We start from the raw sequence: 144179 nt of genomic DNA, 5'->3' as shown, positions 1-144179 counted from the left end.
TGGGCAAATGTGTGTGTGTTTGTGGTGAAAACCAGAGAAAACCGAATCTCACTAAAGCTCCCAATACATGTTATACATATTGAAATACGCATGCAGTCATACTTTGTGGCGACTGAGGCACAGGGCGCCACATGTACACTTCCACCAAATCACTACATGGCTTAGTTGCAAAGGATCTTACGCCTGCGGAATGAACAAATGTAAGTTGTGCAAATATTACATTGCACTGATCAGTTCATTAACAATATGAAGAACAAATCTTATCCCACAAAAACTTCCATTAATTGCAGCACATATAGTATATATGGCCACATGTTCAAACTATAACAAATACTATATCGGATGCATTTGTTGCGTGTTGTGAATACATTGTCCAGTTTGGGGCTTCCTCTTGTGGTCAATGCTGGTAGTGTAGTTGACTTGTTGAATGGGAGCCAGACACCTGTGGAGGACTGGCAATCAGGTCATTCAGATTGGGCCTATATAACTGAGTAGTTTTCTCCTGTTCCTTTCCGGTGCTCAATGTATCTCCTGTGTGCTAAGGACATTCTGAATCCAGCCCTTCTCTCTACCAGGACTCCTCTCAGATAAGTTGGTATTTGTATCTCTGCTTATTGTTTCTACTTTTTTGTAGTTTTTTTCTCTTTTGATACCAATGCTTGATTCCTATTTTTCCTGTGTGGAGTTCTTGGTGGAGTTGGATCATTCCTTGCTGGGAGTGTCTGTATACCTAGCTCCATGTTCTGCTATGTATTGTGTTTTGTCATGCTTGGTATTAAATTCAGTCCCTCATCTATATTAGTGTTTTTTGGATCCCAGTAACACCAGAGTACTGATTTAGTGGGGGGAGAGCCTGTGTGGGCCCAGGACTTTTCCATATCAGGCGTGCTGAGATTTATTAGGGTTTTTACGGCTTCAGACAGTGCTCTTTCCTATCCTTTCCTATACAGATAGTTTGGGCCTCATTTTTGCTGAATCTGTTTTCTAGCTATGTATTGTGTTTTCCTTTATCACTGTAGTCTTTACATGTGAGGGGCTATATCTTTGGGGACTGCTCCAAGGCAGATTAGCTTTTCTAATATTTCTCTCTGTAAGAATATTTAGTTCTCCAGCTGTGTCGAGGCGACTAGGTCATTGCAGGCACGCCCCACGGCTACTTCTAGTTGTGTGTCAGTATTAGGTCTGCAGTCCATTTAGGTTCCAGCCACTCTGGTTACTTTTTGGGTTTCCGCATTTTTGTCCTTTTCTGATCCTTCTCGGTCACTGAATGATAACAGTTGCTCCCAGGGATATGGGGTACTTGGTCCCGGGCAGTGTCTCTCTTCGGAATGTCACCGTGGTGGCCGTTGCCCGGTTCCGTGCCCTGGGCCCTTTTTGTAATGGGGATTTAGGTTAGCGTTCATACGTGATGCCATTTGCGGTGTTGCGGCTATATATAGATGCACCCACCACTGCAGAATGTCACTACTGGGGCTGGTGGTAATTGCAGCATGGATGGTAGGCCCTCCGCAAGCAGGGCCGGGCCCGAGGATGGGTGTTGTGACGGGGGTCGGGAAAAAGGTAGTCCACACAGAGGTATAGTGCAACTGGTTTTTATTCATGGCTGGTAGGTGGTGACAGGTTACCCGAGGCCAGCTGGTTTTACCTTCAGGTCCCCTTCATCCAAGTGCCGGTTCAGTACCGCTGCACCTGTCTGTGGTAAATGGGTCCTCATGGCGTAGAGCAACTGGGGGTCCCCGTCCAGTTGTTTGTCTACTTCTGTCTGCCTGATGGTAGCGTGAACCCTGTGGGGTTGGAGTCTCTGGTCTTGTACCCGGTTCTCCCTTTGCTACTGAGTCTTCGGATTTTTAGGGTCAGTGAGGTCCTTGATGGTCCCCTCACTGTGCAGGTGTTAACAGGTCGGCTTGGAGCTCTTTCCTGTCCTAGGGTCCTGTATCCTGTCGGTGCGTAGTTTCGGGAGTACTCCACCGTACTCCACCGGCGACTACTCTCCTGGGTACCAGGTTACCGTTAACCCGGGTCAGAACGTCTCCTCTTGTCCATCTTCACTCTCATTCTTTCTCTCTGACTCTTCTCCTCAGTCTGCCCCTCCCACCTGATCAACTAGTGGACTGGATTGACTCCACCTCTATGCGACCATCCACTGGTCCGACCCTAGCTATGCACCATTGTATGGGGGATTGTTGGGGAAAAACTGGGACTACCTGGGTTTTTGTTGTTACCGGCACTGGTTTCCCGGGGCCCTAGGGGGTAGGCCCTGCATCCTTGTGGGGATGAAGAACCTTGTAGCACCCTGATGGCTTCAGGGGCGCTACACATATCTAGCCCGATGAAAGAGAAAATAGCAGAACATATTTCTGCAGCTTCTCTGGAATATCTCACTAATTGTAGGTCTTCCTCTGGTATTTCCATTCAGGGATGTCCACTGACTGTTTCCCAATGCCCCACACAGCCTACTGACTGTTTCACAATGCCCCCACACTGCCTACTGACTGTTTTCCAATGCCCTACACTGTCTAATGATGGGTTCCAAATTCCCCATATTGCCTACTGACTGTTTACCAATGCCCCACACTGCCTACTGACTGTTTCCCAGTGCCCCCACATTGCCTACTGTTTCCCAATGCCCCCACACTGCCTACTGACTGTTTCCCAATGCCCCCACACTGCCTACTGACTGTTTCCCAATGCCCCCACACTGCCTACTGACGGTTTCCCAATGCCCCACACTGCCTACTGACTGTTTCCCAATGCCTCGCTGACTGTATCCCAATGCTGCATGCACTCAGCTCAGACCTGCGCCCTCAGCAGCCTGTCCTGTCAGCCATCACAGTACGAGCAGTGGAGACCTGAGGTTAGCACATGCGGTGTGGGAGGGGGGTCCGCGGCAGAGTGCGGGGGGGCAGCAGCAGAGTGCAAGGGGGGGCAGCGGCAGAGTGTGGGAGGGTGAACGGCAGAATGGGGAGCAGCGCACCCGGATCAGTTACGGTACTCATCCCATCCATCCCGGCGCTGTGAGCTGCACAAAGATGGCGCTGATCTCCTCCCTCTGCTGTGATCTGGACATCCCAGGGAGCGCGTCCATTTCACAGCAGATGCCTTCTCTATGTTAAGTATAGGGTTGGAGTCCGAGCACGGTCTTCTATGCCCAGGGGGCTGCTATAAAGGAGGTGAGTAACTGTCGTTACAATCACCAAATCCATGATGGCAGCCCCCAGTGCTTCAGTAAATCTAGAATGAAATAAAAACTAAATAAACAGTGAATTTAATTTTGTATTAAAAATACTTGATTTCATAATCACTGTTATTATACAATTGTAAAAAAAAAAACGCGAGACCCTTCCTTTAAAGCATTGCTCGTCAGGGAGACTTATTGGATCTTACAACTGGATGCCCTACAGAAGTTACCAGAAGGACTTGGCACCTGTCCACACTGCCAAAAGTACCAATACCTGGTTTAATAACCACAGCATTATTGTGCTTGATTGGCCAGCAAACTCGAATAACCTAAACCCTATAGAGAATCTATGGGGTATTGTCAAGAGGAAGATGAGAGATACCAGACCCAACAATACTGATGGTTGCTATCAAAGCAACCTGGGCTTCCATAACACCTCAGCAGTGCCACAGGCTGATCACCTCCATGTCACACCACATTGATGCAGTAATTCCTGCAAACAGAGCTCCGACCAAGTATTGAGTGCATTTACTGTACAGACTTTCAGTAGGCGCCAACATTTCTGAGTTTAAAAATCATTTTTTCAGTTGGTCTTATATAATATAGACATTTTTTGAGATAATGACTTTTGGGTTTTCATTGGCTGCAAGCCATAATTATCAACATTAACAGAAATAAACACTTGAAATAGACCCCTCTGTGTGTAATGACTCTATATATTATATATGTTTCCCTTTTTGTATTGAATTACTGAAATAAATTAACTTTTTGATGATATTTTAATTTATCGAGATGCACTTGTATATCTTTATGGTCACTCACTGTGTGAGTCTGTTTAATGAAAACCCATATTATATTACATTACAATTATAGTTATTATTTAAATTATTTTCTCTTTCATATTGGTGTTTGCATATTCATGACTTTTTTTTACAGTTGTCAGCTGCTGTTTTCTTCTCTGATTTCTCCTATTTTACCATCACAATTCTCCATTTCTGATTAACATTTTCATATGTATTTATGCAAAACACTCCTTTGAATCCATTATATACAACCTTGAGATATATCAGATATATCAGACATTTTATGCCATCAGCGTGATATTTGCTGTTGTAACGCTGACATCTGTTCACACTACATACATGTCACAACCTCATTTTTTTTCTCTTTTGTTCTGGTCTGTGGTGGGTCTAATTATAGATGCCATCTTCACACATTTACTAGAGACTTTATGCTTTTTCCAGTCACCTCAGTTTTCATAGTTTCCCTGCGGCTTTAATTTGACATAAACCGGGTTAAAAAAAACAAAACTGTTGCAGCCTGGAATTGATCTTGGATATCTGGTCAGTCGCCGGTCCGCGTATATATTTTATGGAGGTCATAATCAAGTGCTTAAAAATGGTGGTAGAAGGGATAGGGGGATTGGAGCAAGTGTGTTATATTTAGCAGTCTCCGACACGTCTGTAACTGCTTCCGGGTCTGCTCACTTACTTCCGAGGCCGCTCATTAGCCTCATACATATTTATTGCTTTCCCAGTCCACCGACAGTCCCCGCATCTGTGATTGATTGCAGTCAGATACGCCCCCACCCTGTGTGACAGTGTGTCTGACTGCTTGAAACCACACACGCTGTCTGTAGTTCTAGTTTGCTATAAAAAGTAATAAATAAAAATGGACTATGTCGGACCTGGCTGTTTTTATGGTTAATAAAGGGGTGAAAGAGGTTTTTTCTGTAATTTATTTTAAATACAGGATTTTTCGATGTTTGTGTTTATTTCTTTTCACTTACGAAATACTAATGGGGGGGTCTCAGATGCCTCCCATTACTAACCTAGGGCTTAGAGCTACGATGGATCATAATGAGACCTCCAATTTAATATTACATGAGCATTTAGATTTGAGTGATCAGCTAATAATGGTACCTGTAACAGTAATACAGGGTAAAGGCCGTTTTACACACTGCGATATCGGTACAGATATCGCCAGCTTGCGTACCCGCCCCCATCGGTTGTGTGACACGGGCCAATCGCTGCCCGTGTCGCACAACATCTCCCGGACCCGTCACACGGACTTACCTTCCATGCGACGTCGCTGTGACCGGCGAACCACCTCCTTTCTAAGGGGGTGGTTCGTTCAGCGTCACAGCGACGTCACAGCAGCGTCACTGAACCGCCGCCCAATAGAAGCGGAGGGGCGGTGATGAGTGGGAAGTAACATCCCGCCCACCTCCTTCCTACCGCATTGTGGCCAGGACGCAGGTAAGGTGAGGTTCCTCGTTCCTGCGGTGTCACACGGAGCGATGTGTGCTGCCGCAGGAACGAGGAACAACTTCGTTACTGCTGCAGTAACGATATTTGAGAATGGACCCCCATGTCACCGATGAGCGATTTTGCACGTTTTTGCGACGATGCAAAATTGCTCATAGGTGTCACACGCAACGGCATCACTAAAGCGACCGGATGTGCGTCACAAAATCCGTGACCCCAACGAGATCACTTGAGCGATGTCGTAGTGTGTAAAGCCCGCTTAAGGCACATTAGAATTTTTTTTTCCAGCAACACGTTTGATTAATTCCTTAATGCCATTTATTTCCAAAGATTAAAACAACACTAGGTTGTATGGATATCCATAGGAAAACATGTCTTACGCGTTTCAAACCCTGTGGGTTCTTAATCCTGAACTCACAGGGTTCGAAACGCGGAAGACGTGTTTTATTTTTTTTATGGATATCCATACAACCTAGTGTTGTTTTATTCCTTGGAAAAGAATGGCTTTTTAAGGAATTAATTGAACGTGTTGCTGGAAAAAAAATGTTCCAATGCTTTTGGACCTCATCTCTTGGTCACAGAGCTGACCTCCTTGCACCGTTCCTTGAGCAAAGGACCCAGGTGATTCTAGTTTCAGGTGAGCTGAAAACTCTTTTTATCATTACCTAGGGTAAGGCACATTGTAGTATGTTGCCATGTCACCAAGCAAGACATTTCTCTGGTTTCAATTTATCGCTGAGATACATTAGGGATAAACATAACATCCTGTGTTCCCGTAATAACTGTAGAAAGAGATGTGGACACACAGACACATATATAAAACTATTTTTCTTAGTACAATGTTTTAACATCCTTATTAGGTGAAGCATACTGATGAGCAAAAGGGTAACAATGTTTTGAACTTTTGACTTTCAGCTGCCATATCTCCCTATCCACTACAGCTTTGACTGTGAGACTACCTTCATTAATTATACAATTATCTTGGCTATTTCATACATAAATTTGACTTACAACTATTTTGCATATGATTAGTTATGCAGATTCTTGCCATGTCACTGCATTGTTACTGTTCCTGGTGGTTGAAAAATCTCTTCCTAAATACTACAACCTGTTCTCACATACCCTAATAGCTCAGTATGTTATTAGGTTGATTCCCAAGCAAAAGGTCAATGGTTCTAATCAAGAAGCATCTATGATGAACATTTCCCAAGAAAAGAAAACAGCATCATCCAGTTCATTGAGAGTGGTCTCTCGGCCAAGAAACTTGCAAAACTGCATCATGTGAGTGCCATAACTGTTCAAAGAATATGACATGAAGTCCATTTACCCATTCAGAATTCAAGAAGTGGGTGTCGAGGCAAAATATCGGGAATCAACAAGTCGTGTCATCACGAGGTCTATAAATTCTAGTTACAAACATGCTAGTGAAGGTGGCTTGTATGCTTTGTAATTGTTAGATAATAAATGTCCATGCAAGCACCATGCGATGTACATTACAGAAATCTGGAATGGTGGCCCAAAAAAGGTGAAGAAGCCTTGTCTTCAATAGCATCATAAGAAGCGAATGATGGAGGTATTCAGAGGTATGAGACGAAAGTCAATCGACCAAGCTCTAATGGGTGTGAAAGAAACAAAGGAAAAAAGTGAAAAAGTGCTAACAGATTGAGAAATTGAAGGAACAGTTGAGTTCGGTGGAGGAGGCCTGATGATATGGCGTTGTTTCACCACTAAATGATATTTGACCAGAATCGATGGGGGTTTCAATACTGAGCTGTATGTGAGTATCCTACAAGATGAGTTACTTAACACTATAACACTTGAGTGCTATGGATATGAAAAGGACAAAATAGTTTTCCAGCAGGACAACAACCCTAAGCAAACTTCGAAATTGTCAAAGCAATAGTTCAATGACAATGATGTAGAGGTGCTGGAAATCTTTTTTTATTAATAAAAGCAGAAATATTTACAAAACAGGATAAAACAGAATAAAACCATATATACATCTCCAGCTTGACCTGCCCGGCAACAAAAACACTACACCCAACCACAGCTCCACTGCCTGTACACACACCCAAAAAATTACACTATATACAAATATTACACTATATATAAATATTTACATATATGCAACATAAAAAAGAAGCACAATTTGGCAAAACATAAAAGGCACAACTCGGCATAAAATGGAACATAAAACACACAACTCGGAAAAAAAAATATACCCACCACCCTTAAACACCCAATTTTTTATTTTCTTCACATAATATAACACACAAAATAAAACCTACTTAAAGGGAACCTGTCAGCAGAAATGTCCCCTAAAACCTAACAGATTCCCCCTCTGCAGCTCCTGGGCTGCATTCTATAAAGGTCCCTGTTATGATTGTGCCCACTTTCTGACCGAAAAAAAGTGTTTATAAAGTTGTACCTTTTTGGCTTCTGATTCTGTAAATCCGTCACGGGGGCGGGCAGCCTGATGGCCGTTATTATGCCCCCTGGTCCTGTATGCCGCCCCCATCGCTGATTTCAATACTTCTGGACGCCGCCCACTGCTCCAGCCATCCCCGCGCATGCCCAGTGCCCATCTCTCGGGGATGAGCACTGTGCCCAGCGTCACCGCTGGTGACGTGCACGCAGGGTTAAGATTATGGGCGGTGCTGTGATGTTTATTCCTAAGCAACCGCCCATAATCGCGGGACCGCGCTTTCCCCCTCGGCCTGCTTCTTTCTGCGCAAGCGCGCTGCTGCTGACCTCACTTCGCCTCCTTCCCATCTTGCCCCGAGGCAGGAAATAGATGGGAAGAGCGCGGAGCAGTGACTACACCGAAAGCGCGGTCCCGCGATTATGGGCGGTTGCTTAGGAATAAACATCACAGCACCGCCCATAATCTTAACCCTGCGTGCACGTCACCAGCGGTGACGCTGGGCACAGTGCTCATCCCCGAGAGATGGGCACTGGGCATGCGCGGGGATGGCTGGAGCAGTGGGCGGCGTCCAGAAGTATTGAAATCAGCGATGGGGGCGGCATACAGGACCAGGGGGCAGAATAACGGCCATCAGGCAGCCCGCCCCCGTGACGGATTTACAGAATCAGAAGCCAAAAAGGTACAACTTTATAAACACTTTTTTTCGGTCAGAAAGTGGGCACAATCATAACAGGGACCTTTATAGAATGCAGCCCAGGAGCTGCAGAGGGGGAATCTGTTAGGTTTTAGGGGACATTTCTGCTGACAGGTTCCCTTTAACATATCTAAACTAAATCCACCACCATCTGGCTGCCCAGCTCCTAAGTTCAAAGGATATTCCTCCCGGGCTTGAGTAGATCCCCCAAAGTTTCCCCAGACTGGGGGACCGAGACAGACATCCGGTACTTATGACACCTCCCCTCCCCCCTTTTAAAACCCCCCACCCAAAACCTGACTACTCCCCTATACTACTCCACAAGACAAATTCTGAAAACAAAAGAAAACAGGTATGATTAAAAAAATAAAACCATAACATTTTAGCTCAGGGTTAGTGTCTGAAAACATTTCCCCCCAGATAATGTATTTAAAACAAAAACCTAGGGTGAGAAAAACAGCCCATCACTGTAAAGGAAAAGGGAGGGGAAGGAAGGGAATAGATAGGAAAGGAAAGATTCTAGAGCAAAATCAGCTAGTGCACTCAGAACGAGATGCCCCTCCACAGGCGAGAGGCCCTCGATGTACTGAACCGCTCATACTCCAGGGAGAGTACCTTTACCAGATCACCAAGGATGTTACTATACACTTCTACTTGGAGGATTTTGCTACCCATCGATACTAAAGCTCGTGCATTCCACATGAAGTACCTGACTACTATGCTAACTATGAATAAAGTCATCAGGTCCCGTACACCCAGGTCTCTGAATGCTCCATAGGCCCACTCAGCATAGGAGAGACTGGCCAGCTGAGGCCAACCCATGGAAGCACCCACCCGTGTATAACCCTCTATATTGAAGGGACAATGAAGCAGGAAGTGGTCCATACTCTCCAGTATGCCCACACAAGATTCCCGAGCACAATCTCTGTCATCGGAGTTCCGCCACTTCAAATTGTCCCTCACATATAGCTTACCTAGGAAACAGCGCCAAGCCAAGTCCCAAAACTTCTCAGGGATCCGCTTAGAATTCAATAACCTCAGCCCCACCTCCAGATCCCAGCTCAGGCAGTCTCTGAGGACCAGCGGGACCTGGAATTGCGTAGACAAGATTCTTTTATTGAGTAACCTCCTCGACAGAGTCCTCACCTCCCACACCCCCAGACTGCACTGGCGGATGACCTTCAGAACCGGGGTAAAATAAGCCGGGAGATGCCTGTGAGGTACGCAATGGTTCTTCACACGCCCGCCTGTCTCCCATTCCTGGAAGAAAGGCCACAACCACCCCCTGAAGGAGGATACCCACTGAGGAGCCCTCTCTTTCCAGAGGTTTGCAATATTTAACTTCAAAAAGGTATCTACCAAAAATACCATGGGGTTGACCATATTTAACCCCCCTAGTCTCCTCGTACAGTAAATAACCTCTCGCTTGACTAGGTTTAACCTGTTTCCCTATAACAGTTGGAAAAACAGGCTATAGACCCTCATCCAGAGAGGTTCCGGCAAAATGCATACACTGCCCAAATAAAGGAACACTGGAGCAAGTAAGATTTGTACAAGGCAACCCTTTCCCTCAGGGTCAAAGTTAGACCCTTCCAGCAGTCCACTCTCTGCCTTCACAATTTTGTGCTGGGTAATCACCCTGGCCAAATTCCACACCTAGAACTTTGGCATTCTCTTGGGGCTCCGGTAGAGTGTCCGGGAGACTTAAATCAGGCTCTCTCCACCCAGCCAGAGACTCTCACATTTATCCTGGTTAATCTTAGACCCAGAAACCTCTGAATAGAGTTCTACTTCTGACAGTACCATCTCCGCCTCCTCTTGCAAGGAAATGAAGACAGTAACATCATCCGCATAGTCTACTGCCCTCAGGATAGTCTCCTGTGGTCCAGGATCACCCATCCAAAGCCCCCTTATACGCCCGCAATCTATCCTTCTAATGAAGGGGTGGATTACAAAGGCATAGAGCAATGGGCTCAGCGGGCAACCCTGGCGAACATCGGATCCCACCACAAAGGGCCGTCCAATCCAACCATTCACCAACGGGAAAGTCTCTGCCCCTTGGCACAAAATCTGTAGCCAGTTGACAAACCCTCCCTGCAGACCATACCTCAAGAGAGTAGACCAGAGGTATTCGTGAACAACTTGGTCAAAGGCCTTAGCTTGACCCAAGGACAGCAAGTACCCATTACAGAGACCCGCCCTGCAGTGCTCCATGGCGTCCCGGAGACCCAGAATGGCGCTAAAAGTGCCTCAGCCAGGAACAGTACAGTGTTGGGACTCTGAAAGGAGCACTGGTGCAAATTTCACCAGTCTGGTAAACAGCACTTTTGCCAGAACCTTTCTATCCACATTGAGAAGCGATATGGGCCTCCAATTCTCAATGTGCGATGGATATTTACTCTTTGACAGAAGTATCAAAGCCAACCTCCTCATTGATTTCGGTAGCATGCCCGAGGAAAGACACGCATTAAAGGCCCTAGTCAACAAGGGGACCAAAGAGTCATTAAAGGCCTTGTAAAACTCGGATGTTAAGCCATCCGGACCTGGCGATTTCTTGGGCCGGAGCCCATCAATGGCCAGTCTCACTTCTTCTTCTTTAATATCCTCTGTCAAAACGCCAAGCAAAGGGTCTACCCCTGACATAGGGATAGTTTCAGCCAGGAAAGCCGAAATCCCCTCCCGGTCAGGTTTCCTCCTTCCCAAGAGGTGAGAGTAGAAGGATATGACAACTTCCAGGATCTCTGACTTGGACCTTACCAGAGATCCCATACCATCCTTCAGACCCACTATCAACTTACTGTTCACTGATATCCTCCAGTTCTTGTAGGGGTCGGGTGAGCGGTACTTTCCGAAATCCCTCTCAAAAACCAAGGATATGTGCCTATCATACTGACACCTCTTTAGCAAGTTAGAACCAAAAGAATACAGGACTTAATTATCATATTGAAAGTCACTAAAGCTGGTGTCACACATAACGACGACGACAACGACGTCGCTGCTACGTCACCATTTTCTGTGACGTTGCAGCGACGTCCCGTCGCTGTCGCTGTGTGTGACATCCAGCAACGACCTGGCCCCTGCTGTGAGGTCGCCGGTCGTTGCTGAATGTCCAGCTTCATTTTTTGGTCGTCACTCTCCCGCTGTGACACACACATCGCTGTGTGTGACAGCGAGAGAGCGACGAAATGAAGCGAGCAGGAGCCGGCACTGGCAGCTGCGGTAAGCTGTAACCAGCGTAAACATCGGGTAACCAAGGGAAGACCTTTCCCTGGTTACCCGATGTTTACGCTGGTTACCAGCCTCCGCTCTTGCTGCCAGTGCCGGCTCCTGCACTGTGACATGTGGCTGCAGTATGCATCGGGTAATTAACCCGATGAATACTGTAGCAAGGAGAGCAAGGAGCCAGCGCTAAGCAGTGCGCGCGGCTCCCTGCTCTCTGAACTGTGACATGTAGCTGCAGCACACATCGGGTTAATTAACCCGATGTGTGCTGCAGGAGAGCAAGGAGCCAGCGCTAAGCGCGGCTCCCTGCTCTCTGAACTGTGACATGTAGCTGCAGCACACATCGAGTTAATTAACCCGATGTGTGCTGCAGGAGAGCAAGGAGCCAGCGCTAAGCGCGGCTCCCTGCTCTCTGAACTGTGACATGTAGCTGCAGCACACATCGAGTTAATTAACCCGATGTGTGCTGCAGGAGAGCAAGGAGCCAGCGCTAAGCGCGGCTCCCTGCTCTCTGCACATGTAGCACAGCGACGTTATGATCGCTGCTTCTGCTGTGTTTGACAGCTAAGCAGCGATCATAACAGCGACTTACAAGGTCGCTGTTACGTCACCGAAAATGGTGACGTAACAGCGACGTCGTTGTCGCTGTCGTTTAGTGTGACACCAGCTTAAGACCCAAGTCACCATAGCATCAATATATATAAAGACTGACCAAGTCAAAAAGATGTATGTATATGCATATTAAATGAAGGACAATACCAGAAGTTTATGCAAAAATACAAAATTAGTTTATTACAATTAATAAGTGGCCGCGACACATAAGAACATACACAAAGGGTGAATTAAAATCAACACAAAAGAGCGGTGTGATATAAGTGGGGACCCTCTTAACATGGATATAATGTATCATATATATATATATAAGGGCTCTTCGGAAACCATGGTTTACATGCTCAGAAAAAATTACAGATAGTAAATTGATGATATACAACACAGTGTATATAGGAGCACCTGCAGTAATAAGAAGATTAACCTATGGTGCCAAAGCATGTACATAAAAGGTCATTAGTATATACCATTACAATCTGTCAAAGTTTAGACCTAAGTATTCAACCTGCACAAAGCGATCAAAAGTGAATAAAGGAGTTGATATACAAAGGACAGTACCCATATGCACATGAGGTTATGATTTGTCAGATGAAAGACACATATTATAAAGGGCATCAGCTGATCAAAGGAATGATGTAAATTACACTGCAGGTGTAAACCCATGCTAATGAGGAAACCATTGTGCTCAAAGCAGCGATTAGTCAAAAGGCAAACATGCCAGTATTACTGCAATTCTGTATCCTGGGGTAGTGGCAATCAATAGCCGGCAACAGAGCTGCTAATGCTGTAAATGAGCAGAAGAAGTAAACCGGAGAGACCCAAGGATGTTACCAGTCAAAGTGGAATCCCACACAGGAACACACCGCCCCCACCTCGACGCGCGTTTCGCAACTGCTTCGTCGGGAGGTGTAGGGGCTGTGTGTCTGGATCCTTAAGAGCTCCCAGTGAGCCGCTCACCAGCCTATCACGGCGCGCGGCGGACCAGCGATGCCCGTCCCACACCGCACGCTGGAGTCAAGGCAATCATGATGCGGCAGCAATCACGAGAGCCATGTGGACGCCAGGTGCGGCGGGGAGAAGCATACACGAACCGCCGCGCGCACAGGCAGGAAGCTGGAGTCACCATAGCAAGGTCGGGCAAACATAAGGGCAAGCCAAATAGATACAAACAGGAGTTTGGAACAGTCCGTGAATAATGGGAATCACAATGCATTATAATTTCACACAATGGATCATATAGAAAATAACCATAACAGTTCCAAATGATCCTGAGTTGTCGATCCGTAGCCATATACATTTATTCCAACAGCAGCTGACAGAGGGAGCAAACAAGGGACCAGATCTATAAAAGAAATATATACAGATAAAATTAGGATTAAATGGCAAAGATACATGGCAAGAACAGACACCGAAGCAAGCCATCACATGTAAGGTTAGTAATACGTATCAATGTAATGAATCACAGATGGTCCAATGTGAAGAGAGTATAGTAATCCATCATAGCAAAAAGGGTCTAAAACTGACAATGTCATTCAGACCTTCTGGCTTAGTGGTATTAAGAATAGTAATCCATCTTGCCTCCTTTTTGTATAGTAGGTTCCTGATATTGCCTCCTCTGATCCCCACAATTGCCTTGTCAATACCTCGAAACTTAAGACCTCTCCAGTTGCATCCATGTTTATCCTTAAAGTGACGAGGTATATTTTTGAGCAATGAAATCTCCTCTGGCTTTTGGGCCTTGGCCGCATTCTTTATGTCACGAATGTGCTCTAATATCCGTACCCTGAATTCACGGGTGGTGAGGCCCACATATATGAGCCCACATGGGCAGATAGCCCAGTACACCACATTCACAGAGCGACAATTAATAAAATGTCTGATCTTAAAATTCTTAGAGCGAGAGGAATCCCAAAAAGTGGTTGCTCGATCCATCTGTGGACAGGCACCACAATCACCACACGAGGTGGATCCCCATCTTGGGCTACTGGATGTGAGAAAGTTGGCATTAGACACAGATGTGTGATGACTATTAACAATCAAGTCTTTCAATGTTCTAGACCGCCTTGGTGTAATCGCAGGTCTAGGCGTGAGGATTGGGGCAAGATCAGGGTCCGCCAATAAAATAGGCCAATATTTGGAAATGATGGCTGACATCTCACGCCACTGTGCATGATAGGGTGTGATCAAACGGATGGTGTCATCACTCGTTTTAGGTTTAATTCTTAGTAGATCATCCCGTGCTGTCTCTTTGGCTCTAATATATCCCTTCTGCACAACAGAATGTGAGTAGTGCCTAGCCCCAAATCTCCTCTTTAGGTTATCACATTGGTTTTCAAATAGCACATCATTAGAGCATATTCTGCGCGCCCTCAAGAATTGACCCGTAGGAATAGAATTAATTACCTGGAACGGGTGAGAGGATCTGGCACTCAGCAGTGAGTTTGTTGCGGTACTTTTTCGGAAGATATCTGTGCACAAGGTACCATCGTCTCCCCTGGTGATTGCAACATCCAGAAAATCGATTTTTTCAGGGCTGGTAACAAAAGTAAGTTTGATATTCCTGTTATTGTCATTAAGCCGCTGTATAAAGGTATTCAACTGATGGACCTCCCCCTGCCAAATTAAAAAAATGTCATCAATAAAGCGCAGCCACATGTGGACTGCGCCAAACTCAGAATCCGGAAATGTGATAGACCGTTCCCAATATCCAAGAAAGAGGTTTGCGTATGAGGGCGCACAAGACCTCTTTAGCAAGGCCTTCACCCTGGAGATTTCCTCACGGTCACCTCCAACCGAGACTAGGGTCAGGCTATGATACAGGCGATCCCTGTCAAGCTTCTAAGGTTAGCAAGCTGTCGGAAGAACCTTGCTACCCGATGTTTGAACATCTCCCACCACTCCGGCTCATTGTTACAAAGGCCCAATAATGGTACCTGGCTCTGAAGAAAATCCTTAAAAGACTGTCTGACAGCTGCTTCCTCGAGGGGTGACGAATTCAGCTTCCACATACCTCTTCCCATCCGAGGGGACTTTGTAACATTCAGAGAAAAACAAATTAAACAGTGATCGGAGAACTCCACTTCTACAACCGACAAAGGCGAGAAAATGGCTTCCTCCTTCAAAAAAACCCCTGTCTATTCTACTTCTACGCTGACTACCCCTAAAATAGGTGAACCTCGAGTGGTCTGGATCAGCCCTGATTTTGACATCTACCAGGTGAGCTTCACTAGCTATGCTATTTAACGCGACGCTGTCGTATGCCAGCCTGTCTCTGGAACCTCCTCTATCCCGGAGTCTTATGATAGTGTTAAAGTCTCCTCCAAAGACTACTTGCCGGCTACAAAACAGGAAAGGTTTTATCCTCATAAAGAGTCTTTTCCAGTCCCACTTGGTTTGGGGACCAAAGATGTTAATGAGCCTAAGCTCTTGACCCTTCATGAGCACATCTAATATCAGACACCTCCCCATTTCGAGCTCAATAATTCGTCAGCATGTGACCGCCGCGATCTTAAAAAGGATCGCCACCCCGCTATACGACTCGGCCGCAAGAGACCAGTAGGAGGGACCATGGGTCCACTCCTGCCTTGCTTTCGGCAAGGATGACTGATCTGTCAACCTGGTCTCCTGCAAAAACAAAATGTTGGCATCAAAATGGCCGAGAAAATCAAAGGCCGTAAACCTAGTCATATCAGACTTAATGCTGGCGACATTAATGGTCGCCAACATGAATGGGGTGAGTGCCTCCATCAAGATTGATTAAGCTCGACATCCAGCTTTCTCCCACCCCCACCAACACACTCATTGTGTTCACCCTCTGACGAGACCATACGTTTCAGGCATACTGACACATGCATGCTTTTATCCCACACTCTTTTGTCCGGTGGTTTTGAGGTGACCCCCCCTCCAAGGAGGATTCTCCTGGCGGGGGAATCCAGCATCCCCAGAAGCCCCTACGTCCTTCTCCGCTACTACCGGCACCGTGCCCTTGTCCTCCCCACCTGGGCAGGGAGGGATGTGTTCATCCAGGGCCTGGTACCGATTGGAAATGGCTACCAGAGGTGGGGTGGCAGAAGCCTCTGTTGGTCACCTGGACTGACTTGATGGAACCGTACCAGGAGGGTTGCCCCAATAGATGTCCCTGAGGGATTCCTCTCCACAGAAGGAGTCTTGAACTCCCTCTTCCTGGCTCCCCTCCTGGCTTTGCTCTTGTTGCCCTTCTTTTTACGGTGTTTCTTTGCCATGCCTGCACATCCTCTTCCTGATCTTCACTGGAAGAGGAATGTGAGGCATTGGCCTCCTCCTCTTTTCTCAACCTCCTCTCCTCCTTATCTAGCTCGCTACCCAGGTCCTCATCTGCAGGTGCCCCAGAGGTAGAGGGCAAAGTCATCACACCTCGCTCCCTCTCCCTCTGACGTTGTTTCTGTCGCCTCATTCGCGAGAGGGGCATACTCTTACTCTACACAGGACCCTTACTCTTTTCACCTCTGTTAGTACCTTCTCCCGCCGACTCCTCAGCACGCTGTGGAGCTGTGGCAGGATGAAGGACCGCATTGGCGAAAGAGCATGGGCAACGGCTAAAGGGGTGACCCAGATCCCCACATAGGTTACACCGAATGGCCTTACACGTGTCGGCAAGATGGTCATGTGCCCCACACCGTGCACACTTCTGTACCTTACAGGCGGCACTGATGTGGCAGGGGCTGCCACACTTGAGACAGACCCTCAGCTACCCGATAGTGGATTAGGATCCAGTCCCTCCCCAGGAACATTGAGGGAGGGATGAGGGCAAGAGAGTTTCCTGAACTTTCAACTGTACCATGAAAGTCCAGGCACCAGTCCAGAAACCAAATCGACCCCGCACCTTCTCAGGGACCTGGACCACCTCGCCATAACGGCTGATCCAGGTCATGATGTCAACACAAGAAAGTATTTCGTTAGCTGTAATTATGGTCACTTTCTTAACTGTGTTCTGCCGAGAAACTGCCTCTACCTTGATGTTACGCTATGCAGGGGTATTCTTGGCCAGGTTATATTGAGACCAGAAGAGTTCCAAGCCTTCTAGAGTCATGAAACTGGCCTCAAAAACGGTAGTGCCAAAAGGCTGGACAAAACCAGCCAGGTCGTTACCCTTAAAGCCCATTCCCGATAAAAGCTCAGCTATTCTGTCCCTGCAATTCCAGGGACATGCCTCATCGCTTAAGGAGGACCATCAGAAATGGACCATGTTCTTAGTGGCACTACCTCGCCCCATTGTACGGAGGGACCACACCATGGGTCCTTCCCGTTCTCTATCTTGGAAGGCTGACAAACCATGTCTCTTTATCCAAAAACACAGGTTCACCACCCCCTCCCCTACTGTCATGGTTTCCCCTCCCCTCTTCCTTGCGTTCAGGAGACGCTGTTGCAAATCGCCGGCCCCAAATCATCGGACAAAACTTCAGACACTCTCCTTCCTCTCCCCCCGGCAGCAGCCGCCTGGGCATATGTGTTAGCCCTTTGTGAAGGGCCAGAGTCCACTACCAGGGGGTCAGTGGAGCCCACAACAGACTCCCCCCCCCTCTCTCTCGCCTGCCTCTCTCTCTCCTCTCTCTCTCGAATAGTAATGTCCAAAGCAGCCACAGCAGAAAGAAGATCAATAGGTATATCATTCATAACCTCAGGCAAAACCCCCGATGTATTCACAAAATGCATAGCTGCCGGGTCGGGCACTGGGGCTCCATTGCAACATTTATGGGGCTTGGCACCTTACTCTCTCCCGTCTCCTCCCCCCCCCCAACTCCAGATACCACCGGGCTCTGTGGGGAAGGAAGTGACGGGAAATCCGCCACACTGTTTATGTTGGGAGCAGGGGCCTGCACAATGCCCTCCTCCTGTCCCTGCTTGACCCGCCACTCCCCACCTGACATGTGCCCCTGGCCCACTGATGGACCCTGGGGCACATTCCTCCTGGGACTGGCACGGGAGGTGGTGGCCTTCGTGTCAGATATAGATGTATATCTGTATGCCACCACCTCCCGCATCTTCTTAGCCTTAGCTTTTTTCATTACTTTGTCCTCTGGCACCTCGTCCCCAAAACAAAATTGCGATAACTCCACTGGGGACTCCAGGTGCCGGATCTCTCGTAATAGCCCATCCCCCTCAGAGGAGGATGAGCTATACGTGTCCATGTCCTCCTCCCCTCCATGTACCTCGTGTCCTGGGCACACAGAGGTGTTGCTTCCAGGAACATTACAGTACAGTTTCTTTTCACCTTTGCCTTTATCCTTAGCGGGGTGACTGGCGACTGCGGGACAGTTGTCCTCCTCCTGGCCAGGTCTCTTCACCATGGGCACGGCAGTAGCCCCTCGGATCCCTGAACCGCCACTTTCCACCGGCTCCCCCTGCTTACCGCTGCTAGGGGAAACCTGCCCACTCATGCCAGCGCCGCCTGTATTCTCGACAGCGCTGCTAGGCTGGGTTCCCCTTTCCCTGCAGGCACCAACCTCACTGGCCTCAGCAGGGGGCATGGCGCCGGTGGTTGGGGCCATGCGGCTCCGTGGCTCACCCTCCATTGCAGCACCCCCCGCCTTTCGTGATGTAACTTTCGCAGGCGTCACTTCCGCAGACGTCACTTCCGGTGAAGTCACTTCCGGTTTTGAGGTTGCCAAACGGAGGACCGCTGCCATACTGCCACATGGAGATGCAGCAGTATCCAGCGATGCCATGGTTTGTACACCTTCCTATCCTGGACTCCCCGGCCTCTACACTGACACAAGGTGCGGGGCCACCCCCGGCTGAGAAGCCAAAATAGACCCCCCCAGCCGAAGACCCCGAAGTGACTGTTATTGCACCTCTGGCCCCCGACTTCACTGCCCTCATGGCCACGAAGCGGTCATCGTTCTGCAGCTTCTCCATGAAGGGACCCGAACTCCAAAGGATCGCCTCATGGAGAGCGACAACTGTCTCTAATTTGGCCTGGAGGGCCCTAACCATCGCACCGTGTTTTTCCTGGTACCGCTTAGTGCAGTGGCCCCAGAAGAACCTGGCATCCTTCAATTGCTCCCACAGTTCATATATCCCGTTTCTTCAAACTCCTGGATCATACGCCCAATCCGTGCAGCGTATGTTCCGGTATTTTCATTGGGGTCCAAGACCCCCTATTCCTTCCCTGTTACCTCCTTTGCTGGTTTCCCTCCTCTGCCCTGGTTGCCGGTGGTGGGCCTCCGCCCAGGTCTCCCCAGGTTGGGGTCATGGGTCCTCCTCAGGCTTGGATCCTGGGTCTCCCTAGGGCTACGGTCCCTGGTCCTCCTGGGGCTGTGGTTCAGGGTCCTCTCCAGGCTGGAATCCTGCAGGGCCACTTGCTTCCTGGTCCTCTGGGATCTCCATAATGGCTCCTCCACTTTCATCTCCCCTCCCCTCGCCGATGGTAACCGGGGGGGTGGGGGCCTGGGCCTCCGTGGCCTGCCCAGGCAGGCTGCCTCCTCTCTGGGGAAGAGGAGACAGCTGGGAAGTCCAGGAGCTGAGTCACAAACAGCCAATACTCAGCAGCTCCAGCAAGAACAATAACTCAGGCTCCTCTCCTCCACTAGAGGTGCTGGATTGGTCCCCACAGTGACCAGACCTCACTCCAATCGAACACTTGTGGGTAGAGTTGAAGAAATATCTGTATACATACCCAAGTGAGTCGACTAGTACTGATCAACATTGGGAACATGAAGAAGAGACCTAGGATTCTGGTTGAGACATGCTTGAATCTGATTGAGAGCATTCCCAAAAGGATTCAGGCAGTGTTGAAAGCCAAAGGTGGATTTACAAAATACTAACAAAATAGTAAAAATTTAAAGTTAGATTTTTAGGAGCAAAACAGTAAAAATGCAGTGACATGACAAGTATTTTCATAACTAATCATATGCTAAATAGCTGCAAGTCAAATTTATGTATGAGATAGTCGTCTATAAAATGAAGGTAGTCATACGTTCAAAGCTGTAGTGGATGATATGGAGCCTGAAAGTCAAAAGTTCAAAACATTGTTACCCTTTGCTCGCCAGTCTATAGGTGAGGGTCACAAGCTCAACCTGTCTTATGAGCCACTGCTTAAAACTCATTTCCTGAAAGAATATATACAATAAATGTACAGTAATTTGTAGGTCAGAGATTTTATACATTTATATACATTATCATTGCTCTAGCCAACCTAGCAAAGCCTGATTCCGTAAAATAGTAAAGTAAAACTGTGAGGGCAATGCATATCATTTGCTTTCAGTTTTCTGAAAAGTCTCCAGAGATGCATATTGTTGATGATTACTTACAATTTAGTCTATAAATTAATTTTGCTCAAAGGCTGATTTCTTGGATAGCAGTGAAGCAAATCCTTGGAGAAATGAAGCCACAGAAATATTTTATTTTCCTGTTCGTGAATAATTAAAAGCTAATAACAAAGTGCTGGAAGAAGTCCCATATCATACACATTAGTAAAATGCCAAAGCTTAAGAGTATAATAACCATTACACATTCCACATCTAGTGGAAAATCAAGGCTTTATCTGAAACATCCCTATTCTGTTGGAGCAAAAAAGAAAATGTTCATCAATATCTGCATGCAAGGCACAAGGATTTGCAGCAAAAAAACTCATTGAAAAAGTCACGTCAGAGTTGATTAACATTTTTATTATGCTTTTTACCATGTTCACATATTTGAAACATTAGAATGCATAAAAAGACAGAAAAAAATGGTTGAAATATAAATTGAAAAGAACCATCAGAATAAACCCTTAAAAACAGTCTTTAATAGATTAATTTCAAATATGGTATCCAAAAACCAACAATAAATATTTTAGGTAAGGTGCTCAAGAGTTTTTCCGATACGGATTGGGCAGTTAGCCCTAATTCTTCCTCTACCTAACCGCAGAGGTTGGCACCCTAGGATCACGTAATGGCGCCCCCACTCAACGACGGCTTACCCTTCTTTCCCTGCACTGGTCTAAACGTGCAGCTAGTCTGGGGATCAGGGGAGTGCTGGAATTACCAAAAATTACCGGACTCTCTTACATTAATTTATTTCAAAGAGAGCGAACACCCAAAACCCAGGGGGTCAATGAAAAATACAAAAGCCCCTTTAAGTCTATTAGAGAAAAATATTATTTGTAAAAAAATTCTCCAAATTAGACACACAAAATCCCTCTTTTTTTTAAGCACAATCAAATATTCAGGGAAAAAAAGACTCAGTGATGAAAATAACACAAATGGCTTAAATACTAATATTCATAAAGAATGTCAGAAAATTCTCCTTTTATAAATTATGTAAACATTAAACTCTAATAGCAGCAACTTAATCATTAGTTAGCAGCATCTGGTTCCATGTAAACAAAACTCTATTAGCAGCAAGTAAGCCTCCTATAATTCTCATAGAGGACAGTTCAAACCTTTTATAAGCCTAAGAATATTATATCGCCATATATGTACTGTCACTGAGACAAACAGACCAAAATTAGTCAGTAAATCAATGGTTAACGCTGGTACTTAGCTCCGGGTGGCCAGATTGCCACTATTAATCCCTGTACTTAGCTCCAGGTGGCCAAATTGTCACTATTCTTCCCGACGCGTTTCCCCCTGGAAAAAACAATCTCCAGGGTTCATCAGGGGCATCCTCAATGGGGTTCCTCCAGATCCACAGCAGCACAGTCTCGCCGCTCGTCTAACCAGGTCAGTATTCTGAAATATAAATTGAATATGTCACCAATTTTCTAGGTAAATATATTTTTAAAGGTGCTATTGACATTAATTTCTCACCAGATGTCGGTAACCCCCCAGACAAAAATTCATGCCAATAGCACCTTCAGAATCATATTTACCTAGAAAATTAGTGACGTGTTTAATACTTATTTCACCCACTGTACATCTGTTTGTACATTCATTTTTACATATTATTACCTACATTAACCTGTTAATGTGTAACAATCAATTGGTAATACCTAACCCATATCTAGGATCTTTTTTCTTCCTCCTCTTTTCTCTCCCAAACACCAAAAAAAACTCTTAGGGGTACTTTGCACGCTGCAGCATCGATGTCGAGCGCGATAGTACCTGCACCCGTCGCACATACGATATCTTGTGATAGCTGCCGTAGCGAACATAATCGCTATGGCAGCTTCACACGCACTTACCTGCCCTGCGACGTCGCTCTAGCCGGCGACCCGTCTCCTTCCTAAGGGGGCGGGTCGTGCGGCGTCACAACGACGTCACACGGCAGGCGGCCAATAGAAGCGGAGAGGCGGAGATGAGCGGGATGTAAACATCCCGCCCACCTCCTTCCTTCTGCATAGCCGGTGGAGGCAGGTAAGGAGATGTTCCTCGCTCCTGTGGCTTCACACACAGCGATGTGTGGTGCCACAGGAACGAGGAACAAAATCGTATCTCCTATTGGTGCGACATTATGAAAATGACCGACGCTACACAGATCGCCGATTTACAACGCTTTTGTGATCGTTTATCGGCGCATCTAGGCTTTACACGTTGCGACGTCGTTACCGGCGCTGGATGTGCGTCATTTTCGATTTGACCCCGACGATATCGCAGTAGCGATGTCGCAACATGCAAAGTATCCCTTAATGTTTCTTCCTATCACCTTAACTTCCCGGCATACTTGTATTTTAAGGACCGGAAGTGAGTGGGCATGGCCAGCCGGAGTTAGTGGGCGGGAGATGAGATAGTGGGCATGCCCGCTCCAGTTTAGTTAACATTAATTCTTAAGTCCAGGTAGGGATGGAGTTGTTTATAATAGAAGAGGGGGTCTGAGGGTGGGACCCCCAGACAGGAGGGGTGAAGGCCCCCTTGCATTATAAAAGCGTTGTACTTGAGGCTTTAGTCGTGGGCATGATACCCGTTTTGGTGGGCGTGGCCCGACATTCAGCTCGTATCAGGCCACACCTACCAAAAATTCCACTTTGATTAAGAAGGGGGGCTTAGCTCCCCCCTGCACTCCCTTGTTTGGGTGTCTTACCCCCAGACTCCTGCTTCTATTATAAACAACTCCATGCCTACGTGGACTTAAGAATTAATGTTAACTAAGTTTGGGTGGTCATGCCCACTATCTCCTCTCCTGCCCACTAACTCCAGCCATACCCACTCTTTTATGGTTGCCGATAATACAAGTATGCCAACTTCCCTAACTGCCACTTTGATATTCCTGTGATGCTCAGCCACAAATTGAGCTTTATAAATGAACAGTGCTTATTCTACATACTACAATACCATAGTACAAGCCTTCATGCAGCTATGTGGATAGAAAAATAAAACAAATTACAGGTCTCAAAAAATGGCAAGAAAACTAATATTTTTTTTCTTACAAATTTCAGATTTTTTTTTCAAAACTTAAATAACTAACAGTCTAGTCAAGTTTGGTGTTGTCGTATTGGTAGTGACATGGAGAATCACCATTTTTGTGTTCCAATTAACAGTGTAAAAAACAATACTAAAAAAACAATGATGATGCAGTTTTTTTACACTTCGGCTCTTGAATCAGGGAAGAAGATCACAAGGAGCAGGAAAATAAAACGTTCATGGGTCATTAAGGCAAACACTTGTATTAAATCTTTAGCATCTTTTGGGCTGTCCGTGTGCCAGAAAATTAAGTCTATGGCAGCCATGAGCTAGCATAGATTTCAGCTACAGTGTACATGAGGTTTACTGCTCAGCCTTGCCATATGACTTAGGATATATAAGGAAAACCAGAATCTCAATTTCATCAACTCATGCCCTTGTATGAAAGTGGACTTAAGAGATTAGATTAGCTCTCAGTGGGAGGTGCTAGTTTACAGGGAGAGAGATGGATCCCTTCTAGACATCTGATAGGGCCCAGCGTGTAATAAAGGCAGACATATAGTCTGAAAGATCATCAAGGCTGCATGCGGTGGATGACCTGTGACAATTAACAAAAGGGGGACTGAGACCAAGACAGCATGATCTAAAGAAACTGACCGATACAGAGTAAAATACTGCATCAGGTTCAGACACAAACCTTTTCAAATCAGAGTGATTCAGTCAGAAGGGTCCGGACCCAAAGAACGTATAGCTGTCAGGCCCCAAGCAGCTTAAAAAGGTAACGGGCCGAGACGGATTAGTTCGTAAGACAAAGTGGCTGTCCTGAGTGAGAGTTCTTTGGGTGTCTGAGAGCTTGAAGCTTAAAGGCCACGTCACACTAAGCAACATCGCTAGCAACATCGCTGCTAAGGAACAACTTTTGTGACGTAGCAGCAATGTTGCTAGCGATGTTGCTGTGTCTGACATCCAGCAACAACCTGGCCCCTGCTGTGAAGTCGCTGGTTGTTGCTGAATGTCCTGGACCATTTTTTAGTTGTTGCTGTCCCGCTGTAAAGCACACATCGCTGTGTGTGACAGCGACAGAGCAACAACTAAATGTGCAGGCAGCAGGAGCCGGCTTCTGCGGACGCTGGTAACTACGGTAAACATCGGGTAACCAAGAAGCCCTTACCTTGGTTACCCGATATTTACCTTCGTTACCAGCGAGCGTCCGCCGCTCTCATGCTGTCAGTGCCGGCTCCCTGCTCCCTGCACACGTAGCCACAGTACACATCGGGTAATTAACCCGATGTGTACTGTGGCTAGGAGTGCAGGGAACAGGGAGCCGGCACTGGCAGTGTGAGAGCGGCGGACGCTGGTAACGAAGGTAAATATCGGGTAACCAAGGTAAGGGCTTCTTGGTTACCCGATGTTTACCGTGGTTACCAGCGTCCGCAGAAGCCGGCTCCTGCTGCCTGCACACGTAGCAGAGTACACATCGGGTAATTAACCCGATGTGTACTGTGGCTAGGTGTGCAGGGAGCCAGCGCTAAGCGGTGTGCGCTGGTAACCAAGGTAAATATCGGGTTGGTTACCCGATATTTACCTTAGTTACCAAGCGCAGCATCGCTTCCACGCGGCGCTGCTGGCTGGGGGCTGGTCACTGGTTGCTGGTGAGATCTGCCTCTGTGACAGCTCACCAGCAACCCGTGTAGCGACGCTCCAGCGATCCCTGCCAGGTCAGGTTTTTGGTGGGATCTCTGCAGCGTCGCTTAGTGTGACATCTCACCAGCGACCTCCTAGCAACTTACCAGCGATCCCTATCAGGTTGTGTCGTTGTTGGGATCGCTGGTAAGTTGTTTAGTGTGACTGGGCCTTTACTCTAAGTGGAGAATTAGACACAGAACCTCAGGAAAGACAAGATGCTGTGTTGTGGTCCTAGGCTTTGGTGTGCTGGAAGTAGCTAAGCCTGTGAGAAAAGGAACACCTCAATTGTGTTTAAAGATTGTATACTTGGAGATACTCTGTGTTGCCAAAATGTTGGAGAAGTTATATACTTGCTTCCTGTTCAACATAGCTGTATTGTAAAAACTGTTCAGTAAAATCTTGTTGCTTAAAAGGTAATGGAGGTCTCTTTGCCAGTATGGGATATCCTCAAGCCCTGGTGAATCGGAGTCATCGGTGACATGCTGAATGCACACTCATTCCGCCCCTACGACACAAACGCAAATACACCAAGTCATAATCTCGTTCTTGATGTAGCATGTGAGGGAGAAGCTCCTCGCCCTTGACTACCGCAACACCACTCTGCCGTTGATGTAGTTGGCAGGATGAAACTTTGCCGAATAATGTGGGCAGGGTTCATATTATGTTGAAGATGTAGCCAAACATTGACACTAATATGGCGGACAGAGGTGTTGCTCCAAAAGAGGTGGAAGGGCGCCAAGATCTGTCAAGCCCCCAAGAGACTACGCTTACCAGAAGGCATGCCATGCCTGGAGAGGTCAGTCCATAATGACAATTGCCCGCCCTTAGAGGGCATCGTGGAGAAGAAAGGTCCACATATTGCAGAGTGACATCGAGAAACAGGCAGACACCTGGAAGAAATGGGATGCAAGAAACCCCAACCTTTGCAAGGCTGAGCTGTGAATCTGGTCATCAAGTTGGAAGAGGGATGGTGCCATCTTGTGAGCAGAATTTGAGCAAGTGCGGAGCTGCAGATTGATTGAATAAGATCTACGGATGGTGCGACAAGGCTTCAGAATAGGATGTGCACAGGTGTGGCAGTTGATGTCCCTCGTGGCTATGGAGGTATGACTGATTGGCCTTGCAGAGTAGGTTGCTTGGTTCTCTGAGTGTGTGGCGCCCCTGAGGCTTCCGTCGCCACAGGTCATTGCACCCCACCAGCGGTGTGATGCCCCATTCTGGGAGAGGAAGAGAGTGAACTCCGGTCCCCTGGTAAATCCACACTACACCCATTGTTAGGTACATACTGGGACCAGGGAAAGTGGCAGGCAACCCTCCCATGCTGCATGCTGAGAGGGGCTGTAAGACCCATCCCTGCTCCCATAGGGTGGTAGCTTAGCAACTGGGGAGGTGGGAGGAGCCACCAGAGAGCAGATAGAGAAAGGAAGGTCAAGTTAGTTTCAGTTTACCTCAGGGAGTGAGAGAAGCAGCATGTAGTTGGAGGAGAAGAACGAGAGAAAGGAGGGAGGAGGAGGCCTGCTGAGGCAGGCAAGGAGGAGAAAGAAGAGAAGGAAAGAAAGGGTCGCAGGGCCGCGGGTAGTCCTGTAGGTACCACGAGCTGTCCTTGTTGGGTACCGAAGCCGAGGGCCCAGAGGCGCTACGAGTAGCTGCAGGCTGCGGTGGCCTGGTCCACAGTGACATCGGTGGAGTGATTAAGCTGCGACAGGGGACGGTCCCTAGAGACTGGAGGAGTGAAAAGACAATCTCCAAACAGTAAAAACCGAGGCCCAGGGACGTTGTAAACTCCCCGGGCCAGAACCCAGAGCAGCCCTTCAGAAAAGGGGTAATCAGCCGACAGGTGACCCCCCAGCCTGGAGGCTGTAATGGAGGCCAAGCCAAGTCCATCTTAACAAAGGCAAGGCTAGTGAAGACAGCAGAGAAGGAGACACTAAGAGAAGGGTACCGGATTTCACACTCTGAATCACCCAGAAGACGGAGGTCCCTGACAGTGGTCTCAGCAGTCCAAGGGTCCTTCCTGCTCTGACAAGAACTGTGAGTAAAGAACTTGAACTGCACCTCTGAAGTTGCCTCAGTTATTTCCGCTGCATAGACATTCACGAGCACCAACTGTGCCCCGGGCATTGCTCCACCTGTGGGGAGCAGTACTACCATTGCTGCCATAACATCATCCCGGAGGCCCCACACAGCAGAGGCGGCTTATTAGCCGCATACCACAGGTGGCGTCACGAACACAAACTTTAACTTAAGCCACATATTCTACTGACACCCACCAGGGCCACGGAGCCGGGCCCAGCCACCACTGACTACCACCGGACTAGTCCGGCCCGGCACCGGGTGTCCCATAGCCCTGGGGTGGGCGAGTCAAGTGCATGGTGGCTCAGTGGTTAGCACTGCAGTTTTGCAGCATTGGGGTCCTGCGTTAAAATCCCACAAAGGACAACATCTGCAAGGAGTTTGTATGTTCTCCTTGTTTGCATGATGTCCTCTGAATGCTCCGGTTTCCTCCCACGCTCCAAAGACATACTGATAGGGAATTTTGATTGTAAGCCCCAGTGGGAACAGTGTTGCTGATGTGTGTAAAGCGCTATGGAATTAATAGCGCTATATAAGGGAATACATATTATTATTATTTTAGCAGTTAACACCTGTTCACACTTGCTGAATTTGGAGACGCAATTTTTTGTTGTTTACATTACCAGCAAAAGCTAGAATATTTCATAAATCTAATGCACACAATTGTTTTTTTTCCTGACTGAAATGGACAATTGCTGCAACTTTGAAAACAGCAGCATGTCAATTGTTTCAGCACTTTTTCAGCGTTTACATTGAAAGCAATGAGAAAGTACAGTAAGTGTGAATATTGTCTAAAGAGTGAAGGAGGCGATTTTTTTTCTCTTTTTTTAAATTTACCGTATTTTTTGCTTTATAAGACGCACCGGATTATAAGACGCACCCCCACATTTGGTGAAGGAATAGAGAATTTTTTTTAATAAATTGGGTCCGTCTTATAATGCCAGTGTCCGTCTAACAAATCATATAGGGCATATGTCCCTCATAGCCCCCCATCCTAAAATTAGCCCCCTTAATCTGGATATGGCCACCTTATATTGAATATAGCCCCCTTGTGCTGGCACACGCCCCTTGTGGCGGCCACACACTGCTCGCCTGTGGCGGCCACACACGGCCCCCCCCTGTGGCTGACACACACGGCCCCCCATGTGGCTGACACACACGGCCCCCCCCTGTGGCTGCCACACATGGCCCCCCTGTGGCTGACACACACGGCCCCCCATGTGGCTGACACACACGGCCCCCCCTGTGGCTGCCACACACGGCCCCCCTGTGGCTGTCACACACGGCCCCCCTGTGGCTGACACACACGGCCCCCCCTGTGGCTGACACACACGGCCCCCCCTGTCGCTGTCACACACGGGCCCCCCTGTGGCTGACACTCACGGCCCCCAGGCTGCTGCTTTTAGTAAAATAAACTCTTTCCTTACCTTCTCCAGCGCTGTGCTCCCTCGTGTCTCCCTCCTCAGGGTTGAGCTCCGGCCTCCTGCCTGCATTTCCTGGTTCAGAGTCCGGTCATGTGATCGGCACTGCAGAGTGAAATCTCTGCGTGCCTGATCACAGCACCAGGAGGGAGACACGCTGGAGGGGGTAAGTAAAGAGTTTTTTATTTTACTATGGGCAGCAGCATGGGGGCCATAGCTAACACGGGGTGCATGTGCGATCAAAGGGGCGCAGGCAGGTATAATATGCACCGCTCCCCCAGCCCATCGCCGTGGTGCGGTTTCAGCACCACAGCTATGGACAGCGCATATTATATGAGCGGGAGCAGGAGATCAAAGATTTCCTCCCTCAGCTTCACCAGCCTCCACCAGCCCCCTAGCACCGCTCAGGAGCGGCCCCCACCTCCCTTGGACCCTGCAGTGTATAATCCATATATTCGGTTTATAAGACGCACCCCATACTTTCCCCCAAAATTTGGGGGAACAAAAGTGCGTCTTATAAAGCGAAAAATATGGTACCTTATATACAAGTCATTATTCAGAAAATTCGTTTCCTCACATTTTTTCTGTAAAATCCATTTTATCTTCAGTTTTGTATGTTTTCTTATCACTCTGTAAAAGTGGTGTAATACTCTGACAACATTGTTCCCAACAGCGACTTTGGAGTCAGATATGTCCAGTAGAGATGAAGGAACCCGAGGTTCCGTTTTTGTACCGATCACAGACTTTACCCAAAAAAAGAGTTCACGTTTGAAGATCGGGTACTTTACGTATGCAAACCACTCATGCAAGCATCTCTGTGCTTATATTCAGTGCTCAGCCCAGTGCAAGCCATTTGTAGTGTTTGATCGGGTCCGACTGAGGGTAATAACAGCATGATTGGACGTAGTGTGCACCCCAAAAAAACGTAGTGTGCACCCCAAAAAAAACATGAGGAAACCCACCCCTAGAAGTGATCTGTTTATTGCTGGCTGCATGTGGGGAGAGACCCCAACTGCCCAATTAATTACTTCTATTACGGTTCAGGTCAAGTCCGAGTCCCAAACCAAACTTTATCTAAAGTCCAGCAGAACCTGCAGAACCCGAACTTCCACAGGTCTGCTCATCTCTAGTGTCCAGGGATCTTCCACATGCTGTTTCCATTAAATTTGAGTACTGTTTCTATCCATTTTAGAGATTTTCCTGCCCCCTCCAGACCTGGGAAGGTCTGCTAGAAATATGCTTGAGTTTTCCATTGACTTCCATTGTACTCATTACTCAAGTCGAGCCCGTCCGAGCATTTGACCTGCTTGATTCGGGTAATGGACACCTGAGCATTTTGGTGCTCTCTCATCACGCTCTCTCATCTGAGACAATAGGGTCAATTTTGAAAATTACACTTCAAACTCTGATCAGAGTTTGATGCGAGTATCAGCTTACTCTCAGTGCATGATGTGAGAAGATGGAGAGATGGAGAAGATGGAGAGGAAAATTTATACATCTTCCATTTATACATCTTCTCCTTGGTGGGAGTCCACGGAAACTTGGATGTCATTTGAGTGCAGACCAATGATTTGCATGCATTTATAGACTTGAATGGGTGAGTGGCATCCGATTTGAGCATGACATCTCAACATGCTGTGATTTTTTTTATGACGCTGAATCGGTATCAGAAAAACAGCATTGCCCCGTTAAAGTTACGAGCGTCTCTTACGGTTGAGAAATGCATGACGATTCGGTGATCTGAGTTTCACTCATTATTGGGTGGCTCAGCATATTAATTGTAATTGCTTTCTGCTGGAACTTCAGAAGTTAATGTCGATTTCTCCTGCTAGAGTTCCTAGCTAATCACCTAATGTGCAGCTGGTTTGTTACCCCTCTGACATACTTTAATCCCCTTTCCTTCTTTCAGCTTCCACTGGAAACAGAATCTTCTGTTCCTGACCACCTAGGTGACTGCACGTCTCTAGGAGTTGCTGGATTTCTGCTGCTTTTCCAGTTGTTGAAGTCATGTTGCTGCAGCTATCAAGTTTGTGTTGTTTTGCATTCCCCTTTGTCTACGTTTCCCTGACTATTGATTAGTACAGTAGTGGGGCTAGTGTCTCCCACTGGCCAGCTCCCTAGCCAGGGTGTTTGTAGGGCTAGTGAGGGATTAGGTAAGGGCTTGCTGATGGGTTCAAACAACCTATATAGGGATGCTAGTTAGCTCGGGAGACAGTTTGAGGTGAGTCCAGTCGGTGTCCCTTCACCCCTCACCCTATCTGCAGGGCCAACCATTATAAAAGTGCCCCTTTGTCCCCCTTGTTTTTTGTGTGTCGTGTAGTGCAGCAGACGTCCATGGGTCTGAGCACAGCTGTCATGCAGTATACTCAGACACTTCCTACTCTGAGTGTGACAGTTACATATCATTGATCTGAGTGCTATCTGATTAAACATCAAATAACTTTCCCAATGTGAGCGACACAGAGTAGTATTTGAGCATGGGGTAGGGCTAGACCACAAGACCTACAGTTCAAATTAGCTACTAAAGAAATGTAAACTAGACACAAGTCAGCACTTTCAGTATGGTGATGAAACTATAAGGAAACAAAATCAGGCAATTAAGCATAACACAAAAAGATTCATAACTTTACAAAGGCCGATCAGTAAATAAAAGTAGTTTAGTACTTATTTAATGGGGATTAGAGATAAGCAGACTTGTGGAAGTTCAAGATCAGGTTCGGTTTGGGACCCAGACTTGACATGAACCCCAATGGAAGTCACTAATTGGGCAGTTCAGGTCACATGCAGCCAGCCATAAATAGAACACTTCCAGGAAAGGGTGGGCAAGGTTTTTTCATATTTTGATATTTTTTTTGTTTTTTTTTGTGCACCCTATATCCGATCATGCAGTTGTTACTCTCAATGCGAGCCATTCAAACACTGCAAGTGGCTCGCACTGGGCTGAGCACTGAGCGTACCCAAGTAAAGCTATGCTTGCCTGAGTAGTCAGCATACATAAAACACTCAAACTACAGACTCGAACACTGATTTTTCTAGTAACGTCACTGTTTGGTATGAACACCAAACTTTTCAGGTTGCTCATCTCTAATGGGGAAGTTGGGACTAAATACACTGCTGCTTGGAACTTGGATTTTCTAAAAAGAACAAACTCTCCCATACTCACTTGCTGTCTTCCCATGGATCCCCACCGGCTGCTTCTTGGCTTTCAACATTCTCATGTCATGTCACTGCTGGGACCCTTCAGTTGTCAGCAAAGGCCAGGTCACTTGAACACTCACATCAACAGATAAACAGAAACGTCCGACAGCCCAGAAATCCAGTTTAGACCTGACACAATGAGATTTAGACACACTAGCGAATTCACGCAGTCTCTTATTCAGTTTGATTTTAAAATTACTTTTCTCCACTTAGCCGCAGTAAATGCTCGGGTTGTAAAGGGCCAAAACAAGCAAATAAAGCTGTTTTCTTCGTTCATTTAACCTAGTTGGCATTGTGACCATCAAGGACTGTGATTTCCAGTGATGCCCTGCCTATTATCTTAGGCCTTCAGCTATTAATGCCTATTTGGACTGTGCAGTGAAACATCAAGTATGAAATAAAAGTGGAAGTGTCTGAGTCAGAATTGCGTAGGCGGCTGTTCACAGTTTTTATTGTGTGCCCTTCACACTGAACTATCCATAGGTGAGGAAAACAAGTTTAATTGGCTGTAGGTTGCCAGCAGCCTCAGACTATTCAAAGATGCAATACATCAGGGAATGCACTCAAGTGCCAATCTGTATGTCAATTTCCCCAAACCTTTTATTTGTAGACTCCCATTTTCTCTCTACAAAATAATATGCTCCTTCTTGTCCCTATTAATACTTCTAACATGTGCCCTGAAGTGAAAGCGCAAAGCATTTCTATGGACATTTTTGCACAGCGCTAACGTGAACATGTTGACGACGCCATCAGAAGAATATAGATACAGTTTATATTTGTTGCAGGCAGTTGCTTTAATAGCGTTTTCACAGATCAGGGGCCCAAGGCCTAAGGGAAAATTCCCATTTGCATCCCTTGCCATATCACATCCAAAAATACTATTTAGCTGCAGCTTTAATAATAATAATAATAATAATAATAATAATAATCTTTATTTCTGTAACGCCAACATAATCCGGCACGGTTTACAATTCAGAGGACTGGGCTAGGGTAGGTGCTGGGCGTGGCCATCAGGAGGTATGGGACCTCCTGCCCACTAGTTCGGAAACCCGGGAGGCGGGGCACTGTCAGGGGAAGTGAGGAGCAACATCACACAGAAGGAGTCGAGCCTGAACCTTCAGACAGGGAACAGCGGACAAGGGAGAGAGGACACGAAAGAACAAGGGACCCATGGCTTGGAGCTGAAGCAGAAATAAAGTGGCTCATAAGTGTAGATAAAAAAAACATTTCTTTGTTATGATTTTACAAATTTTCTTATATTTGCTCGCATCATTGATATATGAAACGTTTCTTGAAATGACAGGAACCATATAATACTATAGTTATAAAACATAACAAGCCATCTTTTGTTGGACAGGACATGTTCTCTTGGTTCCCGTAAGTAGGGAATCCAGAAAAATAGGGAGAATAATAATCTGATTTCTTATAGGTACCCAGAAAATAACATGCATGAAGTCAGCACAGAGCATGGACAAGCAGTTAGCAGAGTGGACAGCTGATAGGATGCAAAATGTATGGCCTTAAAAAAAGCTTGAGTAGAATTATCTATAAAGCCTCTTCATTCTGGAACTAAATGGTAATGGCAGACTTGGTTGGTTGCCATGCAACTATTGTTTAGGTTTTTCATTCTGTCTCTTTGCTATAGGAATAGTGATGGGTGAACCCGAGCTGTAAAGTTCGGGGTCCGTGCAAGGACCCCAAACATGGACTTCTCGGGGAACAGTGTTACTGTTCGGTTTGGCAACCCGGAGAAAAAAATAATTAAAAAAAGGGAAAAAGTAAGCAAAATGGGGATTAAAGCAGGACAATTATACAGTACTTACAGAATTTCCGTGTGGCTATCACACTGCTTCTGGGTCCGCTCATTAAATCTCATGGATATTTACTGCTTCACCTGCCCACCTTCTGTGACATTGTTTGTGATTGGTTGCATTAAGACTGCCAGCATGCTGGTGTCTGTGATTGGTTGCCCTCACAGTAGCTGTCTGTGTCCCCGAAGTGGCGTGTAAAATTAAATTATTGGAAAGAATGACATGAGGTCCTTCGTATTTTGAAACCCAGTGCATTTTCTTGGCTGTGTTATTGAAATAAATGCCTAATGCATAGTGCCAATTGTAAGGCTTGATAGAGGAGGGATAATGCTATGAGATTGATTTTCGGATTTAGCCTAAACCCTTTAGATCCAGTGGAGGGAATTCTTAATGCTTCAGCCTACCAATACATTTTGGACAATTTTATGCTTCCAACTTATTGGGAACAGCTTAGGGGCAGCCCAATTCTGTTCCGCTACAACCTTGTTTCACTGCCCAAAGCAAGGTCCAAAAAGGCATGGTTGGGTGAGTTCAGTGTGGCAGAACTTCACTTGCCCGAACAGATCCCCTACTGCAATCCTTTCAACAACTTTAGGATAAACAATGGACATTGTGAGCCATGCCCTTTCATCCACCACAATATTTGACCTCGCAAATATTCTTCTGTGTAGAAAGCCTTCCCAAAAGATCGGAAACTGTTTTAGCTGCACAATGTGGTCCTCAACTTCATATTAATGCCTATGGATTTAGAGTGGGATGTCATAAAAACTCTTGCAGACATCTTTGCTGCCATGGTGCAAAATGGAATCAATTGATGGGTTCTATTGTTAATTCTTGAAGCATGACACATGGTGTTAGTTGGAGCTCTTTACTGAGCATAATGTTAATCACGTCAAGGAATTCGACCCAAAGATCTTTTATTAACAGTTAGGTGTACCAGAATTATTTTAGATATGGATTCTTTCATCCTATATCTTTCCTTAAATTTATAAAAAAAATTGTCCATCACAGTCAGGTTTATTTTCTCTAAAGGCCCTGTTACACGCAGCGACGTATCTAACGATATATCGCCGGGGTCACGGATTCCGTGACGCACATCCGGCATCGTTAGCGATGTTGTTGCGTGTGCAACCTACGAGCGGCCGTTAATGATGGAAAATACTCACCACATCGTCCATCGTTGACACGTCGTTCATTTTCAAAACATCATTGGGTGTTGAGGACGCAGGTTGTTCGTTGTTCCCGAGGCAGCACACATCGCTATGTGTGACACCTCGGGAACAACGAACTACAGTGTACCTGTGTCCTCAATGAAAACCGAGGTGGGAGTGACGGAAATGCGGCTGCTCTCCGCCCCTCCGCTACTATTGGCGGCCCGCTCTGTGACGTCGCTGTGATGCCGAACGAACCTCCCCCTTTCAGGGGAGGTTGTTCACCACCCACAGTGACGTCGTTAGGGAGGGCTGTACATGTGACACGGACAAGCAAGATTGTGCGCCACGGGCAGCGATTTGCCCGTGACGCACAAACGAAGGGGGCGGGTGCCATCGCTAGCGATATCGCTAGCGATGGCACCCGCCCCCTTCGTTTGTGCGTCGCTCCGCGTAAAGCCTCCTTAAGTTGATGTAGAAGTTGTCCTAAAATTCAACTAGCTTGTCCGGGGTTTCCAACTTGACGTTTAGTTTTCTTCTGAACAGTTTAGCATGGACAGATAATTTTTTTATGGATACATTGTAAAACCATAATAAATCATTATGATTGTATGAGATACATGTTTACAACCCATAATTTTAATAAGGAAGAATCACAATAATATGTATAAGTTTCTTCAGCTTGAAAAAAAAAAGCCTTAAAATTCTTTTACGAACAGTTCTTATTTTTACGGACTGTCTTGGAATTTCTGAACGGTTGGCGACCCAGAGCGAGAGAGACATTATATCCAGTTCCTGAAATGATGCCTTTTCATGTGTCATAAAGGTGACTTCACTATATCTCAATCGTGACTAGAGCTGTAAGAGAAATTTCAAGGGAATGAAGAACAATGGTGCAAATTGGGAAACACTGAACTGTGTAATGTTCTATGAACTTATGTCTGACAGAATCCTGTTGATATTCCTCCTTACATTGTGCTGAGTACCTAACCTCTGAAGGACATGTATTGTTGCTTTTTTATAGTTTCCAATAACAGTAAACCGATTTTTAGTTTCAGCTGAGAAAATCCTGACATATTCTCTGTGTTGTCAAGGCTACGTGCTAGCAAAGCAATTCAAAGCAACTAATACATTTTTATGTAGAGTTTTCTATTTTAGGTGCCTCGTCATCGGCAAACTCCTACTCACACAATTTTAGAGGTCAGCGCACAGCACAACTCAGCTGCTCATAAATTGAATATTTGATGGAGGCAACCTAACCTTTGTTAGACTAATTAAACAACATTAATTTCAAGGAACAGAACTGGAAACTATAGTGGGATAGAGGTGAGAAAATAAATTAAGGTTCCTACGAAAAGCTTCTTGACTGCTTACATAACAGGAAAGAAAATAATTAAAATGTGTTATCTGTCCAATCGTGTTATTCAGTAAAATCATCTAGGATCATTCATTATCCTTCATATTAATATAAAATTCACAATCTTGGAGAGTAACAGCATCAGCCAATCTAAATTAAATAAATTAGTACAAATCTGCAGTCTATACCACAGAGGCTGCACATCTTAAAGGGGACCTGTAACCAGGTCAAAAGTAACCAGTTTTTGCTCTTAAAGGGAACTTGTCACCAGATTTGGTGACTATAAGCTGCGGCCACCACCAGTTGGCTCTTATGTGCCGCCCCGCGACAGCCGACGGGCTGCTCGGATCCGGATCTGCAGTGGCTCGAGGGTTCTCCGGACCCGAGGCGGGATCGCGCGGTCGCTCGAAATGAAAAAAGGGATAAAAATATTTACAAAAGGAGGTGAAAGGATTGGATAGTGTTCGTGACGCCACCCACGGGTCGTGGTAAAGCGGGATACCACCGCTGCTGCGTTTGGGGAAGAGCGCCCGGAAGCGATGGGATGGCAGCTTGTGATGTTAACCTTGCCGTGGGCAGGGGAATGGTGTCCCGGGGCTCGGTGATGGATGGCTGGGGACCCGTCGGGAGTAGAGGGGCACAATGTTCTCACACAGTCCAGAGATGCTGACACTGACACCGGGTTAACCAAAGTCCTGAATGTCTGGCAACCTTTGGATGAGCACGCTGGGTCCGTGCCCTTTTGGCGTTGCTTGTTTTTTCTGAAGCCTTGTCCCTTGGCACTGTGTTTCCTCTGTGTGGATCCCTTTCGCCTGAAACTACTCGGGTCCCGCTCACCTGCGTGGCTAGCAGGGTGAGCTTGCTCTCAGGGTTTATGTTTGGGATTTTCTGGACGGATTTGGGAAGTCCTATCCCCCTCATTGCGCTAGTACCCCGATTTTGTAGTGGGTGGAGAACGGTTCGTAAAGATTCCGTCCTCTTCGGGTGAATTACTGGGCTGCATAAAGTTCCTTCCCAGCCTAGGGTCCATGAACCCCGCCGTGTCCTGGCTCCTGCCCGGTTGTAGCACAAGGCCGCCGGTCTGCCCTCCATGGCAGTACCATGCCCCATCACTACCCCCTGCGACCGGGATTCCAGCTCCTTCCAGGCCAGGCCAACGTTTGGCACCTGGGACGGGTACAGGAGCCCAGCTCCACAGCGTGACCTTGTCCTGTCACGGCTCACTGGCACTCTCCGACTACTCTGACACTTCTGGCCCTCCTTCTACCATCCCCCCATCTGGGTGGCCCTATTCCCCTCAGGCCGCCCAATGGGTGTCTGGTGGGGGTGGTGCAGTGTTTTCCTCAGGATTTGTGTACACCTGTTCTTAGCAACACCAAAGGGACAGGACCCGTAACCAAGGAGGAGCGGGTACCATGCCGAAGGACAGATTGCACGACACCCTTGTGACGACCTGATAGGCCAGGGCGTCACACTTATATATATAGCATTCTAACATGCTGTATATAAGAGCCCAGGCCGCACTGTATAACGGAAAAATCACTTTATAATACTCACCTAAACAGTCAGTGCGGTGCAGAGTGGTCAGATGGGTTTCTCCGTTTTCCGGGTCTGGCGCCTCATCTTTCGGCCATCTTTGTCCTCCTTCTTCTGAAGCCTGGGTGCATGACACGTCCTACGTCATGCACACAGGCCGGCATTGTGGTCCCGCTGATGCGCACTAAAATACCTTGATCTGCCCTGCTCTGGGCAGATCATAGGGCACCTGCGCAAGACCTCAATGCCGGCCTGTGTGCATGACGTAGGATGCGTCATGCACTCAGGCTTCAGAAGAAGGAGGACAAAGATGGCCGAAAGAGGAGGCGCCAGACCCGAAGAAAGGAGACACCTATCCGGTTAGAATGCTCTATATAAGAGCCCACTGGTGGTGGCTGCAGCTTATTGTCACCAAATCTGGTGACAGGTTCCCATTAAGTTATTCCTACTTCTCCCCTGAATATTCCGCTTTTTATCTTTTTAAATTCCAACATATGGTTGTATATATATATATATATATATATATATATATCTTTTTATTTAGCACTAATTTTTATGATCTTTATCAAAGGGGTGTGGCTCATAGGATTCTCTAGGGGCGTGTCTGTAGGCTTCCTCCATTATTAACCTGTGAGCAAAGCCCATAAAAATTATCCCTAAATAAAAAGACCCATATCTCTGGAAGTGTAGGGTGTTCTTTTAAAAGACAAAAATCTGAATACTCACGGAAGCAACGGGAATGAAATAGGAGCAAAAATTGACCACTTTTGACCTGGTGATAGGCCCTTTATAAATCTGCTCACTGTCAGGAATCTTATACACGGATATTAAAGGGTTATTCCCACAATGGCTTTGTCTTTTACAAAGTATCTGCATGACTATTATTAAAAACAGACCAAGCCAGATAAAAGGGCTGACTCACTAAGAGTAGTATTATGTACACCAGTCTTAATGAAAGCTTTGCTTGAGTAAGATGATTTATTTAAGAGAATTAAGAGACATGCACCTTTTAATGAATTAGGTGCATCTTATAACTGCTGCGCTCATCTAGAAGAAATGTTACTCCAGTTTTGGGCTGCAGTATATTTTGGTGTAATTTATTCCAATTTTGAACCATGCCCAATATCTACCCACTTTGATGGAGCTGGCTGTTACTGGAAGAAAAATTTCAAAAGTCAACAAATTTTTACAGAACTTTGAATTGAGCAAAAATTTGGCAAAATTTCAAGGTGTTTTATGCCAGAAATTGGGAAAAAATACCTTGATGAATATCAAGTTTTTTCTTGTACCTTTTTGTCTATTTTTCGTATTCTTCCGCTTGGTGCATCTAGCGTCACAGAGCTGAATGCGTGATCCAATTCTTATCTGCTAAAAGCAGCATACTGCTCCTTCTCAGTCTGCAGGCCCTCCCTTTCTCAATCTATGTGTTTCCTGATAGAGATACGACTCAACATAAGTAATTTTTATTCAAAAAGATTGGGTGACCAACCATAGGCACATGCCTCTTCATGAAAAAGGATCATTGGATGAATTGCATACACTTCTGTGTGCGCCTTGTCACAAATCCTACTGATTAAGATTTGTGGCATAGCGAACACCACCGCTAGTCATGAATTTGCCCAGTGGCAGTCACCATGCCCCTGTCCTGCCCCAGCTCCACCCACTTTGTCAGAGCTGGTAGAAAATGGCGTGACAATGCCAAATGTTACAAAATTTTAATGCAGCTTCGAGTTGCGCCAAACTTTGCAACATTTCAAGGCATTTTACCCCAGGATAATAGCGTTAAAGATTTGATGAATTAGGCCCTATGTCTTTCATCTCTATCAGCTCTTCTTTGCATGACGCTTCCTGTAGCTGAATGGGTAGTTCTATTTTTAAAGTGCTAACACTACATTTCCAAGCAGCATTTGCTTCTCCTCAGTGCTGCACACCTCTCCCTCTACTGTGTGCTCCTGACTAGCCCATCTCTCTGAGAAATCATGAAGCTATTCTAAGGCCACATAAACACATTGAGTATTTGGTGAGATTTTTATTCCCTCAGCATTTGTAGCCAAAACCAGGAATGGAACAATCAAAGGAAAACTATAATAGAAACACGGGCATCACTTCTGCATTTTTTGCCCAGTCCTGGTTTTGACTTATAAATACTGAGGTAAAAAACTCAGCACATACTCAACGTGTGCACATGGCTTAAGTTTAATATTTACCTTATGATTCTGTGCACTCGCTCTTCCTGTACAGTCTCCTGCCTGACTTTTTTCAGCCATTCTAAATATTACTCTTGCCTAGGTTACTGTTATTTATATATTTAGAGAGCACACCAAATTTACAGTTATAAAAGCTGTGCACTGACTCCTTCATTTTATCAGTATCATATCTTCAGTGTTGCCCCATAAAAGGATATAAAAAAATGACAAAAATGTGAGAGCTGTACTCATTTTATGATATACTGTATCTACACGCATGCATATCAGGCCGAAACTGGTAACTTTTATGTTATTAACTATTATTATTAATTATTATTATTAGTGATGGGCGAACCCGAACTATAAAATTTCGGGGTCTGTACCGGACACATACTGTCTGTGCACTGACCCCGAACACGGACTTCTCATGGAAGTCCATGTTACTGTTTGTGTTCGGTCACCCAGGGAAAAATATTATAAGGTAAAATGAAGCAATATAGAGATTAAAAGAGGACAGTTAAACTCACCAAGTCTCCCACGTGACAGTCACATTACTTCTGGGTCTGCTCATCAAACCTCATGCATAGTCACTACTTCCACCCTCTACGACAGCATCTGTGATTGATTGCAGTCAGATTGCCAGCGTCTGTGATTGGTTGTGGAGTGTAAGTAAAAAAAAAAGGCGTGAGGTCTCCACCAATTTTGATACACAGCCAAGATAGCGAACAACAGGGGGCTAGTATTTTCACGCTGGGGAGGCCCATGGTTATTGGGTCCCTCCCAGCCTAAAAGTAGCATCCTGCAGCTGCCCCCGAATTGTCGCGTGCATTAGATGCAACAGTTCCGGAGCTTTACCTGGCTCATCCTGATTGCCCTGGAGCGGTGGCAATTGAGTAATATAAGGGGGTTAATGACAGCTGTCAATTTGTCAAAAAATGATGACAGCTGTAATTGTTTGACAAATCATAGCTTTCATTAACCCCTTTTATTACACCGTTTACCACCGCTCTGGGGCAATTGGGATGAGCTGGGAAAAGTGCCGGAATTATCATATCTAATGGATTCAACAATTCCAGGGAGGCTGCGGGTTGCTATTTTGAGGTTGGGGGGGCAATAACCATAGGCCTTCCCAGCCTGAGAAAACTAGATCCCAATTGTCAGCTTTATCTTGGCTTGGTATCAAAATTGGGGTGGACTGCACGCCGCTAGGCAAGACTTTTGCTTACATAGACAGAATGGTAGACCAGGGATATGATAGATGTTTCTTTGACACTGGAATGTAACAGATGATGTTTGTTATTGCACTTGATTCAACATTTTTTGTTGACTAATGCTATATGGATTTTGAAACTATATATACTTATGATTCTTAAGTATTATATAATTATGCACTATAACTGTATGAGTACACTGTCATAATTTAATATCTATATATACACTGTAGTTACTTTTTAATTGGATGATAATGTTGCTCACACCATGTAATGAATACGTGTATATAGATATTTTACTTTGCAACACTGTTTAAAAAAGGTTCCAGATAGAGCTGAAACATAGCTAGTGTGAGTGGATAAAGGATATTTGCAATCTTTTTCACCAAATTGGATTTGCTGCTTAATTTTTGTGGCTAAGCAGTTGAACAAAATCTGCTATTTTGTAAGATTATAGTCATGTGTATGAGTGAACAATTATACCAAACAGGTAATATGAGTACAATTACTAGGTTGAAATAGTCATTAAATGAAACAGAAACAGTTTTTTCTGTAGGAGGCTTAAAACTGAGTAATAGCTAGGGGCCAATTAGCAAATTTTGACCTGGGGGACAAGCGCACAGCAAAGACCCATCCTTATAAGTATCACCATGAGGTTTGCTCAATATATCAGACTCTATATAGAAACATCCTCACTACAAAGCTGATGCTCATTACATAGAAATGGTACTACAACCAAGCTAACTACATAGGCCATGTGCACTCGTTGAGTATTTGGTGAGTTTTTACAGTATGTGTAAGCCAAACCCAGGAGTGAACAATCTGAGGCAAAGTATAATAGAAACACGTCACCACCAGTTCTGTATTTTTTATCCTCTCCTGGTTTTGACTTACAAATACTGAGGTATAAAAACTCACCAAATACTCAACGAGTGAATGTGACCAAAGAAGCAGTAAAATAAACAAGCCTATTACACAGATATGTGTCACGCTCCCCGGGCCCTGTGTCACGCTTCCCGGGCCCCGTGTCACGCTCCCCGACGGCGCTCCCTGCTCACAACTCCGGTCCCCGGTCCTCCTCTCCATGGCCTTCCTGCTCCCTCTCCTTCGCCGGCGTCCTCCATGCGTCCTGTTCCTCGCTCCAGGCGCCCCTCTGCGACGCAGGACACTCTGCCGGGCACTCCTGCCTTCTCTGCACCGCTTCCTTCCCTGGCCTCCGGCACCCAGGCCTCGCGCATGTGCATTAGGGCGCGCGCTTGGTCATTGACCCTCTCTTAAACGGCTAGCGTCCAGAAACAGGATATTGGCCATGCAGGTACAGGGTATAAGAGGATTCTTCTTCCAGGTGGGCGGGGCCTGTTCTACGTGTTTAGTAAGCTAGGAGTTCAGGTCCCCTTTTTGCCTTGTCCGGTATTAACCCTTGTCTGTCTCGCAGAGCCTGTCCTGCCACGCCAACCGGTCCTAACCACGACTGCTTCAGAACTCCTGTCGGTGACTGTCGGCTGAGGATTCCACCACCTCTTCAGTCCCACCAGTCTCCGATCCCTGGATCCGTTTGGTGACCTGTACTCTCGCTCAGCTGGTTCCGGATTCCGCCTGACATCTCAACCCGGCATCTGAACCTGAGCCTCGTCACCCGGACTACCTTCTGGAACTCTGAGGTCCCAGGGACATCCACTTCCCAGTTCTCTGGACGGACTGTCTTGCTTCCAGGAGTGCTTCAGCTGCCGTGCATCAAGGCCTCGGGCGGGCTGACCGGTCTGGGTGCCTCACTAGGGGAGTCTGGTGTACGGTCCAGTGTTTCCACCACCAAGACCTAACAGCTGGAACAGGCCATGGATCCCGCCGAAGCACTAGCGTCCCAGCTGGCCGGATTGCAGCAGGAACTGGGACGTCAACGCGAGGCCCAATCCCGCATGCTAGCCTTCATGACATCTGTGGACACCCGCCTGAATACACTGCAAGCGACTGCCACGTCCCTGGCGACTCAGACCACGTCCGCAGCTCCCGTGGCAGCTTCCTCGGAGACCTCTAAACTCCGTCTGGCGTCGCCACCCCGGTATGCCGGAGATCCTAAGACCTGCAGGGGATTTTTGAATCAGTGCTCCCGCCACTTCAAGCTGGTTCCGCATCTTTTTGCCTCTGATCAAGCCAAGGTGGCTTTCGTGATGTTCCATCTACGGGGTGAGGCACTGGCCTGGATGAATCCCTTGTGGGAGGAGGATCCTGTGACCACCAACATTCAGGAATTACTGCAAGCTTTTCGTACCACCTTTGACGAACCCGGACGCGCCTCCGCGTCCACCTCATCACTCCTCAGGTTACGTCAGGGGACTTTGACGGTGGGCAAGTATGCCATCCGCTTCCGCACCTTGGCCTCAGAATTAGGGTGGAAGAATGAGCCTTTAGCCGCCGCCTTCTGGGAAGGACTCTCTGGTCGTATCAAGGACGAGCTGGTCGGTCGCGATGTTCCCTCCACCTTGGATGCCCTGATCGCTCTAGCAAACCGAGTGGATCTCTGCTTCCAGGAATGGTCCAAAGAACTGTCCCGCGAGAGACGTCCGATAAGGCGCTCCTCTCCTCCGCCGAAGTCCGCCGCTCCCCAGTCAGCGTCATCTGGTGTTCCTGCCCACGAGCCCATGCAAATCGACCGTCTGAGGCAGTCCGAGCAACGCCGAGCAGAACGGCTAGCCAAGGGCCTCTGGTTCTACTGCAGAGATGGCACACACTTGCTACGTTCCTGTCCAGAAAAGCCGGGAAACTCTAAAGCCCAGGGTTGGTAGGAGAGGCCACCCTAGGTACTGGGACTCTCTCAGACCCAGTTACATGGACTGTTCAGGTGACAACGGAAGGGATTCGGTTCACGGCAGAGGTGTATCTCGATTCCGGGGCAGCAGGCAATTTCATCCAGCAAGCTACGGTGACCAAGTACCAGGTGCCTGTTATTCCACTAGAAAAACCCCTCGTGATTGCCTCAGTGAACAGGAGACCCCTCTCTGACACCATCTCGTTGATCACAAAGCCTGTGGAACTACGTATCGGTGCCCTGCACACAGAGTAACTCGCTCTCTATGTCCTCCCGTGCATATCTTATCAGATCCTACTGGGACTCCCCTGGTTACGGGCACAAGAACCTTCGGTCAACTGGCGTGCTGGTGAGGTTACCGGATGGGGTTCCTCTTGTCATGAGAACTGCCTGAAGTCCATACAGCCCATCCAACGACCTCCGGTCCCGGAGTCCCTACCAGGTATGCCTTCCGCCTATTGGTCCTTCGCGGACACTTTCGATAAAAAGGAGTCAGAAGTACTACCGCCACATCGTCCCTACGACTGTGCCATCGACCTACTGCCGGGAACCACACCTCCTTGAGGAAGGATATACCCATTGTCCCCTGCTGAAACACGGGCCATGTCTGCCTACATCACCAAGAACCTGGCAAGGGGATTCATTTGGAGATCCTCGTCTCCTGCTGGAGCAGGCTTCTTCTTCGTTAAGAAGCAAGAAGGTGACATGCACCCCTGCATTGACTACCGGGGATTAAATCAGATCACCGTAAAAATAAATACCCTCTGCCGCTCATCCCCGAATTATTCGATCGGCTCAGAGGAGCCCGTGTGTTCACCAAGTTGGACCTCCGCGGTGCCTACAACCTGGTTTGCATTCGCTCTGGGGACGAATGGAAGACCACATTCAACACTCGTGATGTGCACTACGAATATTGTGTGATGCCCTTTAGCCTGTGTAACGCTCCAGCAGTTTTCCAAGAACTAGTGAACGACGTGTTCAGGGATCTCCTCTACGTCTGTGTGGTCGTATATCTAGACGACATCCTGGTCTTCTCCCCGGACCTACAGAACCACAGAGAGAACGTGCAGCTGGTACTACAAAGGCTCAGAGAGATTTGCCTGTACGCCAAGTACGAGAAGTGCGTGTTCGAACAGTCGTCCCTTCCCTTCCTGGGTTACGTGATCTCCGACACCGGTCTACAGATGGACCCAGAGAAGGTCTCTTCCATCCTCAACTGGCCCCCTCCTTCCGGACTGAAGGCTATTCAGCGCTTCCTCGGCTTTGCCAACTATTACCGTGAGTTCATTCCTCACTTCTCTGCCCTGACTGCGCCTCTCTCTGCCTTGACCAAGAAGGGGGCTAACCCGAAGGACTGGTCACATGCGGCAGACGCCGCATTCTGCTCCCTGAAGCAGGCGTTTGCTTCCTCTCCTGTTCTCCATCGTCCTGAATTGAACCGACAGTTCACCTTGGAGGTGGATGCCTCCTCCTCTGGGGCCGGGGCAGTGCTCATGCAGAAGTCCTCCACCGGAAGGATGGTCACTTGCGGATTCTTCTCCAAGAGCTTTTCGGCACCAGAACGCAACAACACCATCGGTGATCGAGAGCTGCTGGCTGTCAAGCTGGCGTTTGGAGGAATGGCGCTACCTCCTGGAGGGAGCGGTATACCCAGTGATCATTTACACTGACCACAAGAACCTGGAATATCTGCGGTCTGCTCAAAGACTGAACCCGCAACAAGCCCGGTGGTCCTTGTTCTTTGCCCGGTTCGATTTCCAACTCCATTTTCGGCCCGCGGATAAGAACGTGCGGGCAGATGCCTTGTCTAGGTCTTTCGTGCCCGTGGAGCAGGGGGAAGAGCCATTCCAGCCCATCATTTGTCCCAGTAAAGTAATTCCGGTGGCTCCTGTCACTCTGGCTCAGATACCCCCTGGGAAGACCTATGTCTCAGATACCGACAAACAAAGAGTCTTACACTGGGGTCATACCTCGAAAATAGCCGGCCATGCTGGTAAAAAAAAAACGTGGAGTACGATTGTTCGTCACTACTGGTGGCCATCTCTTCGCAAGGACGTCGTCTCCTTTGTCTCAGCCTGCCCATCCTGTGCCCGAAACAAGACGCACAAACACCTGCCATATGGTCGTCTCCTGCCTCTGCCAATTCCCTCCGTTCCGTGGCAACACATTGCAATGGACTTCATTACTGACTTGCCCTTGTCCTCCGGACATATGGTCATATGGGTCGTGGTGGACCGTTTCTCGAAAATGGCTCATTTCGTCCCCATGGTCGGACTGCCCTCTGCCCAGGAACTCGCTGACGCCTACATACAGCACATCTTCCGGTTGCATGGCTTTCCCGCACACATTGTGTCCGACAGAGGAACTAAGTTTACCTCACACTTTTGGAGGGCCCTCTGCGAACATCTGGGAGTGTCTCTGGACTTTTCTTCAGCCTATCACCCTCAGTCGAATGGCCAAGTGGAACGAGTCAATCAGATCCTGACTTCCTTCTTGCTGCACTACGTCAACACCCATCATGACGATTGGTCGACGCTTCTTCCTTGGGCTGAATTCTCCCATAACCATCACATCAGCGAGTCCACCTCTAGCTCTCCCTTCCATGTCTTCTACGGACTTCAGCCTTCCGTTCCATTACCACTATCCCCGGCTTCCGATGTCCCCGCTGCTGATGCCCTGGTCCGAGATTTCTCTGCTATATGGGACTCTGTCAAGACTTCTCTTGAACGCGCTGTCCTGCAGATGAAGAGACACGCAGACAGGAGGCGCCTGGACCCTCCGTGTCTTTCCCCAGGTGATCTGGTCTGGCTTGCTTCAAAATATGTCCGATTGAAGCTACCATCATACAAGTTGGGTCCTCGATCCATCGGGCCGTTTAAAGTTCTTAGCAAGATCAATGAGGTCTCCTAAAAGCTGCAGCGGATACCCAACTCCTTCCATGTCTCCTTACTCAAGCCGGTTATTCTTGGTCCCTTCTCCGCTAACGCCTGTGCTGCTCCTCCTCCTATTGCTGATGATGACGTCTATGCGGTAAGGGATATCGTGGCCATGAAGACCGTGCGGGGTCGGCAGTTCTTCCTGGTGGACTGGGCGGGTTATGGCCCCGAGGACAGGTCCTGGGAACCCCGGGAGAATGTTGGCACCCCTCTGATACGTGACTTCCTGTCCCGGTTGCGGGGAGGGGGGCATGGGGGAGGGGGTACTGTCACGCTCCCCGGGCCCCGTGTCACGCTTCCCGGGCCCCGTGTCACGCTCCCTGGGCCCCGTGTCACGCTCCCCGGTTCCCGACGGCGCTCCCTGCTCACCACTCCGGTCCCCGGTCCTCCTCTCCACGGCCTTCCTGCTCCCTCTCCCTCGTTGGCGTCCTCCATGCGTCCTGTTCCTCGCTCCAGGCGCCCCTCTGTGACGCAGGACACTCTGCCGGGCACTCCTGCTTCCTCTGCACCGCTTACTTCCTTGGCTTCCGGCACTCGGGCCTCGCGCATGCGCATTAGGGCGCGCGCGCGGTCATTGACCCTCTCTTAAAGGGCCAGCGTCCAGAAACAGGATATTGGCCATGCAGGTACAGGGTATAAGAGGATTCTTCTTCCAGGTGGGCGGGGCCTGTTCTACGTGTTTAGTAAGCTAGGAGTTCAGGTCCCCTTTTTGCCTTGTTCGGTATTAACCCTTGTCTGTCTCACAGAGCCTGTCCTGCCACGCCAGCCTGTCCTGCCACGTCCTAACCACGACTGCTTCAGAACTCCTGTCGGTGACTGTCGGCTGAGGATTCCACCACCTCTTCAGTCCCACCAGTCTCCGATCCCTGGCTCCGTTTGGTGACCTGTCCTCTTGCTCAGCTGATTCTGGATTCCGCCTGACATCTCAACCCGGCATCTGAACCTGAGCCTCGTCACCCGGACTACCTTCTGGAACTCTGAGGTCCCAGGGACATCCACTTCCCAGTTCTCTGGACAGACTGTCTTGCTTCCAGGAGTGCTTCGGCTGCCGTGCATCAAGGCCTCGGGCGGGGTGACCGGTCTGGATGCCTCACTAGGGGAGTCTGGTGTACGGTCCAGTGTTTTCACCACCAAGACCTAACAATATGGTACCAAAATTAAGCTTAGGCTATGTGCACCTGCAGCTATGTTTTTTTCATTGCAAACCTACAATCTCGGCAGTAAACGTGCCCATTTTTCAGTGTTTTTGTGGCATTTTTGGGTGTAGATTACATGTATGCTTTGTCTACAGTACATGTTTAATAAACTTAGTTTTATTCACCAAACCACTTCAAAAACCCTGTAGAAATAAAATTGTTGCTTGTTTTTTACTTTCTCATTGCTTTCTATGGGTGAAAAAATGCTACAAAAATGCTGCAGGAAGTGACATGCAGGATTTCAGAAATGCTGCATTCTTAAATTCAGTCAGGAAATAAAAAAAAACAAGCTTGTGCATGAACTTTCTGAAATCGCATAGCTTTGCTGGTAATGTAAAAAGCAGCATTTAATTGGCATTAAAAAAAAAACACAACAAAAACCGCTACATGTGAACATAGCCTTAGGGTATGTGCACATGATAATCTTTTTCAGGCCCCCTTCACACGTCCGTGATACACGTGCGTGTTTGGTCCGTTTCCGTATATACCGGAGACACGGCCAAACGTGCACCAATGTTAATCTATGATTGTGGTCACACGTGCGTTATTTCATTATGTCCGTGTGTGCGTGTCCGTGATCCGTATGTGTTTGCGTTTGGCACGGATGCATGTCCGTTATCTGCACGGAGCACGCACACGTGGACACAATGAAAGTCTATGGGTATGTGCACACACGTTAGTAAACACGTATGCATATACCTATAGTCCGTGTCCGTTTGGTGTTTTTATTTCTAGTGATGTCGGCTATTCTTTCTATTTCTGTGTATGTCGGTCAATCTCCCTGAGTCCGTCGGTCAGTCTCTCTGTCTCTCTGTCGGTCTCTCTGTCTGTCTGTCCCTCTCTCACAGTCTGTCGGTCAGTTTCCCCCCCTCTCTCATACTTACCGTTCCCCGATCTCCGGCGCAGCGCTGCACGGCATTCACACTGCTGCGGCGGCTTTTACTATTTTAAAAAGCCGGCCGCCCATTAAACAATCTCGTATTCCCTGCTTTCCCCGCCCACCGGCGCCTGTGATTGGTTACAGTGAGACACGCCCCCACGCTGAGTGACAGGTGTCACACTGCACCCAATCACAGCAGCCGGTGGGCGTGTCTATACTGTGCATTAAAATAAATAAATAAATAATTAAAAAAAAACGGCGTGCGGTTCCCCCCAATTTAAAAGCCAGCCAGATAAAGCCATACGACTGAAGGCTGGTATTCTCAGGATGGGGAGCTCCACGTTATGGGGATCCCCCCACCCTAACAATATCAGTCAGCAGCCGCCCAGAATTGCCGCATACATTAGATGCGACAGTTCTGGGGCTGTACCCGGCTCTTCCCGATTTGCCCTGGTGCCGTTGGCAAATCGGGGTAATAAGGAGTTATTGGCAGCCCATAGCTGCCAATAAGTCCTAGATTAATCATGTCAGGCGTCTATGAGACACTCTCCATGATTAATCTGTAAGTTACAGTAAAAACACACACACCCGAAAAAATCCTTTATTTGAAATAAAAAACACACACAAATTCCCTCATTACCAATTTATTAACCCCGACAAACCCTCCATGTCCGGCGTACTCCACGGACCTCCAGCGTCGCGTCCAGCTCTGCTGCATGGAGGTGACAGGAGCAGCAGAAGACACCGCCGCTCCGGTCACCTCCACACAGCAAATGAGGTGAGTAGCGCGATCAGCTGCTGTCACTGAGGTTACCCGCGGCCACCGCTGGATCCAGCGGTGGCCGCGAGTTACCTGACTGACAGCAGCTGATCGCGCTACTCATCTCATTTGCTGTGTGGAGGTGACCGGAGCGGCGGTGTCTTCTGCTGCTCCTGTCACCTCCATGCAGCAGAGCTGGACGCGACGCTGGAGGTCCGTGGAGTACGCCGGACATGGAGGGTTTGTCGGGGTTAATAAATTGGTAATGAGGGAATTTGTGTGTGTTTTTTTATTTCAAATAAAGGATTTTTTCTGGTGTGTGTGTTTTTACTGTAACTTACAGATTAATCATGGAGGGTGTCTCATAGACGCCTGACATGATTAATCTAGGATTTAGTGGCAGCTATGGGCTGCCAATAACTCCTTATTACCCCGATTTGCCAACGGCACCAGGGCAAATCGGGAAGAGCCGGGTACAGCCCCAGAACTGTCGCATCTAATGTATGCGGCAATTCTGGGCGGCTGCTGACTGATATTGTTAGGGTGGGGGGCTCCCCATAACGTGGAGCTCCCCATCCTGAGAATACCAGCCTTCAGTCGTATGGCTTTATCTGGCTGGCTTTTAAATTGGGGGGAACCGCACGCCGTTTTTTTTTAATTATTTATTTATTTATTTTACTGCACAGTATAGACACGCCCACCGGCTGCTGTGATTGGGTGCAGTGTGACACCTGTCACTCAGCGTGGGGGCGTGTCTCACTGTAACCAATCATAGGCGCCGGTGGGCGGGGAAAGCAGGGAATAGGAGATTGTTTAATGAGCGGCCGGCTTTTTCAAAATAGTAAAAGCCGCCGCAGCCGTGTGAATGCCGTGCAGCGCTGCGCCGGAGATCGGGGAACGGTAAGTATGAGAGAGGGGGGGACACTTCAGTCAATCGGGGGATTAGCGGTCACCGGTGAGTCCTTCACGGGTGACCGCTAATCAGTACTCGACACAGACAGAGCCGCGGTATGAGGATGAAGTCGGGTGAAGTTCACCCGAGTTCATTCTCATCGCGCAACTCTGTCTGCTGTCAGCCGACATTTATAAACGACATTGTGCATCACACACAAACGGACATTCCACACGGACATTACACGTACACATACACGTTAATTCCACACGCACACACGGACGTTCTGCACACAAACACGGCTAGCATACGCAATTCACACAGGTGCCACACGGACCATAAAAACGGACACAAAAACGGGACACGGACCCGAAAAACGGCCCGTAACACACGTGCGTGTTTTTCACGGACGTGTGAAGGGGGCCTCAAGCGGATTCTGCCTGAAACCCACCTGAAAAAGCGCAGTGAAAAGAAACATAATGCACAGCAATGTAAAATCAACATTACTGTGCACATATTCAGTATTTTGTTACATTTTTAAACCATTTCAGAGATTGGAAACTGTGAAGAAGTTAGAAGTGACACTAATTTTTCACTGAAGCTGCTCTCCACTAAAAGAGTAAGGGCGCAATCTCATGGCAATATGACTTGTCCGAGGATCGCAGCGCAATGCTCAACCAAGCCGTTGGCTCTCCTGAGCTGAGCGTGACACTATGTATTATTACATACAGGGCCAGGACTGAGACATTATTACATACAGGGCCCTAGATGTGGACATTATTACATACAGGGCCCATGACATGGACATTATTATATGTAGGACCCAGGACATGGACATTATTACCTACAGAGCCCAGGACGGGGACATTATTACAAACAGGGCCCAAGATTAGGACATTCCTTTATACAGGGCCCAGGATGGGGACATTATTACATACAGGACCAAAACAGAGACATTACCACATATAGAACTCAGGACATTTTTACAGAATAGGGACATTATTAGGTATAGAGCTCAGGACGGTGACATTATTACATATAGGGCCAGAATTGGGACATTATTACAGGACGGGGACATTATTACAGGACAGGGACAATATTACATAAAGGGTCATGACGGGGGACATTATTACATACAAGGCCAGGATGGGGATATTATGACAGGACAAGGACATTATTACGCACAGGGTCAAGGATGATGACATTATTACAAGATGGGGGACATTGTTACAGGATAGGGCCTATAGATTTAACCAAAATGCGGGTGGGGCCCTGGGCCAAATTTTGAACCCTAGTTGTGCACAGACATCAGATGCTGAGTGGCATATACAGTACAGCAGAGCCAGTATTCAGATTAGTATATACTAAACTGTGGCTACAGACATAAGATGGTATATAACAATGTGTACACTGGATGTCTTATACTGTGCACATCCGATGTACACATTGATATGTGGACTGATTCGATACCTGAGCCAGGACTTCACATACTATAATATATGGTTCTTTATACTGTATAATATATGATGTCCTGGAACCAGGCTGAGGATCATCCAGTGCATGATGCCGTATACTCCTGCCTGTAGTCATTCTATCTGCCCCTCACTGTAACTTATTGCTGCAGTCTGAACTTTCATACCGATTGGGTGATGCTAGAGCCAATGATCTCACTGATAATGTTACCAGATCTGTGTGAAGGTTCAAGCCTGTTGCAATAAATTAGGACCAGACAGAACTGCAGACAGCTGCACTGCATATACCAAGAGTTGAGCCTGTTACCTCATTGTCGCGGGCGGAGGAGGGGACGCTGCGCTCTCCCACTGCTCGGGTCCGGCTGCCGCTGCTGCGGCCGCTGCTGCTCGGTGGCTCGAGCGATGGGCCGGATCCCGGGGACTCGAGCGGCGCTCCTCGCCCGTGAGTGAAAAGGGGATTGGTTTGGGGGATTTATTGTCCGTAACGCCACCCACGGTTGTGGTGATTGTGTGGACACCACCGCTGCTCTGTATGGGAATCCCGGGAGCGGTGACAGGGAGCAGCAGAGTTGTTTGTTCTCCCCTCCATGGCTAGGGGTTAGTTGTCCCGGGGCCCAGTGATGGGGTGGAGGATGAGGGATGGCAGGCCAGGTGCGGGGCCTGGTGAGGTGCAGGGTCGTGGGGGCAGCGCGGTGCCTCACGGCACGTTGGTACTCACTCAGCCTGAGACGGTGACACAGTTCTCGGTAAAACACACGGCTGGAAAGACGGTTCCCACGGACGGCTGCTGTTGCTTTTCCCCGGTAGTTAATGGTGACTTTCTCTTTCCCTGCACCTTGTGTAATGTTGGTAGCGATGGGTTCCCACCGGTTATCCGCTCCCCGACTTGGATATGGGCCGGAGGAGCCCCTCTTTGCCCGCAGGCGCTGGCCCTGAGAAACTGGTGCCTTGGCGGTGGCGGTGTCTCTCTCATACGGTTGGACGGTTGCCTTCAATCGGGACTTAGTTGTTTGGAGACCCGGAGGTTCCCTTCACTGACGGATTTGGCAAATTCCCGGCGACTCCTAGCCTTGCCGGGATCCGAAAGGCCCCTGCCAATGGTGCTGGCTTCTCCTTGTGTACAGGTCCGGTACCGCCAGGCCACCACTCGTCCACGGTCCTCACGGCAACTCCGATAGGCCACTCCTGCAGACGGTCACCGCCGTCTGCTAAGCTTGCTGTCTCAGTCCGGGGCACACACCCGGACCAACTTCAGGCTCTTTGCTGTCACTTTCCTCTTTTCACTTCCTCCTCTACCACTCAACTCCTCTCACTTCACCCTAACTCAACTGCCTGTGTTTTTCCTTCCTCCAGGACTGTGAACTCCTTGGTGTGTGGAGACCAACCGCCTGGCTCCACCCCCTGGTGTGAACATCAGCCCCTGGGGAAGGCAACAAGGATTTCTGGTCTAGCTTAGGTGTGCCTAACCGGGGTGTAGGGTGTGGTGATGTCATTACCTGTGACCCCTGGCTTGTCCAGGGCGTCACATTCCCCCTTAGCAAAATGCAGACCGTCCGCGGGCTGCCCGTCCAACACCGGTTTTATTTTTCTTTTTAAACTGTAAAAGATAAAAAAAAACACATACAAGTAGAAGAACATCATCCCACAACGGGAGGCACTTTTCTTAAACGTTGCAAACGGTTTCAAACGGTTACGGCTTCCGCTCTCTCCCACCCAAGCAACCTGGCCCTGATGCTGCCCCTAAGAAACAGGCAGCACCCCTTGACCCCAGTCCAGCACCAAGTTACCCGAGCAGGATCTGTCCTTTCCAGGGGACCCACGTCCATGGGGAGCCCCTGGAACCCCCAGAGGGTAGCCACCGGTTCCTGTGGTGGCTGGGCCCCAGCCTGCTCCACTGCGGGCCCTCCCTGCAATCTGCCTCTCCGGAGGCGGTAACGGTAAGCTGCAACAAAAACATTTTTATTTACATTCCACAAGTTTGTGGTTGCCCTGCAAGTTCACGGGCTTGTCCGTAAGGAGTCCCTTACGCAACCTTAAACGGTCCCCACGGGGACAACGGTGCCAGCAATGACCGGTTCAATCACGCTTCAATCAGATGACTTCCGCAGTTGATCACCTATTTTCATTTTTCAAAAACTCTCAAAACTTCAAACACTCACTGGTGGTTCCAACGGGGACGGTGCAACGGTGCTCCGCTGCCCTACTCAGAGTCCTCAGCATCACTTTGGGGAAGGGGCGCGGTGCTCACACGGGCTTCCTGGCTGCCCCTCAACTTTGCATCCAGCGCAAACCACCCCCTCTCCCCGCAGTGCCGGGTGTATTGTACCAGGTCCCCTGGCATCAGGTTGCGGCCTGGGTGCTCTTCTGGCAGGTGAGCATTAACATCCCGCTGGGCTATAAACACTTCGGCCTCCAGGCCCGGTTCATAAATGAATCCATAGCCCCGGCGGACATCAAACCGCCTCACCTGCCCCTCATACAGCGGGCCCCGGACACGGAAGGTCGCTTGTCTCAGGCTCTCCTTCTCCCGGATTGTACGGGCCACCATCTCTGCCTTCTTTCTTTCCCTCTCCTCGATTTCCAGGCCCAACGGTACCGACGCCCTGTCCCAGTACAGCGCTGCTGCGAGCTCCAGCGCACGGGTCGGGCCCCGCGAGACCTTTTGGACACTGCCCACTACTGGTGACCTGGGCGGAAGGTCCCGCGGTGACTTTGCCTTGGACGCCGCCTTGCAGCGGCAACCCGGCGCAACCTCAGCCGAGGTGTGGGGGATGGGCACAGGGGCTTTCCTCTGCTGGGCCTTCGGCACGGAGCGGGCTGTCGGCTCCGGCTCGGGGAATCTCTCGGGGGATGCCTCCGGTTCTGGCTTTGGAGCTTTCCATGGCAGCACCTCCGGTCGACTACGGGCTCCGGCTACAGGTCGGTCCGCCTGGGCGGACATGCTGGGTATCGCTACCGGTTGCGGTGGTAGCGGGCCTAGTGGCGGGGTCACGGCAGCCGGGACGGGTGGCGAGGGAGGCAGCAGGGTGAGAGGGTTTAGACCGGGTCCCGCAGCCGCGATGACCGGCCCTTCAAGGGCATCGGGGCGTGGGTCACTCACCCTCCCTTCCACAGCTTCCTCCTCGCGTCTCCGCACGGCCGCTATGACCTCCGCCATGTCAGTCTCCCACTCCTCCATGAGGAGCTGCATTTTGACCTGCAGCCTCTGGTAGAGCTGCGCAGTCCGGATCTCCACCCACGCCGCGGTTCCAGGCGCGGGGGCTACGGTGCTTCGGGACGGCATCCACATGTTGCTGGCGGCCTCTCCCAGGAACAAGATGGCTGCAGAGTCCTGGCGTCCCTGCTTTTATAGCCGCGGCTACATGCGACCAGTCGCCATTTTGTCCCCCTTAGCCTCTTTCCGGCTCCTCCTCTATCGGGGCGGGATTTTGGCCTTTGCGCCTCCACTACTCGAGGAGACGCTCGAGCGGGAACTTTTCGCGCCAAAGATGGCGGCTTCTGAAATTTTCCGTCCGGACACCTCCGGCGGTAACAAGGCGCACCTCTACCCAAAGGCAGAGCGGTAAGATCCTGTTCGTGACGCCAAGTTGTCGCGGGCGGAGGAGGGGACGCTGCGCTCTCCCACTGCTCGGGTCCGGCTGCCGCTGCTGCTGCGGCATCTGCTGCTCGGTGGCTCGAGCGATGGGCCGGATCCCGGGGACTCGAGTGACGCTCCTCGCCCGTGAGTGAAAAGGGGATTGGTTTTGGGGATTTATTGTCCGTGACGCCACCCACGGTTGTGGTGATTGTGTGGACACCACCGCTGCTCTGTATGGGAATCCCGGGAGCGGTGACAGGGAGCAGCAGAGTTGTTAGTTCTCCCCTCCGTGGGTAGGGGTTGATTGTCCCGGGGCCCAGTGATGGGGTGGAGGATGAGGGATGGCAGGCCAGGTGCGGGGCCTGGTGAGGTGCAGGGTCGCGGGGGCAGCGCGGTGCCTCACGGCACGGTGGTACTCACTCAGCCTGAGACAGTGACACAGTTCTCGGTAAAACACACGGCTGGAAAGACGGTTCCCACAGACGGCTGCTGTTGCTTTTCCCCGGTAGTTAACGGTGACTGTCTCTTTCCCTGCACCTTGTGTAATGTTGGTAGCGATGGGTTCCCACCGGTTACCCGCTCCCCGACTTGGATATGGGCCGGAGGAGCCCCTCTTTGCCCGCAGGCGCTGGCCCTGAGAAACTGGTGCCTTGGCGGTGGCGGTGTCTCTCTCATACGGTTGGACGGTTGCCTTCAATCGGGACTTAGTTGTTTGGAGACCCGGAGGTTCCCTTCACTGACGGATTTGGCAAATTCCCGGCGACTCCTAGCCTTGCCGGGATCCGAAAGGCCCCTGCCAATTGTGCTGGCTTCTCCTTGTGTACAGGTCCGGTACCGCCGGGCCACCACCCGTCCACGGTCCTCACGGCAACTCCGATAGGCCACTCCTGCAGACGGTCACCGCCGTCTGCTAAGCTTGCTGTCTCAGTCCGGGGCACACACCCGGACCAACTTCAGGCTCTTTGCTGTCACTTTCCTCTTTTCACTTCCTCCTCTACCACTCAACTCCTCTCACTTCCCTAGCTTCACCCTAACTCAACTGCCTGTGTTTTTCCTTCCTCCAGGACTGTGAACTCCTTGGTGGGTGGAGACCAACCGTCTGGCTCCACCCCCTGGTGTGGACATCAGCCCCTGGGGAAGGCAACAAGGATTTCTGGTCTAGCTTAGGTGTGCCTAACCGGGGTGTAGGGTGTGGTGATGTCATTACCTGTGACCCCTGGCTTGTCCAGGGCGTCACATTATCATTGTGGAAACATCAAAACCCACTGCCTGCCCTGGCACTGTGCTGGCTTTCTCCAGCTTGTTAAGACTGCTATCTTGCCTCCGGAGAATGCAGTCCGGTGTGCTGGTGAGGTGAGACCAGCAGACGCAGTCCACACAGTGTGCAGTGTGGGCATGGCTGCTGTACTGGGATACGGGCGGCTGGCACTTATACAAGTTTAAATGTACAGTGCCACCACCCGGTCTAAAACAACAGGGGTGGTCTGAAACATCTGCTGAGGTACCATTCCGGGGGACATTAGCCCATCTGCCCCCCAGCCCAGCTCATCCCTGGAAAGAGTCAAACACTTCTACAAAGGCAAGGTTGTGGAAGACAGTTTCATTTCTCAGGTTATATACCATGACATGACTGAGCACAGCAAGAAAAAACAAGGTAATACATTAGCAAGGTCTCTTGCAGGCGGGGATTTGACAGTGGACTGGGGTTTCAAGATGTGCTGCTCAAGTTCTTTTGAAGAAGCACCAAATAATACGTTGAGGAATGTAGATGCAATGGTCACTCATGGAAAGTTGATCCTGTAAACTAAAGACACATTATGCTTGCTTCCCTTCTAAATCGGAAGATGTCCAGCAGTGATATTAGCTCAGAAGTGATAGCAACCAGTGAGACCTAGCTTTATCCATCTCCTGTACGGAATAGTCTGCCCAGAATTGGTCATCAAGGAGGAATTATGGGCAACAAGCCATACATTCAATATGGAATCAATGCCAAGTGACTCAACTATGCATGCAAAATAGGAACCGAGGTAAAGTGAAATGGCAGCAGGTGCTCTTAATTGATCAGTAAAAATCTACTATTCGTAACATAAGGTACTTTAAAAAAACGGAGAGCAATATAATAATGAGTGTCTACAGGAAACAGTGAAGCATGGTGGAGGTTCTTTAATAGTTTGGGCCTGCATTTAAGTACCATAACTACCATAACAACCATAACCATAACCATAACTTATTTATTTTTCTGTGAATATTGCCATATGACGACTTGTTTTGGCAAGATGAGTTGTACTTTTGAATGACACCATTAATTTCACCATATAGTGTATTGGAATATGGGAGAAAAAAAATCAAATGTCTAGAAATAGTGAAAAAAGTGAAATTGCACAATTTTTTTTTAATTTTTATTCACCAGCATGTTCGGTATATGGTAAAACTGATGTGTCAGTGTGATGTCTCAAGTCAGTATAAGTTTGTAGACACCAAACATGTATACTTTTACTTTTATCTAAGGGGTTAAAAAAATTCAGAAGTTTGTCCAAAAGAAGAATAGCACCATTTGTCTTCATATTCCAAGACCCATAGAGTTCTCATTTTCGGGATCTGGGGTTCAGTGATGGCTTATTTTTTGCGTCTTGAGCTGATATTTTTAATTTATACTATTTTTGGGTAGATGCAATGTTTTTATCGCCTGTTACTGCATTTTTATGAAATCTTGAGGCAACCAAAAAGCACTATTATTTTGGTGCTTGGCATTTTTTTCTGAACGCGACGATACCAAATATGTGTATTATTTTTTTAATTGTTTTATTTTCAATGAGGCAAAATTTATAATTTATATTTTTTCATATTTTTTACTTTTTTTTTTTTACATTTTTTTATTGCTTTTACTAGTCTCCCTAGGGGACTTTATGACTGTATACTCTGATCACCTGACCTGTGAGTGCTGGCGCTTTGACAGCTCTCATAGGAAGTGAGTCATGGTAGCGTCAGGGGTCATCAGCTGACCCCACGCTACCATGACAACACATTTGCATATATACAGTGATTTTGGCTGGTAATACATTTCGGAACTAAGGTCAAGATTATGGAGTCTGACTTACTTTTGGGGATGGAGTTAATTAAGCATTATTAACAACAGACCTAAAAACATTTTAAAGGGAATCTGTCAGCAGGTTTTTGCTATGTTCTGAGAGCAGCATGATGTAGGGGCTGAGACCGATTCCAGTAATGTATCACTTACTGGGCTGTGTGTTTCTGTCTAAATAAATGAAATGTTTAATCAGCAGGAGATTATCACTATCTAACTGTTGAGCTGTCGAGTGCTACCCGGTCCAACCACTCTCCCCCCACTGATTAGCAGCTGTCTGTCACTATACATTGTGCACAGAAAGCTGACACTCACTGGTGTGAGCACAGCTCAACATTCCAAGCTCTGCTAAATCTACAGCAGAGAAAACGGATTCTGCCTTCTTCGTTGGAAGCAGAGTCCCTGTCCCGACCTCATGCTGCTCTCAGATTACATAGCGAAAACCTGGTGACAGATTCCCTTTAAATCGACAGAAAGGAAAGTAAGTGCATTTACAATGTCATAACTCAAATTGTCAAGCAGCTGTGAAATCCATCAAAACTTCTCAGTCATCAAATAACACATATCATATGTTATCTGTCTGTTGGTGACAATATTCAGGGGGTGGTAGCGAATTTTGCTGCCTAATTACAATGAACACGTTACACTGCAGATATTAAATATATTTATTGTGAGTAATATTTCAATTCAATAAAATAGATTTAAAATGTATTGTAGAAAAGAATTAGCATTTTCAATAATTTACTAATATTTACATTACAATGCGCTCGCTGTTGGTACTCAGAGCTGATTCTAATATGTTTGCTTATACAGCAAACGCATCTACATCCATCACAGGTAACTTCATACCAGCAAAGCCCTATACCAAATAATGAATCAAAATGTTGGAATGTAGACGCTGTTAAGGCCGCTTTACACGCAACGACATCGCTAACGAGATGTCGTTGGGGTCTCGGAATTCGTGTCGCACATCCGGCCTCGTTAGCGACGTTGTTGCGTGTAAAGTGCCCTTAAGTGTGACGCCGTAGGCTGAAGCTTGTTCCCATCTCACATACATTTGGCATATTCCCAACATACTGATGTCTGCGATATCACAATACACATAATGAACAAACGTGGTCTTCATTTTGATTGCCCCCAATACACATAAAAATATAGCCCAAACAATCTAGCACATCTTCAGCTGTCGAGGAACATTTCTTCATCTTGCTCTTCTTTTGCAGTCATCACATTGTAATATTTGTGCTTTGGAGGCCTCATAAATCTTCAAGGGCTGTGATAGAAATTACATAACACACATGATCTGCTGCTGGTGTCTAGATTCTTGCATCAAGTGAATAGGACCGAAATGATGAACATGCACTATATGTTCATGCGGCAATAGGCTAGGTGAGTATTGTTACGTGGATATTAAGAACAAGCAACGTCCTTCTGCCTCCAGTTCCCATTAAGGCATCTTGTAAATCTGCAGTAGTTCCATTTGCTGAGATCCGTGTGCTAGTTGCTAAGAGCAATGCATTTTAAAGTTTGTGAAAGGCCACAGGAATAGCAGCACTCAAGAGATATCACCTTCAAGGTAAATAAATCTTTGCAGGTTCTTGATAGCTTTAGTCTAAAATGTCTGTTTCAAATGGAACCAGATGGTAATAAGACAAATTCGTAACATAAGCTGTTGGGTCATCAGTATCCTCGGCCTCTGGAGGAAAATCTGTTCCATTTCCAAATCTATAAGAAAGGACAAATGGAGAAGAGAGTCAGACTGGAATAAAAGTGGAAAATATCAATCAAGTCAAGGATCTATTATGGATGACGCTCGGGAGTTACGACATCACGATTTTCAGGGTTCACCGCTGTACTTTACCTTCAGCATGGCTCTCTATAATACCGTGTCTGTGTGGATAACTGTACCACCAAATAACACAACTTGTATGTGAAATAAACAGTATATATATATATATATATATATATATATATATACATACAGTATATATAATTTAGTATATTGATTTTTACAATAAGAACTTCCATTGCAGTGAGTGGCAAATTTAATACAGGGGTGTCAATACAGCAAAGTCAGAGCCTCCTACCGTGGTGGGAGTAGTGGTTGTAGACTCTTTTGTGTCTCTATAAATATGTGGTCTAGTGGTGGCTAAAATATGCTTGGGGAAACCCCACATGGCTAAACTATTGTTTCACCCATAAGGACCACTAGGCTTCACCCATAAGCTCCTGTACATTAATCTTGTTTTCTGGGGTAGTTTTGGAATCCAAGTCCATACATCACAGTCTGTACTCTGGACAACAGTCCTCAAGATCCATCAGTCTTCTACTAAAAGTAAAATAATTTGTATTGGCATTTAAAGGGGGAAATTTATTAGATAACCATAAGGGGGCTTTACACGCGTCGATATCGTTAATGTTTTATCGTCGGGGTCACGTTGTTAGTGACGCACATCCAGCGTCATTAACGATATCGCAGCGTGTGACACTTATCAGCGACCTTAAACGTCCTCAAAAATGGTGAAAATCGTGTACCATGGAGAGGTCGTCCCAAAACCAAAAATCAATAATGGTTGATTATCAATGTAGTTTGTTGCTCCTGCGGCAGCACACATTGGCCGGCCGCTTAGTGATGTCGCGGTGACGTTTCTGTGATGCCGAACGCACCTCCCCCTTGAGGGAGGGATTGTTCGGCATTCACCGCGCCGCCGCCGACCAAGTAAGTGCGTGTGACGCTGCCGTAGCGATAATGTTCGCTGCGGCAGCGATCACACGAAATCGCATGTGCGACGGGGGCGGGTGCTTTTGCGTATGATATCGCTAGCAATTGCTAGAAATATCGTAGCGTGTACAGCCTGCTATAGAATAAGCTACTTATTTCATTTAAATGAGGGTCCTGCTTCTATTTCCAGATTAGGTACTGTCATGCGCTGCTGAGAGTTGACTACGCATCGCTTCCATTTACTTGTATGGAAGTTCTGAAAAGAAGAAATAAGCATGGATATGCCATGAAAGACCAAAATGAAGATGCTCTTTTAAGTTAGAACTCTTAAGAATAAATTAATCAATTGACAGACTTTTATGTACTACAAGAGGGTCACTTCTTTAATCCATTATCGCAAATGGAGATACCTACACATCTGCTCTAGAATCCGCAAAAGTGGAGGGGGCTAAGGAGTTGGCTGTACTCCACATGCAGCAGGTGCTGGCTGTGGTATACAGCCAACATCTGTCTTTAACAGCAGAAGACCAGCGCTAGCTCTGATGCTGTTATTCAACTATTTAGATACCGCTGAGTGACAATCACTGGTGGAAACATTTAAATTAAGGGATCGCCAGTGCAATTGCAAGGTGCTAATGGCTTACCATGACTGAAAGCTCCATTAACTGCCATTTTGGTACTCCTGTGATTCATAAGAGATCATCATTTACATTATGTACTGCAATATGGTATTGCTGTATATAGAGCAAATGATCAAAAGGATCCGATATTCATGATCTATCCTATGGATTGCTCATCAATATCTAAGCATACCTATCTATAATAGCTGGAGAAATATGGCTTTACAGGGTGGATAGTGCCATCATCTGAACCAGTTAACACTATTACAAACTGGTTACTCACAAACTTTACTGACATTACATGCCTTTGTTGCAGTTATAAAAAAAAAATCATGAAAAAGTTCTCTGCGGTTTTATGTAACAATTCAACAAATAAGTCATTGATTTAGGTTATACACGCTTCGAATTGGCCAAGTGGAAGAGGCAATCAAACATGATGTCACGATGAGGAGTTGGACCTACACACAATGAATGAAGGAGAACTTTTGCGGTCCCTTTATCAGCAGTGCATTATTTTTGCATAATTTGCAATATTTTCATCAAACTGTCTCATTTACCATAAATTTATCATCAAGATATGAAGATACAAATTGCAGTGATCACACCAGACTGACTTGGAAACACAGTTTGTTAAGGGAAAACCCTATTTTCATCAGTTAACTAAAACAGTGAATAAATATAGGATTCTGTGTACTAAACAGCAGAGAATCCATGTGGGCTGTGTGAGAAAAAAATCTGCTGTGTACACTGTCATCATAGAGGTTGTTAGAAGAACAATCTGGAGGAGAAGCAGTGTGACCTACTTGTCAGTGTGAGTCTAGATGGCTTTACTTAGAAGAGATCTTTGAAGGATACTTTGGAGCGAGACTTTTATCTAAACTGTTTCACAGAAGAAGAAAATGACAAGATGCTGTATTTATTATTGATCAACCGAATGGACCACATTTATCCAACATACTGCATTTATTCCAAATTTTAGTGTAAACTGTGCCAAAAATTCGTACAAAATGTCAAGTGCCAATTTTTTTCATGCCGCATTTGTTAACCCTTTCACGACATCCGCTGTACATGAAGTGAGTGTATGGATATGGCTTGCCCCATAATCGGCAGGTAATGGCTGGGTATTACAGCCAGGATCTGCCTCTAACAATCGTGGGTGGACTGGAGCTATGCCTGTGAATGTTAACCTGTTAAATCCTGTAAACAAACTCTGACAGCGGGATTTAACACGCACTGTCATGGGGACGCACCATTTTCAGCGCCCATTGGCATGCCCATATAGTGAGTGCAAGTCACCAATGGGTTGCCATAACAGCAGGGGGTCTTTTGCAGAACCCGTGCTTGTCATAGCAGCGCTCCTTTGAAACCCTGCCTGTGGCTGAGCTTCAATGGAGACTGTGATGTTCACTATATGCAGCAATGCTATGGTTTTGCTGCATATAGCACAAGTGATCAGACTATCGCAGATTCAAGTCCCCTAAGAACAGTGAAAAGTGAAAAAAATATATTATGAAAAATATGTAAAAAAACATAAGAGTTCAAATCACCCCTACTCCAAAATCAGGTGGGCGTGAGAAAAAAAAACAACAGATGCCCATACAGAGCCACAGCATGGCATCTGATTTTTATGGATAAACTAGCTGTAGTACCCAGCATTGCCCAGGATAGTAACTGTCTCTCTGTCTCTCTCCCAGTCTTTGTCTATGTGTCTCTCTGTCTGTGTCTTTCTTTGTCTGTCTTTATCTATGTCTCTGTCTGTTTCTAGCTCTCTGTCTGTATTTGTATCAGTCTATCTGTCTCCATCTCTGTGTCTGTCTGTCTCTCTCTATCTCTGTGTCTGTCTCTATGTGTGTGTGTGTGTCTGTCTCTCTCTTTCCCCATCTATCTCTTTCCCTGTTTGTCTTTGTCTGTCTCTTTCCCCGTCTGTCTCTTTGCCCACTCTGTCTCTTTGCCCAGTCTGTCCCTTTGCCCAGTCTGTCCCTTTGCCCGTCTGTCACTTTCCAGGGCTGTCTCTTTCCAGGGCTGTCTCTTTGCCCGGCTGTCAATTTCCAGGTCTGTCTCTTTCCAGGTCTGTCTCTGTCTGTCTCTTTCCCCGTCTGTCTCTATCTGTGTCTGTCTGTCTCTGTCTTTTTCTGTCTCTCTCTATCCGTCTCCCCACTGACATCTTATTACCTCACACATGAGCTTCTTATACTAACAGTTTATTTTGTTCCTATAGCAACCACTGACAGTTGCTATTAATAGCCTGTAGCTCCCACCACCATTCAGTTTAATTGAGGCAGGATTTTGGAGAGTAAATGTAAAGTGCGGGGTTAAATTTTCCCGTCAAAACATAGTCTATGACGTTCTCTGAGTCCCATGAGGCGTCTGTGAAAATTTCGTGATTGTAAATGCGACGGTGCGGATTCCTTTAGCGGACATACACACACACAAACACATACATACATACATACATACACTGAGCTTTATATAATAGATTACAATTCTGTAGCATAGGAAACTGTAAATGGTTAATAGCGGCTGAGTAAAATAAAATGGATTGCACACGGATAACAAGTGAGAAAAAAATTGTCCCACTATAATCGATTTTTTTATATGCCTGTGTGAACCTAGCCTAAAAGTGATTATGCAGGGACCTTCTGAAGCAAAGTGTGCCATACCATAACGGCGCAGTATCTCTTTGCTTTATGACTAAACCTGATCCTTCTCTAGTCCTGATACACTAATAAGTCCCTGCACTGTGCTCCTCTTCTTTACAATGATAATAGAATAGACCTATTCCTCACCCTTACAATTTGTGGGCAGCGCAGTAATCAATTCTCAGCAATCTGTAGCAAACCACTTTGACATTTACAGCTGAAGCCTGCTAAGATATTTCTAAGCACGTCCGCAGATGAAGCGCGAGGATCAGAGAAGGACTGAGAAAAGCTGAGGTTGTCTGGTGCCGATAAGATTAGATTCTGATATTCCACCATGTCAAATTCAGACGATCTCCTCTCTGGAACTTCAGAAAGCTTCGTATGGGTTATATCATTATGATGAATTCTAACTGCCCTTTAATAGGTTTGCTGCCAGTTAGTCTGTATCTGAGCTATATATATATATATATATATATATATATATATATATATATATACACACACACACACACACACACACACACACCACGTAATGTTCTTAAATGACTGCTTACCCAGAGGAGAACATGCTTATGAATATTTTTGAGGGCAGTGTGTCATCTTTTTGCACCTCAGCTATTTGTTTCTTAGATAGATTTTATTTTTTGCATGTGATGCTCAGGCTTGTTTAGAGATTCAGTATATAAAGCTGGCACACACAGCTATTCCTCCAGACCCAGCCATTCACATGCATGCTTCACTCAGCCAACATTGAGCTAGGGAGTACAGGTTTCTTTAGGCTAAGAGCACCATGCACCTAAAGGGGTATTCCCATCTCCAAGATCCTATCCCATTATGTAGTATTTGTAATAAGAATAATAATAATATCAAACACCTCCAATTAGAAATGTAGCGTTCTCCTGATATAGCCATGTCTCTTACCTCATGTGCAGGGCATTGCAGTTTAGATATCCATGGTTACGACCGTGAGCAACTAACTGTCACTATAAGAGTGGACGTAACCATGGATACTTAAATTGCAATGCCCTGCACATGAGATAAGAGACATTACTATACTGCTCAAAAAAATAATGGGAACGCTTAAATACCATTGTGCTGTTTAAGTGTTCCCTTTATTTTTTTTGAGCAGTAGATATCAGAACTATATTACATTTTTAATGTGAGGTATTTGCTAATATTATTATTATTACTACACCTACTACACATTGGGGATACGATCTTGAAGATGGGAATAACCCCTTAATGGGATATTCCCATCTCCAAGATCCTTTCCCCAATATGTAGTAGGTATAATAATAATATTAGCAAATTCCTCCATTTAGAAATGTAGTATAGTTCTCCTGATATAGCCAGGTCTCTTACCTCATGTGCAGGGCATTGCAGCTTAGGTAGCCATGGTTACAACCACTCATAGTAACAGTTACCGTATTTTTCGGACCATAAGACGCACTTTTTTTCCCCCAAATGTTGGGGGAAAGTTGTGGGTGCGTCTTATGGTCTGAATATAGGGCTGCGGCCGGGAATGAGGGTGCTGCGATGGAGCGGATCATCGGGGGCACGAGCAGGCTGTAGCAGCCTGCTGTGACCATGTGGGCCCGCTCATTACATATGCACGCCCATCCTCCCGCCCATTTCTCAGTGCAGAAGCCGGCGCTGACAGGTGGGCGGGAGGACGAGCGGGGACGCGCGTATAGTAAAGAGCCGGTCCGCATGATCACCCCTGGCAATTACAGCCTGGAGTGGTCATGTGCGGCTGTATTCACTGCCCCCCGTGCGTCATCATCAGCGCGGGGTGCAGTGAATCAGTGTACTCACCCGTCCCCGTGTGTGGAGCCGTCCCCCTGCAGCACGCGATGTCTTCCTGTCTGTGCCGGTCAGCTGATCTGTGCTGATCAGCTGATCGGCACAGACAGGAAGACATTGCGATGCTGCAGGGGGACGGCTCCACACACAGGTCATTGCTGCTGAGAGGAAGATATGATCGGTGCTGGAGGGAGTGAGGAAAAGGTGAGTATAAACGTTTATTTTTTTTCTCTGTGCTATAGGATACAGGCCATATACCAGGATGGTATATGAGCACGATGGGGGCATATAGCAGGATGGGAGTATATGAGCAGGATGGATGGGGGGTATATGAACAGGATGGGGGTATATGAACAGGATGGGGGTATATGAACAGGATGGGGGTATATGAACAGGATGGGGTATATGAACAGGATGGGGGTATATGAACAGGATGGGGGTATATGAACAGGATGGGGGTATATGAACAGGATGGGGGTATATGAACAGGATGGGAGTATATGAGCAGGATGGGGGAATATGAGCAGGATGCTGGTATATGAGCAGGATAGGGGTATATGAGCAGGATGGGGGTATATGAGCAGGATGGGGGTTTATAGCAGGATCATATACAAGGCAGGAGGATCATTACCAGGATGGGGTACCTTAGTAGAGAATTTGGGGACATTACCCCCATAACAGTGTCAGCAGCAGATCCTCGCCCCATAACAGTGTGTCATGACCACATTTTTTTGCTTAAAGTTTTATTTTCCTATTTTCCTCCTCTAAAACCAGGGTGCGTCTTATAGTCCGGTGCGTCTTATAGTCCGAAAAATACGGTAGTTGCGCGTGGTCATAACCATGGATACCTAAGAAGCAATGCACTGCACATGATGTAAGAGACATGGTTATATCAGGAGAAATATATTATTACTCCTACTACATATTGGGATAGGATCTTCGAAATAGGAATACCCCTATAACATTGCCGTAGGCCCCTCTTCACCAGTGTATACAAATGTTCGCAGCCACATACGCTCTTTTTTGTAAGATACCATTATGCCTTCTATGTGAGCTACAGTCATATGAAAAAGTTTGGGCACCCCTATTAATGTTAACCTTTTTTCTTTATAACAATTTGGGTTTTTGCAACAGCGATTTCAGTTTCATATATCTAATAACTGAGGGACTGAGTAATATTTCTGGATTGAAATGAGGTTTATTGTACTAACAGAAAATGTGCAATCCGCATTTAAACAAAATTTGACTGCTGCAAAAGTTTGGCCACCTCAACATAAAAGTGACATTAATATTTTGTAGACCCTCCTTTTGCAAAAATCACAGCCTCTAGTCGCTTTCTGTAGCTTTTAATGAGTTCCTGGATCCTGGATGAAGGTATATTTGACCATTCCTGTTTACAAAACAATTCCAGTTCAGTTAAGTTTGATGGTCGCCGAGCATGGACAGCACGCTTCTAATCATCCACAGATTTTCAGTGATATTCAGGTCTGGGGACTGGGATGGCCATTCCAGAACATTGTAATTGTTCCTCTGCATGAATGCCGGAGTATATTTGGAGCGGTGTTTTGGAGCGGTGTTTTGGATCATTGTCTTGCTGAAATATCCATCCCCCTCGTAACTTCAACTTCGTCACTGATTCTTGCACATTATTGTCAAGAATCTGCTGATACTGAGTTGAATCCATGCGACCCTCAACTTTAACAAGATTCCCAGTGCCGGCATTGGCCACACAGCCCCAAAGCATGATGGAACCTCCACCAAATTTTACTGTGGGTAGCAAGTGCTTTTCTTGGAATGCCGTGTTTTTTTGCCTCCATGCATAACGCCTTTTTGTATGACCAAACAACTCAATCTTTGTTTCATCAGTCCACAGGACCTTCTTCCAAAATGTAACTGGCTTGTCCAAATGTGCTTTTGCATACACCCTTCTTGCTTTTTACTCAGCAACAATCTGTAAATAAATATATATATATATATATATATATATATATATATATATATATACACATATATATATACATATCTATATTTAATATATATATTAAATATAGATATGCGTGTATATATATATATATATATTTACAGATTGTTGCTGAGTCAAAAGCAAGATGGGTGAGCAAAAAGTGTTGATACAGTCATATGAAAAAGTTTGGGTACCCCTGTTATATATATATATATATATATATATATATATATATATATATATATATATATATATATATATACATATATATATATATAGGCTGTAATGGGTCATTGGAAGAAGATGCCTTTTTTCAACTTTACTATAATAACTCAAAGTGTGTCCTGAATCCACAAAACTACTTCTGATCAACACCACTGGCATATTGTTTCCTTTTGTCCAACTGTAAAAAAAACCCCAAAAACCGATAAAGCCAGCAAAACATCCTTGTCCTTGGCTTTATATAGGATAATGAAGCCTGCTATATTTTCCTATAAAGTATAAAAAGTGCATGTAGAGACATACTTTTCCCAATGGAGAAGATAAGAACATCCTTGGTCTCCATCAGATGAATGGAGCTCTACTAAGATATGTTTCATCTTCTGGCTTATAGGAAAACTCAGGTTGTGTGATCAAAAGTTTCCATTTTGCACATTGACCAAGTAAACAAATTCTCTCCTGACCCACTTCCAGTTTCTTTTTTCTCTGCACCAGTATCACCGCTCAAGTTCACTGGGCAGAGAATTGCTCAATATCAAGTTAAGGAGTCGTATAACATTCAAAGAATGTCCTGAGAGCATCAAAGAGGTGACCTGTTGTTGATCCAGCTCCGCTGGCACCTCGTACTGCCATGTTTCACGCTGTGAGAGGCACATAACCCTGCTCCGCAGTATCTCTACCCAGCACAACGCCGAAAGTAATTACACCAATCAATCCTCTACATTGTAATCAGACAGCCAGCAGGTGTAAGGAATAATATTAAGCTAGTAATGCTGTATTTCACAGCTTGTAGATGAGAGATCTTAGGCACAAATCACTCATACAGTGAGAGTGTCTGGCTTCTATGATAATCTTCCTGTCTGCCAGTTAATGTTGGGTTCTGAACCAGAATGTCTTGGAATCTGATCCCTGTCTTACTTCTGTCCTATAGTATAAAGAAGACATACACTGACGAGCAAAAGGGTAACAATGTTCTGAACTTCAGACTCCATATCTCACCATCCATTACAGCTTTGAGTGTGAGAATACCTTCATTTTATAGACAATCATCTTGGCTATCTGATACATAGATTTGACTTACAACTATTTAGCACATGATTAGTTAGTCCGATTCTTGTCCTGTCATTGGCAAATTCTAAACCAAACCTAGCACCTTAAGCAGAGCCTGTGTTGCATTCTACAAAGGTGCATCTAGTGCCCCCAACTCCCCCTGTAGACTCCACAAATACCAAATACCTTTAGAATATCTCCTGCCATATATGCAAATTTGTGGGTCCGATCCAATAGGCGTCCTATTTTGCGGCTCCTGTCCCTCCTATTGGTGCTGATTGCCATCCTCCTTTGATGATTGACAGCACCATCGATGTAGCTGGGCAAAATATTGTGCCTGCGCAGAGAGATTGCCAGCTCGTGCAGGCACACTTTGCTCTGCCCTATTGGGGGCAAAGCTAAAAACATAAGTGCGCCTGCGAGAACCGGCGAGTTTTCTGTGCAGGCGCAAAATTTTGCCAAGCAATGTGGATGACATCACCTGCGTAATCAATGTAACCAGGCAAAATCTTGCGCCTGCGCAGAGAAATCGACGGTTTGTGCAGGCGCAGCTATGTTCTTGGTTTTGCTCGCAATAGGGCGTAGCAAAGTGCGCCTGCGCAAGCCGGCGATGTCTCTGCCGAGGCGCAATATTTTGCCCAGCTAAGTGCATGGCGTCGGACAAGACATGCACACATGGTGGGAGATATTATAAAGGAATCTCCAGTGGTCTACAGGGGGAATCAGGGCACAAGATGCACCTTTACAGATTGCAGCACAGGTGCTGCTTAAGGTGCTAGTTTTGGTTTAGAATGCCAAAACCTCGTGACCGGTTACCTTAAAAAAAATAGCAATGATACAATTTTCACACTGGTCCCTGGGACTTTTTTTTAGACTTGCAGTTTCTGTCCTTTCCGGAAGAGTTTTCAGCAGGCTCCTTGTCATTAGTTGATTACAATGACAGGTAAGACCTCTACACACAGCCAATAACAAAGGATTTACCAATTAAAATAGGCGATGTCAAAGTTCCCTCTGCTCCTCCTCCCTTCACAATGTCCACTGCACGCACTCATTACATGATTCAGTACAAAAGACAGGGTCAGAAACTGTTCATTGCTGTTAATGTACATGTGTTGTTTCCTAAAACAACAGGAAGTTAGGCCTTGATCCAGCAAAGTTTTTTGCTTTGAAAAGTTGCAAAATGTTTGCGCAAATCAAGCTACAAGTTGTGGAAAAACTGTGCAACTTTTGGTGTTTTCACGCCAGGCCCAACCAGGTCTGCCAAAGTTGGTGGAGCATGGTTGGGATGGGTTGCAGTGAAGGCAGCCCGACAAAGTCTTCACAACTCTTGCCACTTCAGAAGCATAACTTATGGAGTAAAATTTCTGGTTAGGAGTCTGTAAGTGATCAGAAGTGCCAAATTCATTTATTGAGATGTGTTTCTTAATGAATTAGGCGCATGTTAGTCCTACACGCCTATTATTTGCCTTTATCCTGGCATATGACATGTAATTTCTAATGCATTGGGCCCTTACAGTCTAAAAAAGGCCTAAATTGGAAAAAACATCAACGTTCGACAATTGTCAAAATAATAAAAATATATTTGACACAAAAATGTGGTTTAAACAACAGGTCATTTTCTAATGGCACATTTCTTTTAAGTCAGTGCTGCAGACACAGGCAGAACAAACAGCCCGTAAATGCAAGGACACTGCAAGAAGCACCACATATCTCATTTTCTTGGATCCCTGTGAATCTAAAATATATGAACAGAAAATATCTTCCTTTTTCTATAAATCAGTGACAGCAGGAAACTTATAATGTTGTACTTTAATGCCAAGCAGTAAATAGACACTTCTCCAATGCTGTGCAATGAGTGGGCATGTCAAGGTAAGGTCACTGCTTAGAACTTGTAAAAGATACCCTGGCCAGGAGACAAAGATAAGAATAGGTTTTATTGCTAAAACAGTATGGCATACTCACAAATGATCTGTTGAGTCTACATCCAAGTCAGGATCTTTCACATGTGGAAGGCTGTGGTCAATGACTATTGTTTCGGTGTTTGCTAAGCAAAAGCCATTGGAACGCATGATTTCTGAAACAGAATAAAAGGACAATAAAATATAAATGTTTTTTATCAATATCGCATTATGTCACAATCACGTTTTTTTTCTACATCTGTGGAAAACAATTTGTGAAAAATGTATAGCACAGAGATGGCTTTACGTAGTAGAAAAGTAGTAGTGGTTCTGTTTGTTATCGAATTAGCTCCATTCATTTGAAGGAAAATACTCCATTCCGAGTACCACCTGACTTTTCACCAGTAATAGCACAAAATCTGCAAAAATGTACAAAAATAAATGTAACAACAACAATTATTATTAATTTATGTAGTGACAACATGTTCTGCAGCACTTTACAAGACAAACGGTACAAGTATAAGCGATATCAAATATTACAGGGTACAACATGATTCAACAATTCAAACAACAGGAGTACGGTAACAATCTATAAGGGCATGATACAAAAGCTGAAAAGTGCTTGTCAAGTATGGTCCAGCCATCTTTGTAGTAATTAACAAGATGTACAGTATGTAAAGTTGCAAGAACCAGCCAAAAGCCAGTATCTGTATATGTCCAATACAAAGTGCTACTGAGGGCATGGAATATATGAGGAAACGGTCTGTTTTTCTGAAAGATTTAAAACTGTTGACACTGAAATTTACTGAGTTGTCTGGGGTAGTGCATTACAAAGACCTGGTGCAACACCAAATATGTCCTACAGATGAGAATAGGAAGTTTGAATTAAGGCAATGTTTATCTTTCTATACGGTGGCTCAGTGGTTAGCACTGCAGTCTTACAGCGCTGGGGTCAAATCCCACCAAGGACAACATCTACAAGGAACCTGTATGTTCTCCCCATGTTTGTGTGGTTTTCCTCTGGTTTCCTTGCACATTCTAAAGACGTACTGATAAAGAATTTATGTGATCCCCAATGGGGACAGTGTTGCCATTGTATGTAAAGCGCTGTGGAATTATTAGCGCTACGTAAGTGAATAAATATTATTATTAAAATAGAGCATGGGCAGAGTGGTAGACAGAGATGAGGGCAGAGATGAAAGGTGGTGTGGTGAGTTTTGTGGATGAGTGTGGTAAGTTTATTATATTGTATGCTATAGTGGATGGGCAACCAGTGCAATGACTGGAAGAAGGTGGAACCATTGGTGTAGTGACTGGATAGAAATATATGCCTTGCTGCTGCATTCCGGATAGATTGCAGCAGAAGGGAGGGTTTAGTAAGGAGTCTGAGAGTTGCAGCAGTTCATATGGGAAAGAATAAAAATGACAATAAGAGTTTGTGCAGTTTTAATTGTAAGAAAAAGGCGAATTCTAGAGATTCTTTTTTTAGGTGCATATGATAATGAGCAAGTCAGTGATTAGATATAAGGAGTGAAGGACATATCTGAGTCAAATATACACCCCCAAAAATGGGGGTGCTGCTTGCGATATGTTATTTTACCATTTGTATTACCAGGAGCTGCTATGGTTTAAATAAGTTAAGACTGAATCCTGGTCTCATCCACAAGACATCAAATTACTGTAGACTTACAGCCTATTACACCAATGTAGGAGCCAGTGTGCTATTGTAGCAAGTTATCAAAGGAATTGTTTGGTCAGAATATATTGATCACCTATCCTTGGGATAGGTCTTCAACATCAGAATGGTTAGGCTCAGACACCATAGCCCTCTAATCAGCTGTTCCAAGCTCTGGTGGCGGCTGGATGTAAAGAAATTAAATAAACTGCACAGCTCCATTCAATGTGAAGCGGCTTCAGCTGTTTACTGTAGAACAGATCCTATTCAAAACAATAGGAACTGGTCAAGAGAATAGGATCTGTTCTGCAGTACCCGGCAGTGGGCGTTACACAATGAATGGAGCTGTGCAGTGCAGATCTGCTCAACATCTTTACATCTGGCCACATAGTTTGGAACAGCTGATTGGTCGGGGTCCCAGGTATTGAACCCACATCAATCTAATATCGCTGACCTATCTTAGGCCTGCAACACACTTCCGCAAAAAACACGTGCGTGTCTTGCATTCCTTTTTTCAGGTCCGTGTTCCGTTTTTGATGTCCGTTTCCCCGGTACGTGTGACATCCGTGTGATGGCGTATGCGCGCTGTGCGTGCGTATTGAATGTCCGTGTATGCGTGACATACGTGCGTGTCATGTCCGTATTCAGTCCGTTTGTCTTGATCCGTTTCTGATAGAAAATGATTGGACTATCAACTGCCATAATCACTACTAATTGGTAACCTTTGTTTAAACTCATTTAAAAGGGTTAAAATAGCTCAATAGACAGACACAAAGATGTCTCTTTCAAATGAGTGTACTATGTATCTACTCTGGTTGATTTCAAGGAGATTTGGTTTACGGCGCCATATGCTAGATTTTAAACTAACAAGTGAGAAAAGGATGTGGAGCCACCCCCTAGTCATGCTATGCAATACACGTTATATGGACGGTACGTATAGCACACGTACATGCTAGGTGTCACGTACGTGCAGGCACGGACACATTGACTTTAGCGGGTCCGTGTCTGCGTGATGCAGGAGAAACGCGGACATGTCAGCCGTGTGAAAAAACGCACACACGTACAATCCATACGGACACACGTTCTGTGTGGTTTTACGTGTGTGTGCCTGTTACCATAGGGTAACATTGGTGCACGTGTACTTGTGCCGCCGGTATGTATAAAAACGTCCCAAACACGTAGCGGCGGCATGGAAGTGTGTTGCAGGCCTTAAGAATGTAGTACTAATGATAGATCTGAGGTCGTCAATATATTTCGACTGGACAACCTTATGAAAAACACACCAGCAGCAAAATGTTAGGTGCATTACACTGGGTACCTGGCTACTGGACGTCATGCAGCACTAAAGTAAATATATATAGAAAATATGGCAAAGCTGTGCGCGTTGAATGCTGCAGACGTATGCCTATGAGTATAGCAGAAACACAAAACACAAGCGTTCTTTTTCCAGTGTGATTACTATCTATACCCAACCTTCTACTTATTACCTCTGTTTTGAAAAATAGGAGTCATTTTCTTGTGTTCTGGCACAAAGCAATTTGTACATAAGTATTTCTACAAGATTGCTAGATCATCGGAAAGAAGGAAAATAGCTGTACCAAAAGAGCAGGTTTATTAAAAGATTGCAAATATGCATCCATTTCTAAATTAAGCAGAAGGTAGACAAAGTTCTGTTCAGTGATGAGACTGAATGCTAACTAAACGTGCAAAAGTACATGCCTCTGTTACTGTGTGACCAAACTAGAATTATACTGCTTAAATTAATACTAGTAAGGCTACGTGTCCACGATCAGTGTCTGCAGCGTTTTGGGTGCAGCTTGTTTTCCCTGTGTACTGCATTGTACAGTAGAAGCACAGCGGATGGGATTTATAGAAAGCCCATGCCCATTGTGGTTCTTTTCTCCGCAGCATAAACTGACCAACGGGGTGCGGCTTTCCGAGCCGTAGAATATCAATTTATGCTATGGAGATGTGAGTGTTCTCTCCAGGGAGAATAGAGGTAAAGTCCGCTGTGGCCCAAACCCTGATCGTGGGCACGGGCAGCTGCAGTCTCCTGCAGACAACACTTGTGTTCCCACAGGAGAGGACACACTATATCCAGGACGCAGCATGTCCTGATTGTGTGCACACACCCTAAGAGTATGTTCACACCTGGCTGATCTGTTTCAAAAAATTTGGTAAATCTTCAGTACATCTATAAAATCCATGCAATTACTGCAGAAACAAACCCCATTCAGATGTATTGAACTACTAATTTCATCTAATAAAACTAATATCTCATTAGTACCACAGCTTGAAATATGGAGTATAGCTAACAGCACTATCCCTAGGGATACATTGCATAACAACCACTAGTCATTTCAATGGGATTGTTATAGGGCAGTGGTTCCCAAACGCCAGTCCTCGGCCCCCAACAGGTCACGTTTTCAGGATTTCCTTAACAATGGACAGGTGACATTGATACCTTTGATGAAAAAAATCAGCTTTGTGTCATGATCCAGGACCGGTATTCTCTGCTCCAGAGTTTCACAGACCCGGCCTGGTCATGTCAGGGGTTAACTCCCATCAGCATCGTTCTGGTTTCAGGAGAGATTATATATGGTTTCTGAACCTGCATTCCTGTGCTGGTTATAGTTTTGCTCTGCAGCCTGTGACTTGCTCTGGTGAGATTTTGTGGTTTATCTGACTCCTTGTTGTCGTTCCCTGTCCTGTACCCTCCCCTGTTCATCCATCTGTCCTGGTCCCTGACTTCCCGCTCCTGTCTGTTGTTTGTGTTTCCCTCTGCATTCCTGATCTCCCGGCTTCTGAATCAGTTGTGTTTTCTGACTTGATTTTGTTCCTCCCTCTGCACTGACATGACTTCCCGGCTAGACCCTGACTGTTTGGCTACTCTATTGCCCCCTAGTGGTTTGCCTGTTCAGTGTATGCTGGAGTTACTCCACTGTACTTCAGCTGCCTTTCTGTTACAGTGTAATTTTGACTCTCCTTTACTACTCTGCTGCCACCTAGTGGGGAATATGCTGTACTACGTCTTACTAGCCCTTTGTACAGCGTGACACTTTGTTATTCTTCTTTAATCACCATTTGAAGTTTTCTGCTAATTAGATTTGGATGCACATTCTGGACTGTACACTGGGCCTTCTCCTCCCCGTCTGTGATTCTCCAGTACTTCTGCCTTCCTCCGGTTTTTCACTGGCTGGACACTGTTTTTACAGTAACCTGCCTTCTCTGTTTGAAATTTGCTCCAGTGCCGTCATTGCCGTAGGCGTCGCAAGTGCAGATTCAATTTCCATGTGGTTTTAGGCAGCACAAACAAAGATTCAGTTTCCAGTTCGTTTTAGGCGGCACATGTGCAGATTTATTTCTCAGCTCAATGATGTTTTTTAGAACAGCTGTACGTGGCATTCTTGGTCGAGAACCGAATCAGCACATGTGCCATCTGTGGCAAGACGGAGGCAGAGCAAGATTTCAAACAGAGGGGGCAGGTAATTGAAAAAGCAGTGGTCTGCCATTCAAACACCATAGGAAGGTGTAGGGTTGGGGAATCACAGAGAGGGAGGAGAAGAGCCAGAGTACAGTTCTGGCCCCTGTGCACTGAAATCAAATTAGCAGAAAACATCAAAGGGTGATCAAAGAGGAACAAAGTGGATTTCTTCACCAAAGGTATTAATGTAATGATTATTATAGTGCCATTAAAGCCAGATCTTTACTTTACATTACAAAATCGTGCTGATAGCTTCTCTTTAACACATGATGCTCAATTTATATGTACTATAGAGTACACACTATTAGATAAGTGTGCAATTTTGTCACTTTTTTATTTGTTAATAAGATTGCATAAATGTATAATGGACTTCGATCTATCTCCAGAATGCGGTGACCATCCTGGTTGTTGAAGATGCAGCTACGAATAGAGAGGTGGTCACACGTCTGCGGATTTCTCCGTTCCCTTTTCAAAGAGTTCTGGACTCAGCCACTTACGCCTGGTTATAACTATAATCATGCTTTTCTGACAAATACATAGGAGATTGCATCCAAGGATTGTTATGTCTCAATTCATCAATGATTTCCAAAATAAAGGTGCTGTCTTACTCTATGGAGCCTATCTATCTATATATATATATATATATATATATATATATATATATACTAGAAGGTGGCCCGATTCTACGCATCGGGTAGTCTAGAATTTACGTATTGTGTAGTTCATGTATGATTTTTGTTATATATGTATATATATATATATATATATATATATATATATATATTGATGTTGTTGTGTGTAGTTACCAAATGTTTGTGTAGGGCGCTGTACATGTTCTGGGTGTTGTCTGGGTGTGGCGGGGGGTGAGAGCGGTGTTGTATGTGTGTTGCGTGTGTTGCGTTGTTTGTCTCTTTAGCGTTGTGTGTGTGTGTTGCGCGGTTTGTGTGGGTGTGGTGTGTTTTGGGGGGAGGTATGTTTTGTGCAATGTGTGTGTTGTGCGGTATGTGCGTATATTTATGTATGCCGCGGTGTTTGTGTGTTGGGTGTTGTGTGTGTGCGGCGTTGTCTGTGTGTGTGGGTGTCTGTGTAGGGCGGTGTTCGTGGTTCCCAGTGTGTGTGTGGTGTGTTGTGTGTGTGTGTGTTGGGGGGAGGTGTGCACCTCCCATAGTGCTCCATCCCCCATGCTGCACCCCCCCCATCGTGCCCCATCCCCCATGCTGCGCACCCCCCATCGTGCTCCATCCCCCATGCTGCCCAACCCCCATCGTGCTCTATCCCCTATGCTGCGCATTCCCCATCGTGCTCCATCCCCGATGCTGCGCACCCCCCATCGTGCTCCATCCCCCATGCTGCGCACCCCCCATCGTGCTCCATCCCCCATGCTGCGCACCCCCCATCGTGCTCCATCCCCCATGCTGCGCACCCCCCATCGTGCTCCATCCCCTATGCTGCGCATTCCCCATCGTGCTCCATCCCCCATGCTGCGCACCCCCCATCGTGCTCCATCCCCCATGCTGCGCACTCCCCATCGTGCTCCATCCCCGATGCTGCGCACCCCCCATCGTGCTCCATCCCCCATGCTGCGCACCCCCCATCGTGCTCCATCCCCAATGCTGCGCACTCCCCATCGTGCTCCATCCTCCATGCTGCGCACTCCCCATCGTGCTCCATCCCCCATGCTGCGCACCCCCCATCGTGCTCCATCCCCCATGCTGCGCACCCCCCATCGTGCTCCTTCCCCCATGCTGCGCACCCCCCATCGTGCTCCATCCCCCATGCTGCGCACCCCCATCGTGCTCCATCCCCCATGCTGCGCACCCCCCATCGTGTTCCATCCCCCATGCTGCGCACCCCCCATCGTGCCCCATCCCCCATGCTGCGCACCCCCCATCGTGCTCCATCCCCCATGCTGCGCACCCCCCATCGTGCTCCATCCCCCATGCTGCACATTCCCCATCGTGCTCCATCCCCCATGCTGCGCACCCCCCATCGTGCTCCATCCCCCATGCTGCACACTCCCCATCGTGCTCCATCCCCCATGCTGCGCACCCCCCATCGTGCTCCATCCCCCATGCTGCGCACCCCCCATCGTGCTCCATCCCCCATGCTGCGCACCCCCATCGTGCTCCATCCCCCATGCTGCGCACTCCCCATCGTGCTCCATCCCCCATGCTGCGCACTCCCCATCGTGCTCCATTCCCCATGTTGTGCACCCCCCATCGTGCTCCATCCCCCATGCTGCGCACCCCCCATTGTGCTCCATCCCCCATGCTGCGCACCCCCCATCGTGCTCCATCCCCCATGCTGCGCACCCCCCATCGTGCTCCATCCCCCATGCTGCACACTCCCCATCGTGCTCCATCCCCCATGCTGCGCACTCCCCATCGTGCTCCATCCCCCATGCTATAATAGTTCTCCTATTATACTCAGAGAGGAGTCCTGAGGGGAGAAGAGTATAATGCCGGCTCCCTGCACATGTGTACCGGGAGCCGGTGTACGCTGGTAACTATGATACACATCGGGTAACTAAGGGACCTTAGTTACCCGATGTGTATAATGGTTACCAGCGTTCACCGGCTCCGTCACGATCCCAGCATCGCAAGGGTATGTCTGGCGCTGCTGGGATCGTGACGGAGCCGGTGTACACTGGTAACTATGATACACATCGGGTAACTAAGGGATCTTAGTTACCCGATGTGTATAATGGTTACCAGCGTTCACCGGCTCCGTCACGATCCCAGCATCGCAAGGGTATGTCTGGCGCTGCTGGGATCGTGACTGAGCCGGTGTACACTGGTAACTATGATACACATCGGGTAACCAAGGGACCTTAGTTACCCGATGTGTATAATGGTTACCAGCGTACACCGGCTCCGTCACGATCCCAGCAGTGCAAGGTTATGTCTGGCGATGCGTGCGGAGGGCCGAGGCCAGCGGGCAATCCATGCGGAGGGCGGGGCCAGGCCGAGGCGAGCGACCAATCCGTGGGGGGGGCGGAGGTGAGGCGAGCGGCCAATCCGTGCGGGGGGCGGGGCCATGGCGAGCCCAGCGGACAATAAGCTTTGTGTCACCGTAAGGACACAATTTTGGAGCAAGACAGACAGACAGACAGAATAAGGCAATTATATATATAGATATATATATATATATATATTTATTTTTTTTTTCTTTTGGGGAAATGTAGTCACTGTACCTCTGACAGGACAATCTCAGTAATATCACTACTGATCTGAATGGTACTTTGCATTGAATGTTGTGTCAGATTTAATGGCCAAACTTCTGCTGCAACTACTGTAGTAAATCTCCTCCATGTATGTATTCCATTCACCGTATGAGAAAATTGTAATAAAGTATAATAATAGAAGCAAATTGAGCTTGCTTACAGAAAATTCTGACTTAGGGCTTTTTAACACATTGTCTATGGTACATTTTTTTCTATGGAAAAAATGCACCATTTAACAGTAGCAGCAGAATAAATGCAATGTCTGAGATGTCAATCATTTCGTCATTTTTTCCTTGGGTTTTTGCACCTTTTTTTAAAAAAACAATAAATAATTAAAACAGCATGTTAATTCTAGGGTTTTTCTGTATGATGTCCCTAATTTCGTTGTTTTTTTTTTGTCACAGTCTTGGGTTTAAAAATAAATCAGTAAACAAGGCTCAAATTGCATTTCTTATATTTTAATTATGTCCAAACATGTATCGTATTAAACCTTTGGCTGAATGTTTGAGATGGAGCAGTGACAGCAGGAGTTCAAGACAGATGCGTGTTCAATAGTGATCTATTCCCTTGAGAAAGTAAAGCTTTAATGAATCTGTAGCACCATCTAGTGGTGAAGTTGAGACATAGACGTTCCCACAGAAATTGGCAGTGACTAGTCTTTACGGCATAAGTAATCAACCCATAGATTACAACTAGGGATGAGCGAACCTGAATGGTAAAGTTCGGGGCTCGTACCAGACACCGGGTGTCTCCGGGGCTTGTACCAGACACCGGGTGTCTCCAGGGCTCGGACTCAGCCACAGAGTTTTAAAAAGTGAGTCCAAGTTTGAAGTTCGGGTACAGTTCGTATACTAATAAAGTTAGTTGACAGGCTGCAGCACAGCCAATCAGTAAGCTTTATTGCATGAGGGAGATGACTGTACACTGCTGTCAACAATAGATTCCTGCCTATTTTTGATTACCTAGCACAGGTAAAACAAACAGCTACAGGCTGCAGCCCTCAGCTGTCTGCTTTACCTTGGCTGGTTATCAAAAATAGAGGGAATCCCATGCCTTTTTTTTTTTTACATTATTTAAATGATTCTTTAAAAATCGGTCGTTTTCCCCCTATTTTTCATAACCAGCCAAGGTGAAGCAGACAGCTGAAGGCTGATATTGGTGTGTCAGGGTGGCAAGGCCCATGGTTATTTGGTCCCTCCCCGCCTAAAACTTACAGTCCGCTGCCACCCCAGAAGTGACGGATTCATTAAATGCACCAATTCCGGAGCTTTACCCAAATCCAAAAGTACTACCCCGATTCCACTGGTGCGGTGGCAATTGAAGTAATACTTTTGGGGTTGATGTCAGCTGTGAATTGACAGCCGACATCAAGCCCAGGGATTAGTAATGGAGAGGTGCCTATCAGACACTGCCATCACTAACCTGGTAAGTGTAGAGTTAACAAAACTGCCACAGGGAAAAAAAAAGTTTATTTGACTAAAGACTCCCCACACGCCCTCGTTCACCAATTTATTACTTAATAATAAATCTTGGAAGTTCCAACGTGTAATGTCCCGTGGCATCCATTGATTCCTACGGAGCGTCGTTCTAAGATTTTCTCAGAACGAATCTCCATTGGTCACTGCCGGTCAGCAGCAGGTCTGGAATTTGTCATGCCGTTTTATTTTAATTATTTAAATAAATTATTTATTTTTGACAACCAGCCAGGGTAAAGCAGACAGCTGAGAGTCGCAGCCCGCTGTTGTCTGCTTTAACTGTGTTGGTTATCAAAATTAGGAGGGAGCCCATGCCTTTTTTTTATTTATTCCATATACACTTGTTTGCAGGGCAATTGCTCCCTTTTTGCTTCTTTTTGCAGCCCCTAGCCTATTTTACAACACAAAAGTTTGGGTCCCCATTGTTTTATATCAGGTTTGGGGTCCAGGGTCAAGTTTGGTGCCTGAACCAAACTTTTAACTAAAGTCTGGCCGAACCCGGCGAACTCGACCTTCCACGGGTCCACTCAGCTCTAATTACAAACCATAATTTATTCTCTTGAGAAAGTAAAGCTTTAATGAATCTGTAGCACCATCTAGTGGTAAAGATGAAAGATACCGACGTTCACACAGAAAGTTGCAGTGACTAGTCGTTACAGCCTAGATGAGCAACCAGAACATTACAAACAATCAAAGTAATGCTTAGGTTCATAACAAAAATTTCACAATAAATAGTATAATTCACGCACACAGTATGATGCCTCCACAGCCCCCCTCCACAGCCTAATGCCCACACAACCCAACACAAAGTATGATGCCCCTTCTCCACACACAGTATAAGCCTTCACAGCCCACCACACAGTATAATGCCAACTCCCCCCATACAGTATAATTTCCCCCCCAGCTTCCCATATTATAATGGCCCCTCAGCTCCCCAAACCATATGATTACTCTTACAGATACACAGAATGATGCCCCCATAGTCCCCTTACATAGAATGATGCCTCCAGTCTCCCCACACAGTATTCCCAGTCACCTGCACACAGTATCCTGTTCCCACAGCCCTCCACACAGTAATATGCCCCCACAACATTACCGTACAAAATAATACCCCCACAGTCCCTCCCCCACACAGCATAATTCCCCCACAGACAGTATGATACCCCCATAGGTCCCCCAAAACACTGATTCCTTTTACAGACCCATACATAGAATGATGCCTAGACACACAGTATGATGCCACCACCGCCTCCCTACAAAGAATTATGTCCCCACAACCTCCCCATACAAATAATGCCCCCACAGTTCGTCCCCCCGAGTATGATTCCCCCATAGACAGTATGATGCCCTACCACATGCAAATCACTTGTCTGCATCCCGATCCTCTGGCTGCTGCCCAGGTACATGATCTGAAACTGTCATGTGACCTCAATATCCTTGTACATAGATGTATCTGATGGCTTCCTTCTCCACCATTGTGTTCAACTGTATCTGTGTCCCAAAGACACAGATAAGATGGAAGTTGGGACACATCCGACCTCCCAGGACAGCTCCGCAGATTTACAGATACTCCCCTGGGTCCATGTCGGTTGGGTGTTACAGAATCTGGGTAGCACAAGAAAATATGCCGTTTCTGCAATGACGAAGTTACGCAAACCATATAACTTTTGTTAACTGTTTCGGTGACTCCCATTCATTTCTATGGGCATACACATTAGAGCAGCTGAGCTCGGCTGTTTATGGAACACCGCCTTTGGTGCCTTATAAACAGTTATTTCCATTTCATTGCCATGGATCAAATGAACAATTGTCTGATAAACTATTGTTACGTTGATGCAACTGTAGGGGGGTTGAGGGTTAGGCCCACCCCTGCAATCGTGCCTGGCACACCACTGTCTTCTGTATTTATTTCAATTGCCATGTTTGTGTAAGCTCACCACCAGGTGGCAGTGTTGCCACACAGTTCTCCTGGCACCAGGGTGGGCAGAGAGAGAGCAGTAGTAGGAGGAGGATAGGAGTATATAAGGGAGGGACAGGAAGTAGACTAGAGGAGAGTCCCCAGGAAGACAAGCCCACCATGACGATTTTGACCCGATGGGTCACCTATGCGACCGTGATATGCGGGAACCGGATTGATCAACTGCGTCTCCCAGGAGAAGGATGTAGTCGAATGGTCGGGGGTCTGGCGTCCATTTCACCTGGCTGCTAATACTCAAAGAATTCCTCACTCACTGAAAGGTCAGCATGCCCTCAAGTTGTAGGATATGACTGGATGACCTGGGTACGGATGGAGAGCCCTGTCCGGTTGTGGTCCTTCTTGCGCTGTGACGTACCCAATGGACTTCATGACCCGGTATCGTGCCAGTGTGATGCATATTGATGGGAGGAGGGGCCTAGTGGTGACAGAGAACCCAGGTGCCAGGGAGACGGACTGCTGACAAAGTTTATATGTGAATGAATTTGTGAAGAATCCCTATGTGAAGGATTCCGGTTTGGCAAACTGCGGACCGAGGTATTATTACTGAAGATAGAAGAGAATAAAGTTAATTTGTTGGTTTACGAAAAAGAGATTGTTGCTGGATTTTATTCCCTGTGAATGTGTGCCGCTTCAGACTGAACCAGAGTCTGTCCTGTGAGTGGTCTGGTGACGGGGAGGGGAGGGGTTAATAGCAGGTTGTGCTGAGACCTCTTGTTCCCCGAGCTACGAAGACTATATCTGAGGCCTGCCCCGTGCCAACCACCACACAGCCATGCACATTTTAATTAATATTGGCCATTAGTTATTCTAATCCACCATCATATGCCGCACCCCAAGGTACCCTCAAGCATGCCACAAAGGTGAAACACAGGGAAGGTGAAATCATTGCTGCCGGAAAAGCAGTGTATATACTGCATATATTCTTCTACTAGTAAGCGTCTATTTACAGCATTAATGGGTTCAAAAATGCATTATAAAAACGCTAAAAATAGGGTACATATGAAGTCTGCACTGCATGTGACGGCATCCTTAAACAATGGAGTGCAGGTTATACTAACAATACATATACTAGCACCGCACAGAGGTCAGCACAGCAGCATTCACATGGGTAGATTGGTGGGGAAATCTAGGAAGAAAATACAAGACAAATCACAGTACAAGGCACAAGGCTGTCCAAACCACAACATACTCAATATGGAAGAATGGCAGATTTCTGCTGCAGTTTTCACATGCTGCCATGATGGAAATATGCACACGTAATGACACCTCCAGCGAGCCTGACATCACTTACTTCTGTTTCTAATTAATGACCAATCTAGGGTCAGGGTGTCATTTACACTGAGCAAAAATCTAAACGCAACACTTTTGTTTTTGCTCCCATTTTTCATGAGCTGAACTCAATGATCTAATATTGTAAATCTGCACATTTTAGAGTGGCCTCTTATTGGGGCCAGCCTAAGGCACACCTGTGTAATAATCATGCTGTCTAATCAGCATCTTGATGTGTCACACCTGTGAGGTGGATGGATTATCTCGGCAAAGAAGAAGTGCTCAGTAACGACCTATATAAATTTGTGAACAATATTTAAGAGAAAAAGGCTTTTTGTTTAAATAGAAAACGTCTTAGATCTCGGAGTTCAGTTCAAGAAAAATGGGAGAAAAAAACAAAAAAGTTGCGTATATATTTTTGTTCGGTGTATATTAGACACTGGTTTATTTCACCTCTAGGTGGCAGTATTTTACCACCTTTGTCTCAGTTGTATGGCAAAGTGTAATCCACATTTTAGACTGAACTTCATCACCAGAGGTTCATTTACCTCTATAGAGCACGTCAGCAGACAGATATACACAGCCTCACTGAACGTACAGCCGAAGAATAAAAACCGAAACTGTGGCCCCGATTCATCATTGCTGTTTCTTCACTCTTCTGGAGTAACTTCTTCCTTTTTTAGTAGCTTTTGTATTTGCAAACTATTCTCTATATAATTTCCACCACTTTTTAAGTTGTCTTTTTTTTTTAAAGGGAAACTGTCAATAGGTTTTTGCTATGTAATCTGACAGCAGCCTGATATAGGAACAAAGACCCAGATCCAGAGAAATATCACTTAATTTACGAGTCCAACAATTATGATAGAATCACAGTTTTCTCTCCTGCAGATCTAGCAGAGCTGGGATGCTGAGCTGTGCATAACCCCACCCTCACCACAGCTTTCTATGTACATTGTATAGTGACAGAGCGCTGCTAACCAGTGCTGAGGGATTGGTTGGATTAGGAGGCATGAGGCAGCTGTCTTGTAGTGATAATCTCCTGCTGATAAAACACTGCATTGAAACAGCAAAACACTGTCCAGTAATTCATATTACTATATTATGCTCTGAGATTACACAGCAAAAACTTGGTGACAGATTCCCTTTTTTGACTTTTCCTTGACAACTTTCCTAATATTTTAGACAGATTCATGAAATGTGATTTACCAGCTGTCGCATTTTTGGGAGCATCACGCTCCAGTCCCTGCCTGTAGTAAGGTCTCTGGGAGAGTTTATATTGTGGTGCAGTTGACTATCATGAACCATTTTTAGGGTATGTGCACACGTTGCTTTTTTTTCCGCGCGGAAAAAAACGCACCCTCTGGCAGAGGGGAGAATTGTAAACAATGCTTTTTGAGAAACAACGCATCGAAAACGCATGCGTTTTTCATGCGTTTTTCATGCGTTTTTCATGCGTTTTTCATGCGTTTTTTTAGGTGCGTTTTTTAAGACTTGTCAGTGATAATAAAGTTGGTTGAACACAGACCTTTGGAAAAAAAAACCTGTGATGTCATTTCCTTCTCCACATTCTGTTTGGATAAATGGGAGCGCTTGGAATGGAAGGAGCACCATTTGAATTTTGGAAAAGTTGAAATAAACTTCGCGCACCAAGCCCCTTAGGTACCTATACGTCAGAAAACCCCCACAAGTGACCCCATTTTGGAATCTGCACCCATCAAGGATTTTATTCAGGAGTATATTAAGCATTTTGAATCCACAGCTACTTCACCCAAAATGTTGCTGTAGCAACAATATTCTCACTTTTAGGCCCGCTTCACATGTCAGTGAAAAACACTGACGTTTTTCACTGGCGTGTAAAACACGCACATGTCCCTCCGTGTGCCGTGAATCACGGCACACGTGGGTTGTCTAAGTGCAATCCGGGCTCCGTTCTCCGTGGCCCGTGATTGCACTTAGAGATTAACTCACCTGCGCCCGCTCCCGCTCTCCATGGTGCTGATCGCTCCCGCGGTGCAGCATCCGGCCGGCGCTGACCCCCGCAGCAGCTGCTTCCGGGTTGGCTGTGTCGTGCATCATGAATATGCGCGACAATAATGAGCCGGCACAGAAGGAACAGGGAGGACGGGCTGCAGAGGACATCGCTGGAGCCGGGTGAGTTAAAATGTTTTTTATTTTAAAAGCACGTTTTTTTCTGGCACGTGTTTCACGGATCACACCACTGCGTGATCCGTGGGACATCAGTGATGCCAGAAAAAAATGGACATGTCTCCGTGCGGCAATCACGCACACGCGGGTACGCTGCACGGAGACACGTGCAGTGAAAAATCACTGACGTGTGAGCAGACCCATTCATTATAATGGGTCTGCGTATGTCAGTGATCCTGGTACGTTTAAAAAAAAGCACAAACGTCCCAGAATCACTGACGTGTGAAAGGGGCCTAAGGCTATGTGGCCATGATCCAGCGACACGGCGTCTAGTACACAGTGCCAGCCTTCCTGCAGCTGCCCATGCCCACGATTTGGGTTCAGGCTGCTGTGGAGCTCTATGCTACCTGCAGAGAACACTCTCGTCTCCGCAGCATAAATTGACATGCTGAGGCTCGGGAAGCCACGCTACCGGTCAGTTTATGCTGCGGAGAAAAGAAGCACAGTGGGCATGGGATCTCCAAAAATCCTTCCACTGTGCTTCTACTGCACAACGCAGCGTTATGGACGCAGGGAAAACACTCAGCGCCCATAACGCTGCAAACCCTGATTGTGGACACACAGCCTAAAAAGCGTCAATGGATGAAGGGATGTCAAATATATAGAACGTCCTACCCCCGCCTGCATATTCTAAGCTGGCACCTTTAGTACCTTTCATGTGGCACTAAAGGGTGCCTAGCTTAGTATTTATCCAATAAAAAAAAAAAAAAAAAAAAAAAATGAAAAAAATGGCGTGGGGTCCCCCCTATTTTTGATAGCCAGTCAGGGTAAAGCAGACAGCTGTAGCCTGCAAACCACAGCTGTGGCAGCTTCATCTTGGCTGGTGATCAATTTGGAGGGCTCCCCATGTTTTTTTTTTTATTTATAAATAAAGAATAAAAAAAAAAATAACGTGGGGTCCCCCCAAATTAAATCACCAGCCAAGGTGAAGCTGACAGCTGGGGTCTGGTATTCTCAGGGTGGGAAGAGCCATGGTTATTGGACTCTTCCCAGCCTAAAAATAGCAGGCCGCAGCCGCCCCAGAAGTGGCGCATCCATTAGATGCGCCAATCCTGGCGCTTCGCCCCAACTCATCCCGCGCCCTGGTGCGTTGGCTAACGGGGTAATAAATGGGGTTGATACCAGATGTGTAATGTCACCTGGCATCAAGCCCAGCAATTAGTGATGTCACGGCGTCTATCAGACACCCGACATAACTAATTGACAGTAAACAAAAGCAAAAAAAGACAACAAAAAATGTTTTATTAGAAAAAACACTCCCCAAATCATTCCCTTGTTCTCCAATTTAATTAAAAAAAATGGGTCCGCAGAAATCCATATGGATGTCCCACGTCGGCTCTGGACCTTCTAGAATATGGGGGCACGTTCAGGAAACGTATCCCCCATTTTCTAGGAGGGCAGACCCTCCATTTGAGGAGAGTGGGTGCAAAAATCTGCACCCACTCTCCCCGGGTCACAGCTGCAGAGTGCGAGCAGCCAGCACAGCTCACACTGAACACTGTGCTGGCTGTCAGCTGCTCTGCTCATGTGACCGGCCAGCGTGCACTGTGAAGGAGGAGGGGGCCGCGGGGGATCAGCGCTGCGACCGGACAGGTATGTATGACACCGGGGGGAATAGGGGGTGAACGGGCAGGGCCTGGGGAACAGTTTTCTGTCGCATGTGTTATTGCACATGCGACAGAAATCATAGGAGCAGGGCGGCCGGTGCGCTACTGTGCGCGCGGCCATGTTGGATTTTCGGGAGGGGGGTCGGGGCGGGCACTTTGGCGACACCGGGGGCTTTGCCAGGAAGTGAGGTCAACAGGAAGCCTCTTGACCTCACTTCCAGGTAAATGCCTGCGTTCTGGCGTGCCGACAAAGGCCGCGGACCGCAACAAAAAAGCAGGTCCATGCGTTGTGGCTGCGTTCTGACCCCACATCATTGATTTCAATGGGGGAGAGAACGCAGCCACAACGCACAAAAGAAGTGACATGCTGCTTTTCTTTCCGCACCGATTTTTGGCATCCAAAACGCTGCGGAAAGAAACGCAGCATGTGCACTGATTTTTCAGCTTTCCCATACACTTTGCTGGGAAAGCTGAACGCATGCAATTTGCCACTGAAACGCTGCGGTTCAAAACGCAGCGTTTCCGCGGTAAAAAACGCATCGTGTGCACACAGCCTAAAGGAGCATGCAAGTTTTTGTTCTAAATAGTGGCAAAAACAATGAGAAAAAATGAGAAAAAAAAAGGTACGCCATTTTAATGGATTTGGTGCAACAACAAAAAAGCCAGCAAATACCACAATGCTAAAAATTAAACGTGACTTGAAAAATTGCAGAAGATGAATTAGGCACTATGATGTTATCATTTTAAAGTACACGCTAAACAATTCCGCCCCTTTGGCTTAGCTGTATAGGATGATACCTGTACACAACTTTTCTTTTTCTAGCACAGGCAGAATATTGGTGGCCGCGCGGCTCAGTGTCCCCCTTATGATGCCTATCAGACGGTGTACAAGTGGTAAAATGAGATATAAACAAAATTATATATAATGCCAACATACCTAGCATCCCTGATTTGTGAGGTCCACAGTAATGTCACCATACCTAGCATCCCTGATTTGTGAGGTCTACAGTATTGCCAACATACCTAGTATCCCTGATTTGTGAGGTCCACAGTAATGTCACCATACCTAGTATCCCTGATTTCTGAGGTCCACAGTAATGCCATCAAACCTAGTATCCCTGATTCGTGAGGTCCACAGTAATGTCACCATACCTAGTATCTCTGATTTGTCAGGTCTGTGTCCTTTTTTCCAGTTCCGAAAATGGGGTGTAATGAGGAAGGTGATGAATAAAATGGGTAACCGACCTGATAAGCAGAGGAAAGGGATTTGTGGTTGTTTCTTTGTGTTTCAAGGTGCGCTGAAACAGCTGGGGCTTCGGTGGACACCGCATATATGGGTGCACTGCTCAAAAAGTTTTAGGGGTCATTTAAAAGAATGCCTGTCAATCTGGAGCTGCCCTATTAATTTAATAAAAGAGTGGATAGTCCCAGATTGAGGATCTTACTAAATATTACATATGAACAAAACTGCTCAGAGGGGTCCCTAAAGTCCTCCAAAATGGCCCAACTTTCTACCAAAAATTGGGCTTGAACTTTTAGGTTCCTGGGATGCCGAGCAGATCCCACAACCCAACAAAGCTACTCTCAGTGAAAGAACGAGATTCATACTTTGTACTAACCGACCACTGTGTCATAAAAAATGGTAACATCATTACAGCAGCTACCGTTCAGTAACAGAGATGTAAAGGATGCGGCAGTGGTCGGTTATTGCAAAGAGTAAATCTCGCTCTTTCGCTGTGAGACGTCGCGGTGGGTTGCGTGATCCAGATTTGCGTACCAGGATCCCACAACCCAGAAGTGCTGAGCATTTTGTTAATAGATATTTAAAAAAAAACACAAATCGTGTGCTATTCTCTTATTTAAAAAAAGGGAGCTCCAGACAGAAGATAGGTGCCCTTAAAATCAGATCTCGATGAACAAATGATTCCAGTTGAAAAACTTTACTTATATAAATTGTGTTACACACTGACCACGAAATGTATGAACAGTCAGTGAAAACCAAACTCATCAGCCAATTGTAGGCTGGATTCTAAATTACCCCAAACATTTATGTAAAAAAATTACATCATAAGAGGCTCCAATTTAGGTGAATTTCATCACAGGAACTCATATCGTGACTCACTAATGTTTATTGCTCTCCAGTACTCATATGCAAAGGATGGGTATGTTCCTGATGAGCCGGTTAATGGTGGTTTTTGGGATCTCAGGGCATCAGTAAGCTCCTAGACAGTCTATGGTGATACTTAAATGCCCGATGTAATGATACATAATGTCCTAGCAGTTCTCAATTGGATTCAGATCTGAGGAACATGTGGGCCAGTCAATGGTATCAATTCCTTCATCATCCAGGAACCGCCTACACTCTCTGGCCACATGAGGCAAGCATTGTCCTACACTAGGAGGAAACCAGGCCTATTGCTCCAGTTTAAGGTCTGACAGATTTCATCAGTAGTTAAAGAGGTGGTACTCTGCAATAGTGGCCACATCTCTATAAGGCCTCTTTCACACGTCCGTGCCTCCGGTACGTGTTTGGTAAGTTTCTTCATGTACCGGAGACACGGGCACACGTAGACAAATTAAAATCAATGGGTCTGCGTTCACGTGCGTATTCTGCCATGGACCGTGTGTACATGTGGAGCATACGTGTGCCCGTGTGCTCCACACATAGACATGTCCGTTTTTCTCCGGCATCATGGGTGTCACATGGAATGCAAACGGGTCACACGTAACACAAACGAACCACACGGATGTGTTCCGTGTGACACGCATCGGAGAAAACACATGTGTCTGCAAGAAAAAAAAAAACTTTACTCACCTTCTCCAGCCCTCATGTCTTTGCCGCTACTGTCGCTTCCTTCCGACCGCCGCTCATTATGCTCATTGCATATTCACTTCACTGCGGCCGGAAACAGCAGCAGCGGGGAGTCGGCAGGATCGGAGACAGAAGATCAGCACCACGGACAGCAACGCCAGGGACAGGTGAGCAGAAAGTTCCCATTCTCCGTGTGTTATCATGGATAGTACACGGAGAACACATGTGTGCCATATACACGGCTCACTGAGGGCAATATGCATATATGACATGTCCATGAAAAACGTGTTTGATTTTCACGGACCTGTTAAAGAGGCCTAACACTGATAGAGAAGGCTTTTTTCTAAATACCTTAACCCCTTCATGACCAGCCGATTTTGCGCTTTCGGTTTTGTTTTTCACCTTTCTTCTTCTGAGAGGCGTAACTTTTTTTTATTTTTCAGTCAATCTGGTCATGTGAGGGCTCAGTTTTTGGCGAACAAGTTGTACTTTAAAATGAAACTATGAATTTTACAATATAGTGTACTGGAAAATGAAAAAGAAATTCCAAATTGAAAATTGAAGAAAAATTGCAAAAAAAAGTGCGATTGCACTATTTTTTTTGAGATATTTTATTCACTGTGTTCACTATATGGTAAAAGTGATGTGTCAGTGTGATGCCTGAGGTTGGTGCGAGTTCGTAGACACCAGATATGAATAGGTTTACTTTTATCTAAGGGGTTAAAAAATTCAAAAGTTTGTTTTAAAAAAGTGGCGTACGTTTTGCGCCATTTTCCGCGACCCATCGAGTTCTTATTTTTCGGGATCTGTGGCTCAGTGAAGGCTTATTTCTTGCGTCTCGAGCAGACGTTTTTAACGGTACCATTTTTGCACCGAAACTACATTTTTATTGCCTGTTATTGCATTTTGCGCAAAAATGTAATTTTCGTGTGGAATTTTTTTGCTGCTTCGCCATTTACCGATCAGATTAATTGATTTTATATTTTGATAGATCGGGCATTTCTGAATGCGGTGATACCAAATGTGTGTATATATATTTCTTTTAACCATTTTTTTTCAATGGAGCGAAAGGGGGGTGATTTGACCTTTAAGGTTTTTTATTTTTTTTTTAATTTTTCAAAACTTTTTTAAACTATTTATTTTACTAGTCCCCCTAGGGGGCTAAAAGGATCAGCAGTCTGATCGCTCATTTATTTCTCCCAATAAGAGCAGCACAGCTAAGATCAGGAGAAATTATCATGTATTGTAACCTGCAGTACTCAGCTGCTGGTTACAGGACCTGAGTAATGTGAGCTACAGAAGTCATTGCATGACCCTGTGCTACCATGACAACCATCGGATTCACGTGATCATGTCACGTGACTTTCGGTGGCAGCCTCTATGTGATTACCGTGATTGCCGTTAAAATGGTGCTGTCACATCTTGACAGTGCCATTTAAGGGGTTAACAGGTACGGGTGGATAGCGATTCCACTCGTACCTGCGAGGCACACATGTCAGCTGTACAACTCAAACACTATGACCGCAGTGATGTAATATTACTGCCCGCAGTCGTTAAGGAGTTAATCAGCCAATTCTGCCTCTGAGCGGTGCTATTGCGGTCCGCTCATCCCCATGAAGTGACACTCCAGGCTCCATGACCTCTGAGATTCGGAGATGTCACATCAACTTCCAGTTGATCCGACATCACTGAGCCCGGCCCCAGTCTCCCTGAGAGACTGGGCCGTGAGCGGAGTTTCACCACTCATCACAGGCCAGCGTCACAGCTCAGCATCGCTCCTGCTTGTGGCGCTCTGCAGCGAAGGAGAGAGCGGTGAAACGCCGCCCTCAGCCCGGGTGGGGGTTCACTTCATGGGGATAAGCGGATCACAATAGCGCCGCTCAGAGGAAGAATTGGCTGAACAAGGTATTTAGAAAAAGCCTTCCATATCAGTTTTAAAGGGAAATGGCCACTCTTGCAGAGTAGTGAACCACCTCTTTAAGGTAACATTGACTATAACCTGCAGGTTTAAGTGAAGCTAAGGATATGCCTTCCCAGACCATCACTGACCCACTGCCATACCAGTGATGCTGGGTAATTTTGCAGCTAGTATAATGTTCCCCACGGCAACTCCAGATACTTTCACATCTGTCACATATGCTCAGTGTGAACCTGTTCTACCTATGAAAAGAATAGGGCACCCCAATGGTGGACCTGCTAATTTTTGTGTATACCAACCGAGCTGTACGATGCTGGACTGTGAGCAGAGGTTCCATAATAGGATGTTGGGCCCTCGTGGTCTCTGTTTTTGACGGTTTGGTCATAAACATGCACACATGTAGCCTACTGGGGGTCATTCTGTAGGGCTTCTCCTGTTACTCCTCTCACAAGGAAGCACATACCGGTTCAGCTGCTGGGTTGATGCCCTGTTACAGACCTATCTGAAACTCCTTGCATAAATTTACATGTCCTGTTAAACTGCTACACATTCTTGAGACTGTGCTGGGAGACACAGCAAACGTCCTTGCAATGGCATGTATGGATATGCCTTTCTGTAGGAGGTGGACTACCTATAAAACTGGAATAGGATGTAAATACTGTCCAATGCTGCATGAAGTGACAAAAACAAAATGCAAATCTAGATAAGAATCAGCCTGGAAGAATAAGGAGAGAGTAATTGTCTGTAGCCACCAACTGCAAAACCATTCCCTTTTGGGGTGTTGTCTAGCTTTTCCTCCACAGCGCACTTGTTGTCACTACCATTTACACTGAAACAAGTGACATTGATTCACAATTGTTTATGTTTCCTAACTGAAGAGAGTGATGTCTCTGAAGTTTAATTGACTAGGGATTATGCGGCATTCAAACATCAATATTTCAGGGTTCGAGTACGGAGCATCATTCACAAACTCATGCTGTATCACAAGGTCGACTGGGATAGACTGGAAACGAGGACTCATTTTGCTGGCAGTGTCACAGTATATTAATCCTATCAGGACTCCTATATACTATCCCATCCTGCTTTAAATCCCTCTTCCTAGCCCCTCTAGATACAGTCCCATCCTGCAGTGCATCACTCTTCTCAACCCCTCTATATACAGCCTCTTCCTGGATTTCATCACTCCTTTCAGCCCCTCTATCCATGGCACCATTCTACAGCACATCACTCTTCTGAATCTCTTTATATGCATTCCCATTATGAAAAATGTTGCTACTCTTAGCCCCTCTATATACAGTACCATTCTGTAAATACATCACTACTGACAGAACATCTAAATACAGTCTCTTCCTGCAGCACATTGCTCCTCTCAACCTTTCAGTTTCCACACCATTCTGCAGTACATCACTCCCCAGCCTCCAAAATATACAGCCTCCTGCAGCATATTGCTCATTAGCCCTCTCTTTATACAGTCTCCTGGAGCACATCACTCCTCAGCCATTTCTATATACAGCCACTTGCAGCACATCACATCTTAGACCTCTATTTTTATAGTCTCCTGAAGTACATCGATGTTCAGTCCTCTCTATATACAGCTTCCTGCAGTTCATCACTTAAAATGCCCTTTCTATATATAGCCTTCTGCAGCACATCGCTCCTCAGCTTTCTCTGTATACAACCTCTTACAGTATATCACGCCTCAACCCATTCTACATAAAGCCTTGAGCAGCCCATCGCTCCCCAACTCTCTCTATATACAACCTTTTACACTATATCACTCCTCAACCCACTCTATATAAATCTTTCAGCAGCACACCGCTCCTCAGCTCTCTCTATAATCAACCTCTTACAGTATATCACTCCGCAACCTACTCTATATAAATCCTTCAGCAGGACATCGCTCCTCAGCTCTCTCTATATACATCCTCTTACAGTATAGCACTCCTCAACCCATTCTACATAAAGCCTTCAGCATAAAGAATTCCCACATAAAGCAGCAAAAACTGCATGGATTGTGCTCCTAACTCATATGCATGCAACAAAAACTTAGGCTGAGAAGGAGGACAAGAGTTAGCATGCATACATGATCCAACTTCTTATTCTTCTGTGTATGTGACCCTAAATCTTTGCAAGAACCAACTTCTTCTTGTGTGACACTTGATCTTCGGCAATGCCAATATACTAATGTCAGCGGTGACATTACATATACTAGGTAGAGAAGCTGGGGCTGAAAACCATGTGGGCTGTATACAGAAATATTTTTCTTCTCTAGATTATTTTCTGCTTGTTACGTTAGGACATGAATGTCCTCAGACATTCTCCAATCTGGAAAACTGATGGAGATCCTTAGTATTAGTTGGGTATTAGAAAATGGTTTATCAAAAGAGCTATGGTCTGGCATAGACAGGGTAGGACAACTGCTAAAGTGTGTATGATGGTGATATTACTCAACAGTCTATTTGTATAATTACTTACCGGAAATTTTGATAGGGCTTTGGAAGCTGGGCTGTATCTTGTGCACATTATCATTTTTCAACACCTGGTCCAGTGGTGATCTCTCAAAGAAAGTGAGGACAACCTCTGACCTGGAATACTGGAAGATGAATAGGATAAGAGCTTAATAACATTTAGGAAAAGACAGTAAGTAATAAGCATTGTATTGGTGGAATGTGTGTGCACATCTGCTACGTATTACTATTGTTTAATGGCACAATATGGTAAATCTTTGCCAAGTTGTGAATACATACATTATATGATGAGGAGAGCAATTCAGGACAACCTCAATATAGAAGAGGAGGCCAGCTACACGTAACAGTCTCGCCAAGAAAGATCATTCCTAGGTCCATTAGCAGTCAGCCTCCTGAATGGCCCCCTCGAGTCCAGCCCTGCCCTAAATATTACATGTAGTGTAGAACTATCACCAGGTTAGGTGAATATCATAGCTACAGAGACACCTACAGTGCTCAGCATAAATGAGTACACCCCTCTGAAAGCTAAGACTTTAATTAATATCTCACTAAATACAAGAACAATAGCTACAGTTTTCGCAAAACTGACTTTCAAGCAACATTTTGTTAACCCATAACATAAAAGTAAGGTTAATAATATAACTTTCATTACAAAATCTTCAGTTTACTCAAATTAGTTGATGAAAAAATGAATACACCCCACATAAAAAATGACCACGTCTACCTTATGTTGGCAATAGTGCCTGTGAGCGACGCTATTGCATACCGCTGTTCCCCATTGCCTGACCCCCGGGCTCCGTGACCTTGGGGATCCGGTGACGTCACGTCAACTTTCTGCTGACTTGACATCTCCACGGCCGTCCGCAGTCTCTGTGAGTGATTGGCTGTGGGTGGTGTTTCATCGCTCAGCACAGCTCAGCGTGACAGCCCATCAGCTCCCTCCTCCCTCACAGCAGATCGCTGCAAGCAGGAGTGACACTGGGCTGTGATGAGCAGTGAAACACCGCCTACAGCCCAGTGACTCAGGAAGACTGGGTCCGGCCGCGGTGATGTCACGTCAACTTACTGATCACATGACATCACCGGATCCTCGAGATCACGGAGCCCGGGGTCAAGCGATGGGGAAGAGCGGACTGCAATAGCGCCACTCACAGGCACTATTGCCAACATAAGGTATTTGAAAGAAACATAGTTTCTCAACATAATATCGATCTAGCAAATAATAAATATGGGTGAACCACTTCTTTAAGGATAGCACCAAGACTTCTAGGCATGGAAAAAACATGTTGGTGACATATCGCAACTTGTATTGAATTACATTCCTGAAGAATGACCTGTTATAGAGCCTGGACGCTGGATGGAGAGTGATGCTCAACTTGTCTCTTCAGAATTCCCCATGGGTGTTTAATTGGGTTCAGATCAAGAGACATACATGGCCATTGAATTACTTTCTTCCTGATCTTCAGAAATTCAATAGATTTGTGTGTTTGGGTTAATTATGTTGGAAAAGTGCACATCTACCAAGGACAACTGATGGTAGCATATTCTCTTTCATAACAGCAGTAGATCTGTGATTTGATAATATCATCACTAAGGCCGATAACACACATCCATTAAAACCACGTCCGTGTAAAACGGGCCGTTTTTCGGGTCCGTTTTCCGTTTTTTAGGTCCGTTTTTATGGTATGTGTGGCCTGCGTATGTATCCCGTATGCTAGCCGTATGTGCGTGTGAAATGTCCGTGTGTGCGTGTGAAACTTAACTGACGTGTTTGTGTTGTCCGTTTGGAATGTCCGTGTGTGATGCAAAATGTCGTTTAGTACATGTCGGCAGACAGCAGACAGAGTAGCGCGATGAGAATGAACTCGGGTGAACTTCACCCGACTTCATTGTCATGCCGCGGCTCTGTCTGTGTGCCGTGTACTAATTAGCGGTCACCTGTGAAGGATTCACCGGTGACCGCTAATCCTCCGAGTGACTGAAGTGTCCCCCCCTCTCTCATACTCACCGATCACCGGCGCTGCACGGCGTTCCCACTGCTCCGGCGGCTTTTTCTAATTTGAAAAAGCCGGCCGCTCATTAAACAATGTCGTATTCCCTGCTTTCCCCGCCTACCGGCGCCTATGATTGGTTGCAGCGAGACACGCCCACCACGCTGAGTGACAGGTGTCTCACTGCACCCAATCACAGCAGCCGGTGTGCGTGTCACTATGGAGTATAAAAATAAATAAATAAATAATTAAAAAAACCGGCGTGCAGTCCCCCCCAAATTTAACACCAGCCAGATAAAGCCATACGGCTGAAGGCTGGTATTCTCAGGATGGGGAGCTCCACGTTATGGGGAGCGCCCCTGCCTAACAATATCAGTCAGCAGCCGCCCAGAATGGCCGCATACATTAGATGCGACTGTTCTGGGACAGTACCCGGCTCTTCCCGATTTGCCCTGGTGCGTTGGCAAATCGGGGTAATAAGGAGTTATTGGCAGCCCATAGCTGCCACTAAATCCTAGATTAATCATGTCAGGCGTCTCCCCGAGATACCTTCCATGATTGATCTGTAAATTACAGTAAATAAACACACACAACTGAAAAATCCTTTATTAGACATAACAAACACAAACACATTCCCTGGTTCACCAATTTAATCAGCCCCAAAAAGCCCTGCATGTCCAGCATACTCCAGGATGGTCCAGCGTCGCTTCCAGCTCTGCTGCATGAAGGTGACCAGAGCAGCAGAAGAAACCGTCGCTCCTGTCACCTCCACGCAGCAAATGAAGAGAGCCGCGTGATCAGCTGTGCTGTCACTGAGGTTACCTGGATCCAGCGGTGGATGTAGCGGTGGCCGCGGGTAACCTCAGTGACAGCTCAGCTGATCGCGCTACTCACCTCAGTTGCTGCGTGGAGCTGACCGGAGCGGCGGTGAGTAGCATCGCATCCAACTCTGCTGCATGCAGTTGAAAGGAGCAGCAGCAGATACCGCCGCTCCTGTCACCTCCACGCAACAAATGAGGTGAGCGGTGGCCGTGAGTTACCTGACTGACAGCAGCTGATCGTGCTACTCACCTCATTTGTTGCGTGGAGGTGACAGGAGCGGCAGTGTCTTCTGCTGCTCCTGTCACCTGCATACAGCAGAGCTGGATGCGACGCTGGAGGTCCGTGGATTACGCCGGACATGGAGGGCTATGTCGGGGTTAATAAATTGGTGATGAGGGACTTTGTTAGTGTTTTTTATTTCTAATAAAGGATTTTTCGTGTGTGTGTGTTTTTTAACTGTAATTTACAGAATAATCATGGAAGGTTTCTCGGGGAGACGCCTGACATGATTAATCTAGGATTTAGTGGCAGCTATGGGCTGCCATTAACTCTTTGTTACCCCGATTTGCCAACGCACCAGGGCAAATCGGGAAGAGCCGGGTACAGTCCCAGAACTGTCGCATATAATGTATGCGGCAATTCTGGGCGGCTGCTGACTGATATTATTAGGCTGGGGGGCTCCCCATAACGTGGGGCTCCCCATCCTGAGAATACCAGCCTTCAGCCGTATGGCTTTATCTGGCTGGTATTAAAATAGGGGGGGGACCGCACGCCGTTTTTTTTTAATTATTTATTTTACTGCACAGTATAGACACGCCCACCGGCTGCTGTGATTGGGTGCAGTGACACAGCTGTCACTCAGCGTGGTGGGCATGTGTGACTGCAACCAATCACAGGCGTCTGTGGGCGGGTAAAGCAGGGAATACGAGATTGATTAATGAGCGGCCGGTTTTTTCAAAATAGTAAAAGCCGCCGGAGCTTTTATAACAGCAGTGCAGCGCCGCGCCGGAGATCGGGGAACGGTAAGTATGAGAGAGGGGGGGAACTGACCAACAGACAGCGAGAGGTGACAGATAAGACAGAGAGACCGACCGACAGACATAGAGACCGACCGACAGACATAGAGAGAGACCGACCGACCGACCGACTGAGGGAGAGAACGAAACAGAAATAGAAAAAAGACCGACATCACATGAAAAAAGCACAAAACGTACAGGGAACAAACAGAGATGAGTCCGTGTCACTTGGACGTGCTCACAGACCCATTGACTTTCATTGGGTCCGTGCTGGGTGTTGCGTGCTGAAAACGGACATGCTTCTGTGCAAAACGGAGACACAAACGTAGCACGCACACGGACCCACGGACCTTAATGAAAAACGCACATGTGTCCTCAAACATTAGATAACATTGGTGCACGTTTGGCCGTGTCTCCGGTATATACAGAAACGGAGCAAACACGCACGTTTTCTACGGATGTGTGTTGCAGGCCTAAAATGTAGCTCTCTGACACTAGGATCAATCTTGCAGCCCCACAGACTTGGTGCTATCTTTAAAACTCATGGTGGTCATACAAAATACTAGATGTAGTAGTTTATGTTAGGTGTATTCATTTTTGCATCACCTAATTTGGGTAAAAGTGAAGATTTGATAATGAAAGTAGTATTATTAATCTTAGGGGCACTTTGCACACTACGACATCGCAGGTGCGATGTCGGTGGGGTCAAATCGAAAGTGACGCACATCCGGCGTCGCTCTCGACATCGTAGTGTGTACATTCTTTATGATACGATTAACGAGCGCAAAAGCGTCGTAATCGTATCATCGGTGTAGCGTCAGTCATTTCCATTAATTGGGAAATACCAATGTTACGATGTTGTTCCTCGTTTCTGCGGCAGCACACATCGCTGTGTATGAAGCCGCAGGAGCGAGGAACATCTCCTACCTGCGTCCTGCGGCTCACGCCGGCTATGCGGAAGGAAGGATGTGGGCGGGATGTTTATGTCCCACTCATCTCCGCCCCTCTGCTTCTATTGGCCGCCTGCCGTGTGACGTCGCTATGACGCCGCACGACCCGCCCCCTTAATAAGGAGGCGGTTCGCCGGCCAGAGTGACGTCGCAGGGCAGGTGAGTGCATGTGAAGCTGCCGTAGCGATAATGTTCGCTACGGCAGCTATCACCATGATATCGCAGCTGCGACGGGGCCAGGGACTATCGCGCATGGCATCGCAGCATCGGCTTGCGATGTCGTAGTGTGCAAAGGGCCCCTAACTTTCATGTTATTGATTAAAAAAATGTTCTAAAAAAATTTAGTCACGTCAAAATGTTGGAAATTGTTCTTTTTTCAATGAGAAGGGGGTGTACTCATTTATACTGAACACCGTATATATCTGCTGCTGGAGTCCAAAGGGCTTTATTTATTAGACCCTTCAGACATCAAAGTATCTTGTTGTCCATGGCCTTATTTTCTTATACTGCTCCTGAGAAATAAAACACTAACTATAATTAGTTATTAGGAGTTTGTGTTCCATTTGACAAGACATGCTTTTATGCAAAGAGCAAGACAGAGAAAATTCTGGTGTGGTACACCAAACCCTCAAAATTTGCAGTAGGTGGAAGAAGTCTTCCAGTTTGGCCTTCTACTATCCATTCAAGGCCAATGTTCTGTGCGTTGGACACTGGATGGAAATAGTATATCACTACAGTAGTTAGGTTATGTGCCCACGCTGCGGAAAATGCGCGGATTTTGCAGCGGATTTCTCGCGGAAAAGCCGCGGATTTTCCAGAAATCTGCAGCACAGCTACTCCCCAGCCATTTCTATGGCATTTGGGAAATGCTGTGCCCACGCTGCGGATTTTATCGCAGCGGAAATATCTGCAGCATGTCAATTTTTGTTGCGGATTTTCGTGCGGATTTTGCCTATTCAATTGAATTTAAAAAAAAAAAAAAAATCGCAAAATCCGCAACAAAATCCGCATCAAATCCGCGTCAAATCCGCACCTATGAAAAGGTGCGGATTCCAGGGGAAAGCTGCGGATTTTGATGCAGAAAAATCCGCAGATACAGAGTCCCGTGGGCACATAGCCTAAGAGCAATATGTCATTCCTTAGACTTTCTCCCTTTAAAAAACATCTGCACCACCAATATGATTGCCTGCCATATGCTGCACTTCTCTTGTATAGATAATTCTCTTGCCTTGTTTACACCTCCATTTTAATCCTTAGATCTCATCCTGCATGGTATTCTTCCACGCTCTGCTATCACTCCCATGTTGAATTTGTAAAGAATCAAATATAACTAGGGTCTGTACCCTCTCTGTCTGTGCTTGTTCTTCCTCTATATTCTTCTAAATAACCTAATAAATTAAAGCATAAAGTCAGGAGGCTGACCTACATTATGTGATAGGCACGGTGCAGTCCTCATCAATACCTTTGATATGAGCTCCTGCCCTCTGCCTATAGAAAATGGTACAGTGCATACAACTCCATCATGCGAGCAGTCCCGGTGACCCCAGTCAGAAAAAATATATCCATTTAATTCCATGGAGGGGGTCATCATGTGATCCATGACATTATTGTGTAGACCATGCCATGAATTTCACAAAAAAGACCACATAAGGTAGTACTAACCGAATTATGAATAGTGAGGGACTAATGACAAAATATCTTTAAACCCCCCCCCCTGGAATACTACTTTAATTCTTGGAAGTGGCGAGGGTTTGGTGGTTATATTTGTAGAAATAAAAAAATAATGACATTACAATAATATACTATTCCATTACTTCATGAGAAAAGAAAGCTCAAGTTAAACTATACAAAGTGAGTCTATCTGGCTGTTACTTTTATACATTTTTTTTGTTTTATAAGAGGATAGGTTTGAGCAGATATAAGTACAGTGCAATCCTGTGAATGTCCACATACTATTGTATTGTACTTTTTGGAGGACAAAACAAAGCAAATAAAAAATTCCAGCTATGGTATATTAAAATATTTTCATAATTTTGGTAGATCCTTATACCTGAACTCAAAAAGTAATCATATTGTATAAAACAGGCAACTTTACCTTAAAAGAGCTCAAACGAATGCGCGAAGCAGGAATTTGCTGCTGGCATTTATCTTTTTAGATTTTTTTTTTTCTATCTATGGAAATACTTGTTGACGGCTTATTTAAAAAAATGAAGAAATGAAGTCTGCATAATATACTTTACATTTCCCTTACATATTCTAGTGGTTATCAGTAATGCTACAGGATGTGTTACTTCTTTGTCATGTCAGTTATTCTTTCATATCAGTATTCCTATAGTAGCGGCATACGTACTTTACAAGGCATATTGATCACAGTCTTCAATAGTTTCTCCACTTCATTCAGTCTTGCCTCTATTTCATGAGAATCCTTAATGGTGATAAGCCCTAAAAGATAGTATTCATAAAACGATAAGGATACGGGTACACTTCTAAATGTATGAAATCATTTTCAACTCTACGTTTTTATACAATAATTTCTGGAAGAATGAAAAATTCTCAAAATATTAGAATACGTCCTCACACTGTAAATGTATATCATATGGTAGGAACAGTATATTAAAGGGTAGCTTAGAAGTATTATTTATTTATGACAATTTTTCACCTTTTAGAACCATACACATTAGTTCAGTCATCAGACATCGCAGGTAGCTGTGCCATACACGGGAGCACTCGTTGGGCCAAGTGGTCCTCTCTATTCTATGGGAGAGCCAATGCCAGACATGTCTCTGTGAGACAATATGATGGGCATTTGAAAATCAGACGTGTGGGATTGATATTCCCCTGTTTAGTGTCAGACATTGACAGAAAAGGGTCCCTATACAAGAACAGCATCTGGGCCCTTAGCAGTCCACTAGTTCTGCTATGACCGAAGCTCCTTGTTGCTTCAGAGGAGGACATGAGCCCCCTTATCTCTTGGGCCCCTGTGTGGCTGCGGATGATATGTCTGCCCCCTGACCCTGACAATAAATTGTCTGGGGCTCCAATACACTTTAGACCAGTGGTTCCCAAACTCCAGTCCTCACGACCCCCAGCAGGTTATGTGTTCAGTTTTTCTTTAATATAGTACAGGTGGTGCCTTGAGAATGATTTCATCACCTGTTCAATAGTAAGGAAATCTTGAAAACATGACTTGTTGGGGGCCATGAGCACAGGAGTTGGGGAAACACTGCTTTAGACTATCGACCAAACCTGTAGATATTGGTGGGTTTGGCTGACATTAGTCTAAGGTGTATGGGAGGGTTTAGTCTTAAGGGTACAATGTCCCAAAGGCTTCATCTGCTTTAATATTACTAAATCAGAATTACTTACCCACTGGAATTCCTGCAACTCCCGCACCGCTTCTCCACGGCTTCCTACCAGTTTTGCTATCAAGGCATGTGTCCACTGCAGCCATTCAATGGGTTCAGAGGAAACGTCAGGGCACATGATGCCTGAGCCCAGTGATTGGCTGCAGTGGTCATTTGCTGTAGACGGGATGTCACTGCTGTGGCTTGACAATCGGGGGAACAACAGGGAGGAGGCAGGGGCTTTACTAGATGATGCCAATTTTGTTATTTTAAAGCAGATGACACAGTTATAAATCACACCATATGTATTGCTAGAAGTGAACTCTCAGGAGTTGGGGGGGGCTGCATGTATGTTTCAAACCACCCTACAATATAGAAGCAAATTAACATTTTCAAAAAAGATATAAGAATTTAGGAACCATCAGTCACCCAATTCCACAAATATTGATTTTAAACTTTTTATAGTTATAGAACATTGAAAAGAAGCGTTACATAAAGGGTCCTTATTAGTGATGAGCGAGCACTACCATGTTCGAGTGCTCGGTACTCGCAACCAGCAGGCATATGCTTGAATGGGTTCAACTCGAATATCAAAGTATAATGGAAGTCAATGAGACACTCGAGCATGGGAAGATTTTCCGGAAAAATGCTTCCCCATTGACTTGGGATGTGGAGCTCTCATCATCTCCAGCAGTGTGGTCATCTCTAAACGCCTAACCTCCACCCTATATGTGAAGTGCAGTACTTGGCAGCGGCCACTAAACAATGTCGCTTAGAACCAGACGCAGCTAGAGCAGATGATTGGTGGGAGTGTTGTGTTAGGACCCGCACTGATATATTGATGAACTACGGAAATGTCAGTTGTTAAGTCCTGGACAACTTCTTTAAAGCAAAAGTATATAAGAATATCTGAAACTTTGTAATATATCATATTAGGGGAAAATAGCAAAATACCATCTTCTCCACTTTACAGTAATCTGCACTGCTATATCCTACCCATAAACATTTAGATTGAGTAGGTCCCAAGCTGTGGTGCCCTAGAGGTTGCAAACTACAAAAATGACATGGCTGTATGCTGGGATTTGTAGTTTTTTTTATCAGTTGGAATGAAACAGGTGGTGAAACTGGACTAGTATATTAACATCAGTCCAATCTGACACGATCTTATGTAAATGGTGGTCTACAATAGCAGATGTTGGAGCAAAAAAGGGTTGGACGATATGGATTACATTGTGTCCACTCTTAGCATTGGGGATTCATTAATATGGTGGAGGGAGAAATACAGTGTCTTGCGAAAGTATTTGGCCCCCTTGAATTTTTCAACCTTTTCCCACATTTCAGGCTTCAAACATAAAGATAAAAATGTTAGTGTTATGGTGAAGAATTAACAACAAGTGGGACACAATTGTGAAGTTGAACGAAATTTATTGCTTATTTTAAACTTTTGTAAAAAGAATAAACTGAAAATTGCGGCGTGCAATATTATTCATCCCCTTTACTTTCAGTGCAGCAAACTCACTCCAGAAGTTCATTGAGGATCTCTGAATGATCCAATGTTGTCCTAAATGACTGATGATGATAAATATAAGCCCCTGTGTGTAATCAAGTCTCTGTATAAATGCACCTGCTCTGTGATAGTCTGTGTTCTGTTTAAAGCGTAGGTAGCATCATGAAGACCAAGGAACTCAACAGGCAGGTCCGTGATACTGTTGTGGAGAAGTTTAAAGCCGGATTTGGTTGCAAAAAGATTTCCACAACTTTAAACATCCCACGGAGCACTGTGCAAGCGATCATATTGAAATGGAAGGAGTATCATACCACTGCAAACCTACCAACACCCGGCCGTCCCTCAAAAATTTCATCTCAAACAAGGAGAAGACTGATCAGAGATGCAGCAAAAGGTGGCTCTACAAAGTATTAACTTAAAGGGGCCGAATAATATTGCACACCCCAATTTTCAGTTTATTATATTTTATAAAAGTTTAAAATAAGAAATATATTTCCTTCACCTTCACAATTGTGTCCCACTTGTTGTGGATTCTTCACCATAACATTAACATTTTTTATCTTTCTGTTTGAAGCCTGAAATGTGGGAAATGGTTGAAAAATTCAAAGGGCCGAATTCTTTCGCAAGGCACTGTATGTAAAATATATTACTGGCTTTGGCCTCTGTGAAACAGAGGAAAGGTCAGAGAGATTAGGTCAGAGCACACGGGATTATCCAGAAATCAGAAATTGCCCAACTTTCTGCAGAATTTTAGAAATGTTGTCAACAAAAAGTAAACACTCAAAATACAGAAGTAACAGCAGACCGATAGGGATACTTATGTAATAGGCATTATTAGGAGCCTGCCAGCCGGTCCTATTCCCTAGTGACCTAAACATCACACAGCCCCAAAACATTTTTCATAGAAAGTCTCCAATCAATCCTATTAAAAGCTGGGTTTCTCCCTAATCATTTTCCTTGGCTTAAAAATATACAACTGCTTCTGAGTTGACTTTTAGTGAAAACATCCCACTCTCCTTTGTGCAAGAGTAGATTACTCCATGTAAATTATTCAGCAGCCTGGAAGTAAGTTATAAAGCAGGTTTAATTATCATACATTTGGCAATAGCCAAGACCTGCGGCTCTGTAAATCATGCATGGGCACGCTGAAAGGCATACAAAAACAACTTCCCAGACACTAACTATAGGATTTCTACATTTCCACTGACAGAATGGACATCATCAGCTTCCAAAACTTACATTGCATAACTTGTCATTGCTACAAGACCTTCACTCTGCAATGCCAGTTAGAATACAGATCTGAACGGATGTAAAAAGGAATCTGTATAAATATAGGATCGAGAGGGGAGACAAAAGACCCCCAAACCTTGTCACATTACTGCAATACTTTTCTATAGAGTGCTTGACTTGCGTCCAAATGCACGATTGATCAGAAAGTATTCCCCTTGACTCCACATACATTAGCTCCGCCAATAGGGGGAGTGGACTAATCAGCTGCCAGATACAGTCCCTGAGGTCCTGTCACTTATCTATGTTATGTAAATAAAAGCTTATCATCTAATTTTAAATTCATCCATTGGTTTTATAAATTACTCTTTTGAAAGCTGAAACCCTCCCAAATTTGGTTTAGGTTCTAAAAATAAAATTGCTGCAAAGCTGAAATATTGATCATTTAATGAACACAGAAAGGTCAGATTTTGGCAAGACAAAAGTTTTGTCGCCCACAGAAAGTAATCTGAAATTCAAACAAATAATTAACTTCTAATACAAAGATATGTTGCATAACATTGCTGAATGAAGTTGTGGTGCTATTAGAGCCATATTTAATATTTTGTGTGACTTCCATGAGCTTGAAGGACTGCATCCATGCGGTTCAACAATGATTCATACAATTTATTGATGAAGTCATCAGGAATAGCAAAGAATGCAGTCTTACATGCCTCCCAGAGTTCATCTAGATTCTTTGGTTTTGTCTTCCAAGCTTCCTCTTTGATCCTACCCCAAACACGCTTATTGATATTCATGTCTGGTGACTGGGCTGGCCAGTCCTTGAGCCCCTTGATCTTCTTTGCCAGGAGGAACTTTGTTGTAGAGATTGATGTATGAGATGGAGCACCATCCTGCTGCAGAATTTGACTTCTTTTATGATTAGGAATGTAAGAAGTAGCTAATACTTCTTGATATTTTAGGTTACTGATATTGCCTTCAACCTTGCAAATGTTTCACACACTGAATGTAACCCCAGACCATGAACTTTCAACCACCAAACGTAACTGTTTTCTAGGTGTATTTTGGATCCATACGGGCTCCAGTAGGTCTCCTGCAGTAATTGTGGCGGTTGTGGTGTAATTCAACTGAAGATTCATCAGAGAAATCCACCTTCTGCCACTTTTCCAGCGTTCATCTGTTTAGCAGGCTGTGGAACTTGGCAAATGCCACATGGTTTTTTAATTGTCTTTTGTTTAGTGCTGGCTTCTGGGCACTGATTCGACCATGGAGGCAATTTCGAGACAGAATCCTACAAACTGTTCTAGTTGACACAGAGATTTGAGGTGACCAGGCCTGTTGGAGCTCTGTTGCAGTGGAAGAGGGGCTGACTTTGGATTTTCTAACAGACAAACGTTCCTCCTGAGCAGTTGTCTTGTGGGGTCTGCCGGACCTGGGCTTGTCAAAAACATCTTCAGTCTCTTCAAAACTTTTTAATTTCTTTATACTTGACGCTGAGACACATCAAGGTGCCAGCCACCTCTGCAGTGGATCTGGTCTTCTGCCTTTTGATAACCAAGGCTTTGGTCGCAGGGTGGATATTTGCATGTTGTCAGAGGTCAAGTTGCAGTTCAAGTGAAGGTCTGGGGTACTGGGTTTCTTTTTATACACACCCACTAATTAAACGATCATTTAGTGAGCACAGGTGAGGATGTAAACTCGGATTATATGACAAGGTGACAAAACTTTTGTCTTGCCAAAATCTGACCTTTCTGTGTTCATTAAATGATCAATATTTCAGCTTTGCAACAACTTTATTTTCATAAGCTAAAACAAATTTGGGATTTCAGCTCTCAGAAGAGTAGTTTATAAAACCAATGGATAAATTTAAAGTCAGGTTATAAGCTTTTATTTACATAACATGGATAAGCGACAGAACTTCTGTCAGGGAGTGTATATCTGAAGGTAGCTTTTCTTCTTTGAGAACCATTCTGAAAGCCAACATGCACAAATCCTTTTTCCCCAACATCTGCTCTTGGGTGAGAGTTATAACAGTCCTATTCACATTAGATGATTGCCCGGGGTACAACTTACGCATGAAAAAACACAAAAAAAACCGCAATGTGGGTACATAGCCTGAGAGTCTAAGAATGGCCACTTCACGGTGTATGGAGTTTTGATACACCAAATTCTTCCTGAGGCCATGGTTACTGCTAACATATGATTATGGGTTAACGGGTGTCAGACCTCAGCCATCTGATAGTAATGGCATAAGAATAGGCCATCAATATCAAAATCCTAGATAACCCCTTTAAAGAGGGTCTGTCATCAGGTCAAAAGTGGCCAGTTTGCCTCTGCTCTCCTGAGTATTCCGGGTTTTTTTAATCCCGAATATGGTTTCTTAGATATGAGCCTTTTTTACTTTTAGTTTTTATGGGTTTACCAATGGGCATTGCTGACAGTATAATAATGCAGATAAGCCCAAAGACACACCCCAGAGGATCCTTAGTGAAGCCAATTAAAATCAACATTAAATAGGCCTGTATCGTAGATTTAAAAAAAAAAAAGGAATATTCACGTGAGCAGTGGGTAAAATTTGAGATCAGCATAATGTAGGATGCAGGAGTTGTGACACAGAGTTTTTAGATGTATCAGAGTTCAGAAAACCCACACCACAGCTCTCTATGTACCTCATCTATTGACAGTGAGCTGCTTATCAGAAAGCGTGTCGGATGTCTTGACAGGAGGCAACTAGTCCCAGCAACGATAGTGTCTTAATGCCCCTTTACACACTGCAACATCGCTAGCGATATCGCTGTAACGTCACCGGTTTTGTGACGTAATAGCGACCTCCCCAGCGACATTGCAGTGTGTGGCACGCATCAGCGACCTGGCCCCGCTGTGAGGTCGCTGATCGCTACAAAACTTTCAGGGCCATTTTTTGGTCCTTTGTTTCCCGCTGTGCAGCATGCATTGGTGTGTTTGACACCGTTACAACGACATCGTGAGCGACTTAGAACCCAGCCCGTAGGCATGCTATAGCGTTCCCTTTACCGCCCCCTTACCTCTGATTGGTGGTCGCTGTTACGTCCTGATTTGGCGGCTTTCACTGAAAAGAAGGCAACTTTAATGCTTCCGACCTTTGTTTCAAAGCTACCTTGTTCCTGAGCGTGCTGGTTTGCGGATCATTAGAGAGTTCTCCAGTCTGCAATACTATAAAGCCTATACGGTAAGCATCATTTGATTGAAGCTGTATCGATGCTGTATAGATAAACCAGTGTGGAGTCGCCACACAGAGAACTCTACAAAGATCCGCTAAGCAACAGAAGCTCAGGAACAAAGGCTATACAAGCGCGACTTTTGCCAATCTTTCCAAGCTCGGGGTCGCCAATAATAACGCACTAGCGATCAACAATCGAAGCTGAGGGGGGCGTGTAAAAAGGACACCTAGGTGGCTTCAGTGCCAAACACCACGCCCCTTACATAGGTGTGAGTCGTCAAATAGCTGCTGTGTGACACGTCCCCAACGACCAGTGAGGTCGTTCTGCAGGTTCGTATCGCTGCTGCGTCGTTGGCCAGATCTGCATGTTTGACAGCTCACCAGCGACTGTTTAGAGACTTTCCAGCGATCCCGGCCAGGTCGGGATCGCTGGTGGGATCGCTATAAAGTCTCAGTGTGTAAAGGGGCCTTTAGAGATAAACCCTCTATTGTAAGTAAACAACAACACTCAGCTTAATAAATGACAAATTGTTTAGATCTGTATTTCAGCCCATCTCCTGCTGTCTTCAGATTACATAACAAAATCCTGCTGACAGATTCCCATTCCAGGGATACCGACCATACAATCCTTTCAGACCTCATTTTTATATATATATATATATATATATATATATATATATATATATATATATATATAATATCACTTCCAAACTTAAATTACACCAAATTCATGTGCATTAACCAGTGCACAGTCCTATCAGTGCTTCAGTACTATGTCATTGCCCCATTACGCTATTCCTAACAGTCAACTCTCTGCTCATTAAGTGAGTAAAGACACTACAAGTCGTAGTTCTTGGAACAACCCGTTTAACTACGTATTTGTTTGACGCTGCATTATATGAGTTCTTATTTGTTGTTTATGTCCATATTAGAGTCCATGTGCAGCCACATTACCTCAGTAGGCACAGCACTTGCTCTTTAAAGGGGTTATCCCTCAGCTCTCGCTTCAGCATGTGAAGGTGCTGCATGGCATCTGTCAGCTGCTTGATAAGTATCATCGAGCACGGTGCATTATACCTACCCGCCACTTAAGACAGTTATCAAACGCTTGAAGGACTGCATTTCAGCCGCACCTTCTGCAAAAGTGAGAGAGGTTGGATAACCCCTTCCTCGGTAATACGGAATGTATTGGGGAGTGACCCTCCTTTCAGGAGATCCATATGAATTCTGTGCAACAATAACCCCTGTGTCACATTGCATGAAAATGGAACAAACACGGAGATAGCAGACACATTAACCCTAAATATATCCACAAGATCATCTGGTCTGGGAGCGGGATGAATAGTTTTCGGCTCTGAAAAGACTTAGGAGCCAAAGTTGAAGTTAGGAGTAAAGCGCGTCCCCCGGGCAAGCGGCAAGGGGCAAACAGAGGATCTCTGTCAGTAGCTGGCAATGTAGCGCATCTTCTGTGCCAAGCGTACAAGATCTCTTTCAAGGCGACAGAGAAGGGACAACACAAATTAGTAATGTGAAGCTAAAGAGAAACTGAGACAATCCAAAGTCCACAACAACAGAGAAAAAAGTGAGAGAAAGGCTTCTGGGGCACATCAATAAGAGAGCTGCATGTCATTACTATTGATGTGCACTATTTTCATACTTTCCATCCCAGGACATGGTTGACCGTTTAGAAGACCACTTTTAGTGCAATGTTGGGTGCAGGTGATCATTTAGGCGGACATTGTGACCTTGCTGCAGGAACGGAGGTACTTCAGTTACTAGGTTAGTCAGCAACGCACCGTAATCATGTGTCAAAGTATAGAAAGGGGGTGGAACGTCACAACGTTAGATGTTGCTTCGGTCACATGGCTCTTCATCAGTATTCGTCTTCTAGACGAGGCTGTCCCGCGTACAATATAGAAGGTTAAAAGAACAAGGGGGGGTGACTTCACTAATCCAAAAATGTCACAGAAGAGTGGGAGACACATGACACATTTCTGAACAGTACACAGTTGCCAACCACTTTACGGTAATTTCAGATTTTTGGACTATGTTTGTGCATTTTGCACTAATTTTGGTGATATGAACACACAGTTTCATCAACGCAATGTTGCCAATGTTGATGCAAAGAGCTCTCCCTCACCGCTCCCCCTCCCCTGCTATAACATGGATTTATTTGCTGTTGTATCCTTGAAGTGAAAAAATAAACGCTGGACTGAAGGCCGAGTGCCCCATAACTTCTATGCAATGTTGCCAGGATACTGAAATAAATAAATCGCTTTGAAAAGTCTCAAAAATTTTGAACATTGCAGATTTGGGCAAAAATTTGGCAATTTTGGCGTTTTCAAGCCAATTTCGCTTGGGTCCACCAAAATGGGCAAAGCTGAGGCAAGACGGGTGGGACAGCAAGGTCACACCATAGCTCGTCTAATTCATGATAAGCTGGGTACTCCTTATGTCAGCAATCTTACGCCAGCCCTTAACTGGTGTAAGATTGTGCGATGCACGGAGGTGCACACCACTTGTCTGGGACTCCAGATGTATTGAGAGGTGGTAATGAATCACAAGCATCTGCCTCCAACACATCCCCCTTCATCAAGACCGGCATAACCATCACCAGTCTTCATGAATAGGGGCCAAAATCTACAAATGGAAATACCATGGAGATACTCCTGCCTCTAAAACAGTGTTGTAGAGATCTTACAGAAAACACTACGGTGGATCTGCTGCTGGTCTATTCTATTTTTCTGTAGTGACCGATGGTTTAAAAGGGGAAAGGGGAAGAAGGGTTCGGCCAGATAGCTCAGGCGACAGCGTAAATACCTAAAATAAAAAATAGAGCAGGTACTCACCCTCCCGAGACCCAGCGCCAGCTCCCTGATACTGCTCGGGTCTCAATGCTTTGGCTGCAACCATGATGTCATATCAACAGCACACATCACCGCTGTAGCCAATCACTAAGTTCAGTGCTTACATGGATGGCATAAGCCACTGAGCTTAGTGATTGGCTACAGCGGTGATGTGCGCTGTTGATATGATATCATTGTTACAGCCAAAGCATTGAGACCTGAGCATCAGAGAGGAGATGGCATTGAACTTCGTGGGTTAAGTACCTACTATTTTTGTTATTTACAGGGTTTGGGGTCAACTTTCATGAAAAATGGAATACCCCTTTAAAGGGAACCTGTCAGGTGCAAAATGCATTCAGAACCACGAGCAGTTCTGGGTGCATATTGCTAATCCCTGCCTATCTGTCCCTGTATCTAGTAGCGTAGATAAAGAGATCTTCAGAAAAAGTATTTCTAAAGCTCTTTTATGATATGCTAATGAGGCCATCGACTAGTTGCAAGGACATTAGTTCCCTTGGCTTGTCGGCACCCTTAGCATGTAAGCACACCCCTGTGAGTGTGCTAATGAATGCGCAGCGTCAGAGGCATGGTTGCACTCAGATCTCTGCTGCCAACACATCCGACGCTGGACTTCAGCTCAGTGCGCATGATCCCGGACTTTCGGTCACACGCACTACACAAGTTTGAAGCCAGGACGCATACAGCCGGCTTCATAGTGCACATGACTTAACCCCTTCACGACCAGCCGATTTTTTTTGCTTTCCGTTTTTTTTTTCGCCATTCTTTTTCTGAGAGACATAACTTTTTTATTTTTCAGTCAATATGGTCATGTGAGGGCTCATTTTTTGCGGAACGAGCTGTACTTTTAAATGAAACCATTTACCATATAGTGTACTGGGAAACAGCAAAAAAATTCCAAATGCAGAAAAATTGCAAAAAAAGTGCGATAGCACTATTGTTTTTGAGATATTTTATACACTGTGTTCACTATATGGTAAAACTGATGTGTGAGTGTGATGCCTCAGGTCAGTGCGAGTTCGTAGACACCAAACATGTATAGATTTACTTTTATATAAGGGGTTAAAAAAAAATCGGAAGTTTGTCCAAAAAAAGTGGCGCACGTTTTACGCCATATTCCGTGACCCGTAGCGTTTGCATTTTTCGGGATCTTTGGCTCAGTGACGGCTTATTTTTTGCATCTCGAGCTGACGTTTTTAACGGTACCATTTTTGCGCAGATGCTACATTTTGATCGCCTCTTATTGCATTTTGCACAAAAGTTGTGGCGACAAAAAAACTTCGTTTTGGCGTTTGGAATTTTTTTGCCGCTATGCCGTATACTGATCAGATTAATTGATTTTATATTTTGATAGATCGGGCGTTTCTGAACGCGGCGATACCAAATGTGTGTATATGTTTTATTTGTTTAACCCTTTAATTTTCAATGGGGCGAATGGGGGGTGATTTGAACTTTTAGGGTTTTTTTAATTTTTTAAAACTTTTTTTTTAACTTTTTTTTTTATTTTACTAGTCCCCCTAGGGGGCTATAGCGATCAGCCATCCGATCGCTCTTATCTATCTGCTGATCACAGTTATACAGCTGTAAACAGCAGATACGCTCACTTTCTTTTTCACTGTGCCGCGGGCACAGCGAAAGTGAAAGCAATTCATGTGTAGTACAGGAGTCATCACATGACCCTGTGCTACCATGACAACTATCGAAAGTCACGTGATCGCGTCACGTGACTTCCGGTATCGGGTGGTAAGTAAAAGTTTACCGCGATCCCGCTTATATGGCGGTCACATATTGACAGCGCCATTTAAGGGGTTAAACGGCACGAGCAGATAACGATTCTGCTCGTGCCTAGCAGGCACACATCTCAGCTGTGAAAATCAGCTGAGATGTGTGCCGATCGCAGCATGCTGCCGGCGGCAGACCGCGGGCAGTAACATTAAGACCGCTAGGACGTAATTTTACGGCCCGCGGTCGATAAGGGGTTAAAGTCCATGATCGTGTGAACTGAGCTGAAATCCAGGAGTCGAACATGATGGCAGCAGAAAGGTGAGTGCGACCATCCTCTGACAGGGACGTGCTTGCATGCTAAGTGGGCCAACTAGCCAAGGAAACTAACACCCTTGCAACCAGTCGATAGCCTCATTAGCATATCACATGGGATCTTTAGAAATACGTTTTCTAAAAATCTCTTTGGTACTAGATGCTGGGACAGTTAAGCAGGGATTAGCGATATGCACCCAGAACTGCTCGTGGTTATCTTCTGCAGATCTCCCAGGTCTCTGAATGCAAGTGCACACTGTGCATAGGCAGAAAGCTAATAATCAGTGGTTGGGATGGGGTATTACAGTGCTAAAAACATTGAAGACTACATGGCTACAAGTTACTAGTCCTCTAGGGATAATCTCCTGCTGATAATACTGTGATTTTATCAAAACTACAGCAGGCACTGTCTCTTTTGTTACACATGGTGACTATAAAATAACCTAAGGTGTTTGGAGCTGTGTGCAGACTGACCCAGTGGAGAGAATTGGCTGAATATTGCTATGTATGCTTTTCAAGGCATGGGGAAACAGAAGGCATCTTAAAAAAATGTTCATACCAAAACTCCCCACCAGGTGAAAAAGTGGCGCTGTACAGTGAAGCGCGCCTTGCAACTCAGTCTGCAAAATGCCTGTCTCTTTGCCGGATCGTGCGCTGTTAGTGCGGTTGTTTTATGAGAATGCCAGGAATGCTACAGCTGCACTAGAAGCCTTTCACCATTTGAAAGACCTTCATACACGTAGCGGTCCAATGGCTGTCAATTCGCTGAGATAGATGATGACACGTTTTGAGGCAACAGGTTTGCTGAATGTTCAGCCAGGGTGCGGGCGACGACCGATAAACAGAGAGTTGTGGAGGACATTGCCACTGCCATCATGGAACAGAGCACATATAACCCTGCCGGGAACAGCAGTGCACGCAGTTCCAGGCAACTGGGGCTCCCGAACAGCACAGCGTGGAAAGTTCTACAAAACGTCTTGCGGGCATACCTATACAAAATTAGCCATCACCAACAACTTCTTGACAATGATACCCACATGACTTGTGCATTCATGTTTCTGGCGAGAGTGGAAGTGGAAGGCAATCAATTGGCCATGAAATGTTCTGTTGTGCGACGAAGCACATTTTTACCTGAATGGGACAAGGAACACACAAAACTGTAGCATATGGGCTACTGAAAATCCACATGCGGACGAGGGAGTTCCACTGTATTCGCCAAAAGTAACCATTTGGTGTGGCTTCACCTCATCATTCATCCTCAGACCGTTCTTTTACAAACAAATGAGGCCAACTGGGGTTGCTACCTGTTCCTTGATAGCAGCGAGATACCAGACAATGCTGGAAACAGCGGTCATTCCACAACTTCAACAGCGGCAGTGTCTTCAGACAACCACCTTCATGCATGATGGAGCAGCTCCTCACATCTCAAATCGCGTGAAGAACGTTCTGCGTACACATTTTCCCGATGGCAGGATTTTGAGACGCTGCTTCCCTAACGCATGGCCACCGTGTTCGCCCGATCTCAATCCTTGTGCTTTCTGGTTGTGTGGACACTTGAAAGAGCATGTTTATGGGGGAAATGTCGACACCCTGTCTGACCTCAAAGACCGCATTTTTTTGTAACTGCGCAGAATCCCACCAGACACGTTACACGCAAGCATCGAGTATGTTCTGCATAGGATGAACATGATCACCGTGCATGATGGCGGCCATATGCTAGTCTGTGGAACAATTGTCACATCTCCAATTCAGCACATGGTTTTTGGGCTGCTCGCTCACTGTACAGCGCCAATTTTTCACCTGGTGGGGAGTTTTGGTATAAAAAATGTTTAAGATGCCTTCTGTTTCCCCATGTCTTGAATAGCATACGTACCAATTTTCAGCCAATTCTGTCCACTGGGTGAGTCTGCACACGGCTCCAAACACCTTAGGTTATGTTATGGCCACCTTGTATCTTGCTGCTCTCATATTTAGGGTGCAGTTATTGGGCCGGACAACACGGATGATAATGGCATCGCAATGCTCGGATCGGCCGGCGGTTCTCCTGACCTGATCGTGACGCTATGTATTTCTATGCAGCTCTCACGCTCAGGTCAGGAGATCCGCTGGACGGTCTGAGCATTGCGATGTCATCATCATCCATGTTATACAGCCATGTGCCTACATCCTTAATGGCGAAAAAAAAGCAGAATCTCTATTTGAACTTTTGTAAAGTGTAAGTTGGATATATTTAGGGGTACATCTATTTTTCAGGCTGGACAATTGAGGTGCACAGGTACTATGCTAATTTTCAGCAAAGGGAGATAATTGAGTCCTGCACCACTCCACATTACCTGCAGTAACGTCTGCGGTATCGCCTGTGCCCGAGTCCGGGTGGAGAGCCTGGAAAGTCCAACAATCCAGGAGCGGGGTGCTCGTCATAGAACAAAATCCATGGATAAAGGTGAGAATAAAGGATGACCGCACTCTGTCCGCTGTGAAGGATTTTCTTTTATTCAAACACGTGCATAGTAGAAAGCCGGAGGCACACTGTGAGCTGGCTCCTCAAGACTGGACGACGGCCGTTTCGCCCACAAATTGGGCTTCCACGGGTCCACATGTGGAGCTACGGCAACACCCCTTTTAAAGGAGTGCTCACAGGTTGCCAGAGGCCACATAAAAAAACAACAACAGGAGATTTGTATGTATAACAGTGAATATAAAATGTAAACATATGTCACTTTACATGAACCAGTTTACAAAATTTACATAAATAACAAACAATGTATAGACACCAGAAGTATTAGAAAAACAAAAATATAAAAAAAAAAAAAAAAAATGTATCACAGGAATATAGCCAGATCCACACGGTCGTTTAACCCTTGTGGGCCTTGTGCCCCATAATTAATGATCAATCTAGCCTCTTCTTGCAGTAATAATTTATGCAGGTCGCCCCCCTTAGAAGGGAGAGAGACTCTCTTGAGGCCGGCAAAACGTAAAACGTTAGGATTACTGTCATGACATTCCTGGATATGTGTGATTAATCTGGGGGAACCTTTCCCTGATGTTATTGAACCATAATGCTCCCTGAATCGTATATATAAACACCTGATAGTTTTGCCTATGTAGAACCTGCCACAATGGCAGAGAACTACATAGACCACAAACTTGGTTTTGCATGAAATAAATTGGTGGACAGTGTGCAAATGCGAGCCTACCTGTAAAGACCGACCAGTTAAATGTAAATTACAAAAATGGCATTGACCACACCGGTAATTCCCCGGTGGGCAGCATCTATTCAGCCATGTTGCTGGACTAGTAAGTCTGTTCTTCACAAGTTTGTCTCGCAAATTACCGCATCGTCTGAACGACACCAAAGGATTGGAACCTGTTCTTTCAGACAAGGCGGGATCACTTTTTAAAATGTGCCAATTTCTGCAAAGAGCATTCCTAATAGCGTGCTCCATGGGTCCAAATTTGAAGCTGAAGACAAATCTATCCACACCCTCCATGCTTTTTTTGGTGCGATTTTTTTGGGCAGCAGTGGTGCTATCGGCTGTGTCTCTCTCACAGGCCGAATCAACTAGTTTTTTTGGGTAACCTCTTTGTTGCAATCTAGTTTTCATCTCCTGAGACTGTTGAAAACAAGATTCCTCTGAACTATTTGCCCTTCGTACTCTCAGGAATTGACTATAGGGCAAACCTGTCTTAGTGTGGAGTGGGTGGGCACTCTGATAGTGTAACAGGGAATTTGACGCTGTCGGTTTTCTGAACAATCGTGTCTGAATGTCTCCATCTTCAATGGAAACCTCAATATCCAAAAAATTGAGGATATCGCCACCAAACGAGGAGGTGAAGAACATATTCATAGTGTTGCAGATGTTAAGGTGTGCCACAAAGTCAGCAAAGAGGGTCTCAGTGCCCGCCCACACTATGAATATGTCGTCCACATACCTCAGAAAATGGCGGATGTATTTCAGAAAGGGGTTAGTATCAGAAAAAATGTATTTGCTTTCAAAGGAGCCCAAAAAAATATTGGCCATGGCACAAGAGACAGGGGTACCGATAGCGGTACCCCTGCACTGCAAGTACCACCGGACCAAAAACATAAAAGCGTTTTTAGACAAAACGAAATCAAGGGCTTCCTCAATGAAATTGCAAAACAACGCGTCTTTTCCTGTCTGAGCCACCATGTCTTTAACCGTCTGTATACCCATTTTTTGAGGGATACGGGTATACAAACTCTCCACATCAATCGAGGTGAGAGAAAAGCCTTCTTGCCAAGACATACCCTTCAGCAGTGTCAAAAAGTCACCGCTGTCTTTTACATAAGAGGGGATATGACTCATGATGGGTCTAAGGAGCCAGTCCAAATAGTGCGACAACGGCTCCGTAAGGGAGCCGATGCCAGCCACTATTGGACGGCCCGGTGGATTATCCCTGCTCTTGTGTACTTTTGGTATGTAGTACCAATGGGGCTTAGTGGGAAAGGGAGGAATTAACTTATCGGCCTGTGGGCGAGACAGAAATCCCAGCCCCACATATTTGTCCAACAACCGCACCAAAGACTTTTTAAAACCCTGGATAGGATTTGCAGGGAGGGGAGAGTAGGTAGATTCATCCGTCAACTGTCTATTGCATTCCTGGATATAATCATGCCTGGGCAGGAGGACAACGTTGCCCCCCTTATCAGCCTCCCGGAACACCGTGTCCTCCCAGCCCTGCATGACACTTATCGCTGCCTGTTCATTCCGGCTTATATTTAGAATTGGTTTAGGATACACCAAAGATTCGATATCCTTCAAGACAGCCTCCTGGTATAGATCGATTAAATTTCCTGGTACAGTAGGGGGACAAAAATCTGATTTCACCCCTTTGGTAAATCTATCCACCATTGGGTCGGTGTTACTACTAACAGTATCAGATATAGAATCCGGATCACTCAAACTGAGTAATAATCTAGCGTCTTGAAGGACATCAGAATCAAAAGCTCCCATCAAACCCACCTGGGGACCAGCTATACTACAGGGAACATGCCCAGCCGGTACGTCTGTAGATATATCAGGCATTGCCTGGAAATGTTTGTATAGGTGAATCTTTCTGATGGCTTTAAAAAGATCAACCTTAAATTCAGCGAAATCAAAACTATCAGGAATGCAAAACTTAAAACCCTTGGTTAATACAGAAATCATGTCTGGGGTAAGGACATGGGATGTTAAATTGATTAATTCAGCAACCAAAGCGGTATAATTATCTTTGTTTTTATCCAAAACCAACTGCAATAATTTTTTAGAACATTCCAATTGAATGCCTTCCCACTGTGCAGTAAACGTGGAATCCTCCTGGAAATGGGAAAGAGTTTTCATAACCCGGAGTCCACGTGGCACACGATCACAATCCACATATGATTGCAGGGATTGTATAGTCCAAAACAGTCTGACTTCTTTCTCCGCCAGATTCTGTATCTGAAATTCCAGAGTTTTCACACCCAACACTTCGGTGTCTTTTTTAAAATTACAATCTCCAAAAAAGGAGCCAGCATCAGCACGTTCAGCTAACAAGCCCGTGGTAGTGGACGGTACCACTCCACTACTCTCCATATCCTCCATGACACAGGGCTTTTTACAGGCAGGTATTTAAGAAGACCGCTAATAGCACAAAGTCCCGGTAATATAAAGCAGTGTGCAACAAGGACCGGAAAACAACAAGACGTATAGCAAAGGGAGATAATTGAGTCCTGCACCACTGCACATTACCTGCAGTAACGTCTGCGGTATCGCCTGTGCCCGAGTCCGGGTGGAGAGCCTGGAAAGTCCAACAATCCAGGAGCGAGGTGCTCGTCATAGAACAAAATCCATGGATAAAGGTGAGAATAAAGGATGACCGCACTCTGTCCGCTGTGAAGGATTTTCTTTTATTCAAACACGTGCATAGTAGAAAGCCGGAGGCACACTGTGAGCTGGCTCCTCAAGACTGGACGACGGCCGTTTCGCCCACAAATTGGGCTTCCACGGGTCCACATGTGGAGCTACGGCAACACCCCTTTTAAAGGAGTGCTCACAGGTTGCCAGAGGCCACATAAATCTCAATCCTTGTGCTTTCTGGTTGTGGGGACACTTGAAAGAGCATGTTTATGGGGGAAATGTCGACACCCTGTCTGACCTCAAAGACCACATTTTTTTGTAACTGCGCAGAATCCCACCAGACACGTTACACGCAAGCATCGAGTATGTTCTGCATAGGATGAACATGATCACCGTGCATGATGGCGGCCATATGCTAGTCTGTGGAACAATTGTCACATCTCCAATTCAGCACATGGTTTTTGGGCTGCTCGCTCACTGTACAGCGCCAATTTTTCACCTGGTGGGGATTTTTGGTATAAAAAATGTTTAAGATGCCTTCTGTTTCCCCATGTCTTGAATAGCATACGTACCAATTTTCAGCCAATTCTGTCCACTGGGTGAGTCTGCACACGGCTCCAAACACCTTAGGTTATGTTATGGCCACCTTGTATCTTGCTGCTCTCATATTTAGGGTGGAGTTATTGGGCCGGACAACACGGATGATAATGGCATCGCAATGCTCGGATCGGCCGGCGGTTCTCCTGACCTGATCGTGACGCTATGTATTTCTATGCAGCTCTCACGCTCAGGTCAGGAGAGCCGCTGGACGGTCTGAGCATTGTGATGTCATCATCATCCATGTTATACAGCCATCTGCCTACATCCTTAATGGCGAAAAAAAGCAGAATCTCTATTTGAACTTTTGTAAAGTGTAAGTTGGATATATTTAGGGTACATCTATTTTTCAGCCTGGACAATTGAGGTGCACAGGTACTATGCTAATTTTCAATTGTGTTTAATTTCTATTTCTTATTATTTTGTCTTTCCACGCCGGCATGATACGTCTCCAGAAAAGGGCAGGAAAATAGGCAGGCAGTGAACTGGATACAACATACAGTACACTGAAGACTTGTTGCCTGGAAAACAGGAAGTCATATGCTACAAGTCAGACCTCGAATAGGAAGGGCAGGAACACGTCTGAGCACTATCACTGCATTACAATGAGCTAATAGATAGAGGCTAATTAAAATTCTTCTATTAGGACTACTACGTCAGGTCGGTCACAAATGGGGCAGTCTTGGCATTAGAGGATTCCAGTGGTCACATCACTAGCTGCATATGCAGTAAATACGAGCATGCACTAGCCAGGAGAAGATAGCCTCGGGCAGTATCCGTCCCTAATAACAAGGAGAGGTATTTTTTACAGAAGTATGGTCCTGCTCGTAATTTCCTATGTCCAGTATATGAAGAAGGGGGTAGCATTTAAGCAAAAAGCTGCAAGCAATTCTAGGTAAAGATGCCAGGCAGTGGAAACAAGGACAGCTGTCATCATTAAACAGGTAGTCCAGGAACAGACGCCTTGCCAACGATAGGAAATGTGCGAATACTAAAAAGAAAAAAAAAACTAGCCATATGTCGTATACTCCCTTGGTGGTTTTTCATTACTTTGCTGCAGCAATGATGTGTATCTGTAGCGCCCCTGACTATATCAGGGTGCTACAGGGAACTACATCGTGCCCCCCAGGGTGCAGGACCCAACCCTCATGGTTCCACGTTCCCAATAACCGGTGTCACCCCATCAGCACTACAAAACCCAACCACACCTGACATCAAACGTGTTAGACACACCAGTGGGATGGTAAAGCTGGAAAGGGTGCGTCGGATATAGTCTAGGAGGACTGTCGGCATCAGAAACTCAAAAGAACTGACTGGTACCGAGCATGGCGGGGTACAGGACCCTAGGTCGGGAGCCGATTCATCCGTCCTGATAGTTAACCTGGGAGGGAGAGTATCTTTATGAACTTCCCTAAGAGCTCAGAGATTGAAAGCGACAGCACACCGCGGGGGATAGGGTTCTCCATAAAAAGCAGACCAATTGAAATCCCAAGTGCCAGCCATCAAGAGCACAGCTGCCCTACACATAGGTAGCGGGGCCATAATAGCTTCATGCCAAGGGGCCACAACAGAAAACTAAATTGTGCACGGAGGCAGAGTCTGGACTATCAAGTGACACCGGTGGGAGCGGACACCTGGACGGGCTCCATTGTAAAGACTGTGATGCACAGAGACTTTGGTTTATCATCAGTGTAAGTGTCTGCTTTATAATCCTCATCCTGCATTACGACTACCCACAGTGAGTACCCTGTTCCCCCTCCACCCTGCGCTCCCAAACCAAAAATCCCCCAGAGGCCGGGACCTTCCCTACCTGCAGAGGGACTGACACCTTGCTGCTCCCCACCATCTGCCCTGGGAGTCTTTCGAGCAGCGGCAGTACTTCCATTACCGCAACCCGTAGGTGGCGTCACAAACTTCTCCCCTGTAAATATCCCCTCTCCAAGGATCGGAGTGTTAGCCGAGCCCGGGTCCAGACCCCTCGAGCCACGACCACCCTGGATCCGAGCACTCCGGTCTGCACTGGGGCGGCACATATCCAACAATTAATTGGTATGGCAGGCACATGGCATACATTACTGCCTATCATCAGAGCAGCAAAGTAAACCAGGACCACCAAGCCATTGGAGCATAAAGAGCTATGGATAATTTTTATTTTAGCACGTTTCCTGATGTTAAATTATTTCAGGGGTTTTCCCATCTGTAAGATCCTCCCCCAATATGTAGTATTTGTAATAATAATTGTAATATTAGCAAATACCTCCAATTAGAAATGAAGTATAGTTCCCCTGATATAGCCAGGCCTCTTACTTCATTTGCAGGGCATTGCAGCTTAGGTATCTATGGATATATCCACTCATATAGCGACAGATAGGCATCCATGGTTACAGACCATGAACAAAAAACTACCATAAGTTGCAATGCCCTGCACATGAGGTAAGAGACATGGCTGTATCAGCAGAACTATTCTACACTTCTAATTGGAGGTAACTGATAATATTATTATTATTATTATTATTATTATTATTATTACACCTCCTACATATTGGGATAGGATCTTGGAGATGGGAATAAGGCCAGCGTCACACGCTACGATATATCGGGTGATATGTCGTCGGGGTCACGGATTCCGTGACGCACATCCGGTTTCGTTAGACATATCGTAGCGTGTGACAGTTCCGAACGACTGTGAACGAGCAAAAATACTCACCTTATCGTTGCTCGTTGACACGTTCATTTTCAAAATGTCGGTCCTCCTTCTGTGATCCGGTTGTTCATCTTTCCCGAGGCAGCACACATCACTCTGTGTGACATCCCCGGGAACGACGAACACAGCTTACCTGCGTCCCGCCGGCAATGCGGAAGGAAGGAGGTGGGGGGAGGTTACATCCCGCTCATCTCTGCCCCTCCGCTTCTATTGGGCGGCCGCTGTGTGACGTTGCTGTGACGCCGAACATCCCTCCCCCTTCAGGAAGTGGATGTTCGCCGCCCACAGCGACGTCGCCCGGGAGGTAAGTGCGTATGACGGGGTGTTAACGACTTTGTGCGCCACGGGCAACTGATTGCCCGTGACGCACAAACGTCGGGGGAGGGTACGATCGCTCGTGCGATCGCATGATAGATCGTACCGTGTGATGCCGGCCTAACCCTTTAACTATGAGTCCACTATAGTTTTTGTTAGCAGTGAGTAGTCAAATGGCACAGCATTTTCTTTATTGTTTGCCCTTACGGTAAAATAAATGTGTCCCTGGATCTTAAAAATGGAATCTGTCACCAGGTTTTTGCCACCTAATAACAAAACTGCATTCTATAAAGACAGAGATCAGATCCTGATTCTAGCGATGTATCACTTATTGGTCTGCTTAGTGTAGCAGCAAAGGGTTACCACTAAAGGACTGCTGCCATTTAGTCCTCTATTATTTCTGAACTCTGTATTACTCTGCCCCCAGCTTTCTGCCAATGCACAGTGTACACAAAAAACTATAGGCCACGTCTCACTAAGCGACATCGCTAGCGACATTGCTACTGAGTCATGGTTTTGGTGATGCAACAGCGATCTCGTTATGTGTGACATCCAGTAACGACTTGGCCCCTGCTGTGAGATCTCTAGTCGTTGCTGAATGTCCTGGACCATATTCTTCAAAGGCAATGTCCTGCTGGGCAGGACACATCGCTGTGTTTGACACTGTGTGACAGGGTTCCAATGACAGCAGAGATCGTTATACAGGTCGCTACTGCCACCTGTATCATTACTGAGTTGTTGGTAAGGTCTGACTGTGACATCTCACCAGTGACCTCCCAGCGACTTACCAGCGATTCCTATCAGGTCGCATCGTTTTCGGGATCGCTGGTAAGTTGATAAATGTGACGGGGGCTTAACTGATACATGGCTGGAATCAGGGTCTCTGTTTCTATATCATGCTACTTTTAGATGTGTTAGCGAAAAGCTGAAGACAGATTCCCTTTAAAGAGCACTGAGATAAGACTAATAGCCGGAATTCCTTGTTTATTTTTATACTGAAAAGGATTATCCACACACACATAAGCCTTCTAAACCCAGTTCCAAACCAATAAATGATTTCAGGACACTTCTTGTTCAAAAATCACACAAATCTCAGCTGCTGGCCATGAAAACTCAGGTGAGACCGAACGGTGATGTGACTGCAAGTAAGCGATTTGCATACTTCCAGCCACATTTCCATTAGACATATCCGGCCTCGGTCAGTTCACTTGTATTGGGTGAGGCTTAACACGTCTAGTCTGCAGATGACCGTATGTACGCAAATTACATACTTGCGTTCACGTGACTGCCCAGTCTCACCGTTCACATTGAACAAGTGCTCCTGTGTATGGTAAAGTTGGCTGATATGATTGCCAGCCAGAGCCCAGAGCATCGCTCAGCCAACAAACATCTAATGTGTATGGCCAGTTTGAGGGCCGCAATCCCCACTGGATAACTGTCGGTTGTTTAGTCTACAGCTATGCCCACCAACTCCCTGATACGCAAGAACGCTCCACTCAACCGAGCGCTCCTGTGCTCTCTATGGCTGCTTTCACACTTGCGGTGTTTTGCATCTGTCACAATCAGTTGTGTGACTGATGCAACGGATGTGTTGCAGATAGTGGAACAACTGATGTGACTGATGCTGCAAAACAATGATCCGTTGTTTGGGTTTTTTTACTGTTTTACCGGTGGCCAGCTATTGTGAATGATCAGCTGATCACCCGGCGGCCGGGCTATCAGCTGATCGTTCACAGTAGCCGGCCGCCGGGCGATCAGCTGATTGTTCACAAAAGCCAGCCACCGGACGATTAGCTGATTGTTCACAAAAGCCGGCCGCCGGACGATCAGCTGATCGTTCACAAAAGCCGGCCGCCGGACGATCAGCTGATCGTTCACAAAAACCAGCCGCCGGACGATTAGCTGATTGTTCACAAAAGCCGGCCGCCGGACGATCAGCTGATCGTTCACAAAAGCCGGCCGCCGGACGATCAGCTGATCGTTCACAAAAGCCAGCCGCCGGACGATCAGCTGATCGTTCACAAAAGCCGGAGAGAGAGAAAGACATTGCTTTCAATGATTAAACATGAGCTGAGCATGCGCAGTGAAAAAAAGGATTACGCCGCTCAAAAAACGCTACATGCTGCGTCCTGCCGCCCGACGGTTAGTCATTCCACGATTGATCCGTCGCGCGGAGGATGCAACGCAAGGCCATCAGTCGTAATCCGTCGTCCATACAAGTCTATGGGGGAAAAACGGAATCCTGCAAAATATTTTGAAGGATACCATAATTCCTCAAGGCGACGGATTGTGACTGTTGCAAAACAACACAAGTGTGAAAGCAGCCCATGAGAGAGCCACTGTAGAGGCTTGTCTCTCATAGAATAAAGAGGATCAGCCGCCGGGAGAATGTAACTGGCTGGATTCTTCTCTTCCCTGGCATCATCTAGTGGGGTAAAGTAGGGAGATCTCCAGCAGACGAAGTGGAGGAAAGCTCGACACGCCCAATGATTAAGGACGCTCTTTTGCGTCGGAAATGCGTCAGGGTCTTCTGAATATGGATGGACTTTTTTAAGACCATGTGAAAATAAAGAAAGAAATTATTTTACGTTGGATGTACCGATATCTTTTCCTTCTAGGGACATCTCCATACACATTAGCTGTTGGAAGGATCCTACCAATATTGTTTTTTTTTGGACAAGTTTAGTCTAATGTTTATGGGGGCCTTTACAGTCTATGGCCACCTAATAAAATGATAGCTCTGCATAGCCAACAATAATCTTTATTTACTTTTTATCTCTTTCAGAAATGGAAATAAATCCACTGATAAAACCACTGTATCCTCCGCGTCAGTTCAGCAGGGACAGCTAAAACAAAGCAGTTTTCTAGGACTCTGATAATAATGACCTTTCTTTAGGGTAGGTCATCAATATCGGATTGCTGGGAGTCCGAAGCCCAGCCTCCCCGTCGATCATTGCTACCACCTGCATGAGTATCAAAGTGGTGGAAACCCTTTTAATGCCTCCCAAATAATGATATTGGGGATGCTGAACTACAAATTAGGCTAGTTTCACACTTGCGTTGGACGGGATCCGTAGCATTGCATTGTGTGACGCATGCAACGGATGCGTTGCATATAGTGGCACAACGCAATGCTACGGATCGTACAAAATAACGGAAAGCTTTTTTTTTTCTTTTCTTCTTACAGTTTACCGGCAGCCGACTATTGTGAACGATCAGCTGATCGCTCTTAATAGCCAGCGCTATCACATGCCGGCGGCCGAGCGCTCAGCTGAGTGCCCTGACATGCCGGTGGCCGAGCGCTCAGCTGAGTGACCTGACATGCCGGCGGCCGAGCGCTCAGCTGGGCGCACAGACATGCCGGCGGACGATCGCTCAGCGGGGCGCCCTGACATGCCGGCGGCCGAGCGCTCAGCTGGGCGCACAGACATGCCGGCGGCCGAGCGCTCAGCTGGGCGCCCTGACATGCCGGCGGCCGAGCGCTCAGCTGAGTGCCCTGACATGCCGGCGGATCAGCTGAGCGCCCTGACATGCCGGCGGCCGAGCGCTCAGCTGAACGTTCGGCCACCGAGAAATAAAATAAAGTTTGTGATAAAAAAAATAAAAAAAAGAGCATGCGCAGTGAAAAATAAAGGTTTCCGCTGCTCAAAAAAACGTTACATGCAGCGTTCCATCCGCCCGACGCTCACTGATGGTCAGCGTCAAAACAACTGATGCGCTGCGGGGCGGATGCAATGCAAGACCATCCGTTGCTATCCGTAGCTAATAGAAGTCTATGAGGAATATAACGGTTTCCTGTAACGGTTACCGTAATTCCTCAAGGCTGCGGATAGCAACGGATCCCGTCCAACGCAAGTGTGAAACTAGCCTTAGAATCCATTTGGACAACATCTGCAAGGAGTTTGTATGTTCTCCCCATGTTTGTGTGGGTTTCCTCCAGGTTCTCCAGTTTCCTCACAATCTCCAAAGACATACTGATAGGGAACTTAGATTGTGAGCCCCAATGGGGACAGTGATGATCATGTCAGTAAAGCTCTGTGGAAATTAATGGCACTATATACCAGAGCTGCCTCGCAGCATTTTATCTGCTCTCGTTGATCTCATCTGAACCAAGCATATGTGTATATGGACAAGCTGGAAGTAATAGTGTCATCTAACAGCTATCTAAGGCTAGTTTCACACTTGCGTTGGGAGAAATCCGCTGGGTCCGTTGCTGCGTCGTTTTGACGCATCCGTTATTTTTGTGGTGTCAACGGATGCAACGGATCCGTTATTTCACAGTAATCCGTTAGCTGATTCCTGTGAAATAATGGACCGTTGCATCCGTTTTGGCGTCCGTTAGGCGTCCGTCTAACGGAATCCGTCGGCTGTTTTTTTTTCTTTTTTCATTTTTTTTCATTCTGGGCATGCTCAGTTGAAATTAGCGGTATCCAGCAGCGGATTCCGTTGTTAAGCACTTAGCAACGGAATCCACTACCATAGGGAACCATTATAAATTTTAACGGAACCAACGGAATCCATTGGTTGGCGTCATTTTGACGCAAGCATTTAACGTTACGTTCTGCGTTGCTTCCGCTCGGCGGAAGCAACATAGCGTCGGCCAACGGAAGCAACGCAGGTACTTTTGGCACAATCCGTCATCAATGCAAGTCTATGGGAAACAGCGGAATCCGTTAACGGATTCCGCTGTTTCCCAAGACAGCGGATTGCGCCAAAAAAAAAACAACGCAAGTGTGAAAGTACCCTAAGGAACATAGCCACTCTTAGGGAAGGAGGGACTGATTATACATACTCTTATATGTGAATTTTAGTTCTCGAGGATCCACTAAAAGTGAACTTTATATAACATATGAAGACATGCCTAATAAGACAGAACATATTCTTCACTAATGGGACTATGATGCTTTTCAGTGTAGAAACGTCTCCCACCACGAGCACATCATCCACCCCCAGCTCTGGTGACCATTTCCTCCTCATCGTTATGAGGGGGAAGGGCAGTGGCAGCTTTATAACTGTTCATTTTTTTAGGCTCTCGAGCCATCCAGTTTACCCTGCTGTACAGATGAGGCCGCATTTAGGGATAGTCCAACCAATAGTTAACATCAAAAATAGGCTACTTCTAATCACTACTATAAAAAGCCAGCATTCACAAAAGGATTTTGACCCAAAGAGATATCACCTTTTGATAAAGCCCCTTAAGGCCCCGTCACACTAAGCAACATCGCTAGCAACATCGCTGCTAACGAACAACTTTTGTGACGTTGCTAGCGATGTTGCTGTGTGTGACATCCAGCAACAACCTGGCCCCTGCTGTGAGGTCGTTGGTTGTTGCTGAATGTCCTGGGCCATTTTTTAGTTGTTGCTCTCCCGCTGTGAAGCACAGATCGCTGTGTGTGACAGCGAGACAGCAACAACTAAATGTGCAGGCAGCAGGAGCCGGCTTCTGCGGAGGCTGGTAACCACAGTAAACATCGGGTAACCAAGAAGCCCTGTCCTTGGTTACCCGATATTTACCTTTGTTACCAGCCTCCGCCACTCTCACTGTCAGTGCCGGCTCCTGCTCTGTGCACATGTAGCTGCAGCACACATCGGGTTAATTAACCCGATGTGTGCTGTAACTAGGAGAGCAGGGAGCCAGCGCTAAGCATTGTGCGCTGCTCCCTGCTCCTTGCACATGTAGCTGCAGCACACATCGGGTAATTAACCCCATGTGTACTGTAACTAGGAGAGCAAGGAGCCAGCGCTCAGTGTGCGTTGCTCCCTGCTCTCTGCACGTGTAGCTCCGTGCGCTGGTAACCAAGGTAAATATCGGGTTGGTTACCCGATATTTACCTTAGTTACCAAGCGCAGCATCTTCCACGCGGCGCTGGGGGCTGGGGGCTGGTCACTGGTTGCTGGTGAGCTCACCAGCAACTCATGTAGCCACGCTCCAGCGATCCCTGCCAGGTCAGGTTGCTGGTGGGATCGCTGGAGCGTCGCAGTGTGACATCTCACCAGCAACCTCCTAGCAACTTACCAGCGATCCCTATCGTTGTTGGGATCGCTGGTAAGTTGCTTAGTGTGACTGGACCTTTACATGCACACCAAAGTGGATTCATAATTTCATTAACCCTTTCTAGCTCACACTGTCCTTTACTGCTTAAGGTTAAAATAATTGTAATGAGTTCCATCTATTCAAGTAAGTCTATGGTTCCACTTGCGCACAGCTTGTGATGTGAGAGCATTGGAAGCGATATGCTAATGACCCTCTGCTGTGAGCGTCAGCCGAGGGTCATGCGACTGTGATGCGATCAGGTCACAGCTACGAGAAGAGGGAGCACTTTCTCCCCATCTCCTGCGCTGCCTGTCTCTGCATATATCGCACTGCACTCGGATGACATGCGAGTGCAGTGCGATGTTTCACACATCCATAGAGTTGTATGGGGGTGCGTAAGCCGAGACTCGCTGCCAAACACAGCATGCTGCGATTCATTCCGCATGCCGATGTGGTATGAGAACTCAATCGCAGATGGACACTGCCCCATAGTTTTGCACTGGTGCGAGTGCAATCCAATGTTTTATCAGATTGCGCTCGTTCATGAAAAACGCAAGTGAAACCGAGGCCTAAGGCTATGTGTGCACAATATAGTTTTATTTCTTCAGTAAAAAATGCACCCTCTGGCTGAAAAAATGCATCAAAAACGCATGTGTTTTTGCCGCGTTTTCAGTGTATTTTTTACGCGTTTTCATCCGTTTTTTTCTCCTGCGTTTTTTTTCAATATATTCAAAAGAAAAAGGCAGAGAAAAACGCAAAAAGAAGTGACATCATGCTTCTATTTTTCTGCACCCAAAACTGCAGGAAAAAAATAAGCAACGTGCGCACAGCACTTTAGAATTCTCATAGACTGCTGGGGAAGGAAATGCATGCAGGTTAGCGCCACAAACTACACCAAAAACACAGCAAAAACTGTAATGTGTGCACAGGGCTTAAGACTGATTTTAGGATCAGATTTCACAGATGCATCAGTTATATCATACTAGGGTAGTAGAATAGAGCAGTGGCTAGGAAGGAGTAGTCTGGCATCTGGATAAGGCTAAGGCTTAATAGTGATTTGTGGCTGTGCAAATTAACACTGACAAGTCGCAGTACCACATCGTAAGTAATGATCCTGAAAGGGGTTACACTGTAACTCACAAGTGAATGTGACCACAAATGGCTATCTGTGACCCATAAGTGTCTATAACTGCAAAACACAAGTGACTGTGACCCACAAATGGCTGCGACTACAACTCATAAGTAACTGTGACTCATAAGAAAATGTGACGCAGACGTGACTGTGACCTCAAGTGTATCTAACTGTCACCGACAAGTGACCGCAACTCAGAAGTTGCTGCCACTGTAAGTCACAAGTGGCTGTGACTCAAGTGACTGTGACCCACAAGTGGCTGTGACTCGAGTGACTGTGACCCACAAGTGACTGTGACTCATGAGTGACTGTGACCCTCAAGTGGCTGTGACTCAAGTGGCTGTGACTCAAGTGGCTGTGACTCAAGTGGCTGTGACTCGAGTAACTGTGACTCGAGTGACTGTGACCCACAAATGGCTGTGACTCGAGTGACTGTGAGCAAGTGACTGTGACTCATGAGTGACTGTGACCCTCAAGTGACTGTGACTCATGAGTGACTGTGACCCTCAAGTGGCTGTGACTCGAGTGACTGTGACTCGAGTGACTGTGACCCACAAGTGGCTGTGACTCATGAGTGACTGTGACCCTCAAGTGGCTGTGACTCGAGTGACTGTGACTCGAGTGACTGTGACTCGAGTGACTGTGACCCACAAGTGGCTGTGACCCACAAGTGACTGTGACCCACAAGTGACTGTGACTCATGAGTGACTGTGACCCACGAGTGGCTGTGGCTTGAGTGACCTTGACCCACAAGTGACTGTGACTGAAATCCACAAATGACTGTGACACACAACTGTGTGAGATTGCAACTGACAAGTGTCTACAATTGCAACCCCCAAGTGGCTCCAACTGCGAATCACAAGTGTCTGCAACTCATGGTAGCGTTCACCATCTCTTCTCCGGAGCATTATTCTAAAAGATATTCCAAACAGATATATGGGGGCTTCATCAGAGAAAATGGTAACCACAGTTCTCTGCAATCCAATCCCTGTACGTCCTGCAAAGTTTCTCAGATGAAGCCCCCTTCAGACTGTTTGGCACATCTAAAAGAATGATTGTCTAGAAAAAAAGTTGAACATTATCATAAGTCCTGTGTCCTGTCAACAATAAAGCATCCTGAGACCATTCATGTGTGGGGTTGTATTTCATTTTATTAATGATGAATGGTATCTAAACATCCTCCAAGAACAATTTCTCCCTATGGTCCAAGAGCAATTTGGTGATGAACAATGCATTTTCCAGCATGATGGAGACCATGTCATCACTTAGTGTTTGATGAACAAAACACTGACATTTTGGGTCCATGGCCTGGAAACTCCCCAGATCTCAATCCCATTGAGAACTTGTGACTAAACTTCAAAAAGCAAGGTGGACAAGCAATAACACAAAAACTGTGATAAATGCCAAGCACTCATTAGACAAGAATGGGTTGTTATCAGTCAGGATTTGGCCCACAAGATGATATCCAGCACGTCAGGGCAAAGTACAGAAGTCTTGAAAAAAAGGATCAAAACTGTAAATATTGAGTTGTGGAATAAACTTGATATATTTGTCAATTAAAGTGTAACAACTCATGAAATGCTTATAATTGTACTTCAATTAGGAGAGAAACATCTGATTAAAAGATCTAAAAACACTGCAGCAGCAAACTGTGATAACTATAAATTGAATCAATTTCAAAACTTTTGGTCATGACTTAAGTATACTTAGTATTAAAGTTAGTATACAGTATAAGTGTTCAGCCAATGCTCACACATCCTCGGTATACATGGCCTTGACGTCCTTCGCTGTCCAGATCATGCCCACACATCCTGAGTCTAAATGGCCCTGAGGTCCCTCACTGCTCACACATCCTAGGTATACATGGCCGTGAGGTCCATCACTGCCCAGCTGATACCCACACACCCTGGGTATACATGGCCATAAGGTCCATCACTGCCCAGCCAGTGCCCACACATTCTGGGTACATGGCCCTGAAGTTCATCACTGCCCACCCGATGTCCACACATCCTAGGTATATATGGCTCTGAGGTCCATCACTGCCCAGCCAATGCCCACACACCCTGCATATTCATGGCCCTGAGGCCCATCACTGCCCAGCCGATGCATACAAATCATAGGTATACATGGCCCTGAGGTCCATCACTGCCTAATCGATGCTCACACATCCTTAGGTATATATAGCCCTGAGGTCCATCATTGTCCAGTCGATGCTCATACGTCCTAGGTATACATGGCTCTGAGGTCTATTGCTGCGCAGCTGGTGCCCACGCATCTTAGGTATACATGTCCATGAGATCGATCACTGCCCAGCCTCTGCCCACACATCCTAGGTATATAAGGCTGTGAGGTCCATCACTGCCCAGCCAGTGCCCACACATCCTTAGGGGTACATGACCCTGAGGTTCATCACTGCCCCGCCAATACCCACACATTCTGGGTATACATAGCCCTGAGGTCCATCCCTGCCCAGACGATGCCCACACATCCTGGGTATACATGGTCCTGAGGTCCATCACTGCACAGCCAATGCACACACATCCTTAGGCATACCTAGCCCTGAGGTACATCGTTGCCTAATCAATGCCCACGCGTCTTAGGTATACATGGAGCCGAGGTCCATCACTGCCCACGTATCCTTAGGTACAGTATATATGGCCCTGAGATCAATCATTGCCAGCTGGTGCCCACATGTCCTAGATTTACAGGGCCCTGAGGTCCATCACTGCCCAGCCAGTGCTTACACATCCTTAAGTATGTATTGCACTGAGGTCCATCACTACCCAGTTGTTAAAGGGAACCAATCACGAGGATTTTCGTATATAACCTAAAGCCAGTGTTGTACTGGCACTATCAGGCTGATTCTATACATACCATTAGTGGTTATCTCGGATGTTTAGGTTTTGAAATCCAAGAAAGTAAAGTTTATAAAATCAACAGCTGCTTGACTGACAGCAGCTGAGGATCAGCTAATATCTGGGTGGTATTCATAGTTATCCCCTCCCCCTGCTAGAATTAGCATAAGTATTATACCATTGATTTAACGTTTCACTTCCAGTACCTGTGGTGAGGTCATACCCATATGACCAGAAGGGATGGAGTCTCATCCAACAAAGCTGATAACAGGAAGCAACATTTTCCTATTGGCTGAGGCCCTGCCCCTTCTGGTCACATGGGTATGACCTCACCACAGGTCCTGGAGGAGAAAAATTACATCGATTGTATAATGGTAATGACTAAATCCCAGTGGCCAGAGGGACCTCTGGTGATGTCACTCCCATGTGACCAGAAGGGGCGGGCCTCAGCCGACATAGCTGGTACCAGGAAGATACATTAATCTTCTAAACCCACATGGGCATACAGTTGATTATAATAGAAGTGGAGGTCTGGGGGTAAGACCCAGATGGGAGAGGTGCAGGGAGGGGTGAAATTCCCCCTTGCATCAGTATGGTGGAGGGAGGAAACATCACCACGCCCACCAAACAAGCCGTCTTGCCCACTATCCAAGGCGGTCACACCCACAGGTCCATCTACCCACTGGGATTTACCCACAACCAATGTACAATACTTATGCTAATTCTAAAAGGGGGAGGTGATAATTGTGAATACCCCCCCAGATATTATCAGATCATCAGCTGCTGTCACTCAATCAGATGCCAATTTTATAAACTTTACTTTCTTGGATTTCAAAACCTAAACATCTGAGCTTACCACCAAAGGTATGTAGAGAATTAGCATGATAGTGCCAGTACAGCACTGACTTTAGCTTATATACATGAATCTTGATGATTGGTTCCATTTAATCACACATCCTTAGGTAAACATGGCCCTGAGGACCATCGTTGCTCAGCCGATGCCCACACATCCTAGGTATACATGGCCCTGACTTCCAGCACTGCTCAGCTGATGCCCATATATCCTAGGTATATATGGCCCTGAGATCCATCACTGCCCAACCAATGCTAACACATCCTAAGTATACATTGCCCTGAGGTCCATCTCTTCCCAGCCAATGCCCACACATCCTGGGTATATATTGTACTGAGGTTTATGCCTGCCCACCCGATGCCCACACACCCTAGGTATACATGGCCCACAGGTCCATCACTGCCCAGCCGATGCCCACACATCCTAGATATACATGACCCTGAGGTACATCACTGCACAGCCGGTGGTTACACATCCTTAAGTATATATAGCCCTAGCTCCATCACTGCCCAGCCGTTAACCACACATCCTTAAGTAAACATGTCCCTGAGGTCCATCGTTGCTCATCCGATGTCCACACATTCTAGGTATACATAGCCCCGAGGTCCATCGCTTTCCAGCTGTTGCCTACATACCCTTAGGTATACATAGCCTCGAAGTCCATCACAGACCAGCTGATGCCCACACATCCTGAGGTATACATGGCACTGAGGTCCATCGCTGCCCAGATGATGCCTACACATCTTAGATATACATGGCCCTGAGGTCCATTACCACCCTGTGGTTGTCCACAAGTCCTTAGACACAGGATGCACGGCGCACATGATCACTGACACTGAGAGGACTACCTGTCCCACAGGATTCCATATACCACAGACTCTCATAGCCAGATCGAGGGTTCTCTCCAGCGCATTGTGGCTGACCCATAGCATCGAAGGCTTTTATTACCTTGATCCCATTTGACCATAGGAGGTACTAAGTCCCTTGAATTAGAGATTCACATGACTGTAGCCGTTTAACATTGCATTGCCTGCGTTCTCTTCCACTAGTGCTGACAGATCCCTTTATATATCCTGTTTGCAGGTATATAGTGACAGTCCACAAAATTCTCCTATAAACTGACAAGATCCTCCCATATTACCTTATATATAGGATTTTTTGTGGCAGTTGACCCAGCCACCTTACAATAAATGTGAACCCAGGCCTTAAGTTAAAGGCAGATAACCTCAATAGAGTTCTCTATATTTCCTCTGATCATACTACACTCCATCTTACTTATCAGAGACGGCTCCATATGGTCAGATTGTCCGACCGGATGAAGGCCTAAGGCCGAAACGTCTCAAGGTGGACTCTCTACCATTGTACAGCACTTTTTTCTTTCACCTATCTGCAATAAAGAAAAAATAGACCAAAGATTTGAAATTGTTTTATTTTTTGGGGAACCACACAGTGTGCCGGGGTTCACCTTTGACTTGCTTACATTGAGCTGATTTCCATCGCTACCCAGCTGGTTACCACACATTCTGGGTATATATAGCCCTGAGGTCTATCACTCCCCAGCTGATGCTCACACATCCTGAGGTATACTTGTCCCTGAGTTCCATCGCTGCCCAGCAAATATCTACACGTCTTAGATATACATGGCCCTGAGGTCCATCACCGCCCTGCCGTTGCCCACAAATCCTTAGGTATACATGGTCCTAAGGTCCATTGCTGCCCAGCTGGTTCCCACACATTCAGGGTATACAGTACATGGCCCTGAGGCCCATCACTGCCCAGCAGATGACCACACATTCTTAGGTAAACATGTCCCTGAGGTCCATCGTTGCTCATTCGATGCCCACACATCCTAGGTATACATGGCCCTGAGGTCCATCGCTATCCAGCTGTTGTCTACATACCCTTAGGTATACATGGCCCTGCAGTCCATCACAGACCAACTGATGCCCACACATCCTGAGGGATACATGGAGCTGAGGACCATCGCTGCCCTGCTGGTTCCCAAGTGTTCTGGGTATACATGGCCCAGTCGTTGACCACACATTTTAGATATACATGGCTTGGATGTCCATCACGGCCCAGTCGATGCTCACACATTCTAGGTATACATGGCCCTGAGGTTCATCACTACCCAGCTGGTGCTCACACATCCTAGGTCTATATGGCCCTGAGGTCCATCCCTGCCCAGCCGATGCCCACACATCCTGGGTATATATTGTCTTGAAGTCTATTCCTGCCCAGCTGATGCCCACGCACCCTAGGTATGGCCCTGAGGTCCATCGTTGCCCAACCGATACTCACACATCCTTGATATCCATGGCCCTGAGTTCCATCACTACGCAGCCAGTGCTTACACAACCTTACATATATATAGCCCTGAGAGGTCCATCACTACGCAGCCAGTGCTTACACAACCTTACATATATATAGCCCTGAGAGGTCCATCACTACGCAGCCAGTGCTTACACATCCTTACATATATATATAGCCTGCCCCTGAGGTCCACCGTTGCTCAGTCGATGCCCACACTTCCTAGGTCTACATGGCCCTGAGGTCCATTGCTTCCCAGCTGTTGCCTACATACCCTTAGGTATACATGGCCCTGAGGTCCATCACTGCCCAGCCGGTGCTCACACATCCTGGGTATACATGGCACTGGCAGTCACCCACCTTCCAGCAGAGACGACTGTGCCAGCTCCCCTCGGTCCTCCGGGAAGGACTCCAGCAGTCTCCTGAAGAGCCGCCCCAGGTCCGAGTAACTCCTATGGAGGTAGAGGATGTTCCTGTCCGACCACTCAGTCCGAATCTCGAAGAATTCCTCCTCGTCTCCTTTGCGGTTAATGATGAGTCTCCTGATGCCGTTCACCCAGCAATCCTTCACAAACATGTTCACCAGGGAGGTGCCCTCAAACACAGCTGATGCCATCCTCAGCCCGCTGCGCACCCGACACCCACATCCCAACCAGAGGACACAACGTGGCAGCCTAGATGCGTCCTAATGTGGCCGGGCGAGCAGTGACTAGATGGCAGCCCTGATGTGCCCAGCAGTGGCCGGGCGAGCAGTGACTAGATGGCAGCCCTGATGTGCCCAGCAGTGGCCGGGCGAGCAGTGACTAGATGGCAGCCCTGATGTGCCCAGCAGTGGCCGGGCGAGCAGTGACTAGATGGCAGCCCTGATGTGCCCAGCAGTGGCCGGGCGAGCAGTGACTAGATGGCAGCCCTGATGTGCCCAGCAGTGGCCGGGCGAGCAGTGACTAGATGGCAGCCCTGATGTGCCCAGCAGTGGCCGGGCGAGCAGTGACTAGATCCCGGCGCTCTGTCCCCGGATCAGTTGCACACAGGACATTGTTATCTGAGCCGCTCCTGGACCCTGCGCCAAGTCTGCGAACTTCTCTAGTGCATCCCGCCCGCTCCGCGGTGTGGGGGCGCCGTCCTCCCTGTGCCGCTATGTCCCGACATTCCTGCAGGGCGCTGCTGTCAGGGCAGGGGCGATGGCAGGCTACGTGTAACTTGTCTCCCACCCCCGGCAGTGTCTGCTGTCACCGGACCTCCCTCCGCCCTCAGTGCAGCGCTGCCAGGAAGACGCAGGATGAGGAACTTTGTGGAGAGCTGTGCTCTAGAGCTGTGCACTGAGGAATGCCCGGCTCCTCATGTCACAGAGCCCTCACACGGTGCCGCCCTCTGCACCCTCCCAAATCTACAGCTGTGGAGATAGGACTATGGCTGACATCACACAGAGCTGTGTCCACCTCCTCTGCTCACCATCATACAGAGCTGTGTCCATCTCCTCAGCTCACCATCATACAGAGCTGTGTCCATCTCCTCAGCTCACCATCATACAGAGCTGTGTCCATCTCCTCAGCTCACCATCATACAGAGCTGTGTCCATCTCCTCAGCTCACCATCATACAGAGCTGTGTCCATCTCCTCAGCTCACCATCATATAGAGCTGTGTCCATCTCCTCAGCTCACCATCACACAGAGCTGTGTCCATCCCCTCAGACATAACTGTGCTCACCTTCACACAGAGCTGTGTCCATCTCCTCAGCTCACCATCATATAGAGCTGTGTCCATCTCCTCAGCTCACCATCATACAGAGCTGTGTCCATCTCCTCAGACATAACTGTGCTCACCTTCACACAGAGCTGTGTCCATCTCCTCAGCTCACCATTATACAGAGATGTGTCCATCTCCTCAGCTCACCATCACACAGAGCTGTGTCCATCTCCTCAGCTCACCATCATATAGAGCTGTGTCCATCTCCTCAGCTCACCATCACACAGAGCTGTGTCCATCTCCTCAGCTCACCATCATACAGAGCTGTGTCCATCTCCTCAGCTCACCATCATATAGAGCTGTGTCCATCTCCTCAGCTCACCATCACACAAAGCTGTGTCCATCTCCTCAGCTCACCATCATACAGAGCTGTGTCCATCTCCTCAGCTCACCATTATACAGAGCTGTGTCCATCTCCTCAGCTCACCATCACACAGAGCTGTGTCCATCTCCTCAGATATAACTGTGCTCACCATCACACGGAGCTCATGTCCATCTCCTCAGACATAATTGTGCTCACCATCACACAGAGCTGTGTCCATCTTCTCAGAAATAACTGCGCTCACCATCACACAGAGCTGTGCCCATCTCCTCAGACATAACTGTGCTCACCATCACACAGAACTGTGTCCATCTTCTCAGATATAACTATGCTCAGCATCACACAGAGCTGTGTCCATCTCCTCAGATATAACTGTGCTCACCATCACACAGAGCTCATGTCCATCTCCTCAGACATAACAGTGCTCACCATCACACAGAGTTGTTTCCATCTCCTCAGATATAACTGTGCTCACCATCATACAGAGTTGTGTCTATCTCCTCAGACATAGCTGTGCTCACCATCACACAGAGCTGTGTCCATATGAATAAATAGAATTGATATAAAAATATAGTGAAAAGTGATGAGTGAGCGTCCTTGTCACTGTTCATTACTTGATTGAACATCGGGGTGCTCGGGTACCCTCGATTTTCCCATTGACGTCTGTTACATTTCATACTTGAGACACAATCAGGCACCCCGAAGCTCAATTGAGTAATGAGTGGTGGCAAGCACACTTACTCATCACTTATAGTAAACATAAGTCCCCATGCTCAATGAACCAACAACAATATCAGCCAAGACTAATGTGTATGGGCCCTCAGGAGACAATGTCAGAGCAGTTAAAGAATTATTCTCAAATATGGACGTTATACTCTATCTATGAGGTCCGACCACTGATGTTCTCACCGATCAGAGAACCAGGATTCAGAAGAGCCCCATGTGAATGGAGCAGTGGTCAGTAATGCACACCTCCTCTTCATTTATTGTTATGAGAGTGTTGAAGACGAGCTGAATGCTACGCTTAGAAATGTCCGTACGAAAGATCGATTGCTCCATCCACACAAGGCTCTTCAGAGCTCCATCTCAGGATTGGTGGTTCCAGCTATCGGGAAGTTATCCCCCATCCCATAGATACAGGATAACTTTCAAACTTCAGAATACTGCTCCAAAATCATCTGATGTCAGTGACCAAGCCAATGCCAGACACCAGGAGCAGCGGAGTCAGCACGGTTTGTTTCTTTACAGTAATCTGCAGCCAGTGACATTCAATTACTGAAAGGAAACTACCCATTAAAAGGGGTTGTCTGGTCTAAATTCACAAGTCTACAGACACTGTGTCACTCTGGTGTTATAGCTGGGAATGGCGATCACGTGTCCATAAGCATGTGATATGCATACTACAGCCCAGAATCTAGATGGGCATGGTCTTGCTGAATACACTTGCATTGAGCCAAGCTGCACCCAGCTAGTCGGATTTTGGCTGGGAATATGCATATCACATACTGATGGCCACATGGCCATCGTTCCTGGTGAATGGTTGCCCAGCTGGCCCAAACTGTGCACTCTTTCAAGCTGCAAGTATGAGAGAAGAGCAGAAGATCTGAATCCAGCTTCAGGGCAATGTTGACAAGCTCTATAGCAAAGACCTTGTAACTTCTGTGCTCCTTGCCAAGGAAGACCAGCCAAAGCTGATATATCTGCAGAGGCAAAATAAAATTTCAACCGATTTTGAGGGGGGCTTCTTTATTCTATGTCATTACCATGTTCATAAGGGTTCAATGGCGGGAATAATAAGTATGATGGGATAAGGGGTCGCTGCTTTCCTTTGCTTTATCTTGCCATGTTACAGTTATTAATTTTAAAGACTGGTATGGAATTTGTGATGATCAAACATGACAATGTAATGTTTTTGTATTGAATTTACAATGCTGAATTCGCTTATGCCAGTGTTATGTTATTGGAAAATTTGAATAAAAATATTGTTAAAAAAATAAATAAATAAATAACATTTCAAAACCTTCTAGTTTTTGAGAACAGAAATTATTTTTTAATAGCAATTAAACTGTAAAGTTTCTTATTTTTACAAGCATTTTGCTGTTTTAACCAATCAAAGGGGTTGTCCAGAACTTTAACATTGATGGCCTATCCTTAGTATAGATAATTAATGTTTCATAGGTGTTGGTGCGACATCCAGTATCCCTGCCCATCCGGTGTTCCCAGTGCTGGCAGCAGCCAAAACTGCCCAGTGGCGAAGTTGCAGAGCATTTCTCTGTAAACAGTATAGTAGCCGCAGCCAGGAAATCACAGAAAAAACAATCAAAGGGGAGTAACCCGAAAATATAATCACAGAAAAAATACTCCAAAAAAATTTTTCGTTAAACTTTTATTAAATATCAATATATTGAAACATAAAGTGAGGGGGGGGGTGTTCAGAAAAATATAAAATACCCTAAGGGTCTAAAGTACAATATAAAATACAGTCTAGTGGACCAGCTAGCGGTATATCCCAGCAAATGGTGGGAAAGGCTTATATCGCTCCACCAGTCAACTTTACAAATGATAATACATCAATTTTTTACCATTCATTGCAGAAACATTTTTAATATACAATTATTATCATCCAGATCCAATAATTAACCATGCATTGAAAAAGAGACTTACATAAAATGTATATTTATAGATAGATTTGGCATATATCTCTCAAATACAGAAACTTGAACTATATGTATTATTGGTAGGACAGTATAAGAAAATATAATTATAGAGTACTGTAGTGGGATAAAATAAACATACAGTATTCTTTTTATGTCAAAAAAAGCATAAACAAGTTAGCCCCAAGAAATATTACCCAACGCGTTTCGCCTCCTTGGGTGGAGGTTCATCAGGGGTATAAATATTACATATGTTCCATAGTGTATCACACGTTGTAATATATCAGCTTAAATTCTCATTCTTCAAATAAAGATATTTTTACAATGTAATAGAATTCATCAGTGGGACCTCTTTTCCATTCATAAATATAGCCTCACTCTGATGAAATATTTCACAACAGAGGGCTCTCAGCCCATAACAGGTCAGTTAACCCTTCAATGGTTAATCAGTTGTTTTTATAAATCCATTCAGGAAAAACATTCTGCTTGTTTCATCAGAAGGCAGTCTGCTTCTTATATTGATAAGAAGAGACAAAAGGGGGATGGAGGGTTTAAATAACCACAGAAGTCCCCTTCAGCTGATTGTAAGGATGTAAGGCTGTGGATAAAAGTCCTCCTCTCCTGTCAGAAAACAGGCATGGTCTCATGAGAAAATATCTTTATTTGAAGAATGAGAATCTAAACTGATATATTACAACGTGTGATACACTATGGAACATATGTAATATTTATAAACCTGATGAACCTCCACCCAAGGAGGCGAAACGCGTTGGGTAATATTTCTTGGGGCTAACTTGTTTATGCTTTTTTTGACATAAAAAGAATACTGTGTGTTTATTTTATCCCACTACAGTACTCTATACTTATATCTTCTTACACTGTCCTACCAATAATACATATAGTTCAAGTTTCTGTATTTGAGAGATATATGCCAAATCTATCTATAAATATACATTTTATGTAAGTCTCTTTTTCAATGCATGGTTAATTATTGGATCTGGATGATAATAATTGTATATTAAAAATGTTTCTGCAATGAATGTTAAAAAATTGATGTATCATCATTTGTAAAGTTGACTGGTGGAGCGATATAAGCCTTTCCCACCATTTGCTGGGATATGTAGCCGCAGCCAGGAACTGAATACTTGTCCCCTTTTCTAATCAATATGGGGCAGAAGTGCAGTACCTGGCCACAGCCTCACTGAGAACAGCTGATCGGCGGGGGTGCTGGGTGTCTGACCTTCACAGGTAAGACATTGATGACCTATCCTAAGGATAGGCCATCAATGTTAAAGTCCCATTAATATGATGAGACAAGCCTTTTAAGATTTAGTTCTTATATATCCAGCCATCCATTGATTTTTTTTTTTCCATTGATTTTTTTTTATCTCCAGAGTCGTAGTGAAATGCTAAACGTAAACTGATGGCAGAGCTGATCTTAAGCTGGGTTCACACATAGCGACAGCGACAACGACGTCGCTGTTACGTCACCATTTTCTGTGACGTAACAGTGACCTTGTAAGTCACTGTTATGATCGCTGCTTAGCTGTCAAACACAGCAAAAGCAGCAGCGATCATAACGACGCTGTGCTACATGTGCAGAGAGCAGGGAGCCGCGCACACTGCTTAGCGCTGGCTCCCTGCACTCCTAGCTACAGTATACATCGGGTTAATTAACCCGATGTGTACTGCAGCTACATGTGCAGAGAGCAGGGAGCCGGCACTGGCAGTGTGAGAGCGGCGGAGGCTGGTAACGAAGGTAAATATCGGGTAACCACCTTGGTTACCCGATGTTTACCTTGGTTACAGCTTACCTCAGCTGCCGCCGGCTCCTGCTCTCTGCTCGCTTCATTTCGTCGCTCTCTCGCTGTCACACACAGCGATCTGTGCGTCACAGTGGGA

At 46.1% G+C, this 144179-nt stretch overlaps 1 protein-coding gene across 1 annotated transcript; it reads right to left on the bottom strand.

Annotated features, from left to right (window-relative positions):
- Positions 1-59577: 59577 nt before the first annotated feature.
- PXDC1 (PX domain containing 1) lies at positions 59578-138890 on the bottom strand. Its single transcript, XM_075316486.1, has 5 exons — positions 137915-138890; positions 103084-103175; positions 95962-96079; positions 71905-72016; positions 59578-60651 (listed from the first exon to the last, which is right to left on the bottom strand). The coding sequence occupies exons 1-5, from the start codon at positions 138168-138170 to the stop codon at positions 60534-60536; spliced, it is 696 nt and encodes a 231-aa protein (XP_075172601.1). The 5' UTR covers positions 138171-138890; the 3' UTR covers positions 59578-60533.
- Positions 138891-144179: the final 5289 nt, after the last annotated feature.

This window comes from Anomaloglossus baeobatrachus, chromosome 6, assembly GCF_048569485.1.
Source record: "Anomaloglossus baeobatrachus isolate aAnoBae1 chromosome 6, aAnoBae1.hap1, whole genome shotgun sequence".
Lineage (NCBI taxonomy): Eukaryota > Metazoa > Chordata > Amphibia > Anura > Aromobatidae > Anomaloglossus > Anomaloglossus baeobatrachus.
This window is presented reverse-complemented; position numbering and strand designations above follow the sequence as displayed.

Bases quoted from the DNA above. Each gene is read 5' to 3' on its own strand.
- PXDC1 (XM_075316486.1), bottom strand. From the start codon at position 138,170: ATGGCATCAGCTGTGTTTGAGGGCACCTCCCTGGTGAACATGTTTGTG. The intron at 103,176-137,914 runs GTGGGTGACTGC...ACTATCTTTTAG, and splicing joins ACAGTCGTCTCTGCTGGAAG to GGCTTATCACCATTAAGGAT. The intron at 96,080-103,083 runs GTACGTATGCCG...TTCATCTTCCAG, and splicing joins TGATCAATATGCCTTGTAAA to TATTCCAGGTCAGAGGTTGT.